A 141,828-nucleotide genomic window follows, 5' to 3' on the forward strand; every position below is an offset into this window, starting at 1 on the left:
TCATTCGTATAACGCTTTCATGAACCATGCGGAATAATGATTGGAAGGAACCACTAAAAGTTAACTGAAGAAATAGACCTGATATGGAATTAATGGTGTAATAAGGATATGTGTTCAGAAGAATTACAAAAAATCAAGGATTCGTTTACAACATTGAAAACTTAAAAACCTTACTATTATTGAACATGTATCCAGTTTTGAACCCTTCAAAAATGTTACAAGAGTATAATTGATAACATTTGATTAAAAATTAGTTATTTTATTTGCACATTATTTTTAATTAGCAAATATATTGTGTATATCATACAAGTTTTCTTTAATTTAGATAAAATTGTAAAAAATATTTAAGAAAAATGTATTTAAACATAAACAAATATATATATATATATATATATATATATATATATATATATATAATTCAAATGAACAAATAAAACTATATAAGCAATTTAGATTTATGTAAAATTAAAAATAAAATTAATAATTTGAAAATACAAATAGTTTAACAATGAAAAAATAATTTTTAAAGAAAATTAAAATCTTTAAAATTGACTTAAAATTTGAAAATAATTTTTTAATTTAATTGATGTAAAAAATATTAAATAACCAAGATATCACATTTCACTCTCAAAAATAAATATTTCTTTTATTACGCAGGGATATATATACATCCTTTATATCACCTTTTTTCATTTTGGGTAATAAAACAAGAGAAATAGGTTTCTGTATATGTTTTCTCTCAAAAAAAGTATTAACAGAATGGTTAGCAAAAAACTTGTATCTTAAAATAATTTCCAATCAACCATGCAAAGCATGTAGGACAAAAAATGGATAACGCCCCCTTGGGATCGACGACGTATCACTACTATTCGTAGTTGATTATTGAACCAGAATAATACGACTGAACTTTTCCTACGACGCATTTTCCTTATTCCCACAGTCCTTGCATTGCATGTTTCTATGTGATCTCAACCCTATATATCAATAATATCATTCATTCTTATATACGATCTAATCTCAAGTATCGACAACTTGTATACTATTGCATTCTGTAGACCTGCCTTGCGATCAATTCCAATTTCCAACATTTTATGATCATTTATAGCTTGATCAATGAATTTCGGCTACTGTTGATGGATGCCAATGCCATGCACTCCAAAAATAGATATTAGTTTTTTGTTTTTTTTGTTTTTTTTGCCAAAAAATTACATCGTATACCATCTTACTTTGATGTGTTTGATCTCTAATGTTTTAGAAAACTGGCAAGGTGCCTTGGCAGACATACCATTGTTGAAAGGTTATCAATTACCACCATCATATGATCGAATGGGTAATCTCTAATTCTCCATATAGCATCCTTAAGGCATATTCATACCAATGCCAAATTTCAAATTTAAGCTAATAAACTACATTAGCTGGTTCTAGTTGTTGTATCCTAACCAAACCACCACTACCCGATATACAGGTTGCAATTGGACTGTACTAGACATGAAAATTGAGGTTTTCTTCCACTTTGCCAGCAAAATTTCTGTTATATAATGATTTATGAGGCATTTCATTTGCTTTTGCCAACTGGGTTAGCATATGTCCAAATCCAAATGGTATATTTTAGGTTACAACACATATTCCACGATACATTGCTGAACCCTCAGTAGCAAAGCCCCATTAGAAGTTCGCTATTGAAAAACAAAGTATAGATAGATAACCAATCTTTTTGTCTTCTTGCCTCATACCCCAGACACAGATGGAATATTAAAAATGTAGAGTTGAATGAACATAAAAGTAAAAAGTAACTTTAAGAAGTGAACTTATATATGATAATGGGCTTCTCATATCAGTTATGTGTGGATAGCAAAATTTCGTTGAAAACATGAAAACAAAGTTTCTTTTAGTAGCATAGATAGTAGAAATGAAAAGACAATATATTGATGGTGGGGATGAGATAGTGACTTGTCAGAACCGAAAACGACGAAGATGGATCACATATAAGAAGAGAGGGCCGCATTTTTCGGGTTTGTGTTCAGATGCTCCATCCTATTATCAATCACTGTACCACACACACAGAGAGACACATTTCAGTGACCCATTTGTTTTGTTTTTGTCTTAAGGACAAGGGTATTACTGTCTTTTCTAGGGTCAGCCCTCTGACAAAACTAGACCACATGGGTAATGGGTCTGTGAATCGGATTTAGCCTTGTGGAGGGGCCTTTCCCTCCTTTCGCACGAGTGATGAGCCCATGTTAGTGCAGGAATTTTTGTCTACAAAGTTTTAGGTACAAACACCACACGCTACAACTATATCATACTCATGCTAAGTGTCTCCTTGCATCAATTCTTGCCCACTCCATTCATGTTTCGTTTCTTCTTTTTCTAAAAGATATTCTATCTAATCACTTTTTTAATACATTTTTATTTACTTTCTTATGCGAAAGAGTTATAAAAATCAATACTCATGCAAGAAATTGTTTAGTTTAGTGAATGATATAACAAGTACGGATATTTATAGGATTTGTTGGAGCATGTTTATGTTTGTCTCTGTCCAACCCAAATTTTGATAGGATTTTTTCTTAGTTTCGAACTCAACTCAATCAAAATCTAACAATACATAAGGTTGAATCCACCCCATTAATTGACAGAATATACTAATCTTATAACATTATATACAGTTAAACCATAATAATAATATATTTTACTATACATGTTTTAAAATTGATAATATATATATATATAATATTTAATATACAAAATATTATCCACTAAATCTTGAAGAGTTATTACTAATATATAACTATTTTAAAAATGTAAAAAAAAAATACAAGGTCAAATTAGGACAACTCAGTATAATTATATGACAAGACATGTAAGTTTAAAGAATCAAACAATGGATATACGTTCCTAGTATACTGTTAATTGGTGTCCACTTGAGTGAGAAGGATATGACTTGGCGCTTATCCTTTCCTGACTCAGCCTGTTAATTATCATTTGTTCGACCAAAGATTTTTTCAATTTAGGCAATGATGGTATCGGTTCACGAATCGCTGTATGTGAGAATGGCAAAGTTTCTTTTTAATAGCCATGACAATAATTAATGAACTATTCGACAAGATCCAACATTATCAAACCAAAAACCTCAGCTCCTAATAACGAGTCAAGATCATCCACCAAATCTTGAGTTATGGCAAATGAATCAATTATTGAGAAACAATAAAACAATAAAGCCTATTGGAAGTATCTAATTTCAGTATAATCAAGGTTAGAATAATTAATGTTATTTACCCACAACTCATTATTATATTTATATTGAAAGAAAAAGGACTCATTATTTAGAGGAGTGTTGATGACCCGATTTGTCTTACAAATTTACTCCACTCGATTCTATTATCATATTAATCTCCCAAAGATTAACCTGACACCGCGTAATACTTTAAAGATCTAGAATAATGACAAAAAAAACTTCAGAAAACTAAAGTAATTGATGGAAGACAAAAAACCATAGAAAACAAGTAATGATCAGAGGAGTCGATGTAAAACTAGAGGAGGGCAGAGTTGAGATGAAAAATAAGGAAAACAACGCATTCTTGATAATATAGAAAGGGAGAGGAGGTGAATAGAAGAAGGTTAAAAATATGTTCAACAAGTTCACGCTTCTTTCCCTATTAAAATGCTGTGTTATGTCTATGATGGGTTAGAACTTGATCAATGGTTGAGCGAAGGGGATTCTAAATATAAGAAGGTATTTTATGATATTTTTGAAAGAACCTATCTCTTATATTATATTATATTATATTATATATATATATATATATATATATATATATATATTCAAATTATATATCTAGAGCTCTATTCCTTTAATTTTTTTTCTTATTTGTTTCACTCTTTTTTATTTATTTTCTCCATTCAAACAAAGTTTAAAAGCTTGCCAAAGCACTAAAGCAGCGTCTTATAGGTAGCAACCAAATGCCACTGGACAACCAAAATGCGCATTTGACGAAGTGCCGAGAAAATGTTCCATTGGCAAACTAAAGCTGACCAGGCCAGCAAAGACTATTGGGACATGTTTTGGTTCTGCACAGTGAATTAAAGTAAGAATTGACATGTAAACTACACATATGATGCATGGCTTCATGACATTGACTGTTGTCTCTATTTTGAACGAATCCCTTTGAATTTCACGATTTAAGGGTCATAATTATTGTTTACACATATAATTGTCTTATTAATCCGTGCATTTGGCATGCATTTGTAAGGGTTGGGCTGGATACTTGTATTTTTATTTATTTATATCCAAAATAAATATAGTGATGTAACTTTTTCGCGTTGCTTCGTGGAGATGCATGCAACTAAAAGGGAAAGGGAAGGATGAAAAAACATAAGAATAAGTATGCTCATTTTAGCCAATCAAAAAGTATGCGTCGTCATTTGTTTATTTAACATGATCTTTTAATATCAATTTATCAAATTAGTTATAACAAATAATATTTATTTTCAAGTATTTGGTGTATTTGGTAATTAAAGGATTTATTAAGAAAATTGTACTGAATAATATTTTTTAAATTTTTAATTTTTAAATAAGTCTAATAATGTCATATAATTTATCTAATTAATTTTTTTAAATAAATTTAATATTCCGAATTTATTTAATACAAATTTTCATATAACAAATTGATAGAATTAAATAGTTAACGTTGAGGTTTGTAGTTAAATTTTCTTATCAAAATGAAATTTAACTAGTTGAGCTGTTGATAAAGAGTTTTTAATTGAGCAATAATAAAATTCAATTAAATAATAATTATTTTTATATATTTTAAAAGTATGTTGTTCATTTCGATATATATTAAAAATATTAAATAATTTATATTGATAGAATTTTTTATAAGATAATTTAGGGTAAATTACACTATATATACCCTTGTATAATTTTATGCTTTTTCAATTCACCTCCTATACTTTATATCGTTAAATCATCTTATACCTTTTTATGATAATTAAAAATATTATAGATATTAATATTTCAATCTTTAATTTTTTTTAAAAAAATTATTAGACTTTAATTTATGTCAATAAACTAATTTATTCTCTATCTCTCTCTTTCACTCACCCTATCCCAATACGAGACTTATCAGGTGATCAAAGAGCTATTTTTATAGAGTAAATCTCTAAAATGTAGAAGTTCAATATTTTAATCTTTAAAATTTTTAAAATTCTCTATTGATCTCTAACTTATAAGAATATATTTATATTAACCATTTTACTCCTTTTAAATATAGATATACATACATGTACAAATGGATGGATGAATCAAGTTATTCTAAAAAAAACAACCTTAAAGATTTTCTCCTAATCTTTATCTTTTATGTATTTTAATCCAATGATTTATATTATTTTGTGATTAGTATAGTTACTTGCAGTTGAAAACAACTTTTCCCAAATTCCTTTAACCTAATTGAATTTTTTAGACAAATTTATATTTGATTTATTTGTTTGATTTCAATGTGGTTCATTTAACAATTATGACGGTGAAAAATCACCATAACTAACCCCAAAAAAAAAAATTCATATTTTGTAACAGTAAAAGAAAAACTATCATAATTGATAGATAAAATCAAATTAAAACTAGATAAAAAGTAAAAAAAATAAAGACTTAAATCAAAATAAAATATATTTAAAATAACAATTTTGTCATTTTTTTATTCCAAAAAAACTGTACAAGAACGAAGTACGACAATTCTTCAATATCTGATGTTTCATCTCGCGGTTTGCACCTTTTTCACAATTTCATAAACTTAATTGAATTTCTTTCATTGGATAGAAATTGTGTCAGAACTCAGAAGTACTGTACTTTTGATTGGTTGAAAATAGCCCTAGTCGCTGTTGATCGATGATTGTTAAATTGTTGATGCTATCTTCTGCGTTGGTCCATCTTTAACTTCGTGCATGGTCTCAGAAATTTGGTCATGCGCACGATTATGGAATCTTGAAACAATCCTCAGTCTTTGTTATCAATAATTGCATGCAGTCTTTCCCTTGTTGTGTCTTTGGATAAGTGCCGCTTTGCCAAAGGATGCTTATCACAAATCACAAATATTAATATGATTTATATACATATTATATTAGCAGTAAGTCTTTAAAGTTATTCTTATTTCTCAGAACCTGATTGGTAATGGGATACACCAAAATTAATATGATATATATTTTAAGAATATAAAATATTAAGAATCTTTTATTTTATTGCATAATTTTAGTTTAATAGTTAGATTTAAAAATGTATTTATATAAATTAAGTTATATGTATGTATATGAGACATATTCTGTGAAAACGCGAGAGACAAACAAAATAAGTGAATCTTAATCATATAATTATATATAAATATCCATCATCTTTTAATTAATTAGTTTTAACTGTCTATTTTAATTATAAGATTGAGATTTTTACTACATGCTGTAATCTCTCATCTAATACGTTTATAATTCATACATGTGTACGTATTCATATACACTAAACAATGAATAATTTTATTAATAAAAAATTTAAAATAATAAGATTTTATTCAAAAATAAGTATTTATTGTATTAAAAAATATAGATATAATAAATGCCTTTTATATACCAATTTACTATTTTTTTAAAAATATTTAAAATCCACCTTGAGAAGTAAGTTAACATTTTTTTAATGATAAATACTAAGAGATTCTCGCAGAGCAGAAGGATACACAGTAAATACTCCATTAATTGCGTGAAAAATGAGGGAAGAGAGGCATAATCAGCGGAATATGAAAAGGAAAACCAAAACGAGTACATAATGATTTGTTCCTTTCATCTAACAACATTATACTGATCCCCTCAAAGAAAAATCTAACATGATCTTATTCTAAAACGTTGTAGGCACTAAATTCCAAAAGGGGTTCAAACCCAAAAGACAATTCCATGTGCAGGCAGAGATCTAAGTACATTTTCACCATCCAAATTAAGATAGATTCGTTTATCTTCTAAATTTATCATGTAGAAAAGTGGGAAGATCGCGCGTGAAAATATAAAATAGAGAGGGTAGAGACATTGAAGGAGAGAAGAAGAAAGGTGCCAAGAGAACATGTGATTTGTGGGATGGGACCATACTGACGTGAATGTTAGATGAGAATATTGGCGACCATGCATGCACAGTATACACAGACGTGTTGTAATATATTTGCTTGCAAAAGAGAAAGGAAAATGTATACAATAACCGTTTTCCTCACACTATGATTACATTAATAAAAAAAATAATGAAGCAAAGAAATGAAAAATGATAGGTGGTGTGAAACATACTAGAATAAAAATTATATTTCAGATTGTGAAAAAAATAGATTATTGAAGAATTTTATCGTCAAACCATCTAATACCAAAATTAGTTTAGATTAACTGAGTACAAAATTAGTTTCGAGACACACCAATGAAACTATAATAATATGTCTATCATGCATATTTAATTAATTTTTTTTTTCTCATCTGATTTACGAATCTAATCTAAGTCGCGTAATTAGATATGGAAAGTGAGTCTTTAACATTTTTTACAAACATAAAAATTTAAATTCAAGACTTTGATACTAAATCACTTATTACTTAGACCAACTTTTGATATTAATTATTTTATTGTTCTATATAGAGTTATAGTTTCCTTTCGAAATATATTATTCTTAATTTTCACGACTACAATTCTTACATTTGTTTTTGGGGTGAACAATTACGATCTTTTCTTTTTGTGGGTTAAGAACAACTACGAGTCCTGCATCAAGTAATAAAATCACCTTCCACTTTGATAAAAATGTGTTGATCGTTTCTTGTGTTTTTGGTCCACACGACAATTTGCGTGTTCTTGTATATTTTGTCGTGGACAATGTGTTTGCTTAATTCCACGAGGCACGAGCGCTCAAACCTGATATACGAAGGCTTACCCATTTCCGAAGACAACGTCATCCATAAAACTTCAAAGTGGGCCTTCTTATATATGGCTGTTCTGGTCCCTTGGGCCTGCTCCTTCTGTTTTTCTTGGGTTTTCCCTTTGGGCCCCCTGCATCCATTATCAAATGATTCAAAAGAAAAATCCTACAGCACACAAATGTGGCTATCTACCAACTTCCATTAGCGCACTTGTGGTGAACAACATAACAAAGTTTCACTGAATTATTTCTCTTCATTACATTGATTTCCAATACCCGAGTGGCGTGTGCCTTTTTGGGTCATGATAAAAAAAATGTGGCTAGCTACAAACTCCCATTTTTATTACTTTTCTAAATCCTCATTTGATCCTGGTTTTCATTTGTTTTGATAAAATTTTTACCTCGTTTCTTATTATTTTCTGAAGGTTACTTCATTTCTCATTAACATTAAAAATAAAAGTGAATAGCATTTTCTAAAATATATCAGACCAATAAATATTTTAGAAAAAGGAATTAGATTGATCTACCTAGAATTTTGAAGACAAATTATGAGGCTCTCAGTATGCACAGCCCACTTCCACTGTTCCACCTCTCATTTCTGATTTAGATGATAAAGTTTTATAATAAGAAAGTAACAGAAGAAAACATGAGACGTAGATAACTCAATTGAGATGTCAAATTTTAATTGGTGAAAGAGGGTTTAGGATTGGAAAGTGAGACAAAAAGTTTAAATTCACGTTCACATGGCGCAATTAAGTGAGAAAAGTGACCCTATGTTTTATTACACCTCCTCCACGTACTTGTGTTTCGTTCTCCATCTCTCTCTGTACTCTATATATTTAACACTTTACTCAATAACATCTTACGTTGATAACAGAATAATTGAAGGTTAACATGGCTCAGAGGAAAGTGGGTCACCTTGAAATTAGTGGGGCAAAATTTTTTGCTTCATTAACACTACTCGTTCTCCACCTTGTCCAAGCAACCCTTTTACCTCACATTTCGGAGCATGCACACCGCAGTGACGGCGCGTTTAAAATCGTGAGGGTTCGCAAAGACGGTGCAGGGGACTTCAGGACGGTGACGGAGGCCGTTAACAGCATTCCGTCAGGGAACAAACGGCGAGTGGTGGTGTGGATCGGCATGGGCGAGTATAGGGAGAAGATAACGATTGAAAGGTCGAAGGCGTTTGTTACGTTTTATGGAGAAAGAAATGGGAACGACAATGACATGCCCATCATAACGTACCACGCAACGGCATTGCAGTATGGAACAGTGGATAGCGCCACCGTCGCTGTTGACTCCGATTATTTTGTTGCTGTCAATGTTGCCTTTGTGGTACGTTTCACTTTTTCTTTTCCTTTTCTTTATTCGTGTTAATGGAAGAACAATTCAGGAAAGTATAATGTAATGTACATGCCACATTATTTTTTTACATATTTTATCTTGCAACTTCTTACTTTTAGACATGTTGCAAAGTGTGGTTTTATTATCTGTCTGTATATTAAAACAAAATTCTATCACCATTTTACGTAAAATTGAATCTTAATCTTAATTTTAATTACTAATTCATTTTTTATATTTTTTAATTATAATATATATATATATATATATATATATTACTATAGTTATATTAATAAAATATGTATTTATGATCTAATAATTAAAATTTTTACTACACGCTAAATAATATTTTTTTTATAACTAATCAATAATATTTTATTATTATATGTTAGAATGAATTCATAACTAGTAATATAAATTGATTATTAACAATATTAAACAAATATCTTTTTTAAATATAATATATGTGTATATTATAATAATTTTTTTAATTTAAAATTATAAAACTTATTCATTATTTTAATCAAAATTTTATCCTAATTTTAACACCTTTTTTTCTCTTCAATTACTATGTATATACTTCTAATACACTAATTAATATTTTCATAATGTAATAAAATATTTTATTAAATTAATAACTAAAATGACATTATTTATATAAAAAAAACATTTTGATAAAATTTGTTAATTTTTAATCATCTATTTTCTAAAAAAAATATGATTTCTTTGAAAAAATAATCTTAAGAAGTGATTAAATTCTTATATATATTTTTTTTGTCATGTGTAATAACAAACGAATAACAATAATAATAATTTTTGTCCACGTTACACATGCATGCGCATGTATACACCACGTAGACATGATTAACATTTTCCTCCACTAGTATGCGTTCTTGGATGGGTTGATACATATATATATACACGGTTGCTGCCTTTATTCTCATTTTCTTTCTCTTTTGATTTTATATATATGGGTAATGAATTAAATTATTTTTCTTGAAACAATTTATCATTAATTCTTATTGATCTGGTCAAACTTGAAATATAACTGTGGCATAGTTTAGAACTCGTCTCCTATGCCAGATGAAAACAGTGTTGGAGGACAAGCATTAGCCATGAGGATATCGGGGGACAAGGCTGCATTCTACAACTGCAAGTTCATTAGCTTTCAAGACACTTTGTGCGATGACAAAGGCAGGCATTTTTTCAAGGATTGCCACATTCAAGGCACCTATGATTTCATCTTCGGAAATGCAAAATCTATCTACTGGGTATCATCCTATTATATTATTTATTAAATATATATATATATATATATACACCCACAAGGGTTTCTAATTAATTGATTTCCAAATATTATTGTGTTTAAAAATTAAAGATTTCATTAATTTTGCTATAGTCATGATGTGCAATGCATTTGTGTGTGTAGAGAAGTACCATAGAATCGGTTGCAAAAGGTTTGAGTGTTATCACAGCACAAGGTAGAGAAAGCAGGGCAGAAGACACTGGTTTCAGTTTCGTGCACTGCAACATAACGGGAAGTGGTAACAGGAACACATACCTTGGGCGTTCTTGGAAAAGGAGCCCCAGGGTTGTGTTTGCCTACACTTACATGGGCTCCCTCATCAATAGCCGAGGATGGTTCCGCAGACACCCTAAAGCCAAGCACAAACTCAAGCACAACCGGTAGGTTTTAGCTGTACCCTCTATATAAGGATTTGTCTTAAGTATTTAATCAGATAAATCAACTAATGATATCTTATATTTAAAAATAACTTAAGATGGAGATATTTATTTTATAAAATCATTTAAACAAACTCTCGAAACAAAGTCACCTATTTTCTCTACAAATATCATTGTTCAAAATAGTTGAAATGTGAAAACACGACTTTTTTTTCAATTTACATATTCACAATGCTTTTCTTTTACTATTACACTTAACCTTATCACTCATTTTATTTAATATAGTTATCTCTTCTCTTTTCTTTTTCCTCATAAAAAATCATTAAAATAAATAAAAAGAGAATAGCATTACTCAAACACATATACACGTCGATGGTACTCACTATAGCTGTTTGACAGAGTGTGGTAGATATTTACATTAATGTAATTTTCATTTATTTTAAAATTATAAAATTTAATCTCAAACTTTTTAAATAAAAATCACAGATTTTACTGTAAATATTTTTAAATTAATTTAAACACATGTTTAAATTACATGAAATAATTGAAAATCATCAATTCTATCAAGATGGATTCTACCAAAGGAGCACTTCAATTACTGAACAACAGACATTGCTTTAGTCATTTAATGCATGCGGTGTATTGAGTCATATGATTTTAGGCGATAGTAGCACCTACCAGCAACTATTGTTAATTAATTATTTTGGCTTGTGAATTTGAATTTGTTTATAGGACAATCTTCTACGGAGAATATAAATGCATGGGACCAGGAGCTGCTTCCTCTGGCCGCGTAAAATTTTACAGAAAACTATCCTACAGACAGGCAAAGCCCTTCATGAGCATGGCTTTTATTCATGGAGGAAAGTGGGTTGTCCCACCTCCCAAGCTGTGATACAAATATTAAACTGCGCATGTGCCAATTAATATAAGAGAAAATTCACATGTATCTATCATGATTGTACGTGTCTGCTAGTGTGACAAAGTGTTACGTAAAACTTTGAAGACTTTGTTCTGTGTTGTACTTGATTGTTGTGATAACGCCCTTACATATAGTAATGTGACGTAAGATATGTTGTACACATTAATTTCCTCTAATACGATGAAAGTATGGCCATAAGTTCTTCGAAAATGAACAAAGTGGGACGATCTGAAGACAGCTAGACAGGGCCATTATTCTCAGTGACGTTGTAATTATCGACTTACCATATGTATATGCATTATTAATAAATAGATTGCTAAAAAAATAAAAAAAGCTAGCTTTAGAAAGTTATAATTTTTTTTTCATAATTCGAGTTGAGTCACACACTTAAATATAGTGAATAAGTTTATTACTAAAGATTTTTTATATACATAAAAATTCAAATTTAAAATTTAATTTAAACAATACCGAATCACGTGTCACTTATACTAATTTCTATTATCAATTTCTGTGTATTTTTTATGATTTATTTTTTAGTTAACAACTGTGTAAATTATTTTTATAATTATAATTTTTATGTTTTAAATATTTACTTAAATTGAAAAAACTTACATAATTTACAATATACTTATCAGTTGCTCCATATATTAATTTGCAGAAAATTTATTGAAAAGGATTGGAGAAGGACATTTCAGAGTAGTTGTAATTTTCAGACAAAACCCTACAAATTCGTTTCTGATAGAAGATAATGTTGCAGCATGTTGTATCATAATGAATCAACAAACAACAGATATAAAAGATGGTCCAAGAGATTTTACCGATATATACTCTTATAATGCAGGATTTATCTTTTTCATACTTTAATAAAAGTATTTTGTTAATTTCAGTATAAAGATAAACAGCTAATAAAAATTTTATTAAAAAAAGTATTTATTATATTTTTATAACTTTAATATAATAATTGTATTTTTTTTATAAAAATTTTTATAGGTTAACAAAACCTATAATAAAATTAGAGACACTTTGATTTGCTAACTAAAAACAACAAAAAATAAGAAAGATAAAATTAAAATTTGATATTTTAAACAAACACTTGATGATGATAATAATAATAATAGAAAAATATTTGTATACCTGTAAAGATTAAAACTGCCATTTTTTTTTATCAGTAGATAAAAATAGACCGTAAACGGAAGAAGCCCTGTGCACGACTTCATAAGCATTGATATTCCTAAGCCCATTAAACGAAAACTGGCTACAAGCCCAATAAGTAGCGGCATAGATCAGTGTTTGCTCATGGGCTTTTAACAAAGATAAAAGTGCATGGGTCATGGCCGAAAAATGAGGACATGTTTGTTCATCATCATCAATAAATAAATGAATAATAAATATTAAACGAATAAAATACGAAAGATCTTCTTAGCAATCGCATTATGCTCCCATCCATCATGTGCACAGAGGAGATACAGAGAATAAAGGATGCTTTATTTTGAATATATCAACAACACTTTAATTATTGCTTACTAAATAATATATAGGTGGGACAGCTCAAGACGAGATTTGATTGAAGATTATGTTGCAGAAGCACATGATGATCAGATTCTACTTCACAGCAACGCCCATTTTAATCTTAGACTACAGAATTACTTTAAGTTTATATCATTTTAATCTTTGTTTTTAAAAAACTAGTTTAGTTTAGTTTTTTATTAATTTTTTGTTTGATAATTAAAATTAGAATAAGGTTGAAAATTATGGAAATTGATATTTACAATTTTAAATACTGAAACAAAGATTTTCTCTTTCCCTTGTTTTTCTTTTGAAAGAATAAAAGAAGGAACATTATGTTTATGAAGATGTGTACACGGAAGGTTCTGTTTTTCTATTTTGCAAGAGCTTCAGAAAGGTTGCCACTGAAATCTGAATTTGAAGAAGTCAGCACCGACATTGAAATCACATTAGAGGTGAACAAAGCCTTAATTAGGAGAATGATGGCTCATTAAATAGTAAAGCTTGTCTATTTGAATAAAAAAAACGTATTTGTTATACAATTTCTTTACACAACAAAGTGTATAATAAAGAGATACATAGAAGAAGAAGAAGGAAAATAAGGTAATTAACGAATGGAAATAAAGGAAAAATAATATTATATAAAGAATTATTGTATGAATAATAAAACACATTTGAATATGTTAGCAAAGTACATGTATTAAGAGACCATTCAATGCAGTTCTTATACCAAAGCATTGAGTACATGGAAGTATAACAACTGTCCTACAAGCAAATTGTGGCAAATCTTTCTAACTGGGGTACTCTATCATTGTCCACATCTGAAATCAAAACAAAGAAGATGGGCAAACCTCTTTTACACTTGAAACCAGCTCTATAACTTCACCTCTATAAAGATCAGAGTAATTACTTATTATTCCGTAGTACCTGTGTTTGCAGCTGCAATTCCACCAAGAGTCTGAAAGTTAGTTAAAAAGGGAAGGGTTATATTATTGCACACCACATTGCTACACCATCTTTTACACTTCCCTTGTTTCCGAAATAGAAAAATCAACAGAATGCCTTAGAACGTATGTGAGAAGTGCTGTAAGAAATGTTACAAGAAAAATGGTGTAGAAATTTAATCATTGGAAAGGGTAAAAAGAACAAACAACAAAGACAAAAATTTCCCCTCCTCTTTTTCTCCCCCTTTACCATTTCCTTAAAGAAAGTATTTTTCAAGCTTTATTGGCTAATTCTATATTGTTAATATATGAAATGATATTAAATAAAGTAATAAATTAAACTTACTGGAGCTGTCATCATGGTTCTCCATGCAATTCAATAGGTATTTAAAAGTCTCAATCTCACATGGAATAGTGAGTCCACCACTCTGGTCAAACCCAAATTCTTCTGCAGCCTTTTCCAGCAACACCTTGAACAAAGAGTGGCTTAGGTAACTTGTTGGAATGATAAACCTTCGAAGCTCTGGCCCTACATAGACAGCTAAATATCCTTTGGGAACATCATGTGGTGCTTTAGGGCTGTGACAGCTATCATCATCCGAGTCACAATACATGACATTTGTTAGCCTTTTGTTAATCATTGGTGATATGCCCCCATGATTCACCCTAGAATGATCATTTGACTCTTTTGAGCCCAAGGTAACAGTTTGCCACTTCTGAAACATTTCCTTTAGTCTTGCAATCTGCTTAATCCCACTCAATTTGGACCCTCCAGCACCATCCATTGATGTAAAACCTAAGGCTACACCAAACTGAAGTGTCTTCAGATGTTACACTAATTGCAGAAATATACATAAAAGTGTAAGTCAAATCTTCAAAAACTAAATAAGGCTATCATGTTTTTCTACATTAGCTGACAGCATATTTTAAAATATTAAAAAAATGCAGAAAGAAAATATAGACTGAGATTTAAGAACAATCACAAATAACTAGAAGGAAAACATTCATTGATCATTTCATCCAAGAAAAGCTATAGATGTTTTCACATATAAAATTTGTATGCTTTTCTCATCATATGTAAGGCATAAATTTTCTTATTAGCTGGTTGCCAAGATCCCCACAGATCCATACACCAAACAAGAGGAGGAAACATGGTCACTAATCGATAGCAGCATGAAACATGAAGTTTATAAATTATCCAAAACTCCAAGGTGACATTTAGCAGAAACAGGAATAATTGATGGTGATCTTTGAATTGGCATTCCAAACATAATTATAGGGGGGAAAATGAATGAATGAAGAGATTGATACCTGATACAGAAGAGACTATTATCTGTGAATGAATGCAAAAGGAAGCTCGAGATAAGACATGCACTTTTGCTTTTACAGGCTTCAACTATGATGAAGCATGGTTGGAGAAAAAAACTAAATCTTTTATGTATTGGTATTGTGGGGTTGTATTTCTTTTCTTTTCTGTTCCCTGAAGCTGCACTCTTGGAATATCTGTTTTTCAATCTCATCCACCAAACAACCCAACCGTTATATATACAGTTTCAGCCCGAACTATTAACAAGAAGAAGTATTAAACTAATCTTGTTCAGATTGCTAAATTATGATCTCTAAATTAAGAAAGAATATATTTTAAAGATGTTTTTTTTTTCTCTCTCTTGCAAAACTATAAAATTCAAGGTGTCACGTATGTATTGTTTTTTCAAAAATCATTTATACAAATAATACTCCCTTTAAATTTTGTTAATTTAATTTAAACATTATAATATGTTTTAATTTTTAGGTTTCAAAACATAAACAAATAAATTACTGACATTTAATCAGTATTCTTGAGTTGGAGATCTTACTAAACTTAAATAAAATTGTTTTTATGAAAAAAAAATATATTCTAAAAATAACATAAATAAATAAAATTACAATTTTAGCAACCATTACAAAAGGCGTTTCAAGTTTTTCTAATCTAAACTAAATTTAAATTATTTGAAGAAACACAATGTTGTTACTTTTTAATTTAATTACAATGTACTAATGAGGTAAAATATTGTCTAATGCAAGTGTAAGTTTTTAATACTAACTTTACGTGAAATTTTAATTTAATCTATCATTCCTTGAAAATGAAGTAATTTAATCATTAATGTGTGTATATAACTTTTCAAAATTACTTGTATTATACACATAAAATATATTTGTCACAATAAAATTTAAATTTATGTATTTTTGTAAACTATATAAAATTTTTCTAACTTATTTCTCTCTAATTTTGTAAATATGTCGGTGATTCCTTTTGGATGGCTTTGATCTATCTGACATATAATTAAAGGTGTCCAGTTTAATTGAATTGTAAGAGTCTTATTTTTCTTACAAACCAGGTTGTTTAGAATGATAGCAAGCAACAGAGACTTTAGTTCCCACTTCCCAATCATGTCTTTCCAACATAAGTTAGTATATCGTGAGCCTGCTATTCTTTTTCTTTTGACTAAATTATTAAATTTGTAACTATCACTTATTTTAATATTTGAAGTTATAAAGAAATAATCCTTGAAAACAACTTAGATACACATCTTAATCACATTAGTTTTAATATCAAAGATCTATCAATTTGATTGCTTACTTTAATAACTATCAGTCAATTTAGCTTCATTTATTTTGGTGCCAAACTTACTGCTTGCACTTCTGAATAAATAAATAAATATATATATATACACACAATTCTGTGGATGGCATTAATTTAGCTACACATCTTGATTGCAATCAACAATTCAAAATCAATTCCACCAACCTTAAAAAAAATAAATCAGTTTGATCTTTAACATTAAAGACCAAGTCAACTGGGAATTGTTAAATTTTGAAATAAAATTGACTGATTTTATGATATTAAAGATTAAGTTAATTGATTATGTTAAATGTCATATATTAAATTAAATGATAATTACTAAAATTGGAGATTAAATTGATTGATGCATAGTTAGTGTATTCCTCTCATTCTTTTCATGGATGTGATAAACAAGTCAGTGCCGACGCAAGTTAAGTAACATCAATTAGTTTTTGTGGTCCATAAGTTTTTGGGCATTATGGCCCAAATTAAGTAACGTGATGAAAAAGTTGGTGACAATTTAATGGTTGGGCTTTTGGGCTTCGGGGGTTAATGGGCCTCGGAAGTCTCAAATCTCTCTGTTTGGAAAGTGGAAACTTTGTTCTCCCTGTTTCGCAACTCAATTAAACTCAACAGTGTCTCGTTCTTTGTTTCTATCATGCTTCTGCATCCGCGGCTCCTATAAGTGGTGCATCTTTCGCCCTTTCACGATAGACCTAAATTTCTCGAATTGTTCCTTTTTTTTTTCGCTGGAGCGAAAATCCTTTTTTATTTTTTTTTTCATCTGCAATTTAGGGTTTCTTAAACCCTAAAATCACTATGCTATATTCAAGACTAGCTAGAGTCGGAGCTTCGATCGCTAAAAACATCTACACAAGTACTTTCACTTTGTTAATGTTATCTATATCTACCATCTATATATATTTCTTCTTCCTATGATATCGTAATGTGCATAACATGATAATCGTGTTGAACATATAATTCAAATAATCTAGTTCCTTTCTTTCTTTCACTTTGACAGGGACTTACACATCCTTGTGTAGAGTAGGATGTCCTCAAAGTGCTAGATATCATTACCTGCAACCTCCGGTTAGTCATTTATTTATTTTTTAACAAGTGGACAATGCCCTCGAAGTGAGGGTTTTTTAATAATTGACATTTTAAATATTTGTAAAATAGGCAACTGTATGGGAAAATGTTTGTGCAACTTATAAATTTTAGAAATTGTGTGTAACTTTGCTTCTGGATTACTTGAGAAATTGGCTTATTCAATTTTTACTTTCTTATGGGATTGACTTGTGCTTACTCTTTTTTTTTAAGGGTAGTTTTTTTTTTCTTTTAACAGTGTCAAGAGCATTCATTTACTAATTTATGCAAGGGATCCATGATTGTAAGTCATAATTTCCTTTCAACGATGACTACTAACAACACTACTGAGGATGGGAGCGAACAAAAAGAAATGTAAGTTCTTTTATTTGAGATGACAGATTCTGTGGGAATATGCTATCCTTTTGTAAATATTTCATGGCGATTCAAAATCATGGAATTGGTTGTGTTTGTGTTATAATTGCGGATGCCTAGGAATGTTGATTATATAGATCATTTCACCATTGTTTTGTTAAGAATATTGGCACTTACAAGAAAAGACATTTAAGCACCCGGGCAAAATTAGAAAAATTTTGTAGTGTTGATGTTATATTTTGACACACCATGTGTTCACTTTGCACTAATCGTTAACTCATGATTTCTTGTTTCTAGCTGAGCACGATTTGGTCATTGAACAAGGACTCTTCAATGTTATAAAGTGGTGGCCTTTTCTCTTATTGTCAAGTTTTTACCTAGATAAGTTGCTGTTGAGAGTAACAGTCTAAGTTCAGTGGCTGTGTGTGTACTTCATCATACAGCATATGCAATATTTTGATCACCAAAATGGAAGGCTTAAGAACTTTCCTTATGCAGAGGAGCTTTTTTGGGAATTTATTTTTATTTTACCTCAAATGATTAAATTTTTCATAGCATTTGAGATCTCCGAAATGCATAGAATGTTGATGTCACATAGTTTAGCACTCTGCTTTACCCTTACAGACATATTTTGTGTGCATCCAACTAAGATTTCATGTTTTTCGAAATGCGTAGATTTAATGCTTGAGTCTCATCCTTTAAACAAAAGGCAACAATAGCAATCGTTGAGCCTCAGTTGTTGCAGCACGTCACACATTCTTTGGATAAATTTTCCATTCCAATTTTCGTGTTAGATGGCAAGAATTCCCCTACTTATTAATTGCTGAACCGGCTTTCTAATCGTCCGTGTTAATTTGGTTTGCCTTAGGTGTTAGGACAGATTTCATAATTACTGTGGTATCTTGTCCATATATTTTTTAAGATGAAAATAGTGCATCATTGAGGAACAAAAAAAATTGCACATTTGTCATTCTGCTCTTTACATTTTTAGACAACATTATGCAGGATATCTGTAACTTTTATTGATAAAGATGGCGAGGAAAAGCATATCAAAGTTCCTGTTGGAATGTCAATGTTAGAAGCTGCTCATGAAAACGACATTGAACTAGAAGGCAAGAGCTTTTGTTTTAGAGTTCTATTATTTCGCCCCTAAATTATTAGACTTCTGAATACCGCTCAGTTTTTTTTTATGTTTGATGGAACAGTTTGGTGTTATTTGTAATTTGGTCCATCTAGCCCACCCTACCTTGTAGGAGAATATTTTTGTTGTTGGTTGTTCTTAAAATCACTTTTCATTCTGGTAGCGTGTTTTGGGTGAGGCTTTTGCATAGGAAAAAGCTCCCTTTCCTCATGATTGATATGATGATCCTTCTCATGCGCCACATTATATTTCGATATGCATCCTCAATTACCTTATGCTGTCATTTGCTGAAGCGGCATAGCATATTCATTATTTATTTAGCTTACATTTCCTTTTTGCCTTTGATGATTTCTTACTTGATGTTGCTGCAGGAGCATGCGAGGGCTCACTTGCTTGTTCAACTTGTCATGTTATAGTCATGGTACATCATGGGTGATATATTGCAACAAAATGCTGCTTGAACCTATTTTTTTAATTATTATTTTCAAAATTCTGTTTTCCATTTATAAGACTGTCAAATTATTCAACTTTGTGTAGGATGTAGAACATTACAATAAATTAGAAGATCCAACAGATGAAGAAAACGATATGTTGGATCTAGCTTTTGGGCTTACTGAAACGTAGGTTTCTTGTCCATGAGCTTGGGAATAGAGATTTTCATTTTTCGTTTTTGACCCCCTCAAGTTCCTAGACTAATTTTGGCAATCATGCAGATCACGTCTGGGTTGCCAAGTGATTGCGAAACCTGAACTTGATGGAATCCGGTTAGCTATTCCTGCCGCCACACGGAACTTCGCTGTTGATGGTTATGTGCCGAAACCACACTAGTTATACTTTATTTTTTTGGATTCAGTACAAAGAGTGCAGCTATCTCAGTTTTGTAGCCTCACTGATTTAGATAAATTAGCATTTATTGATCACAGGCATGATTTTTGCTGCTTTTATTTTTCGTGTTCCCTGAGCACCTCTGTATAACAAACCATCGAGATCAAGATAGGAATGTCCACAGGATACATTTTTGCTTGCTAATAATAAATTGTGATGTATTATTTGATTGTACCCGTAACTTCTGGTTAAACATCTAAATATTTAAATGAATAAAATGAATGGAGGTCAAAAATATGTGCAATCTTGGATTTTCGACTATTGCTTCAAGTCGAACTGATTTTGAGCCATAATTCCGCGACGAAATAAGTTCCTACAAGCCACGATAGCTTTGTTTGCATCCTTGAATATGTTTTTTGATATTTGACCGTTTGACATTTGCCTGTCGTCAAAGATTTAAATTTAACGTAAATTCTTACCCGAAAACGCAACCAAAACTACTCGGGAAATATTAATATAAATTAACATTCTTCTAATATAACAATTTGAAATGAACTGTTTATTTTGCCTGTATTCAGGAACGCGATGCCTCAGGTGCATCCTTTTCATTTTTCATTTTTCATTTTTCTGATGTTAAGACGAGTTTGAGATCTTCGGATAAGGAAAAATGCCAGAAGGGCTATGAAGAAATATATCTCCAGAATATAGAACTTTAAAATAACAATTACGTAGTGTATGTAACTGTGACCTTGAAACTCATCCCAAAATCTGCATTAAGCACAATGACTGGGCATATAAGAATGATGCAAAATTGATTTTGTTCCAACCAGACTTCTATGAAACTTGAACTCTAACCATTAACCAAACCAAAACAGTACCTGTAATTAGATTCTTTCATACGCGAAGAAGCAATGAGAAAGAAAAAAGTCCCATCGTTGAATAATCTTTCAGCTGAGCTTCTTGAGAATATTGGAGGCCCAACGCTTCACACGTCCCCTCAGCGTGTAACCAAAAACCACTCCAGCAACAAAACAAATCGCACAAAGCTTTGAACATGTCCAGTAAGACACCGCTTGTCTGCAATAAAACACACAATTAGCTATCTCAAACCCTAATCGATAACAAACAGTGATAAACAACTAATTAGGACCAAATAGCCACAGCAATTTCCACAGCAACCACAGAATCATTATTTCAAAATTCAAAGTACAGTTTCAAGATAATCGCAGAAACGCCTTTTATGCCACAATGACTGTTGGCAATTACTAAAAGATGGTTCAGAAATGAGAAATGATTCTGAGGCTGAAGTAAGCAGAGAGATACCTGGGAGGTCTTGTGGCCAAAACAATAGAGGAATCGCGAGGCGCTGCTGCACCGACACGATCGTAGCTCAACGACGATTTGAGGTCGCCGTTTACCTTTCCGAGAGAGAGTGTGTTCTGAGTAGAGTCCATCGCTACAGTAGGCGCTCAAACGACGCTTCAACAATGCCGCTTTAACACTTTCAACTTTTTTTCTAGTTTAGTATCGCCGCATCTAAACGACGCCGTAATAACAGCCAAGAATGCATTCCCCCCGCTTAAATGGTAACACTATAGGATGTGTTTGCAACGGTGAAAATAAATAAATTTGAAATATAAGGAAATGTGACAAAGTTTATTTTTTCTATTTACACTAGTTTTATTTCTCCTATTAGGCATGATTGGATCATTTACCAAAAAACTTCTATAAAATTTACCTATGAATAAATTCACCTTTTACGTGTAGACCGTTTATGTAATATTTTTATAAAAATAATCATATTTACAAAAACAACTAAATAAAATTAAACCATTAAAGGGTATTCACAAAAACAATTTTCAATAATATATTATTATTATTATTATTATTAACACAACAACTATAATAGGTTTTTATAATCAGTAAATGTACTACGCATCATGAAACAAATAAATTCTCAAGGATATTGATTAAATAATTTTTATTAAAAATTCAGATAAAAATGTATTATTATTATTTTTTAATAAAAAATTAATTTCTCATAACATTAATTTCAGGAATACAATTTAATCAACAAAAAATTAAGAATCTTGATAAAAAAAGAAGTACAGAGGAGATTAAGTAAATGAAAAATATATTCTTAATCGAATGATCCGCATGATTTTAGAAGCTAAACGATTCCCACAACAATAAATGTACATTATTCATCAAAATAGGAAATATTTTTATTTGGTTTCTCTATCACAAAATATGCAAAACATTTACTTAAACTGTTAAAACTACTGAACTTGCATCGACCGTGGAACAGCCTGACGGTTAAAGTTAAAGTGTAAAGCAGAGAGAGGTTGCTGGGGTCAGAAATTGTCCACGCCAGAGAGCCAATCTTCTGTGATCACAACATTCCTTATCTCTCTCTCTCTCTTCATCCTAAGACTTAAGAGGAAGCACAACATCTTGTGATCTTATACCATATCGTTTTTCATTGTCCCTCACTCACTCATCCATGGCTTCCCTCACTACCCCAAACCACTATCTTCCCACCTTCATTCGCTCTCACACTCCCAACTACCCTTCTTCTCAAAACCTCCCACTTCCTCCCACCTCATCAATTTCTCAATTTTTCGGCCTCAAGCTTTCCCATTCTTCCTTTTCTTCTATCCCTTCTTCTTCTTCACACAAAGGCTCCATTTTTGCCAAGGTACATTCACTCACCCCCATAATCACGTTTTTTGGTAATTCCTGTTTGCATTTTTTTTTTCTTTATTTTTTTGTTTTTTTTGTTTATATTCACTTGACAGGTGAATAAAGGTTCAAAGCCACCCAATTTTACTCTGAAAGATCAAACTGGAAAGAATGTGAGCCTCACCAACTTCAAAGGAAAACCGGTAGTTGTGTATTTCTACCCTGCTGATGAGACCCCTGGCTGTACCAAACAGGTAAACATTATGTACAACTGTATTGTATGAATATCATAGTTTTAATTTGATTAGATTCTACAGTCCTGGACCTGATGCTGCTAGCTTTAAAAGATTAAAAGAATGTACATCAAGGGTGCGATTGGATAGTTTAAGTGTTTATTTAAAAAGCTCTTTTAAAATAATGAAATTTATTTTGATAAGATACTAAGAAGCTTATTGAAATAAGTTGTAAAGAGTTGAATCATAAGCAGTTTTTTGGCAAGCCATTGGCAAGTTCTTTCAAATTATGCCTATGTTATTATTTATTAATTTTATTTTTATTGCAGGCTTGTGCTTTCAGGGATTCATATGAGAAGTTCAAGAAAGCAGGAGCAGTGGTTATTGGAATAAGTGGTGATGATCCTTCGTCTCACAAGGTAAAAATCAAAACTTTCGCTGCTGTTTTTTTTATTTTGTTTTTTTTTGGGGGGGGGGGGAGGGGTGGTAATTAATCACCATACTATTCTTATACTGATTCATTGCACGGAATGTAGGCATTTGCCAGCAAGTACAGACTTCCATTTACATTGTTGAGTGATGAGGGTAACAAGGTGAGGAAAGAGTGGGGAGTGCCTGGTGATTTCTTTGGAGCATTGCCTGGGAGAGAGACTTATGTTATTGACAAAAATGGGGTGGTTCAGCTTGTATACAACAATCAGTTCCAACCAGAAAAGCATATTGATGAGACCTTGAAACTACTTCAGAGCCTCTGAGGCTTCTGATTCTTTTCTTTTCTATCTCCCTTGGCTTGATTTAGAATCAGACAAGTATGTAACTATGAATTTTAACTGTAATTATTTAGATGATTTTGGACCCTTTCATCACATTCACATGGAGGTGTTAATGTCTATTCTCCTATAGAGAGCAAACATTTATAACCTCTCCGGATGGAAATTGTGTATCTTTTGCGTATTGTAATTAAATTTAGCTTCAATTTGCAAAGTGATCATCTACTGTAGTTTCTATTATGATTTGAATTTTCTACTTGAAAGAAGGTTCAGTAAAATATATAATTTATTTGAACAACTCGAGAGCATTTAAAAAGCATTTAGTCCTCCACATTTAAATAAAACTTAACCTTAATTTTTTTCACCCATATTTTAAGGGACCACCAAGCTGACTACTAAGATATTTCTTTCTTTGAGAAGATGCAGTTATTTTTTCTTATTATTCTACTACTAATTATGCAGTTACTAAGAGAACAGTTGTAAGCTTATATATTCAATCTTCCTTTTCATAGTCTTCAATACTGTAGGGACCAAATGCTTCGGATATCCAGTTCTTCTTTCTCCAGGAACTCCACCCCAAATCCTTACATATTTCATCACTGTGGTTGATGCTGTAAGTGGAAATGCAGTGCCTCTTATAGAACCTAGTTGACCTTTTCATTACTTCTATTTCCTTAAGTGTTTCTGAAAGCATGCTCTCAACACTTGGGAGCTTGAATTTGTCATCCACGAGTCCAGAAAGCCACATGGAACGTAGCTCTGATGAGTGAAGATTTGAAACACTCTCAACATAACCCACAAAAGCCATGTTTGGAATCAATGGATGGATGGTTCCCCTGGCAAGATTAGCATGACTTAACTATTAGTTCTCACATATTTTTGCATGAAACCAAATGCAATGAATTGAAAGAGTTCTTCTTACCTATATAAAGGCATTATACTAGAAGGGTACTCCAAGAGGCTACGAAAAGGCTCTGGCAAAATGGTTTTGAGCTTTTTCTTTCCATCAAAACCAGTTGCAAGAACCACTACATCAGCCTCCAGTTTAGAGTTGTCTTCAAATTCAATCCCTTCATTCCAAAACCACCACTTTGATGCTTTTTTAAAGACAATTTTTCCCTTTTCAACCTCAGAGAAGAAGTTTTCTGGCATAATGGCCATTTGACAAGATGCATAATCTTCCACAAAAGGGTGTTCTGGCTTTAACCCATACTTCTCTAGTGGAAGTTTCCACAGAAGGTAGGACTCAATGAACTTTGAAATTCCACGCCTCTGTTGTAAGCCATTGCATATAACATAACAAAAATGCATTAGCTATACTTGTAACAAGTAACAACCGTAACATTTATTAAGGGCTCTAAGTTAATTTTACCAATGGTGATAACATGAGACAGAGAAGGGTTCTGAGCAAGCCCTGATTTGGTCTTTCATGCATGAACTGAGAAGATCTTGTTGAGTAAAACAAGAAAAATGGCAATCCCCAAATCCAGTAATGAGGAACTGTCCAATGCAAAGTCCTTGCCAACATGGTACACGGTTGTCCTTCAGGTCCTTCAGAACAAGTCACCACCAACGTTGTTATGCATTTTGAAATTTAAGAAACAAGAAGGGCAGTACAAAAAAGAGTTGTCATTGTTACTAATGTTCTTTGTCTTCAAAATTCTTTAAATATTTTATAGTAAGCTATGAAACCCCCAAAACATTATTTAAGAGATAAGTATGTATTATTTAATTGAAAATTCATAAAAGAGGTTGGAAATTCTCTTAATTAATAAGTAATACAATTATAATATGTTATATGTTATGGGAGAAAATTATAAAATTAAAATTAATAAGTTTTATATAAATAATAATAAGACTTGTTAAAACAAGAAAAAGAATTATGATGAGACAATTCAAATTAAAATAATGGGGAAAAAACGATTATATTGCTTTCCTACATATTATTTATCCAAGTTAGTCAATGGCTTGAGTTAACCAAAATTTAGTGGAGTTTTCGTATGATAGTTCAAAGATTGCCACACGTGGCTCTTGTTTCTGTGGGTAAGAGAAAAGTTGGAATCCGTCGTTGAAATTTGCCATCGTGTGAAATTCTATGAACTATTTCCACATTAGTATAAAGTCAAATATTATATCAAATAAATTGAAAAGAACAGTCCACAAGTCAAAACATGTTTTATACTACTTCATAGATAGTGTGCAATCAAACCATGCAACTTGGAAAATAAAGCACCTACAGACCTCCTTAACATTATTATTCAATAACAACGATATTCTGACAAAAAAATAAAAGAAAAATATGAAAACAAGAAGCACTCTTCAGAATATGAAAATGAGCTTATGTCCCCACAACACAATAAGCGACGGATGATAAATAAAAGGCAACATGTTTAACTGGACCCATTGAACACAAGTTTTGTCCCAAGCTAAAATTGGAATAAGAAGGTTAGAAGAAGAGCAGAAGAAAATTGAAAGAAAAATTGGTTAACACACATGCATGACACAATGCTTTCACATTGATTAATCAAAAATTGTGTTTACAATAATTGAAACATACCAAGTTGAATACATGAACACCCGAGTTTTTTAGATTCCTTAATTAATATTTTTCCTCTGGACTTAAAAACACATGGTTTTCAAATAGCAAAAAGATACTACATAATACAAGAAAATTAGTGTTAAGTTGACTTTCCGCATAAAACAATGTAGGTAGTCAAGGAAAAAGTAATTTTAAAATAATAATATTATTATTTGTATGAAAATTTTTATTTACAAATATTTCTTAACCAATATTAATTTGAGCTGGGGGAACAGAAAAATAAAATAAATGAGTGACTAACAGCATTATATAAATCTTTTTGCAAAATATTCACAACATCTAATACTTTACATTCATTCAAACTAACTATTAATTTGACAACTTTTACCAAATGTTTTTACCATGTAAAACAGCATTTTATTTTCAAATTAAATCTAACCATTTGACTTATTTTTATTCAGGCTTCCAAAATTTTACTGAGTTACTTTCAGCTGTATTGTAAAAAGCTCCTGATATTTATAATAAGAAATATTGCAAACCAGCAAGTATTGAGTGAAAAATAGTATTAAGATGACTAATAATTTAGGGTGAATATTGTGAAATGCTACGCATATTTTTTCATATTTAATTTAGTTGAAACATAGAGTAGTAAAGTAATCAATTGGGATTGGATAGTTACCTTGATTTGCCAGTGCACACTCCATGGCTAAATCAAGACCTGACTTTTTGAAACCCACGACCACTACCTTTTTCCCTTTGAGAAGTTGAGTAGAAGCTTCCTGATCAAGTTTACAGTAATCAATCGTATGCAGCACCTTACCCTTGAATACCTCTGGCCCTCTCATCCGTTGAAACGTTGGAATTTTGGGTATGTCCCCATATTTTCCAATGCAAACAACAATAAACTCGAAGCCATACCACTGTATCGGATTGCAAAAATAATGATTAGTGCACCATTCATATTCTTTGGAACCCTTATTTTGATCTTTATTGATTATAATTATTTTACAATAAAAATTTCTGCTCTTCAAGTATAAATTTTTTCTGCAATAAATATTTTATTATTCATATTATTTATCATAATATAGGAAAATTTGTAATGAATAAGCATGATAACAAAATAATACTGACACAATTTAAAAAAAAATATAAATGAATAGGATTGCAATATTTTACATTATGTTGGTCAACTTATCATGAATCATCACGTCAGAGTTGAAAGGCATCCATGCCGCATCAACTCCGTACAATCAATCACTCGAATTTTCTTATTGTTAAAAAAATTAAAATGAAGAAACTTTAAACTTTTTTATAAAAAATAGTGCTTTTTTGTTTTTCTAAATATTTCAAATTAAAATATTGAAAATTTATAATAATTATGTAATTTTAAAAAAATTGAAAACAAATATTTTATTGTCTTTTTAGAAATTATACAAAAATAATAGTTAAAATTTATTTAAAAAAGATATATCATAAAACTACTTTTATAAAAAATACATAACTTCTCATTTTTAATTAACAAAATAAAATTATTTTTTATAGGAGAGGAAAAAGGGCCGGATTAGTTATTATGAGGAAATTTAGAACTATCAGGCAATTTGTAATTTAAAAATTTATATACTGATTTAATTTCTCAACCCCGGGTATATAGAATATATTTGAAAGGCTTTATTAACCGCTTATGAAAAATAGTTTATTACTTTTACAATTATTTAAAACTTATTCTAATAAGTTTTATTATTAAATTTATGGTATGATAAATTATTATTTTAAAAAATTATTAAGTATATACTTAAATAAGTAATTTTTCAAAGATAAAAAAAAATATTTTTTATTTTGGTCAAGAGATACAAAAGAGTTTGTAGGGAGTTGAGTTGATGAATTAACGAAGACCTGAAGTGTGTCTGACTGAGTAGCCTGCACAGCAACTTCCCACACAGGTTGACCAGGAAGTAAGCTTCCATAGTCATGATCAGGAGGCACTGCTCCAATGTCAGAGGCTTCCCGGTTGCCGGTAAACCTAATTTCCACCACCTTAGAGTTGAACTTAATGTTCTTGAGCACGTCAAAGTGTTGAGCATAGGAGTGCAAATAATTCAATATTTCCAAGTGGGTAGGAAAATCAGGGTTGTCTCTCTCAGGCCAAGGAAAATCAGTGAATTCATAGTCTCTGCGGTGAGATTGAAGCTTAGTGGAATTGTAGGAGCAATGCCTCCACACCCCACCAATGGAATCTGAGGCTTCAAAAACAATAGGCTTGTGATGGGATAGCTGTTTGGCGGCTGCTATGCCGCTTACTCCAGCTCCTATGATGCCAAATTTTGAAACCAACATGGCATGGTTTTCTCGGATAGCCATATTTTGGGATTGAAAAGGTTTAGGAAGTTAATAAGATGTTTATGTAACGTGTGTGTAATATGAGTGCGTGTTGTGTGTGTGCAGTGCAAATACGAGGATGTTAGATTGGTATATATAGATGACTCAAGCTGCATGTGTTCGTCATTATGACATCAAGCCGTAGACTTTTACAATAAATGAATAAGAAAAACAAAAGAAACCTTAAGATGTAAAGCTTGAGAAAGGGGGGGTAGGAAAAACATTGTAGAAATATATGTGTGTGTATACATAATAATAATAATAATAATTTTTACCACTAATTTTTAATGGAAAAAAGTGAATTTAATTTTTTTTTTCTTACCATGAAAAAAGTGTAAAGATACTACAGAAATTAAGACAGTGAAAGAACTTCATTTGAATCATATATACATATATTTGGTTGCTATTCACTATTTAATATGTATTTATGAAGGAAATTCAATGGACATGTTGGAGAACTTTCGTGCTATATACGGTCTCTTATTATGTCATGGCACTTGTTCAATTTAAATTTTTATACTTTGTCAATATTCATTTGTTTTTAAGGCCATATGTATATTCATTTTTCATGGTACCTTCTTTACTCTCTACCCGCTTCTTTACACACTCAAAAACGTTAGATAAAATTATTTTTGGTATACAAAGAAGGGTCCATTAGACATCAGCCTAAGACCTAATTTTTGGTATTCAACTTAATAACAGATATTTTTATACTAATATTTTTATATTCAATAATTGTATATAAAATATAATTTTTTTATTTAACAATTAAATTATAATTATATATTTTATAAATATGTATTATATTAATTTTAATGTATAGCAATATAATTTCATAAACATAATTTGTACGAATAACAATGTATTTGTGCATGATAGTGGCTAATATTGCTAGATGTTTATTCCATTAAAGTTTCTACGTGTGTAATTATATGTTTTGGACATGGTGATTGCAAACCAAAATATCTGTTGAACAAATAGTAACATGTGAGCAATATTGGATTGCTCCTCATCAACGCGCAACAGAAAATGCTGGGAAAATTTAAGAGTATTGCCTTCAATTTCGGGTAGGTTATTAATTTCAAAAGCTAAAACATTAATTATTTGAGGCACATAGATCATACAAAGATATCAAAAGCAGTCTGAACAATAAGACTATGACTCTCTTGCATTAATGACCAAATAAATTAAAAATAGTTTCTTCACGAATAATTTAATAACAGAGTTCAAACACGAATAAAGTTGGTAGAACCAACCAACGTGAACACAGAGAGAACACCTCGCGTTTTACATTTTGTACACTTCAAACTAATCAACTTCATTGTAAATTAATTTTTAAACTCTTTAGTAAGATAACATTGAATAATTTGAAATGGACGAAAAAACTGGTTGTTATGATCATTCAAAAGCAAATGTTCATACATATACATAAATAATTTAATTAAAACAATGGGTATGAAGGGAAGTGGTTTTCTTTTCTGTTGACCATGCAAAACTTTCAAGTTGAGTTCAAGTTTAGGATCTTCTAGCTACCAAACAGTTCAACTAACCGATGAAGTCAAACCAAAGTAGTGCTTCTTATTGCGTCGCGTGCGTATTAGCATTAAATAATCGTAATTTTTGGAGAAACTGTACATCTTTAGAGCAAGCCAGAGTTTTACATGAAATTAATTTCATAACTTCATGATAAACAGTGTACAATTAAAATCATAAGAAACAAAATTTTGATGATGATGGTTCGGGTCACATCGGGACTCCTGTTTCAACAGAGAGAAAGGCATACAGGGAGCCAGAAAAAATGCATGTATCTCTCACATTCATGGGTAGATCAGAGGTGGCTTGAATTTGGCATTATTTTTGGAAAACACGTAGAAGCTGGGAGGGAAACAACAAGGAACCTAAGAAGGAAATTCAGACGGAACCAGGCGCTTGGAAATTTAGTTATTTTTCACTTTTTGCATCATGCATGGAAAATTGAAAAGCGAAGAATATTACACGGATCTTGATATAATCCATTTTATTCTGATTTTTGCCTTCGACCAAATATTTCTGGCCCATTAACTGCATCTTTTACTACAATTTTAAGATTTTTCCATTCTGACTAGTAATGTCAAGGTTCAGAAATTTCGAAAATAAATCATATATGGACTACAAATTGACTAATTTATTCACAACTGGAACATATTAATTATTTTTGTTGACCATTTTTTTATTCAACGGTGGTGTGAAAGTTTAGTATCAGTTTCAAAACATCACATGACTCATAACCGTGGCAAACAAGGATAGAGGCAAACAAGAAACATGATACAATTAAATCGCATATTTTTATTCATTTCTGATAAGAAATGAACAATTTGCGAGTAAGTATGCATGCACCGCGTAAGTGGTAGCCTGTATTAGCAGTTTATATTATTATAATAGGCTGACATTGTAATTTCTACGAAATAGAATATTGCTCGGTCTTGGATGATTCTTTCTGTGCTTTTATACTTGTTTTTCTATACCAATCCCAAATCCATTTCAATGAGATTATTTATATAGGATTTATTTCTGTGCTTTTTTTCTCTTCCAAGAAAGAAAGTATAGTATAATGCTGTATGTTTTATTTTAAAAAATGCATAAATTATGTGTAAATGTTGTTATTGTTATTATTATATCACATCAAAAGCTAAAAATGTAATTAAAAAATGGGGCAGCACACAATATATTTCTTATGATAGTTATCCAAAAAACGTTCAAATTAAAAATATTTTCTTCATTTGAACGTTATGAGCTGTCGTTGTAAAAGTTACAAATTGAACTTGTAATTAGATTTTTAGTGTAACTTTTCCATATATTTATGTAAATTTTAAATGTAATATATCGTATTTCCTTTTATATTTAGATTACTATAGAAAACCTTATTATCTTCTTGTGATTTTTTGTAACTTGCCTTTCCGGCTTTCTCGTTCTAGCTAGTAGAGTGAGATAACTAAGCAGTAACAGCTAGAGAAATGGGTTTTATTTAATCTACTAAAGCGTATCTGAATTATGAACAGAGAAAATATAAAATTTGGTAAAATTAGTGCTTTATGTTTAATTTATTAACTATATCTATGATAAATTTAAAAACTCTTTCATTTAATCTGAATTTTTATTTAACTTATATTTAATGATTTATAATTTATTAACTGTTAAATATAAATTAAATTAAAGCTCAAGTTAAGTATAAAATTTTTTAAATTTACACTAATGTGAGAAAATTTTTAACCATATAATAATGAATGGAAATATTTTGTTCATACTCCAATTTTCACAGCGGTGTGTGGTTAGTTACCAAAGACTTTGAATCCCGTTTTCAAACATTACGCTTTTACTTTTCCATTATTGACTTATATATCTTATCGATAAGTTCCTTCGCTGTATGTTTGGTTTAAGTTTTAAAAACTTCTAAATAGTAACTTTGAAAACTAATATTAATGAGACAATTTTTTACTCAAATAATAATTTATATTAAAATGTATGCAGTTAGTTGCTTACATTGTTTTCCTTAACACAATAATATATTAGAAAGTTGTTTTATTTTATTTTTATGATTGATTAAAAATTTCTAAAAATAGAAAGTTGAACTATTCTATTGTCACACGCAATATAATTAACAAATTAACCATAACTTACATTAATGCTTATTTAGAAACAATAAATTATCAATAATCAAATATAAATAAATTACCGCAAGCAAAAAAAAAAGTACCAACAATAATCAAATTTAAGAATTTGATTCGTGATTCGATCTAATTAATTGAACCAAGAAGGGTGTTAAGAATATAATTTTACTATATATTTTAAACACACATTTAATTATTTGTTAAATTTTTAAAATATATATAGAAAAGAAAAAATTAATTAAATAAAAAATAAAAAAAAATTATAATCTGGATAATTTTTAAATTCATTTTTATCAATTAAGTAAAATACATTAAAAACAGAATTAGAGAGTGTTGCTATGTTTTTTATTAAACTAATTTTAGTTGACTGGGTATGTTTAAAAAACAATCAAAACACGTTTTAACATGCAAGTTAATGTTTATAGCGTTTAAAATATATTCATATATAAATGAATTCGATGTAAATTTAAAACATGAGCAAATTTTTGTTTTTAAGAAACTATTATGCAAATTAAAAGTTATTCATGATATAACAACAAACAATTGAAATAATGACATAAAAATTATGTATTCATATATATTCTGATTAATCCTATACAAGAGCGTAGTCATACATATAAATACAAAATTATGGAAAACAAATTAATTGAAGTGAGATGAAACGTTACAATCACTTATTGGATGAAGGACAAAACAAGAACGGTCACTTAAAACCCTAAACTATTACTCGTCCACTTATTCCAACTTTCCAATTAAGTGCCATCAATATCCACCATAACACACTGGAATACGTTTGATTCCACACACATCACATACAGACAAATTGGACTCCATAATATATACTGACACCTAACTGTTACCCACCATTTGTATAGACTATTTACCACAATTAATCACAACTTTTTTTCTTACAATATTAAAAACAGTATATATTACATTAAATATTTTAAATTATCATAATATATATACCACTTTTTATAATTTTAAAATAATAACATTTTTATTTTTTATTTATTAATGCATTTTTAAACATACACATTAAAAAATTATTTGTAATTATACCATCATTTGCAATATTCAATATCCATAATCAGGGAACCAGGGCTACAGGCATTTGCAGTTCATACCTTTTCTTTGTTAAAAGCATAAACTATATTTGCTTTTTGTTTAATAAAATACAAGAGTTTACAGAAATGTATTGTTAGAAAATTTAATATTATTTCATATAAAAATACAAGTGTATATTACTACTAACATTGCTTTCATTCTCTTTAGTATGACTTATATGCTAATTTATTTGTCATTTAATCTTCCTCGAAGCTAAGTCGAACAATTACTAAGTCAATACTAGAAAGGAGGCCACAGACTTACACGAGTCAATTAGAGAGTAATGTTTATTTGATATTATTTATGTCTTATTCATCTATATCATATTAAAAGTGGCAAATTACTTGACAAGAAATAAAGTGAGTGGAGATATTATTAAACTTTCTTATGATAATAATATTTTTAATATAAACGTTAAATAATAACTAAATCTATCTTATAATTTTTCTCAATCTTTTCCTTTTTGAAAGGTTGTATGCTCAGAAAAGTGGTTTAGTTCAGCATAAAATGTTGAATCCCCATTGCCAAACACGATGTATTCAAGCTCCTGTAATGGGCCACGACAAACCAAACCGTGAATTGAGAATCTGAGGCCCAAACTATTCAAAAAATGTTGAGATAACATAAAAAGGTGGGGTTTTTTTTTTTCCCCTCTTAATTTGCACCTTTTTTTTAACGCACAACTCGTTTAAAAAAAATTTAAACCATAAAAATATTTTTAAAATTTAATTTTCAATAGCGTGATACCAAAAGAAAAAAGAACACCAAAGAGCCTAGGATTTTCGTAACAGCGTCATGAGAGTCTTAATTAATTCCACATTAATCTCGTCATCCTTTTGGAAAGAATGTTGGATTGCAAAGTTAAAAGAATAAAATACAGAATTTATGAAAGAATAGTTATAATTTTATTTCGTTTAATTTATATTATGCATGATTTTAGTTCTAAGTTTTTTCGAAGTGGATTAAACTTCTATTTTTAAATTGATCAAATTTTGTATCCCACCAGTTTTTTCTCTAGTTCTCTAAATTGAGAGAATGAATTAATAAAAATATTAAATAATTTTGTTGTTTTCGATGATAAAATAAAAAATAATAATAAATACTCGCTTATTAGATAAAGCAACTGTAAACACGCCCATATACATATAATGCGTAAATCAAGTGTCACAAGCGTTGATCTACACAATGTGAAACCAAGACACCGTAACGCTAAAACATTTATTACATTGTTATAAATGACATTTGATTTTCCTAAAAAAAGAAACAGATAACATGTGTTAAATATGCAAAGTTTACCAATACAGGTATTATCTGTGCACAAATTAATGTGATTATACGACCTGAAAGTGTGAATGTTCAAACCGTGTTTTTAATATTATTATTTAATTAATAATTGTGAAAGTCATGATCATATTAACCATGTTTCTTTACATGTTTTCCTTACTCCTAGTACTTGTATGGGGGAGCACCTAAATCACGCAATTTGCCAATTATATGTCATGAAAAAAGCAATAAATGTTAATAGTATCAATATTTAATTTTTTCTATTCTTGTCACATTTTTTTTATTTCCCTCCGAGTACATACTTATGAGTACATATGTGAAACATTTTATATTTTAATGTAAAAATTAACATGGCCATTGCTATGAGAAGAGAATTTACGATCGATTATTAAACCGGGTCAAGCCAACCAACCATGCCTCTACCTAACCCTCGACCCACTGAATTAATTGATATCCTTATTGCATAAAATAAGGAGTAGGAATAAATGAGCACGTAACGGACGCTGAATTATTCGCATTAAAGAAAAACATTAAAAAATCAAAACTAAATAAATGACAAAAATTATGTGAAGACAAATTTTATGACATCAACATTAACCGTAACAGAGATTTAAAAAATAAATAATGATAATAACTTTTTTCTAAGGTTTCTAATTTAAAAAATACTTTTTTACAGAGATTAGCAAGAAACAAATTTTTGCTTAAAGTAACATTTCCATGCTCAAGAAAGAGTGCCGAGTTTAATACAAATTATAAATAAAATTAATTTAAAAATAAATTTTATTGATGTAAATATACAGTTAATAATAATAAAATTTTATTAAAAAGAGAAATATTTATTGTATTTTTATAATTTTAATATAATAACTGTGTACTTTTTTTATAATTTTTTTTGTGAATTTTTATCTTTAACTCTAAGAGCTGAGTTTAATTTTTAAAATATCTACAAATTTTAAAACTGCAATATTAATTTTTCACGTATACATATAATTATATATTTATTAAAATCTAAGGCTTAATTATTCCTGAAATTTTACCCTGGTTTTTTTTAGGACACGTGTTATTCTTTTAACATATATTTATACTTTATTTTTCTATGGTAAAAATTTTACTGTTGTATAAAAAAATTAATTATAAAGAGATATATATATATATATATACGTATATTTCTCATTTTTTATACTAGGCTATTTGAAACTCCGAAATAAAGTATGAAAGAAATATTTCTACTTTTTGTTATACAGTAATCATTCTCACTTTTAAACTAGTGAGCATTCATTTATCACGGAAAGAAACTTCGGTTTGAACTTTTTGAATTGGTTGATATTTTCGCACCCATTTGGTGTGAAATCATGAAATGGATAAAAAGGGAAGATAAAATGAGAAAAAGAAAAAAAAAACTGCAATAAAAAAAAATATATAAAAATATAATTATTGTTTAAAATTTAAAGGTCGAGTTTTTCTTATGCTCATACTACTCTTATAGGCTAGTGGTCTTAGGCCCATATAAATTTACCATCTTGTTTCTCCCCCGAAATTTATTTCTTTACTTTCACAAATATTAATTATCATTTTTTTTTGGTCGGTCCAGATAATTATCAAATTTCCCTCCCCACTCATACATCTCCTTTTGTTAATACCAATCATAACGACTGACCAGGTTGAATGAGGTGTCAAATTTCAACAGTAAAGGACAAAATCTCTTGAAACAAAGAAAAAAATAATAAATTTAATATATAATACGCTAAAAATTCATTAATTGTAAAACAGTGGAAAGGGTGAAGCGAAATAATAATTATTTATCAATAATTATATTTTATTTTTCTTTAGAAAAGTAATGGATATGGATATATAATTTTCTTTCATAAGAAATATATTACTTTCTTTATTTTATTATTATTTTGGTGTAACAGGATGCAGCATAATGATGAGGCATCTTAGGTGTGGATTCTAAGCATCTTACGAGAGATCCCATCCTCCACTTGCTTCATGGCTGCCCCATATAAGCTGTAAACAATGATAAACTCCACCAACAACAATCAATAATCATCACCATGAACGTTTCTCCTCTTGAGGCTCAAGCTTTCAACTACTTGAGCTTCGGTTTCTTCACCTTCCTCAACAATATATGGACACGCCTCGCCCTCAGCTTCTGGAGGATCCCAACTCCAAACTCTCAATTGCCTCCTCCTTCCGCTCAACCCGAACCTGACCCGAACCCGGATACATCGGAGCCCGATGCCGTTAGTGTGTCTGGTAACGTCGACGTTGACGGAGTGACGAAGTCGAAGGGGAAGTTTACCTTGTATTACGAGGATGACGGGGAATGCTCGAAGGACGAGATGGTAACGGTAACGGAGGAGGACTGGGAGGATAGAGAAGGAGAAAGGGAGTGGTGGGAGAGTTGGGAAAGGGTGTTGAGGATGAGAGCTGGGGAGAACGAGAAGGGATGGTACACGTGTCAGGATTTAACGGTGCTTAACGGTAGCGTTGTGAAGTTATGGGAATGGAGGGATAGCTCAAACTCTGTTATTTTGTGGTATTAGGATAGCATAGTTTGTAAAATATATTTATAGGGTCATTTCCTCATAGTCTATGCATTTCAAACGCAACTGATCCAAACAAGCTCTGTGTTTTTTCTTTTTATCAAATAGTAATGCGGATTCATCAACATTGACATTTTATATTTTTTAAATCATATATTATATTTATCATTTTTTTTTATCTTTTATATATAAACTTAAAGGATATTTGTAAACAACTTTCTTTTACAAAACATAAATAACAAATGAACATAGCACCAACCAGAATCAACACCAAACAACAAGAGATTTTTTCTATAAATTTTGTAAGTTAATAACGCCTATGTAGACATGTCGATCATAGGACGTTCTTTGGATTTGGTGCCTAACTTTATCTTGTTGGAGTACACATTTTTAACCAACACTGCTGTTTTTTTTTTTTATGAATGAATATAAATCTACTTTGTTTTTTTATATATGAAATTTAAAAATTATATATACATATATACTATTATTTAAAAAATACGGAAATATGATATTTAAATTTTTTCAATAATAAAAATTTATTTTTTAAAAGAATACTAAAAATTAAAACTAATCAATAACAATTTTTTTAAAAACAATAAGAAAATTCAAATATAAATGATTATTTTTTAAAAATTATCATATTGTAGTAATTTTTTCATTTTTTATGTAAAAATAAATATCCTATAAATATTTTATTTTTAAATATCTGTAAAGAAATTATCTCGTTTTTATAAATTGTTTTTAAAACGAGTAGTAATTTTAGTTTGTTCAATTTGATTCCATTCTATTTCAGTTATTATATTTCATTCTGTTTTATTTATATCTAAACGAAGCTGCGGGCAAATACATAATAAATTAGATATAAAATGTTATTAGAATCTTTACTACAATCTTTATAACTTATATTTTTTAATATTAGTTTTTAATTTATACAACATTACACACAATAAAAAGTTATGTAAAATAAAATCTTATTAAAAACTATAAAATTTAATATACTGATATTATTTAATATTTTTTAATATAAAATTCACCCTACTTAATTTATATCACGTATAATTTACACGTGTTAATTTTTTTAATATTTTAATTTAATCAACAATTAACAATGAACCGATATTTCAATTCTAATATTAAAAAATAAAGATTAAAAGTGTTAGAAAGTGATAAAAAAAAAGGGATTTAAATCTTCTCTATGGCAGAAATTAATACGTAAAATCAATATTTATTTAAGCGAAATCTAAAAAACAAAAAACTTATAATTTTTTAATTGAATTAAATTTATTTAAGCAGTGGTAAAGGAAAAAGGGACAGTAACGAAAAAAAAATTATTGATTAGTTGAAGTAACTCAAGAAAAACAGCAACAACAATTGAAAAATTATAAAAATAAAATAAAGCTCCACATGGTGCATGTGCATATAAATGAAGAACAATTCAGGCAGAGCAGTCATGAATCTCTATTATAGTTTTGTATATTAATAAAATTGCTTAAATAAATTTTGGATTTTTTAATTTTATAAAATTCCCTTAAATAAGAATTTCGAGTAGACAATCAAATTCTTGCCCAATTAAAGAGGACCTGGATTTAGTAAGAAAGTAATATGGTAACATTGTGTAAGCAAATAGTGGATATATTTTTTATTTTTATAACATTATTATTGTTATTTTAATATTATATATATGTATAATTTAAAAACACTTTCAATGTAAATATTTGTATATTAATTTTCTATTAAAATCAAACTCAAATAATAATAAATATAACATTTTTTAATTTTTATTTAAATAATTCTTTGTCATTTTATATAATATTATTATATTTTTATTATTGAACAGAATTTGAAATAAGTTATAATTTTATTTTAACAGTTAAAAAATTATATGTCAATAATTAAAATAAAAAATAGCTAAGATCATTCGTTTAAGCAACTAGCTAAATAAAAAAATATTTATTTAAATTCACTTAAATAATTTTTATAAATTTTTTAAATACATTTTAATTCACTTAAATTATAATAAAATTCCACGATTCAATTTTTGCTGTAACAAAAAAATTTATTTGGATGCTACTTTTGCCCACGTAATTCGTGTAAAAAAAGTGCAAATTTTTACATTTAAAAGGTATTTAAATTAATTGTATTGTTTTTAATAATAATTAAAAATGAAAATATTTTAAAAAGGTCAAAAGTAAAATAAAATATTATAGATTAAAAAATTAATATATTTTATTTAGTTTAATCGCGTTATGGTTATTAAAATCGACAAGAGGTAATAAAATAGAATAAAACAATGCAAATCCCTGCTCACCTGCAACCACTTGGTCACTGTTCTGGCTTGTAGCTGGAAGTGCATTTATTTCCGTGAAACTCAAAAATCGATGAACCTTTTTTTGTTACGCAAGAAGCTCCGTGGCAACAGCAAGTGGTATAAATACTTTTTAAATTAAAAAATAAATAATGTTATGTTTTAAGTTTTTCGTTAACTTTATTGATTTTGTTTGAAAATTAAATAGATTTAAAATATAGGATATTTAGTTTTTTATTGATTCGATAACTAAAAGGACTGATAAGAACTCCATTGTAAGAAAAGTTAAAATTTTTATGGATAAAAAATACACATTAAACTTAATATTTAGGATTGATTTTAAATAATTAAAATAAATTATTTTTAAATACTTAAAACAAACTTTAAAATTTAAATTTAACAAAATCAATTTATATATATAATTTGAGTAAAAGTATTTTAAATATTTTCCTTAAATAAAAATTCCTTTAAAATTTGATTTTCTTTCTGATCGTGCTAATAGTTTTTAATTAAATATTAGTTTTCATAATATTTAAAATATATTTTTCATCTTAACTGTATATTTTATTTATTATTATCAATAACTACACAAGTTACTATTTTTAAATTTTAAAATAATCATTACATATATAAAAGCAGGAAAACGATACTTTTATTTCAAAAGTTGAATCAAGTTGCACGTGTGCCACTTTTTAAAAAGCCATACAAGTCGAAGGGTGTCTCTGAACATTTTATTTTTGGTAAGTAGCAACTTGGTCCTTATCATAAACTACGTATTGTTTTAATAACGTTTGTGACTTAGACCACGCATAAAATATATACCCAGCAAAAGAATTTTAAAAGTCTTTATATTATATATTTTAGGCATCAATTGTTTAAACACTGTTTTATTATCCGAATTACACAGTATTTTTATATGATAAATAATAAAATATACATGCATCTTAATATACTATTTTTATCTTATCAATTAAACAAAATGTATAGAGGAAAAAAATTGTGAGCAAAAAACATAATTCTTTTCCATGGTTTTCAAGTTCACGATAGACCAGCACCGGACCTGTCAACTACGTAGGTTAACAACTTGACGGCAAATGTCTTAATTGAATATTAAGAAATAAACGAAGACATGTTACTTTTTGGTTAAGAAAATGTTTCATGTACAAAGATATAGGTAAAAAAGAAAGAGAAACAAAGATAACTAATTATTGTATCACATATCATATTATTAACCCACAAATAAATAATTTTTTTTTATCGTCTTGTTATTTGTATGGAGAAAATAATTATTGAAAATGATTTACATGCATATTAATTAGTTAACAACTTAACATCAATACAACATAATTAGTATATTTTGTTATTTCATAATTTAGTTATATTATTTTATTTACCATGTTTAAAATATGATATATAACTATTTATAAATTTGCTTTAGAGATAATCATCATAATACACAACGTTTTGAGGAAGCATCCTAACTGTAAACACATTTATGTTGACTTACAGACTCCAAATTGCCCTATAAAACCAGCTTGCCTCACCCCACACTAAACCGCTCCTCATCTAACAAAGCACAAAGAAAAACTCTTCAATCTTCACGTCTTGCTTCCCTTTGTTTTCTTTAGCATGCATAAACGAAAAATGCAAACACTTGCACTTAACACTCTCTCCCTCACACTCTTTGTTTTGTTCCTCTTGTTCTCGTCTCCACCAAGCGCCGCCGCCGCCGCCGGTCCAGCGCGCGATCTGCTCCATTCATCGTGCGCCCAGGCCAGGTACCCCACGCTCTGCGTCCAAACCCTCACCAACTACGCAAACCCCGCCGCGAAGCCGGTGGACCTGGCTCAAGCCGCCGTCAAGGTTAGCTTGGCTCGCTCTCGCACCCTCTCCGTTTACCTGAACACGCTGAATTCACAGACGACATCGTCGGGTTTAAGCAAGAGGCAGCGAGTTGCGGTGAGTGACTGCGTGGCTCAGATTGCGGACTCTGTGGCTGAGTTAAGCAAGACCTTGAACGAGTTACAGCACCTGCACGTGGCCACGTTCCAGTGGCAGATGAGCAACGCCCAGACATGGGCCAGCGCAGCCTTGACCGACGGCGAGACCTGCGTCGACGGCTTCGACGACGGGAAGCTCAAGTTGGAAGTGAAACGTAGGGTCACTGACGTAGGCATGGTCACAAGTAACGCTCTGTACCTTATCAATCGCCTCGGTGATAGCAAGAGTTGGAAGCTCCGCACCAATTTCAATAACTGATGGGTTCATCAAGCTAGCTTTTGTTAATTAGTGCATGCATGATAGATAATCTTTTATTAATTTGATGACTACGTGTTTGCAGTGTGAGCTTTTGGTATTGGTTTTTGCTATAGCGACGAGATGTATGTAAATCAATGTATGCTATTTCTAGTATCAAGGCTTAGCTCTGTTATTGCTCAATGAAATTAAAATGTGTGATGATTTTCTGTGCACTCTTTATTGAATTGTCAGATTCATCAACCAGATCCAAGTTTAGATGGTATTTACAATATATAACTTCCCTTCTCGTAACATTCAAAAAAGTTGACCATGTTGAAGAAAAAACTTTTTCTTTACTCACGATTTGCTGAACGCTCATGAGTAAGACATCAGCACGTGCATATACGTTTTCTTGGTTTTTTTTTTTCTCTCTTGGCAAATCTACGAAAGTTCAGTCACGTGACATGTGGGACCGAGATCTGTACCTCTTAATTGTGGCACATGACTGTTGAATACTCGTAAGTTTGACTAATAAGTCGTGAGAGAATCTTTAAAATTATTTATCAAATAGCGGTTGGTTGGAAACCATTTGCCAACTGATCTTTGTAATTACGAGACGTAAGATGATATCATGAGATTCTTACATGGACTAGCTACCATCTCCTTTAAAATTGCAGCATTTTCAACCGAGACAACAAATTGGAACATTATTTTTTTATTAACTAAAATTGATGAAAATTTTATGAGTTTCACTTTAAAATTAAAAAATTGCGCTCTTACATTTTGTATCACTCCTTTTTAAATTTACACTCTGATTATATTCTTTGCAATTTTTTTTCAAAAGTACCCTAATATGCATATTTAAATTTATGCACATCACTATTTGAGAACACTTTAAAAAAAATAAATTTATGAAAGTATATTTCGGATACTAATCTTCAAAAGGTATATCTTTTACAAAAAAAAACTCTTCAGAAATTTAATTTCAGGAGCTCTTATAGACACACCTTCAGAATCAAATTTTTGAAATAATTATAATTCCTAAAATTCAAAATCTTCTGAAATAAAGAACGAAAATGGTTTAAGGATATTTTGAATTTTTTAAAAATAAGAATAATGTATTTGAAAAGGGGGGGGGGGGTGACGAAAGTTTCAACCTCTTTTTTGTTTTTTTGTCAAAGAGTTTGGGCCTCTAAATAACTTTCTGTACTAAATAATAAGTGCGAATTTGATACAATATTGTTTGGTCTGGGCCGCAGGGCCCAATATTTCCCGCGTAGTTAGAAAAGAGATAACAATAAGTCGGTTGTTCTTAATTCCAGCGTGTGCATAAACCTTTGCTGACTTGTGACTTGTGAGCTAGCAAGCTAGGGTTTTGCCGCATTATTGTGCTGCACTGTGATCAAACTCCGTTCATTATCGGCCATGGAAGGCATCGAATGGGAGGAACCCGCATTCACCACAGACGAAGCGAACGATGATTTATGCAATTGGGTCCTCTCTCGCTTCGCCAACTCCACCAACGAAAACCACCAGCACCTATGCGCCGTCATCGGCGCTATGTCACAGGAGCTCAAAGACCACAACCTACCTTCCTCTCCGGTCGCCTACTTAGGCGCTGCATGCTCTTCCCTGGACCGCATCGCATCCGAACCCAACCCTCCCAACCACATCATCGACGCGCTTCTCACCATCTTCTCTCTCGTCATCACCAGAGTACCCGTCGCTGTGTTGAAGAAGCAGAGAGAATTCTTGTCAGAACTTGTAATTAAAGTTTTCCGTTCTCCATCCGTGTCGGAGAGTGCAGTTATTTCCGCATTGAAGTGTCTCTCGCATTTGTTGATCAACCGAGAAAGTGTTGACTGGTCTGACGTGTCTCCTTTGTTCACTGTCTTGTTAGGGTTCCTTGCTGATTCACGGCCTAAGGTACTTACTTACATGTGAATAATTAGCTTGAATTTTCTGTGTTTTTCGGTTCAATTTATCTTTTTGAATTTTGAGTGTGATTGAGTCAATGGCTACGCGAGTGATAGAAAGCCAGTGGAAGTTGGAGATTTATTTGGTACAGGAGGCCGTGCTATAGGATGTTATTGAGAGTGATGCCTCCATTTTTGTAGGACTGTTTTAATTAAATGAAACTTTAATAGGAATTGTGCATTGCCTTTGTTTTGGCTCCGCCTAGTGTAAAATCTTCCATCATGGTTGTCATAATTTTTTTTGTCACTATTTTTGGGTCGTCACTCTTGATATTCTGAATTAGTGTCTAAGACAGGTGGTAATAGTATGGACTAGTTTTGCTGTTTTAATTTCTTGAAATGGTGTAAATGTAATGATTATTAATGTTTTAAAATTCTATGTTGATGTAACGCGGGGGCTGAGGGTGAAAAAAGTTCATTTACTTGTAGGAAGGTTACTTCAGGACCTCTGATTGGTTCTGGTTCCTGACGAAGGAAGCAAAATGTTTGCTATACTGTGGTACATACTTGAATGTTGTATGCTAATCATATCTTTCAACAGGTCAGAAGGCAATCCCATTTATGTCTTCGTGATGTCCTGTTGAACATTCAAAATACTTCTCTACTGGCATCTGCAAGTGAAGGAGTCACAAACTTACTTGAAAGATTTCTTCTGCTTGCTGGTGGAGCAAATGCAAATGCTGGTGAAGGAACTAAGGGAGCCCAGCAGGTTCTGTATATTCTTGATGCCTTGAAAGAATGTCTTCCTTTTTTGTCACTGAAATATAAGACCAGTGTTCTTAAGTACTTCAAAACTCTCTTGGATCTGCGTCAACCCCTAGTCACAAGGCGTATAACAGATGGTTTGAATTTTCTCTGTGTTTATCCAACATCAGAAGTTTCCCCTGAAGCACTACTTGAGTTGTTAATCTCGTTGGCTCTTTCTATCTCATCAAATGAGATGTCTGGAGATGCAATGACATTTACTGCCCGATTACTTGATGCTGGAATGAATAAAATTTATTCTGTTAACCGACAAATATGTGTTATTAAGCTTCCTGTTGTTTTTAATGCCCTCAAAGGTAAGATGCTATGAATTCTGTTGTGTTTTTGTGTATTGTTACCTGTTTTCAAATGGCAATTATGGAAGTGATGTACTTCTAACTATGCAGATATTTTGGCATCTGAACATGAAGAGGCTATACACGCATCAACTGATGCACTCAAGAGCATGATAAATTCTTGTATTGATGAAAATTTGATTAAACAAGGAGTGGATCAGATTGGTTTGAGTGAAAACAGAGAATCAAGGAAGTCAGCGCCAACCATTATTGAAAAAATTTGTGCAACTATTGAGAGCTTACTTGATTATCATTATACTGCTGTCGGGGACAGAGTATTTCAAGTTATTTCATCTATGTTTGATAAATTAGGTGCGTGTTTGGATGAGATTATTTGGGATGGTAAAAGGTTTTTTTTTAAGGGGAAAAGATTTTGTTTTTTCCTCCTCAAATCTTGTGTTTGGTAAAATAATCGAAGTGATGAAAAGTAGTTTTTTAATGGGAATTTTTCTTTTGTCATAAGCAAAATTTTGGAACTTATGATTAAAACCTATTAGATAATTTTCTTGCTAACCTTTTGTTTTCCCATTTTTATGTGTTTGGGTAATCAACTTAACGAAGCATTTATTGAATAAGCTTTTATCACACAATGGCATATAACATAAATTTGATCATGACAGTAAGTTGATAACATGGCATATAACATATCCTTTTTGTATAATTCAACTTTAAAATAAGTGATTTTTTAGACCATTTAAACAAAATAGATTATTTAGAATAACCTCTTATCATATCTAAACATAATACTTATTGCTCTAATTAATTGTAACTATAATCAATTATGGAAAATAATCTTTTTCTCACAACTAATCCTAACACACACTAGGTATTTTGATTGTTTAACTATACAAAATGTGGATCAGGTCGTGTTCTACTTTCTTTCATTGGCTTATTAATTTTTCTGGTTGGTCATTGAAGAGTTAAGAAGTATTATTTCTTATAGTTTGATTAAGTTATCTAAAACTTGGTGCAGTCCCATTTCATGGTTTCTTCATCAGCTTCTGACTTGTGGTCTCTTTGTAATCTTTTTCTTCAAATAATAGCTTGGTATCTTGTTACTAATATTTGATATTATGCAATTATCATTTCAGGAAATTATTCTCCATATTTTATGAGTGGAATACTCAAAAACTTGGAAGATGTGCAGAAGCTTCCTGATGAAGGTTTTCCATTTAGGAAACAGGTCTAGTTATCTTTTCTTCGACAATTGCGTTTATTTTTCTTAGCTATGTTAATGTGAAGCTGAAGATCTTATACTGTGAGCTTGGATATTTTCTATTTTCGTAGCCAGTACTGTATGCCCAATTTTGAATACTGTCCCATTTTAGCTGACCTATAAAACGTTGTTTGTCTTTTTAATTCTATTATGATCTGGGGGATTCAAAAGAAAACTGGTAGTTTTTAGCAATCCTGTTGTTCTAAGTGACATATCTGGGTTTATTCTGTGTAATATGTATTAATAGGGCCATTTAATGCTGTTAATGAATGATGCCTGTATGATTAGCCAATTACAAAATATAGCTGGTCAAAGCTGCCCTATTGAATTCTGTTGATTTTTATGTTTAATAAGTGTTGCACAATGAGTTTATTACTTTTTCTTGGTTAATTTCTTAGTTAGTAGCTCATCAATAAGTTGGTTGTTATTCGATTATCTGGGAACCTGTATGGTCTTATAATTTATGTGCTACAAATTATTAATGTGTTTAGTATTCTACAACGTGCAGCTGCATGAGTGCTTCGGATCAGCTCTTGTTGCAATGGGACCTGAAACTTTGTTGTCTCTTATACCGCTGAATTTGGAAGCTGAGGATTTAGCTGATGCAAATATTTGGCTTTTTCCAATTCTCAAACATTATATTGTTGGTGCACCTTTAAACTATTTTACAGAAGTGATTTTGGGTATGATTAAGTGTGTAAGGGAGAAGGCTCAAAAGGTATAATATATATTATTATTAGGTGCAATATTATCCTTGTACACAGTGTGAATTTCTTTGTACATTTTGCAGCTTGAGAAGCAAGGTCTGATGGTGTCATCAAGAAATGCAGATGCACTTGTATACTCTTTGTGGTCTTTGCTACCTTCATTTTGCAACTACCCTTCAGACACTGCTAAAAGTTTCATGGATCTGGAGAAACATTTACGTAGTAAGCTGAAAGAAGAACCTGATATTCGTGGAATAATATGTACTAGTTTGCAGCTTCTGATTCATCAAAACAAAAATATTGATTCAAATGACAAGAGTTATATTGGGCAAAATCTGGCCAAAGAACAAGTTTTGGCACATTATTCACAGCAGGTTGCACTTGACAACTTATATGTGCTGAAGTCATCTGCAAAGAAGTGGTTAAAAGACCTGTCAGAAGTATTCCTGCAAACTATGAAAGATGATGGTGGTTGTCTGCAGGTACTAAAACTAAAAATATTGGGAATAGTTGCTTCAATGTACTGTAGTTGAGCCGAATGTATGTCTGACACAATATTTTGTGTTCCTGCATGTTGTTATTCTCTAATTTTTCTCTTGGTTTCTGTTGCCTAGATATGTGATATTCATCATTTTATCATCCAGAGCACGTTTCAGCTTTCACTGTAATTCCATATTTGATACAGCTTTTTATGCTCACCAGATTTTCTTATTATGTGTAAATTGGTTGTGACAATGGCCTATGCTGATCACTATATTGGAGCAGTATAGATTTTGGGTAGATATGCAGGTCATTATCAAAGAAATGATTCTCATCAGCATTTTTTTTTATATCATTTTCTGAGCTCACTTCATATGAGTAGGCATTAAGTTTTAGTCATGGTTGATGTAAATAGATGTGGACACATGTTCTCCTTTCTTTTGAATAATATTCCTTAATTAGAAAATTAAAGTGTGATCATGAGGCCTTGAAGAGGTTATTGATCTGTATCAATAGTAGCTCTATATGCGTTCTTTCAAGTTTCTGGTCATCAATTGTGAATGTAATAAGGAGATAGAGCAATTCTTGCATGAGCACAGTGCTATAGGTACAGTCAATCAAAAGCTCAAGTTATTTAATCTTATCTTGAGTTTTTGATTGATATTTTTTATAGGCACTGTGCTTACACAAGAATTGCTTTAATTGTGATTTTGGAAATGTTTATGTGTGGCAGCTTTTTTCATGCCTTAGATTTTTATTTTTTAAATTGAAAGATAACTATTCGAAAATCTATACTTGTTTTTGGAAGTTCTGGGAATGATTAATATTTCATGGTTTAATGCACCCTTTTCAGGAACAGTGTAAGTGCTCTACATTTTCTTTGTCTTCATTACATGCGAGCTGAGAATTGAATTGTCCTTTCTTTGTTATATTTAATTTGTAAATGAAGGGTTTACGGACTTACAGTGATGATTTTGCTTCATTTACAGTGCACATTTGGTGATGTTGCTTCTATAGCAGATAAAGCAGATGTACGCAATTTATTCAAGGAGTTAATGGTGAAGCTTTATAAATGCACTCTAAAGGCGAGCAAAGTAGGCAATACCAAAAATTCTCATTCTATGCAGATTGATGATAACGTGTCTCCATCAGTTTTAAGGTGTTGATATCATCTATCTATCTCCAGTGTGTCTAAATGATTTTTCATGAAGTTATAACTCTTTTTAGTCAGTCACATTTTCATTTTACATAAATTATCATATGTTTTTGTTTTGCATTTACTTAACAGAATTTCTTTTTATCCCAGGGCACGATTTCTTGATCTTGTGGTTTCACTGTTGCCTGGTTTAGATGATGAAGATATTGCCCTATTATTTCAAGCAATAGTGCCAGCATTGCAGGTTTGACTGTGATATACAGTGCTTAGTGTTTTTGCAAGGAGTTTCTCAAACCCCTTTTCAGCACATGAAAGATAGGATGGTTACAGTTATTATTGTTTGCAGGATGTTGAAGGTGTCATGCAGAAGAAGGCATACAAAGTACTTTCAATCATTCTTAGGGTATTTCTCTACTTCATTTTATTTGATTTTCGGCTTAACATGAATGTTTCCAAATAAGTTCATATTTAAAGTGTGTCATTTAAAATTTATGTTATGACTTCCTAGCTAAAATGCTTCCATCACTGTTGCTGTCATGGATATGCATAGTGTCAGGAAATAAATTGATTGGGTATTTGGGTTTTATTAATTATCTAGGTATAATTACACTTTGTGTGATGGTTAAGTTGTTGAAATGAACATCAAGGGTTATTGATGTAGATTATTTTGGAGCTCTGCAAATTTATTAAATTAGAAGATTGGTGGTTTCACTGCCGAGCTAGTTTCATGCTTACAAATTTCTCTTTGGATTATTCTTGACAGAGCTCAGATAGTTTTGTTTCATTGAAGTTTGAGGAACTGCTAAAGTTTATGGTTGAAATTCTTCCTTCATGTCATTTCTCTGCCAAACGTCATAGACTTGATTGTCTTTACTTCTTAATAGTCCATGCCTCAAAATTGAAGGTATTCAGAGCTGGGCTATTGCTTCTATCTTTTTGTAGATTATTGACAGACAATCTTGTGTGAACATTAAAAATCTCAAATTTATGCACTGCTTCCAGGATAATCTGGACCAATGGCGAGAAAGAACCAACACTTTCCTTACTGAAATAATACTTGCTCTTAAAGAGGTAATGTACGGTTAATTGTGGAAAGTTTTTGTTCATGCAGCTTTGGTCAATTTTTAGTTTTTACCACCTTGCTTTAAAATAAATGATTCAATGTGAAGTTCCCTCTGCTGGTTTATTTCTGGTGCTGGCACATTTTCTTTAATACCCCGTGCATGTTTTGGTGGGTGGGAGTTTTGCTGTCATCCTTAATGATCCAAACTGGAACTTTCTGCCATTCATAGTTGTTAACCAGTGTTGCACTGTTGCACATGCAATAGCACCAACCAGGTTTTCATAACATGTATATTGTAGTGTTTGGAGGTTTATGTTGCTTGGATAAGAGCCATGTGATAAATATAATTAGCTTCTTGTGATTCTATGAAGTATTTGCAATTCCATGAAAACATGTCAACTTAGTGATGTCTGCCTATCAAGCAGACACATAATACTGTCAGGTTCAGCAAGCACAGATGGCTCTATTTTTGGATTTTGCTACCATACACTTGATCATATAAAAGCATGTCAACTTATTGCTTTGGTCAATTTTGGACTTGGCTCAAGTTTTTTTTTTTTCAGATTTTGCTAGTCTGTTGAGTTCTGGCCAATGTAAAGTGTGAGCCCGTGTATTTGAGTTTTTTGTTGCATCATTTGTACATTTTTCCACTTCTTTTGGTCGACCATTACTTTTGGTTGAATTGATGGCTGATCAAACCTTGTCTCTGTCAGTTTAGTGGCTGCTGCTACTTATTGCTGTTATGGCCTGCTGCAAATGACTGGTCAAGAGGGTTGCATGCTGCAATCAATAGTGTGCCAATAAATATCCACCAATATCTGTACCTTACTTTATGTTTAAAATTCATGACACCACTGTTTTCTCTGCTTATATTGTTTAGAATTCCTACTATAAACTTGTAGTGTATATTTTGTTAATTTATTATCTTTTTTGTCTATGGACTTGTACTATTATTTTCTGTCTTTGCATTTTGAGTATCTTGACTTTTGGTCTTTGTATATACTCAATACAATACTGTTGCTCATCTTATCTCTGTATTCATGGAATGGGATGGTTATTCTTGTGTTTGCTATGGTAATAAGCTGTTTGTGACAATTTTTATTGATTTTTAACTATTGTGTGCATTTTGTATTTAGAGAAGAATCACAGAATAATTAGGTGTGGACCTTACTTTTGCTCACTGATAGCTTATAAACTTAAGGTCGCTGATGCTAACCTTTGCAGGCTAATAAAAAAACTAGGAACAGGGCTTACGATATACTTGTTGAAATTGCCCATGCATTTGGAGATGAGGAAAAAGGTGGAAACAGAAAAAACTTGGATGACTTTTTTCACACGGTAAATATCCAATTGAAAGCTGTCTTCTATATCTTCATTGGTAGATTAGTGTAAAATAATATCATTCCACTTCTTTTATTTTGTCTGACTGACTTGATATCATCTTGATCTCACTATGGTTGAACAGTGAGATCTATAGCTAGATATATAGAGTAATTTGATATTGTGCTGTTTTGTGAGCTCAGGTTGCCGGCAGCCTTGTTGGGGAAACCCCACATATGATGAGTGCAGCAGCCAAAGGTTTAGCTCGCTTGGCATATGAGTTCTCTGATCTTGTTTTAACTGCTTTCGACTTGCTCCCGCACATATTTCTTCTACTCCAGAGAAAAAATAAAGAGATAATCAAGGTTTTTTTCCTTGCCTATTCTGCTGGTTAAACGCACTGCTTGCAGAAAGTGTTATTTCCTGGTGCCACTAATCGAGTGTGATTGCTGCAGGCCAATCTAGGTTTTTTGAAGGTATTAGTAGCCAAATCACAAGTGGATGGGTTGCAAATGCACCTGAAGAGTATGGTGGAGGGTTTGTTGAAGTGGCAAAACAACACCAAAAATAATTTCAAGGCAAAGGTTGTTGTGGTTGTATGACGTGATAATTTTTAACAAAGAGAATAGTTTCATTGATTTGTTGTGGATGACCATTCTTTCAGAATTTAAACTACTTGTTCATATTGTAAACAGTAAGATTCAAATTCTTTTCAGGTTAAGCTTCTTTTGGGAATGCTTGTCACAAAGTGTGGGCTGGAGGCTGTTAAAGCTGTCATGCCTGAAGAACATATGAAACTTCTTTCCAACATACGCAAGGTCTGTTGAGCATTATTCTAATAATTGTTTTATGTAGAAGTCTTGCTTGGAATTTCAATCCATTTTTTGAACAGATCAAGGAACGGAAAGAGAGGAGTCGAGGTGCTAAATCTGAAGAAACTAGATCTCATCTTTCAAAAGCAACCACCTCCAGGTAACAATCATGTATTTATTTGCATTATTAGAGGGAAAAGACAATAGTTTAAATTCTATAAATCTCAATATTAGACACTGAATATTCCCCTTCCACATTGTTGTTCTAGCATTTTGCATTTATATTCATTAAGTGGCGTGCAAATTGAACTCAGGTGAACTTCTAGTTTTTATATCCAGTAAGTTAGAATATGGGACAAGAATGTTGTTTTTAAGATTGGTCCATTGGCAATCTTTACAAGACTTGCACAGTCTTTAAAATGACATGCTTGTTTTACCCAAAACAGAAAATGACATCCTTGTTTCGTGAATTTTGTCATTAACAGCGTATTATTTATTTTAGTTCTATGATAGGCCTTCTGATTCTTGATATCATACTCTATTGAAGCCTTAATCATTTAATTAGTGAATTTAGTGCTATATTGAAACTGCTAACTTTACCTTAAGTTGCATTGGGCCAATGAATATAATATTTTCTTTTCAGGCAAAGTATGTGGAATCATACAAAAATTTTTTCGGATTTTGATGGAGATGATGACAATAGTGATGCAGAACACATGATTTCTAGAGGGAGCAAATCTTCCTTGCACCTCAAATCGGCAGCATCTTCATTTCGGTATAAGTTTTAGTTTTATAATTTGCTCATTCTTTCTGATTAGTTACTCTGGCTACAATGAATGATATAGTTGTAATCAAAATGGAAGGTGTACCGGTTCTAATTTATGCCTGCTTTCCAGTTATTTAGTTTTTCTTTTTTTAATGTAAATTGTAGTGCATAAGTTGGCAGTGGTAAAACATTTTGAAGGACTTGGTATGTACTATAGAACCTATACAGCCAAGAATCTGACAGTCAATTTTGGCTAACGTTATTGCTTGATCTATATCTAGGTCCAATGTCAGACAAAAAAGGAATTTGCCTGAGCACTTGTCTGACCAATCCGATGATGAACCACTTGATTTGCTTGATCGGCAGAAAACAAGGTCAGCTCTTATATCATCTGACCATCTTAAAAGAAAGTCAAGGTTAGATGATGATGAGGTTGAGGTAGATTCCGAAGGACGCTTGATTATTCGCGAGGAAGGCAAAAGGAGGAAAGAAAAACCTGAGGACCCTGATTTTGATACTAAGAGCGAGCCTGATAGTCACTTGTCTGCGAAGTCTGGAACTAAAGCCCAGAAGCGGAGAAAAACATCAGACTCTGGTTGGGCTTACACAGGGAAGGAGTATGCTAGCAGAAAAGCAGGTGGAGATGTGAAGAGGAAGGATAAACTTGAACCATATGCATATTGGCCACTTGATCGGAAAATGATGAGTCGTCGACCACAACAGCGGTCTGCTGCAAGAAAAGGTATGGCTAGTGTTGTTAAGATGACTAAAAACCTTGAAGGCAAGAGCGCCTCCGGTGTGCTGTCGCTAAAAAGTTTGAAATTAAAAAGGACTCAAAAGAAAGGCAGCAAGGGAAAGAAAATATAAGTAGTAGCTAAGGTGATTTTGCAGGTATATTAGATAATTATAATGTATTTGCATTTTTCTCAATTTTGAAGCTCCCGAGCTGTATATCTAGTTAAAACGAAATCAAATGTATTGTTTTATCTTTATCATTACTTGATGAGAAAACAAAAGCTGGCATTTGGGTTGCAGTTTTTCATTATAGAATCAACTCTACTGCTTTTTTTACGATAAGCAGAAATGGGGTGTACTGGGATTGGGTTTAGACCTAACAACTATCATTCATACAACATTTTTGTACATTTTTTCACACTTTTTTCAGTCAATTATATCAATTATTTTATTACATTTTTTTTTCTCTTTATCTCATTTTTTGTTGTTCAAACTACTCACAGAATGTTCAACAGAATATGGTTCAAGGTATTCGTCTGTTGGTCCATGGAATTTGTAGGTTAAATGAGTTTGGTCTGTGATGATATATCAACATATTTTATATACATAAAATGTCTTTTTTACTTTAGTTTTTTGAAAATAATAATTTTAGTTGGCTGGTGACCATTCGAGACAGCTTCCAAATAAGAAACTTTACAAATGAAAATTAATAATTGGCTTACTAGCAAATTTCATTTTTATTTACTAAACATTTTTATAATTTTTCAATTGCGAAAAAAGTTTATTTTAAATTTCATTCAATAATTAATATATGAAACGTGACATTTATTTGTATGAATTAACTAAAGGGAAGTTGTATAATTATTTAAATAGGAAATTATATAAATGGCTCCATCTATAGCAAATGTGTTAATTAATTCTACACCCCATCTTCCAAAGTCCGTTACTGGTATAGCGTCGTGAATTTGTTGCTGGCTTCATGGTGAACCATGGAGATGGGGTTGACATTGGTAATTACATTAGTAACTACTATCTTTCTCAAGTGTGTTTGCACTCATCTCACCCACCACTGTGTCTTCGTTGTCGGGGAAGACCTCTTATGTTCAGAATAACATAAGTGTGTGTCGTCGGAAACATGAGGAAGCTTTGTAGAAGGCCGAAATCATATCGGCTAAATTTAACAACTGTTATTTGCAGATTACGAAGTGGATTTGCGGGTTTGATCTCGTTTGCCATGGTAAAGGTTTCTGCGAAAAGAAATTATATGGCATAGGTGAGGAACCGTTTCATTGAAATTTTTTTAAAAATATTTTATGTATATTTTCTTTATTAATTTGTATTCACACATCTGTATTTTCATTAATTGTTTAGATATTTCAAGATTAAATGTATTTTTAGTCTTTATAAAATTAATAAATTTAACTTTATTCTTCAATCAAATTTTATTTGTTTTTAGACTTGAATAATTAAAACTAACAAACACAATTGCATATAAATTAAAAAATGAAAGTTACAAGTGCAATTAATCTGAAATAATTATTATTATGCTATTTGTATTGTAATTTCTGTACCCGACTTCTGACGTTATTACCAGTAGTGGATTTCTCTGAGATCCAATTGAAGAAATTCAACATTTTAAATCTACGAGATTCTGTAAAATATTGAGTAAACCTTACTCTGAATATCTATTGGCTCTACTATTTGACTAAAGGTGCATTTGAAAATAACCCATGTCTGAGTTTATAAAGTTACTTTTAGCTTTAAATAAGTTTTATTTAAGATTTTTTAATAAACTCTAAAATCAACCTTATGACAATGTTTTTATGAAGTTATTACATGATTAAATTATTTATCCGTATGCTCAAAGACAATAAAAATTTACGTATAGTAAATTTTTGTTAAAAATACTAAAATATCACAGAATTTAATTTAGTGTATCAATAAAATTAAATACCATAATTTTTAATAAGGATTTATTATATTTCATTGCGACCGTTTATCTAAATAAGCTGATTATGATTATGTATGCATTTTTTATTATCAAACATAAATACTTATACACTTGTTGCACTGCCCTCTTCCTGCATTTTCCAATGGGGCTATGATACCTTTTCTTTTTCAAATTCAAAATCATTAATAGATGCAAAAAGGATTTCTGCTTTCGTTGACGAGATATAAAATTCATTTAAAGCAAGACTAACGCATTATGAAAAATAAGAAGAAATTTCGTAACCTCTTCAAAATATAATAAAAACATTTTACTTAGGATAACAAAACCCTAATATTGAGTCTACAACACATTAGATAAATACATGGGAAAAATCTCAATTAGCAGAACTAGATTCATTTTAATCATTTATACTAATTCACAATGGTCGTGTCAAAAGCTATAACAGAAGTGTCATTGAAATTCTCATAAAATTGGCAGTTCCACTTGGCAAAAGTCAAAATCCTCATAAAGCTGAAATGAAGCACAAGGGTATAAAAATTTCAGTGAAAAGCATAAAACCTATTCGATGAGTGAACTAAATAATCACTGAAATTGGTTATTCAGCGGTGAGGGTCTATTTGTACATGGGAATAAAAAGAGTGTATCCCATAAAATGGTTGTTAAAAGGTTACATCAAAAGAGGGTCAACTCCTACTGTAGCCATTCAAGGTAAGATAGGATTTATAGCAGTGGATAGAGACTCCACTCCCTCCCTTCCACAATGAGCACCATATAAATCAATCATTCAACGTTCTCATTCTGAAGCCTAAAGCCCAACAAACAGCGTGTTTCAACAGTTTCTGATCCAACCGAGTAATCCACATTGCATATATTTTCACCCAACCAAAGACTCAAGTTAGTATGCAATAACATTGTCTTGGTACTCAGTAACTGCAAGATAAAAATAAACTTAAGAATAGAGTAGAGAAAAATAAAAGGGAAAACATAAACTCCTTTTAAATGACATACCTTTATAACAATAAGAACGTAGCACTCTGAAATTTTTCACTTATAAGGTGCAAATATGATTGAAGAATTGTGACCCCCAAAACCAAATGAGTTTGATAAAGCAGCTTTGATGTCCAGTCTCTCTTTCTTTGGGCCAACAAGCACTTTAGCATCCTATTTTTTTTTTATTTGAGTTAACCAAATTAAATGATTTTAGAATCCAAACTTCGTATAAACAATGTGAGACAATACAATTTTAAATAAAAGGGATGGTGGAATAGGTAGCATACCACTCCTTGATCAGGGTTTTCTAGATTGATGTTGGGATGAACCCACCCTGTCCTGATTGCCTGCATAAAGGAATAAAGGTTATATAAAAATTAAGTTGTGAAACTTTAGCTACTCTACAGATTTCATATGCAGGTGAATCATTAGTTTTCACCTGTATTGTTGCTACAGCTTCCACACCACCAGCAGCCCCTAGCAGATGGCCAATCATAGATTTTGTAGAATTCACTCTTAGCTGTATTATGATAAGCAACACAGTTAATCAAAACAATTAAAGAAAACAGGAAATCTTAGTTGCATTTGAATTGGCTACCATGCAAACAACAGTAATAAAAATGTGTAATTTACCTCAGGGTTTTGTCCAAAACAATGAATCAAAGCCTGGTACTCTTTAAGATCTCCAGCTGGTGTGGATGTGGCATGTGCATTTATGTAATTCACATCCTCTTTTGATACTCCAGACTGACCCAATGCATTTTCAATGCAAAGTATAACACCAGCCCCTGTTTGAGATGGAATAAAGAAAACATAAATGTAAGCTTAAGCATGCCCTCACCAAGTTTTCTAAACAAAGCACACAAGTATTCAAAAGCTATTTCAGTACGACAAAAATAAACTCTGGAAGAATGAAGAAAATGTGGCAGCATATATTTAATCTCTTTCACTATTCTGGAATTGTTGTTATGCAAGTGAATTAACATTCCAAAGTTTTAAGAAGATAGGATGATATGGGGTATTGACTGTCTAAGACCACACTGAGAATTAACATAAGTTACAAGAGATGAATCTGGATTCAAAAACTCCACATTTGCAATTTTTAAGTTACTAGAAAAACATCCATGCACTCCTCTTTCGAACAATGCCTTAGCAGAATTTAGATATGATGGTCCCTCGAGACTGTGTTTACACAACAACAATAACAACAACAAAGTCTTATCCCACTAAGAGAGTTTGGCAACATGGATCACACAACAGTATTGAATTCGGTCAAAAACCAATTTTTCAGAAATTTAGTTAATCTCAAATGACAAAAGATAGCCATTTTCAATCAGCTACCTATAAACTTCAATTATGCAGTTCACCACCTAATTAATCAAGAGATCCTTTGTAAATAGAAAAAGGTGCAAGGAAGGGGAAACTGCATCTATGGGGAGCAAACTCTACACATTTTCAGTTCCCTTTCCTCCTTTTCTAGGACATCACACACACAAATGGAAGATGCACTTGCATTTCCAGACAGTGCAACAGTTTCACATTAAAAGGATTCATTTTTCAGAGCTAAAATTGATAGATGCCACAAAAATAGCGGCTAAGGCATCCATATGAATGCAAGTACTAAAACAAGCATGAATTACTAAAAGCTATAATAAGGATTTGCAGCTTTAAATTTTTATACTATCAATATTATTACCATAAAAGAACTACAACAATAAAGCAATAATATGTCAACCAAGATGAAAATGCCAGATAAAATTTAAATTATATAAATAAATTCACCATGAACACACCCGTCTTATTTCACAGTTCTCTCAAGAGATCCTGAAGGGTGAGGTACTTTTAGACCCAGATCATGTTCATGCTCATCAAGATGTGCTCATATCAAGGTAACTAACATGATTATGAATGATTTATCTTTCTAAGATTATGAATAGAAAGGGCCTTAAAGATTTAACAATTTACCATCAGGACGCGGCTCAGTCACATGATATGCATCACATGTGAAACTTCCACCAAGGAATTCTGCATATATGTTTGCACCTCTATTCTGCAATGTTAAAAACTAGATTATTTAGGAAATTACACAAGTATATTGCCAAAAACGATAGATGTATTTAATTAGTGATGATATACATGTCAAATAAAGATTAGGAGAAAATTAGAAATAGTAGGTAGTGGTCATGACAACAATCCTAACACAAGATAGAACAGATGCACAAGTGTTGATATTGTTGGAAGGAACTAAAGGATGAGGTACATCCTAACACAAGGTTAGGCTTTTTTACTCTCAAAGTATATGATCAAATTTGAAGTACCTTAGCATGCTCCAATTCTTCTAAAAGCAAAACTCCAGCTCCTTCTCCCATGACAAATCCATCACGGTTCTGTAAGATCATAACCACAAGCAAGTTAGAAACACAAGTGCAAGACAAGATGAAGGAAAGGATCAGCATACAGACCAAAACTGCAAGCATTGCAATCTTTTAAAGAGGAAAGGATATTCTTTCTACATAGAAAATCTTTTAGAAGAATATAAAACTAATGTTTAGAAGATCTGCCCAATCTCTTAGCATGACTAAATGACATGTGCTGACTGCCATTTGATTGATTTAACATACATTTTTGTGATATACAAGGTTGGGTTGATGAACCTTGAAAATTTTAGAGGGGTTTTAGTTAATTAAGCTCTCTAGATTATTAGGAAAGACAAGCATAAATCCAAATTCAGTAGGGAAAATAAGCAACAGGATCATTATAGTATTACAATATCCCAAGGGCGTGATGCTTTGGTAGGATCAGTATTCCTCTGTGAGAGTGCCCTGCATGCCACAAAGCCTCCCAAACCTGCACCAATTGTTGGATTAAAATTGAAATCATGGCATGATAACTCCACATTGTCCAGAAAGAATGAGTAACAAAAGGATACCGATTGGTATAATAGCAGCATCTGAACCACCACAAAGCATCACATCCTGCAGAGAAATTTTATATTTGTTAAATTTGTTACACCCTTTGATAAAATAAATTGAAAATGTCAGGGAAAAAATGTGAACTCCACAAATGCCAAGAGCACATACAAAAACAAAGTACTTACAGCTTCACCTCTAATGATATGGTTTGCGGCATTCAATATACAAAAGTTACTTGTAGCACAAGCTGTTGAGATAGAATAATTAGGGCCCATCCATCCCTGCAATCCATAAATCAAATGGAAGTTTAATAAAACATGGCCAGAAAAGGAGGGGGAGGAACTTCTGACAAAAACCAAGACAGTGCCCCAAGATCTATTTAAACAGACCAGATCCATTGCAAGCATGGCAGATCCCATATTTGTTGTTGCAAAAGGAACACAGAAAGGATTCATCTTCTTGTATGAGATTCGTAAAGCTTCAATGGCATCATTAAAAACCTGTTCAGTAAACAAAAGAACAACAAAATTACCAACCAATCAATGCCATAAGATTGCATGATAAAATATATTTCTGGCTCCTTTTGTATTGCATTAGACATAAATTCAATCCAGAAGTCCAGCAGGTGTTACAACTTCTTAAAGATGTTATGACACTTCCACATATAAAATCAAGCTACTGAATGTCATAGAAGTCAATTTTACACTCAAGTGTTGAATCTCCACATGCAATAGAGTCAAGATACCTTCATGCCACCCATTGCTGAGCCAATCAGAACTCCACACTTGTCTTTATTTAACTCATCCATTACGTCTTCAGTAATTCCACCATCAACCAAGGCTTTTTTGCCAGCTGTTAGCATATAGAGCATAAATTTATCCATTCTCTTCGAAAGTTTTGGTGCTACCCAGCCATCAGTTGAGAAAGACTTTATTTCACCAGCAATCCTCTGGAAAAGATGATATTGAGAACAAAATCTACTGCAGCAACAACTGGAAATAAAACTTGAATTAAATATAACTTACTGTTGGATATTCTGCACAATCAAATGTCTCAATCTCGCTTATGCCACTAACACCATCGAGCAAATTATTATAGAAGATATCTGGATCATGACCAAGTGGTGTAACGACACCCATGCCTGTCACAACTACTCGCCTTTGTTTTGTAGGAGGCTTTTTGGGTGTTGTGACCTCTTGGGCAGGTTCCAAAGCTACAGCCATTGTTTTACCTTGAAATTTTACAACTCCAAGCATAGATCAGCACTCAACAATTATAAGATTTATTATCAATAATGGGATATAAATAACGTTCATAAATTGGTTTCCTTCTTTATCAACACAGCTTTGGAGTTCAAAATTTCAGACAAATGGCTATCATTCAAGAAAGCATACCATAAGCCTTGCAAGAAATTAAATGTCTACCACAAAAAAAGTTGGACATGTATATTTTAATTTTAAAGGAATCATAATCTTAAAGGTGCTCATCATGTTGGGCAGGGAATACAACTGCAGGCCAACAATAAATATGCTTAGGTTTAAGCAAACTGCATTACAAAGGACCTTCACAAAATTGTTGAGACCTTGTCATATAGAAGCAAGCCTAAACTTCTATCTATCATTTAGAAAAAAAATTAAAGATAGCAAAAACCAGACCACACCAAGCTAGCTATACATATCCAAGAGGCATTTTTCCTAACTGTCAAAGATCCATTTCAAGTCAACACTGAGACATCGGCCAGGTGTTTATTTTCTAAAATTAGTGAGAATCTATCTTTCTCTCTTCCCAAGATTAGGTAGATATTCATTACACACTTTGGTCATCATGGGAAGTTACTCCTAGATCGTGGGTCGGGAACGAACATCATGGACAGATTGAGATTTACACAAATTTGTCCACATCTCTTGAGCAAGTGGTTCACGAGAAATCCAAAACAAAATACAAAATGGATCAACGTGATAGGAAATAAGTTGGCCAGGTGGCCTGAGGGGGGATCAAAGGGCATCAGCATAGAAAGAGGGCCATCTATAGTTGAAAATACTGAAGAACAAGAGGCCAAACCACTCGTGGCACAGTTTCTGCCAGAAATTTATCTATTTTGTATCCAAACTAACAAACATTTGTCCTCCCTTCATGTTTCAACAACCACCAAGCTCATGAAGGCATTAATTTTGTCTTTGGTTTATCTTATTTTCAAGAAACAAACACTTATTGTTGCCACCTTTCTGAGAGAGTTTTAAAAAAATAAGCAATTACTTTCCAGAAATAATCTCTTACCAAAAAAATGCACTAAACATTATCAAAATTAGTTTAAAGTTCAAACATACAGAAGAACGGAAAGCACCCTAAGAAAAACAGAGAGGGAGAGATGCCCATGCATGGGGCGATATCTCCAACTTTCAGCTTCAGAAAATAGAAGATAAAAGAAAAAGCTCACAAGTGCTTTATCATGTTAAAAGTAATTCTCCGTACACACAACGAACAACCTCCATGAAATTGCAACAACAACAACAAAATGAAAACTACAACATTAATCAATAATTAATGAAAACTTTAGAATGGTTTTTATGGCTATTCGTACGACAAACACTAGAAAGGCAAATTATACGCAGTCAAGTGACGCATGTGTACCCAGTGCTAACCTAACCAAATTATTTTCCTTAACCAATGAAGCAACGAGCAGGTATGAGACAACCATCAAAATTAAACCAAATGAACAACCCCACATAATTAAAAATAAAAATTAAGACAAAGATCCAAACCAAAAGAACAAACTTTAATGAACAACTCAGAGCAAAAAAAAACGCAATCTTTACTAACAGAAAGACATAACCCAGATTTGACGATCAACGAGCGAGTTACAAAAAACAGAAGATACCCAATAAAGTGCATAATTAGCAATCTCAGAAAAATGCAAACTTGAGATTTAAATTTAAGAAAATAAAGAGAGAAAACGAAATTACCAGAATGAGTGAGTCGATTGAGGCGTCTCTGTCTACGATTGAAATTGGATCCAAAAAAGGAAGAGTGAGAGGTGCAGTAGTGATTGCAGGGTTCGAAGAGAGCGTGAATGGTGGATCCACAGAGAGAAGAAATGTTGAATTGGGAGGGTCTGCGAGACCTCTTGGAAGACCTAAACATGGCGTGAGAGGTTCTGGGACGGTCAGCATCGCACGTGACTGACATGCAAGCCGCCACGAGCCACGTGCAAAGGGAAGAGCTGGTGGTAGCCATGAAAATCGATGGAGAAAGGTCGTGACTTGTTGCGATTGAAAACGAGTAAGGCTAATAGAGGAAGGACCCAGAAACTGAAGAAGATGAAAGAGTGGTTGTAAATGGAAACAAGAGACACAGACACATAAAGGTTAAGTGGTGGGTCGTTTTTGTTTCAAAGCGGGTAATGATTATGATTATGATTATTACGATGATGCAGAAGCAGATTCAGATTACTATCAAACTTCTTCACAAATGCATTTCATCTCTCACAACACAATCTGTTTCAATACACGCTGCTTTTCTGCAATCTGAGTCGTTCCTGCTCACTGCTCGCTCGCTCTCTCTCGCTCTCTCTCTTCCTCTGATGACACAGAAACAAATGAAAATAATAAGAATCACATTTTTTATAAGGTTGTGTTTTTTAGGTCTATAGTGATGTTATATTTTACTTTAGGATTTACGTTAATTGGTGTCTTTAATGTACTTCTTAAAAAATTACTAATTTAAAATTATTTTAGTGATATATTCAAAATTATAAAAGAAAACAACACATCATTAGGCATTTTAATAAATGTATTTTTTAATCAATGTACTTCAAATATTAATTTACATTTGTCATTGTTATTATTTGTGGGTAATTTAATAATTTCACATGGTACAAAAAAAATTAGGGTATTGTTTCAACTTTTTTTATTAGCTATTTTATTTAAAAATGGTGTGTATCGTTTAAGAGATATTTAAAAGTGCTTTTTATATATATTTTTGAACGTGTCTCTAATATTTAAGTATATATATATATATCATGAAAGAGACAAAAGTATTAAATTTTAATGATTTAAATAATGTAAATGTTTTTTCACGTTTATCTGAAAGCTTTATTTGGATTCCTTTATGGCTGTGGAATATGCTTAAGATTGAGATGAGATAAAGATACATAGCTAAATAAAAAAATAGTGATTATGATGTTTTGACAAAATAAATGGAATATTATAGAGTTTTACAAAGAAACAATAAGGGTTGGAATATTATATGCGATAAAACAGAAATAGCCATAAAATTACGTGGCTTATATTATTTCATATTTTTGTGTTATAATTATTATCTGTGGTCCACTGGGATACATATGACCTAAATCTGTATGGACGAACAGTGCTTGCTGCCTTGGACTATTGGACGTGTCCTCCAACCGTCCCAAGCAAAGGCTTTACGTAGGAATTGGATGTTACATCACTTCTATAACACAAATTATTATATCTTTTAGTTTTATTCTTAAATTATTATTTTTTGCACAAAATTTGTTTCAGAAAAATTATATATATATATATATATATACTATCTGTTTTATTAACTGATCTAATGATAGTAAAAAGTGTTTGGTGTTACAAGTAAAAAAAATAGATTAATCAAAACATAACTTATTTGTGACAAAAGTAAATCTCATTCTTCTTGCTTTTCCTGTCTGTTTCTGTTGATTATTGTCTTTATCCATTTTTATATATCAATGGTAAGTTAACTTTTCTAAAATAGGTTAAGTTGGTTAATTTCTTTTCTTAAAAAATGAACATGCCAGTGTTAATTTTTATTTAAAATTTCATTCTTTTAGAAAAATAATTATATATGTTTGCTTTAGAATTCTAACCATTTGTGTTTTTTTTTTTTTTTGTAATTTTTTTTCAATCAACTAAATATGTTATCTTTGGAATCTTAAATTTTTTTTTTATATATCTTACTTAAAATTTAAAATACAATCGGTAGCATACTACGAAATTATTATCATTTGATTTGGATGAAATTGTTTTACAGCTTGTGTGAAGTGTAAGATGATCATTTTATTATAGTTATTATGTTTTAAACATTTATTTCAAGACAATTAAAAAACTTGTGTATAGTTAATTTTCAATTTATTAAATGCAAAAAAATAAAAAATATTGAACAAGTTAAGTGGCAGTAGGACGAAAATCATTAATTTTAATGGGTTGATAGAGTGAGAAAATAGGATATCACACGACAATTGCTCATTTGAGTTATTACTCACTTTTTTTTTATGTAAAATAAGTGTAAGTCATTTTTAAGTATTACTTAAGCTGGGCGATTTTTTTAATCTTAGAAGGTGCAAATCCCTTTCCCTGGATTCTATGCACTAAAACAAATGATTATTAGACTCATTGACAAAATTAATGTCAAGCTGGTGGCATGTATAATTATTTCAAGGATTTTATTAACTAGCATTGTAAGGTAAACAAATAAATTAATTAAAATTTATTATAAATTGTATTAGAAATTTATTAAAAATAATGAAGATACATGATAATGATTGTTAATAAAAATTATTCTTTTTTTAAAATATTATTCTAAATATACTAGTTTAAAAAAAGTAATTTATGTATAAACTAAAAAAATAAAACAAAATTATAATTTTATAATTAAAAACAAAAATACAAAATATTTTTTAAAATTAAACAATGCCTTAACGTTAAAAGAAGAAAATTTAAAAGTTAGCGCAGGTACGGATGGAAACAAGGCCTATAGTTAGGCTTAATTTAAGTCTAACTTTTTTAATAGACAGATAAAGTTTATACTTTTTTCTAAAGCTTATTTAAATAAATAAGTTAGGTCTGAGAAAGTCTGTTATGTTTGACAGACTAACCTATATATATAATTCAAAAATAGAGCTGTTAAAATATATTTAAATAATAAATTTATTTAATAATAAATTTTTTATATTTTTAATTATATTATTATTAAATTAATATATTATGTTATAATTTTTTATAATTATAATAAATAAAAATTATATTATATTCAAAATTTATAATATTTATACATAATTACACTTTTTAAATAATAAATTTATTTAACAATAAATTATCATATTTATTACATTTAAACAAGTTAAAAAGTGGTTAAGTCTTTGAATAGTAATAACACACAATTAAAATTAAACGAAATAAAATTTAAAAATAAAATAATAATATTATATTAATATATTTTTTATATTCTAAATTTTATTATTATTAATATTTGATTATTTAATTGTTATGTTAATATATTGTGTTTAATTTTTTTATTTATAATAACTAGAAATTGCTTAAATATAAATCATATTTTACTCAAAACTAAAATTTTATAAATAATGATAAAAAAATAAAATAAAAATTTAATATACAATATATATATATATATATATATATATATTAGGTTCATATAATAAATAATATAATTTTAAATAAATTATATATAATAATATATAGTTTTTGTAACTTGTTACGTGTTTTAACTTTATTAGTATAAATTTGTTGAGTAAATTATCTATAAAAAAAAAATTAGATAGGTTCACAGCATACAGCTACACATATAAATATAAATATGTAAAATTTTAAATAATTATTTTTAATAAATTTAACATAGATATAGACAAATTTTTTCTTCAAAAATATAGTTATTAATATATATTTAAAATTTAATAATTAATAAATATTTACATAAACAAAAAAATATAAATAAAAAATTAAATTATTAATTAATTTATCAAATTATATATAATATATAAATATATGTTTTAATATATTGTATCATTAATATTTTTTATATTATATTAATATTATAATTAGTTAATTTGATATATATTTATTAATTTAAAATAACAAATTAATTAAACAAATAAAATTAAATATTTTGTAATGTTATTAGATTGTTGTTATTAATTATAAAATTTTGTTATATTATTAAACTTTATTTGAATTGATACACTTATTTTTTATCCTTATTTTATTATTATCTATAGTTATTTTGAATATAAATATAAGGTAAATTATTATATTTGTTTGAATAAACTGAAAAGCAGTAAAATCTTCGAATAAGGTTAAAACTCAACCAAATTAAGTAAATTAAAAAATAAAAATAAAATAATAATATTATATTAATTTATTTTTTATATTCTTAAATCTATTATTATTCATATTTTATTATTATATTAATATATTATGTATAATTTTTTATTTATAATAAAAAATACATTATATTTAAAATTAAAAATATTTATACATGATTATACATATTTAAATAATAAATCTATTTAGTAATAAAATATTATATTTATTACATTTAAATAAGTTAAAATAACGTTTAAATTTTCAAATACAAGACACAATTAAAACTAAACAAATTAAAATTAAAAAAAATATTATTATATTAATATATTTTTCATATTTTTAATTTCATATTTTTCTCCTGTTATTTACAATAGTTTCTCCTTTCTATGGCTCTTCAAATTTTAAAATTTTACTATTATATATATTCAAAATTTCAAAACAACTTTTATCATTAAATTATATTAAAATATAATATAATAATTAATTATTTAAAATATAATTTTATTAAAATAATAATATAAATTATAGTAAATTTTAAATTTTATAATTACTAAAAATATATGATTATTATTATTTATTATTTTAAACTAAAAAATAATATCTCTTTATTAGTCATTTTATATATAACTAATTCTATCAAATACTTTTTAAATCTGTTACATCATTTTTTTTTTCAATTGACTTTTTAGACTTTAGTTCTTTTAGCTAGATTATCTAGTAAAATTTCCAAACATACCTTAAATATGGGTATAAATTAATGAGTTTAATTTTAGTGACTTATTAGTATAAAAATATTTTTATATTAAATTAATTATAATATATATATCTACGATATTTATATTAATTATCATAAAAATTAATAAATTTTCCTGGTATAATAATCTACGATTGAGTGACAGTTAAATTTTTTTTAATATCATCTATCTATTTAAATTAAATTATATTATTTTTTAAATTCAATTCAATAAATAAATTGTTTTATAAGTTTATTAATTCATCATATTTTGAGATTTTAAATTTAATTATTATAATTTATATCAAACATCAGTTGGAGAAATTTATAAACATTTGTTTATATATATAATATTTTGTTATTGTGTAAAATGTTTATAGCTTGGCAAAATGGAGAAAGGCTTCGCTAATTGGATTAATTGGTCAAAGAAACCACCTTAATCAATGGGAAACGTTGATGTGACCTTTTAACTTTGGTATAACTCTCAACTGTGAAGTCAAATCTTAATTAATGAGACCATTTTACACTGTTTAATGAAAAGAAAAACAGTAAGGATAAATCAAGTTTTAAACGAGTTTTTCTTTTGTGATGTTAGGTGTGTAAATGTTTGAACGTGTCAATTGAGTTATAATTAACTCAATGCTTATTAGAAAATGCACACATAACAGTTGTTTAAAGAATTTAAACATGTTAAAAAAAAATATTTTTTTCAAGAGTATTGTGTTTCACAGGTTCATGAGCATGATTCACATGATGAGAAGCGCATGATTCAGCATCATGCATGTTGATGATCGACCATATATTATTTTATATAACAAATAAAGAAACAAGTGAACTATGAAATCTTGCGCGCTTGCATATCTAGATTTGATGGTGTAGTGAAGACGTGACATATAACGACACGCACGTGTATTTTAAAAATATTTTGAAAAGGGTACACTTAATAAAATAACAAAAAGAAAATAACCAGAAAGTAAAAAAAGATAGGATGGGTTTATAATATTTTATTTTTGTATAATAATAATAATAATAATAATAATAATAATTTATTAAAAGAAGTTGATTAGAGAGTAAAGAAAATGTAATTAAAAAAAAAGAAGGGGGTGAATGGGAAGTGAGAACAGGTAAGCGAAACATGAATAGAAGTCATGTTTGGCATGCCACAGAAGGAACATTGGTTCATACATCGTAATGTGGCCTTCAACCAACGTACCAAATGTGTAAGAAAAGAACATACAATGCAACTACTCAGTCTACCCGCAGAATTCACACCCAATTTAAAGTTGTTAGCAACTCGTTACTTCAAAATAAATGTTACCCATTTCTCCCTTCGAAAGGAACTCTGAACCTACTACTAGAAACTAGAAAGCTTTTCTTTTTCACTTAAGGTTTAGCAGACTCAATTTTGAAAACCTTTTTTTTGGTTCTTGGCCATGACATATACCAAGTGCTCTCTCTTCACATGGTCCCTAATTCATTTTTGTTCTTTGGCAGGTCAAATTATCCAATATTATCCAATACTGGGTTCGGGATCAAGATAATGTTATCCAATATTGCAACAACGTCTTTTGATGCATTTCTAGCCAAAGGTTGTCTATTGAAAACCCCTTATTTCTTTTTCTTTCAGAGCAAATTTTAAATTAAATTATTTAATTCAAAGCTTGAGAACAAACTCTCTCATTTAAGGCTATTCAATTCAAACACACCCCAACAACAGATAATAATATCACAACAGAACCTAAAGCAGCAATTAAAATACTGATAAGTATAATTCTGCAGCTAATAATCATAAAGTTGATTGTAATGTTGTATTTTAATTTTTTATACATCTCTCTAAGTACTATGAATTTTATATATAAATAAATATATTTATACAAAAATTAAAAGTTTATATACACTAATAAAAAATATATAATAAGCATTCACTGAAAATTTTAAAGGTTTATACTCCATAATAATAAAGAAATTTTATAAATATAAACATAATGATTTATGAAAAAATTAAGAGTTTATACAGAGTAATAAAAGAAAATTAAGTAATAGTTCTTATCTTTAAAATTTTAAAAATTAACAAAAAATAAAATTTATTGTAAGAAGAGCGTTCATTGTCAAATAATTTTAATTTAAAAAAAGTACATATGATAAATTATAAAAAGGAGAGTAACTTAATTTAATATTTTACTTGTTACTTTCATTTATATTTATAATATACAGATTAATTTAACCTAAAGCTCATGTAGAATGGCTGTTCACCCCTTTTTATGGCTGTATTTTCGAATCATATTGAAGTTCCTTTATTAACATTCCAACAAACTCACCATTGCCAGGAAATTAACTTCTTTCGTTGGGTCTCGAATTTGCAGATTTCTGATGATTAAACCAGTAGTATCCACCCACGCATTGGCTCTTTGGATAAATTTAATTGGTTTAAATATATTTTTAATTTTGATTTTTTTTTAGATTTAAATTTATATTTTTACCTTTTTATATTTTATGTTTTTAGTTTCTTTCACTAGTCCATTAAAGAATAGATGCATGATATAAAAAACATACATATATGACAATATTTGTTAGACACATTGTTACTACAAAATTTTAATTATTTTTTTAGTGTTAAACTCAAAATATATAGGATATGGAGACTGTAGTGTATAAAATTATGCTACTGTAAGTTATATACATTTTTACGTTATTTAATAATTAGATAAAAAAATATAAGTATGACATATATATATATATATATATATATATTCATTTATTTATTTATTAAATTAAATCATACCGATATAAGTTATATTTACTTTCTTCAATAAATTATAATTATATATTATTTTTTTATTTATATCAAAATTAAATATCTATGAATTATTAAAGAGTTCTGATTTTTATAAATTCTAACAGTATATATTATGGTAATTTATATATATATATATATATATATATATAATATTAAATAGCTTTAAACTAATATTAAATTTTGCATATAAAAAAATATTAGCAATACACTCTCTCTAATATATTTTTTATTAAATAATTAAAATTTATTAAAAATTATAAAATTTAAGTGGGTCTTACTTTTTTTCACTTCTAAAAATGTTTCTCTTCTATATTTTTATAATTTTTAATAAATTTTAACAAATAGTAAATTTTTTTTATAAATTTAAAAGAATTATATTTTTTTATTTATATAAAAGTTCTCTCATTTAACTTCTCTATAATTTAAGAAGACATATTAATAATTTTAAAAATAAGTTATTCATATTTTATATTTAGTTTTTTTATAAAGACTTATTTATAATTTTATCCAAATTGAGCTATGAGCTATGATTTATGATTGAAATTTTTAATCTTACAGTTAGATTTATAATTAAATAATTCAACACAAAATTATGAAATGACAAGAGAATAAATGGAACTTAAGTAATGTAATTCAATCTTTTCTTTTTTTTTGTATATAATGAAATTTGAGAAGATAAAATTTTATTCTTTAATATTGTCTGTAAATCCTGGGCATCATTATCTCTATGAACAACATGCCGACCACAGAGGGGAGTAGTTTTGGTAGGAATAACTTTTCCAGAAAAGAAAAAAAACAACCCATGTTTAACCTTTTAACCTTAAATGGGATATATGCATCTATTAATTTGAAACAAGGCTCGGGATAGGGATAGGGATAGGGATAGGGATAGTATAATTAGAGAAACTGCTTAACTACTACCACACTGTGACCCATAAGGAAACACTCTCCTGCTTTCTTGGACATCCTCCCTCACCTAACCAAACTAGTTTCCATTTACAGCTACCAAACCCTAGAAGAAGACGGGGGACTCAGAAAATGCCAATGTAGTAGCTTTTTTTTATTCATACCTTTTCATTTTTTGTTTATTTAAGAAATATATTTTTGTTTTTTTATGTTCATGAACACATAACAATTTTTAAGTAATATAATATGTTTAACATTTTCACATTATGGAATAAAAAGAAATTTACAAAAATTCCATTATCGTTTTACTGGTGTGGGTTACATAATTAGACTACAATATTTCTTTTTGGTCGCTTTATTGGACTATAGGACTTTACACTGTGTGGCCTTCTTACAGTATATTGGGCTCGAACGGCCCATGTTCTCTTACTAGACCTTTATGAGTACAAAGAAAGAGCAAAAGATTTCCGCCTCTTAATTGTTGGACCCAAAAGAACAAAAAGGATTTATCGATTGAATCCCTATCTCCTAATGTTTTTTGGAGAGAGATCTCTTAAAAAAAATATATGGCAATACTTGGGAAATAAAATTTTCTAGTTAAGTTTTTGCTTTACTCTAAAGAGTGGTGTTTTGGATTTTGTCGGTGAATTTTTTTGGAAGTAACACAATTAAAAGCTAGTATTTATGATAACGAGGAGATAGTTGACCGTTCTTTTCATGAGTTTCGAAAGGCAACATCACAAATGAGGTATTATTATGATGCTAATTTTCTGATACTGCAATTCTGCTACTTTATATTATTCTCTTTGTTACAGTCTAAATTCCCCATCACGAGGTTATTCTAATGGAACTAATTAAAGGCTATAGCCCTTCATTTTTTCCCTTCTTCTCATTGCTTTTATGGCTATCCGTCACAGTCGTCGGAAGCGGCTCCGATGCTGTGAGTGAACATTACTACAAAGGTGCAACTTTAATTCGATATGCAATATGCAATGTATTTCCACAAATAATAAAATGACAAATTTGACATGTTTACTTGTTTAATACTATCTATGATTCGCTCAATATAGACGTAGAGTATGAAATTTTGTAGAAACATATAAGATGCCCTGGAATGGTATAAATTTCTCTTAAAAAAGTTTAAGATGGCAGCGGTAAGACATAGTAGTAATGTGAAAGAATGACTTGCATATGCTTATATGGGTGAATGGTGACTGATTTTTCTAGAAAGTGTTCGTTGCATTTCCTCTTGTTATTGATGCCATCATTGTCAACATTTGCCTAATCTGAGTCTTCTATCTTAGAATTGTTAATGCTAGCGTGACAATAAGGGGAAATGTCACGATGAAAGAAAAAGAAGGGCGTGTTATCCTATTTGACTTCATTTTTTATATATAAATTAAATGGTACCCGTGTGCCTGAAATGAACTGTCACACTCACATATATAATTTTTAATTTATTGAAACTTGATTGCAGACATCACAGCTAAATACAGGCTGTTATCGATTGGTTAACAATTCTATATCATTCTCTTCAAGCCATATTTGAGAGACTTATAAAAATAATTCTGATTCTTGTAATTTTTTAAAATTTATTTTAAAATTTTTAAAATAAATTATTTAAAATTATCTTAATAAGTTTTATAACTAAGTTTATAGTGATCTGCCTTTCTTTTAAAATAATTTCTATTGCATTGTTGGCTATTACTTATTAGTGTTGCATTTGTACATGCTATAAAATGGTTGCCACTCTGAATTATTTGTACTATTACAACTTAAACATTGGATCCCGAGATGCCTAGTGATTCTTTCAAACCTATTCTTTGTAAAACGACTCGATTATAAAATTTAAAAAATTATGAAATTATTGATTATAAAAGTACTTCTTTTCCTTGTTTCCACAAGTTTCTACATGACAAGGTAGCCACATGTTGCACAATATCACCATACGTGCCAATAATGCATTGCTGGATCAGGATATCGCAGCCCACCTTATGAGTGCTGGCTTGTCCAAGTTCGTGCCATATGCAGTGATGCAGGAGACTGTGATGGTTAGTAGAACTTGATGATATATAGGTAGCTCCAACATTAGTATATAGTAATGAGCTTACAACAAAGAGTGGTGTTAATAGTTTTGATATCTTACAACTTGAAACAGTTGGTGATGTCTATTTCATTCAGCACGTCCCATCTATGCGCCCTAGCTAGAATGTCTCGTGTTATTTCATAAATTGCAAGTGTCTGCCCTGTCACCTGTAAAGTAAAGCTAATCTTGTATAATTAACATAAATATTTTATAGGTATTTGCACTCCTTAATTAAATTAAGTTTGATCAATCACAAAGGAGAAACTATAGTTAGAGTAGGTAAATACTACCATACCCATGCATGTAAGAAACTTGTACTCGCAATTATTTGACTCTTTTGTTATCATTAGCACAATTAAAATGGTTTTACAAGTAGGTAAGATGTTGCATGATAAATTATTTTTTAAAGTAAATGAACAGTGATCCTTATATTTTCAATGATATCAGTTTTAAATGCACACTCAATCAAAGTGAACGCATGATCCTATGATGATTCTAAAAAGTTCTAGATTGCTGGTTATGGATGAATCAACGACGAGGAGATTTTGCGGGATTCTGTGCATACACAGTCCATCGTGGTAGATGAAAAAATGTTTATAAGATAAAGAAAGTTCCACTTGGGATATCTAGCAAAAAGCTTCGCATTGAAAAATAGTACTCATTAATTAGTTGGAGCTAGGAAAGTCACTTCGAAAAAGAACTAAGAAGAGAATAAAAGTTACAAGTGTGAGGTAATGCAGACCATGAAAATGGATATGTAATGATGGAAGTCTGATATATTGGACACTGAATATTGCTTGATGCAGTTATTGTCCCCTTGGACCCTGCCATGCATTCGTCAAAGCGATCGTTTGATGTCTCCTATATATAGAGGTGAACTATTGCTTAGGCTTCGTGGCCTTTCTGTTGTGGCCCTGTTCATCTTTGTAGCCTACGTTGCCATACAAAATTTTATGCGTGTATACTCCCATTTCAATACTTCACGTCACAGATGTTAGTGACTTTAATTTTATATTTTATTTTTTAAAAGTTATGTATTTTTATTATTGTTTGTATTAAAAAATGTTAAGGTGATTGATGTTAGTAAAAATTTTAGAAAAAAATAAAAGTTTTCTTAAATTAAGATCTAGAACGAATGACAACGTATAGAGTTATACACATATGAAATGAAATGATTATTGACTATATCAATTGTTTGAGGTAATATTTTTTTGCATAAAAGATAATCTGATATTGTGACACTACCGTGACATATATGCATCTTTTTGAGGCAAAAGGATGGTATATGAAAAAGTAAATTGAATGTTTTGATTTTAGTTATCCTAATCCATATATTTCTGGGATTTGGATTATTGGATGTTCCTTCGAACGATTGGGGGAAAATCAATGGAAAAATTATCAATTTTTAATTGATTTCAATTTTCAATTCAATTAGTTTAAATTTTTTACATTGTGAACTAGTTAAATAACATTTAAATAACTATTACAAAAGTCAACAATTTATAATGATATGATAATTTATAATTAACTGATATGTAGTGTAAAAAGTTTTTACACTGTTAATATGTTTTAATTAATTACTTTTATATATTTCCAAATTCATTATTACATCTAATCTCATTTTGCATCAGGTTTTTCATTTTGGTCATGGATAAACAAGTTAAAGCACTCTAAAAAGAAACAGTAGGACTTGGGATATTCTTACAGATTTACGATCAGAAATATCCAAAAAGATTAGTCCATAGGCATTCCTTATTGTGATGAATACTGTTCTATTCCCATAACACGTTGGAAGTGAATGTTGAAAAGGGTGGAGACACAATGGATGTCAGTAAATGAATTTCTGATCCTGAAAGCTGCACCCAACAATCTTGAAAGAACGATGCGTCTCCATGCCCTATTTCTGATTGATTAGTTGCTTGCACAACCGTACACGGAAGCAAGATTGATGCAGGCCAACTATTAATTTAACCATGCGAGATAGGGGCTAGCTAGAAGCATATAGATTTGAGAATCTAAACAATAATCGTATCAAGTTGTCCTTAAAATGTAAATCTACCCTATCCTTGCAGCTCTAGATTGACAACGGATATTGCAGCACATCTTTTGGTCATTGTCTCTCCGTAGCACATGGTTTTGTTGGCAATAATTAAACACATTCATTGAATAATTCTAAACCATCCATATTCTTGATTATGAACTCATCAATGGGACAACAGGTCATTGGTTTAACTGAAATATGTCTGATTTTTATGCAGGATTACAGATACGAGCACTTTAACAATATATATATCAAATTTAAGTTTTGTATATATATCAAAAAAACTTTGTCAAGAGAGTGAGTTTAATCATGTAATGAATATTTTTAATTCAAACGAAATTGTTTCTCATGAAAAGTATATACCTGTGTATGATTTATGAGGGGGAAGAAAAGAATAAAACGTTGCCTTTTCTAGTTTGGAAACACACTTCAAGTTTGATCTCATGATCTCATCTCATGTTTGGGAATTAATTAAATTACCTAACTAGTTGTTTTTTGTTTTTGTTTTCATTTTCTATATTAATTAAAAAATAGCACCTCTTAAAAAAAGCAACAATTGAGAGATTATTGAAAAGAAAGATAAATTATTTAAGCAATTTTTTTTAAAAAAATAAATGTAATAAAAAGAGACATGTATTCATTGCTTTTACTTGATGTAACATTTAACAAGAATACTTTGGATGAAATTATACACCTACTTCTCACAATATCTCATCATACTTATTTATTTTTGGGCTACTTTTTTTATTGACTAATGATATTTTTATATATTTTGTTTGAAATAACATTTACATCAAGAAGTGAGATAAGGAGAGAAAATAGAGAAACATGAAATAAGATGGATAAAAATGATAGAGAGATAAAAAAATATTGTTAGAAATTATTATAAAATAATAATATTATTTTGCTCTCGTTCTTATTTAATGATTCACATAATCTCTCTCGCTATAAGTATAACTTTCGTTGATAAAAAATTAGATGACTCACAAAATCAACTTTGGGCATAATTTTTTAATTACAAGTAGTGTGTTTTTCCATCTTTTATTTATTTATTTTTACAATAGCGACAATGTGGTTAGAATTTAAATTTCATGTAAATTATTCAAAATCTTACTAACCAATTTTAATAGCTTTAATCTTCCATCTATATGATCCTTTTGATTTGATTATCTGTTGTACGGTACCCAAACAAGGGTATTTTAAAAGATAACGTTATTGATTAATAACTCAATAAAAAAAAATCTAAATATTGATGAAGTATGTAAATAAGTAAATAGTGAATTACAAATCTATAAGTAAATTTAACTATTTAAATAATTACCCACTTATACTTTATCCTAGATGAAAATCATTCCCTTACTCCTCAAAATTTGAAGACAATGACTGCTTTGGTCCAGGAGCCATTTTAAAATGTGTTTGTTTATGCCTAAGAGCTAGATTTCCTATTTAACGTCCATCTATGTAATCATCAAGCAAATTTTATTTGAGGTATTCTAGCAGTTTTTAGATGTGAGAATAATCCTCGTTCAAATACTAAATATGCTCTTTCAAAAAGTTTTATCAAGCAGAATTATAATATAATGTTACAAGTTAAACTCATCTTACTAGGACTGTAACTTGCTTATCACAAACACCTCGTTATGACTAATCATCATGTATTATGTCACACAGATACATGTGTTCCATTCTACATGCAAGATACAAGCATGAGTCTGAGAGGCGAAAATATATCTTGACAAGTCTAACTACTAGCATCAACATCTAGAACATTTGAGGTAAAACTACAGAGCTATAAGCTTGTTAGGAGAAATAGATGTTTTGTATTGAGACATCTTTTGGAATTCTAGCCCAGAGCTTTCTGATAAGAACAAAATGATGTTAGAAAAAGGAGGGAGAGGAAGAGAGAAAGAGAATGAATGAACTAGAAGCTGAAAAAAACATGGGAAGAGACAAGTGATCAGACTAGTATGCTATATGTCTATTAATTGATAGTATATGCAGGGCCAAAATCAAAACCACATAAATTAATCAAACTAGGAAAATAGTAATAACACTTGATACTGTAGATTTAAATATGATAGTGTATATGCAAGGCCAAAATCAATACCACGTAAATTAATCAAACTTGCAAATAGTAATAACATTTGATACTGTAATGTTTTTACTGTAAATTTAAATATGAATGTAGAATCAATTTTCACTTGAGGCAATGCAAAGATGCATAGGTCCTACATTGCTTATTAGTAATAATAACTGAGTTTTCTGTTTACATTATTTTCTTCCTTTTTTCTTTCATTTTCATCTGAATTTTCCATACTCATTTCACACCTTGGGTATGAAAAAAACCATATATTTTGTCTAGCAAAAAAAAAAAACCATATATTTTCGTAATAATAAATACTCTTAACTAATTATATTACTTTTTAATGTAACAATATATACATGACTAGATGATTTAAATTTTTCATATGGCAGATGTGATTGAAATGAAATTCATTAACAAAAAAAATCTTATAAAATAACCCAAAAAAAAAAAAGAGCTTAGGTCTCCATCAGAAGAATCCATCGAAAACAGAATAACTATGCAATTCCTGTATATTAATTCCGGTTAAAATAATAAAAATTCGTGGATTTTTTATTATGTTTTCTCTGTAACGTATAAACTATAAATTAATAACTAATGGGCGACTCAATGTTCGGCGTTAAAAGGAAATTACCATAAAAACAGTAATGAGGTATCCATAGGATATCTTCATGTCTGGTGAATTTATCATCTCACTCGTGTTCTAAAGTGGGCCTATTTTCAGACCGAATATAAGGCCCATCAAGGCCCCACTTCTTGTCCTAGAGGAAGATCCCTACCCTCCATCCCACTTTTTTCTTTTAGATGGAGACTTTGCCTTCTCATATCTAACTCTTGTTTTTTTTTTTTCTTGGAGGTAGAGACACTGAGACATCACCAAAAGTAGCAAGACCAACCACCATTTTTCCCCCACTTAAATTTTTTTTAAAAATAAAACCTTGAAATTATTAAAGTTTTGTTAGTCTCGATAATGTTAAAACAGTAGGTTACCTTGCTGATCTACAGAGTTCTTCTGATGTTAGATATTGATCATTCATTTTCACTTAAATGACCAATTAGAATTTGATATTAGATATTACAATCATACTAGTTTAGCATCTATTATAATCTATATAAAACAGACTATGATGTAATAATCCTCTACACTTGTGGGCATAACATACCCTTATGTTTCAGTAGTTTGTCCCTCAATAAAGATTCCAGCATAACTAATGTTCATTCATGATGTTTCTCATAATTGCTAATGATTTAGGTTGTTTTTCATTGGAAGTAGCAAGAATATAAACAAACATCATTAACAAAGAGACACGAATGCTAATTAACAGTATTAAATGTTATAGACATTATCTATACAAAAAAAAATGTTATAGACATTATAATGGCAGGAAAGAATTGACCCGAAAGGGATACAAAAGCAGAACAACGACCTCATACCCAAAAGAAAGTGTTATAAATGACTCTTGAGGTGTTATCACTGTCAATGGGAATGCTAATACATTGGGGAGTAGTGTAGATGAATAAGCATATTTCATTATCACTTGTTTCCTGACCACTTGTTTTTTAATACTAAAAACTTTATACAACAGTTGAACGTGAAGCAATAATGGATAGGGAATGTGGCCTTAAAAACAACGATGTGGGGAGTACACATGATGATGTTATTATTGAAGTTTGATGCCACACACTCCACCAAAATCCACATGCAACCAGAAAGATCAAACTAGTCAACATCATACATTAAACAACGAAAAATCACGTACAATCCTAGGTATATTGACTCTTAATCTCTCATTGTTTTTTAATTCCAATTCAGTAAAAAATTTAATCTCTTTCTCTGTGTGTAAATAAAGAGATGAAACCAATGAAATACTGTTCATGCAATCCAAAAAATTCTTCATCGCAGTATTAGTAAAAACCAAGAGTATGGAATTGAATATAATACAATGACAAAAGATCAAACCTTATCTTGTAGATGAGTTCAATTAATTGCATAAATCATATTTGAGATTAATAAAAAAATTATATATTAATACATTTTTTTAATCTTTTTTCCTGCTATAATGAATTAATATAATAAAAAAACGCTGGTCGATGTTCTAAAATCATTAACTTTTTATTAAAAAAAAAACGTAGGACTACACTTTTTTATGATTTTAAACGTATTTTCCCATAATTTTTAATTTAATTTATTTTATTAATTATTTAGTCGGTATCTTTAAGACCCTTGTTAGCAACTAGCTGGACGCTTATACAATTAAACCTCTAGCTATTTTTATGCGGTGGAACTGAAAACAAATCGATTTATTCGTTGATTTGTGTTCGGATATGTATAACTTGGATAACCATGCATTTCTTTACTCAAACCTCAATAAGACAAGTTATACTAGAAATAATTTGTTTATACATATTTGCTTTTGAATTGAATATTCAAGCTCTCTGAAATATCTTCGGGTGAATGCGAGTCCTCATATCATGTCATATTTGAAATGATATATTAGCAGTTAGCAAAAACATAGTGTAATAGTTTTATTGTAGCCGCCTATAATCAGTAAATTATTGATGATTTTTTGACTTGAAATTAGCTTCTGAACACCTTGGTAAATCCCAGCACTAGCAGTAACTTGTACATTATTTCAGCTTCACTACTAGTGTAGTGGGGACCAATGCTCCTTTAAAGAGAGAAGTTCTGCAAAAGACGGTTACATAATTATTACTTGTGGTTGGGATTTATTTCGGGAGGTTAATTTGTGACAGTAACTTTATTCGCATTACTGTAGTTCTGGCAGCTATAGCAATGTAACCAGAATAATGTAACTTTGAGTATGACAAATTTTTACAATTGCATTATATTGTTATTTCAATATTTGTTTGTTTATTCTGCATATTTATTTGCAATCACAATCTGATCATTACCAATTTACCCATCTGATTACTTTTGTAAACCAGTGTGAAATCACTGGCACTATAAGCAGCCACCATAGATATCACTGTACCATTATAAATTAAAGTTCAAGCTCAAAGACAATCTATTAAAGCATCCCCAAACAAGCCAACATGTTTATTGTTGAGTATTTATATTACATAGTAAAAAGATATAATATGTTCAGTGTAATGGAAAACATGCTAATTAAAATAAGAAGTGGTAAACTAATATTGTCCTGCAACAAGACATCAGGGAAGGCAAGCAATAATTTATAAGTAGTCCATAGAAATGGAGATGATAACATTAAAAATAAAGACACAGCAATCATCATAAATCCACGTGAAGGTCAATAATAACATGACATTGGTTAACTTGAGAGTGGAGTTAAAGAAAGCAAAACAACTGCATTATTCTTCTTCTATAGCCTAGTGTCGGTTTTAACAAATAATCAATTTGCGAGCCCTTATATAATTTTATTTTAATCTTTAATTATTTTAGATGAAAAATGTTGTGCATTGAGTATGTGGTTTTGAGAATTTTAAACAAAAGAAGTGTGGGGTGTGTCAACTGGAGGGGACAAAAAGAGAGGGCATATTACGGCCTTCTAAGGATTTATGTGTTTATATTTATTAATTCATTAGAGTACACTTAGAACGGAAGGTTCCCTCCAACAGTTGTTCGTGCCGTGAATCTGGCTTCTTGCTAGCTTGTAAGGGCTCCATAACTGAATTTGTATTCCAAGTTCACTGTACAATTTTGGGGGCTTACACATGACTATGTTACTATTATTTATGCATTTTGTAAAAGATAATATTGGTTGTCAAAATTGGCATTGTTAGGCTATGTTGTGATCTAGGATCTCCGACCCATCAACCTAACCCGTTTACCCGTCATATTTACACCGTCAATGCACAACTCCACAGGACCAAGATTGGGGTTGCTCTCAGATCATCCACTCCATATTATAAATGCATACCTAATGTCTCTTTTGTTCCACGTTTAATTGGTCCTATATTTACATTTTGTTTCAATACTACTACTTATAACATAAATTTATATTTGTACACTTTTAAAATATTAAAAAAACACACACTTAGTCATCCTTTTTACCTTTATTGCTCTCCCTAATGCAATTATTAACTTAAGCGTCCAAATATTTTCACAAAATATGTTTTGTTGACGATAAAACGGAAATAATAAAAGTTATTTCTTTTAATTTTGAAATATTCAAATACGACACTAAAATGTCTCGTGTAAACATCTTATAGATATAGGTACCCTAAGCCACTGCAGCATTAGGACCACTTATTCTCAGCTTTGCTAGAGACCTTGGCCCTTCAGTCCTAGACGAAACAGGCTCATTTGTTATGTTCTGCTGCACAAGATGACAGAATACGTAATTACTTATCGTTATTGCAACAGAGGTTAAGTCTTCCCCCTTCTTTCTTGGTCCCTTCACAACATAAATGCCAGTGGCATTGACCGCGACAATGGTTAAAAATTATGAAAAACACAAGGATAATTTGATCTTTTTTGAATAAATATATACCTTTGAAGATTTAAGAATCTAAATGAGATAATTAAGATAAATGTGTTAGGAAAAGAAATCCATAGGAATATAGAGTGAGAAGTTTGAAACTAGAAATGAAAATAATAGATTTAGCTTAAAGAACGAGTAACTAATATATATAGATTTATGCCCTAAAAAGGAAGGAGGAAAATTGAAAAGAACTTCACGAGAATGCAGTTTCTGTGCACATATGTAGCTAACATTATTTTGCTATTGTAGCTTTCTTAATAAATGTTTGTTGTGTGTATTTCCTTTATAAATTCTTGTACACAATGGTTTAATAGATAGAAGCAATTGGACTGGGGTTGTCGTTACATAAAAAGATGATTTATAATGGACAGGTAGCATGTCACATTGCAAAACCTTATGGCTTTCACACAAATACACATCCAAATGAATTTATTTGTGCGAGATTTATCCCGGTCCAAATCTAGTCTTTATCTTCAAGTTGTTGGATGTAGGAAAGGGAATTGATTGATTGAACCCCACCTTTCTAATGGTGCCATTAAAGTGCTTACTGAAATTGGACCCATGCCAGAAAAATATTAGGGTTACTCTTTCCTAAGTGGATAATACCATACCACTTCGACTTGCCCCTTGAAGATATCGTTGAATCACCTGAATGGGGACCCCACTGCCTCCATCCAAAACTTCAACTCTCACTTCTTCTCTGTTATTTTTTTCCTTCTACTTATATGTGAAAAGTATTTCAATTCTACACACATGTCATCCCAGTCCCATTTCCAAGATTCCTTTCGCTGATTAATTAGCCAAGGCTCTATTTCATATGGAAAAGGAAATGCAAATGGTATAGAAAAGGGAGATCAAACTGAAAGAGGACACATTATTCGTCCTTATTATTTAAATTATTTGTTAGAACTAACGTTAAATCCATCCCAACCTAAATTTATTTTAATTTTATGTTATAATTTGTATATTAAAATATGATTTAACATAGTTTTAATTAATTTTAAATGCATCTTGTATAAAAAACATTAAAATACATGTATTTACTTTAACACCATTATTTATAGTTTTTGCCTTAAATTCGTGTTTATAATTTTTTTAATGTAGTTCATGCTGATTATATTTTTTATTAAATGAAAATGGAGTTATGAATTAAACAACATTGTATTAGTTTCTCTATATAAATAAATTGTTTTTAAATAAATTATTAATCATTATTAGTCTCTAAATCTTTTTTCTGTTTTTCTCAGTTTCCCTTTACTCGTTCATTTCTCTTTTTTTAATTTTCTCATTCTAAATCTTTTTTCTGTTTTTTTATTTAAAAATAGAGAAATATGAAACAATAGGATTTACGAAAACCTTAGACTCTCAAATGGTTTCCTTTTCATTACTAAAATATTACTGAACAAGGTAGATGAACTTCTCTTTTCAATCATTTGTTTTTCTTTTTATTCTAGAATCATACCAATTGAATTACATTAATTGTTTCAAGCAAATATGAATTCGTGACTAACATTTCAACCTGGTGCATGTCAAGGGCAACAAGAAAAGCATCATCGCGTGTAGTCACCCTACACCCTAATCAATTAATTGAAAAAGAGTAAAAAAACCATAAAGACCAATACCCCCACCAGAAGGCTCTCTCTCTCACTCTCTCTCTCTTAGCTGATTCTAAATTCAGCGCTGTACTGCGTGGGGACAACAAGAGACTCGTGTTTAACGGTGGTTTAGTGAGTGGATCCATCAAAGATATATGCATGTCATGTCATTGTCTATAGAAATACTAACATCTCATGCAAATAATTTTTTTCATTGGTATTACTATAGAAACACTTGTTTATGTGATCAAGCTTTGTTAATTATTTTTGGGGAGAACTATGACCCAGCTATTAGCTTGTTGAAAGACATGCCTTTAATTAATTAGTTGAATTTTGAAGACACAATATTGAACACAGACGCACTTTTTATTTACTTTGCCGTCACCGATGACTTCTGCGGGGCACTATGGGCACACCCATGTTCATATACACCTAACATGCATTTGGATCATTCCATTGGCGTGTCGAGTGGCAGAGGCAACGCAATTTGGAAAGAATAGAATCATTCCGTTTGCTTCCATTTCCTAAATCCTGAAAAGCTTGATGGAAGGGTTTAACTTACATGGCTAAGTGTTACATTTATAGCTATATAAGCGCAATATGCACATGTCATGAAGGATCTTGTACTTCGTCATAAATTACAAACGTTGTTGATGCTATAGCGTTCGTGCGGGGTGATTTTAGTAATGGTAGATTTAAAAATAAAGTTTAACGTTTTATATATATAAAAGGAAATTGTATATAGTAATGGTTAGTGATTTGATTTACTCCTATTAGTATGTATTTTATTTAATAAAAAATACTATTAGCTTAAATATTAGAAATTACATTTTCAATGTGTTATACTTATAATATATATTACTTTTATTATATCAACATAATCATTTGTTAATATGATATACATCATATTATTACTGTAAAATTATAATATTTATACTAAAAGATTAACGGTTAATATGTGATTTTTTTTTTTTGGTTGTTTTTCTAACTTTTTCAGTTTTTATATGTTGGGAAACTATCCTTAGCGTCTTCATTTGCAGCTTTGGCAAATAATATTTATTTATTTACTTGTACATAGAAAAACCTTGGAAGTATTAAAAAGAAAAATGAACGTATAACGGTGTATAAGACTGGAAACTAGTAATTTTTTAGAGAAATGTCTGTTGATCCTGAGAAATCAAATTTAAGTGGTAATTTATACTTGTAATTCTAAATGTGCATATAAAGACGACAATACATTTAATTAATTAATTAAATATACCTATTATATGAGGAGGTTTGGTGGATATGGTGTCTATGTAGGGAACTCCTATTATCCATCCTTTAGTAAGTTGGTATCTCTATGAAGAAAACTTGGCCGTCTCATCTATTTTTGTCATATTAATCTTGCAGCTAACGCAAGGGAATACGTGGCTAAGTACATGCACTTCCCCTCATCTTATTTTCAATTACGTAAATCACCTAACATAGTAGATCGATCGATGTTACCTCGGATATATCATTCTTTACGAAAACTAAACTTTGAGGTTTGCTATAGTAAGAATATATTTCTCATCTTGTGATAAAAGAAAAATAAGACAACTTTCAAAGAGGTTATATTAAACAATAAAACAAGATAATACCCAAAAATGAAAAGGGATGAGGTATTAATTGGATATATTATGCTGCATATATATGCTTATTCATTGGTTAAAATATAAATCATAAGTTCATGAATTTGGATGAGTCTATCTTGAAAATTTTAAGATCATATTTAAGATTTGCCCACCTTTTCCTTTGATCCTCCTTTTTCTCTTCTTTGTACTGATATTATGTTCTTGTTATCTTGTCTTTTGGGTGCTCTAGGATAGACCAGATTCTTACCTATTGTCATTCTACCAGTCATGTTTGAATCTAATCTGAATTCGGCCCCAAACGAGATAGTGTTAAATCTACTATGAAGTGGAATCGGATTCTTTGCTTGTCGTTTATAATCAGATTTGAAATTAAACTGAGGACGAGTTTGTGATATATAGAAGAAATTTGACTTCTAGAAATTTAAAATGTTATATATTGGACTAAGATGGAGTTAATCAATTCAGATGGCTTATTTGTTATAAGCAATAATCGTGTGTATTATACAAACAAGTATAATTAAATTTAGCAAATAGGTTAAAAAAAGTAACTTTGCTTGAATAAAATAAATTTAAAAAAACGATTCGAGATGATTCGTTTGAGAGTGTAAAAAATTGAGATTTGAAAAAAAAAAGAAAAAAATTGAAAATAAATATTTAATTTTTAAAGGAAAAAGTATGAAAATAAATAATAATTTGAAAATTGTTAAAATATAAAATAAATGTTAAATAATAGTTAATTCTCACGCATGAGGAAAAATAAAGCACAAAAAACAATTTTCTTTTATTTATTAATAGTATAGAATTTTATGCAAAATAGAAAAGAAATGTAATAATATATTTGACTGATAATAATAATATAAATCAAATAAAAAATATAAACATTTTATCTTTTTACATCTTAAATATTGCTTTACCCATTAACATATTATTTTACTAATAGTTTATAAATATCTTATTATATTGTATATTGATTTTAGAAATAAAGTATTTATTATGTAAATAAAAGAAATGTCATTTGATTAAAATGCATTTAAAGACAGAGAATAATGATTTAATTTTATATAAAAAAAATACAAGACAAGTGTCATTATAAAAAACATGAATTATATAATTTATAAAATAAAACTAAAATGCATAATATAAACATCAATTTAAAAGAAAAAAAATTATACACAGAAAAAAATGATAAACAAATAATCTACAAGTTATTGTGAGGTTAGATCTGGTTTATTCTTTTTTATTTTTTATTATATTTTTTAGTATATATATATATATTGAATAATTGAAATTATTAACGATTATAACTGTATAAAATATTTACTGTATCAAGATTAACTTATTAAAAGCAATTTAATCTTAAAAATTAAATGATGAAAAGTTTCAAATTTACTATAACCAAATTACAGAGTAGTTTTTCGAAATATTTTATCATAATTAATTTTAAATTATAAAAAAAAGAAATAAAAAAGTTAAAAGATATAAAGAAAGGTGGTGTCCGTACAAGTGAGAAGGGATTGGGTGCAGAGTGATAGGATGGATAAGCTGTGAGAGTTTACATTACAGAGCAGTTGGAGTTGGAGTGAGTTATGCAGACAAAAGCTGCACTCTCTTCACGTCTTTCTTATCATACTTTTCTTTTCTTTTTTTCGTATTATTTTAGTTATTATTATACAATTAATAATTAAGTTAATGCTTCCTTTTATTATTTTAAGTTGTGGACATTCATTATTTTTATTTTTATTTTTATTGTTTAAAATATTACGTTACTCCTTCGCAATAATTATTGATATTTATATTAATCTTTGATTTAATCTTCAAAATTTTAAATTTATTTTGTCATTTTTCACGTTTGACACAGCCCAAAAAAGTATCAGTCATTAAAAAATAATACTTATGCAAATATATAAGCTGGCTGGTTGGACAACTATATCTAGGCTCTGCATTGGTCAGGACTGTTTTACCACATTGAATAGCTATCACAGCGTGGAAGCTTTAATTACAGATTTATACAAAACACTTTGTATTTGATTTTTGTTTTGAATCTTGACCACTGTTGCAATTATATTTCCATCATTTATGAATCATTGCAATGTTTATTTTCACAATTACGTAGATTATCCAAAATCGTTTATCAACCTTTAAAGTTAAATTTCGTTTTAAAAAATGCTCCAACTTTACGAATACAAGCTGTAAGATCAGTAAAAAAATGAAAGTAGTTTTCTTTTTTTTGTCTGAGAGAAAAATAATTGTAAACACACAAAATATTATTAATAATGATAACGTTAAAATGCAAACTACGTGAAATTTTAAGAACGACGTAAACAAAAAAAATCCAATAAATTTTTCAAACAATAATGTTCATTCATATTTTAATTATTGAAACGGAGGATTAAGTTCGTGACCAAAATGATGAAAATTTATTCGAGGTGTTTATTTCAAATAAGAGTTTAGAAAGATTCTGAAAGAAGAAATAGTGTCTCAAATTTGAATAGGAAAAGTCTCCAAACTCAAAATATTTAATCCTATAAAAAAATGTGTGGGGTTTAAATCCATATTATGTGGGATCTTATTTTAGTTCAACCAATCTTAATTAGGAGAAATAATATATTAAAACAATTGCATGAAATTCTGTGATATTCAATTTTTATATTTAAGCTTACGATATTAATCAACTTAGCCAAGTGCGGAAATTAAGTACTAATACTTATAAATACTGGTGATGTAAATTCATTTATAGCGTCGTGTCATACTTAAAAGACTAATGACAATTAACTTTTGTCGGTTGATTTTTTTTCAACAATCAGTTTTAAGATATCGTGTTTTAAAATCCTTCTATGTAAGATTGTAAGTTCATTGGCAATTTCAATACATATATAATCACAATTTAAATGACAATCAAATTATTAAAATTATATTATTTTAATAAATTTCACATTTAAATTACAAGAGGGATTCAAAGAAAAATAGACAATTTAATAAAACTTTTTGGCATCCTATGTTTTTTAGAATGATCAGTTGTTAAGTTTAAAATTAATTAAGGTACAATGATGTCTCAAGCAGGAATTAGACCTTTGACAAGTGAAGAAGATTTCCTGCTTTTGCGATTAGTGGCTGCTGTGGCCTTACATATAATAATCCTCTTTTCCTTTTCTTTTGCGGATACTTTTTCTTTGGTCAATAATCAAATATTGATTATCAATGACATGAAGTAAGCTTCTTCTTTTTTTTTTATTATTTTAAATTTTTAAGACAAAAAGAAAGGTAGAGTAGAACTTAAAAATTGCTAGGTAAGGGGGAGGAATGATTCAGCACAGGAATGGTAATAATAATTTATCGGTTATATTTTAAATTTTGTCTCAAATTTTTGTTAAAAAATTTCCATCCCTGCCTCCTCATATCTCCCCCAAAGCATTGTATTTACTTAATTCAATACAACAGAAATTTAAAATGTGAACTTTTAAACACTATATTGATTTATAATTTTGTAAAACAATAGTATTAACTTTAATATTCTTAGTGTAAGATGATAATAATAAAAAACAATAATTGTATGTTGAGAGTGTATCTTTTTATATTTGTCTAATCATAAATTATCATATCATTAAAAGTTATTAACTTTCATGATAATTATCGTGTTGTTTTATTATTCTATCTCACTTCTTTATATCAAGTATTATTTTCTCTATTTCTATCTCACTCATTAATGTAAAAGAAAAGGTGAAAAAATTATGTTAAATAATATTGTTTTTTACAAAATATCAATGAGTGCACATCCTTGGAAGAAACAACAAAGCCTTCCATCAATTAAAGTAATATATATTATGCATGATTAGTTTTATAATTTCCCATAAGAACGTAGATGAATTAAGTTCCTCGATCTTATCTCCTTAAATATTCATTAATTTGTTTGTTTAAACATTATTTTAATTTTTTCTAATATCGAGTCATTTTTAGGAATATAAAAAATGATATTTTATTTAGTTTTTAGCATTGATTTTCAATTCAAGATTAAATTAATAAATACAATTTTATTGAAAGAAAAAACGATAAAGAAAAAAAAACAAATCATAAATAAACTAAATCTAAACTTTAAAATTTTCATTAAATTAATTTAAAAATATTAACTTGACCGATTTAAATAAACATAACAAATTTTGGGTAGTAAAGAAGTCTTGAGAAAGGAAAGTTAATGCTTAATATGATTATGATAAACAAAGTTTAGAAAAGTTTGGGGCAAGAGAATCATCATACATCATATTTCATGAATCGCTTTTATAGTCTCGTGGGTCCAAGCATCCAGGAAGAATCTCAAAAAGAGGCAATACAGCAACACTAAAAAATTCCATAAAATAATGAAAACAAATAAAAGATTTATGACCCAAATAATCTACACGCAGTTCAAAATCAAGTTGAGCGCCACGTCACCGACCATAATTAAAAGAATTAAAACTTAAATAATCTATATAAGTTGTTGTACCAGATCTCTAAACATTATTAACAGAAAAGGTTAATTGTTCTTGAATCCAAGTAATCCTCCTCCTCACATGGACGCCAACTTTTCTATAGGCTTTAGTCCCTTCACACAATTCACCGTCCCACTATAAAAAAAAACTTAATTTTGATTCAAATATTTATTCTCACATCACAAATCTTTGGTAGATACAATTTATTTGAACTATGCTAGCTAAAAAGAAAAAGGTACCACAAAAATGCGATTTTTTAATGGAATCTGAACTCTGCAGTGAATATGGGCCCAACTTTTATAATCACAATGAATAATAATAACAATTTTGTGTTAAATAAAAATACTACTACTTGAACGTACAGGTAATGCTCTAACTATGTATAGCAATTAAGCAATGATAAAATGTGTTTTCTGTTTACTTGTTGAACTATACATGTCTGTGACTGCTGCTTTGGTCTATATTTCATGTCGGCTTGTTCAGTTTCCACACAAAAATAAAGCTGTCTTGCTTTTGTTTGCCTTCTGTTCTCTCTCTCTCTCTACTTTGATCTTGGCTGCATCACCTTGCTATGCCACCTCAATCCCCAGAAAAAACAGTACCTACCCATTTCATTCTTTTCTATTTCGGTTACTTTTTCTCTCTTTTCCCGTGTCCACGCTTGTGAATATGGTCATGCTGGCTGCAAGGTGATTCTTTTCATGAGTTTTTTTTTTTTTTTTTGAAAGTGGGCTTTGTGGTGTGTTGTTTTTCTTTCGTTTTTTGGTCATGGTGTTGATATTGAGAGAGCTGTTTTTGCTGCACAGATTTTGGCTTCTTGGATGTCATCAGCTTCCCTTACTTTCCATTATTTGTTGATCAGCGGAAAGTTTTGGTTTTGATTCGTGTTCCTTTTGTGGGATTTGCTTCTTTTTGTTTGAGATTTGGCACTGGCATGACATTTGTGTTGTGTGGCTTGAATCCTCGGTTCCTAAGCTTCTAGCTGTTGAATTTGGAGTAGTTGTGTTGCGTGGAGGTTCGAGTTAGCAATTTGTTGCATTGGAGGGAAAAAGTTCAGCTTTTTGTTGATACTAATAGCCAATATTAGTGGAGAATTAATTGTAGGCACTGTTCGGTATTCTTCAACTTTGTGTTCGTTTCTGGGGGGTGTGCTGTTAGGATTGTCCTGTTGTGAAAGGCTCCTGAAACAAGGTCAAATCTTCTTGGTGGAAAAGGCCATGTGGTGAATTTGTTTGAGGTTCATCATTTTTTATCGGTAGTAATGAAGGCTCCATCTAATGGCTACTTGCCAAATTCAGGCGAAGGTGGGTTTTTCTCATGGTTTGCTGCCTCATCATTTCTCTCTCTCTCTCTCTCCTTGTGTTTTCCTCTTTCATCAAACATAACCCTGCTCAGTGATTCCAAGGATAATTGTTTTCAAGGAAAATACTGCTTTTGTGTTGTTAAATTAATTTAATAGCATTTTAGATGGAATAAATAGGAGAATTTGACATGTTTGTGTGCAAAATAGCATTAAATGGTTTTCTTAGATATGCAAATGAATAGAACTGTATTTTATCTTGCTGCGGCTTGATGATCTTTTACTTAATTGGGTTTGTGATTGAATGTAATGGTAGTATAGAAAGTTGTGAAAAAGGTTTAGTTGTTGCTTCTGAATTTCCTTGTGAGAAGGGAAATAGTGAATATGTTTGCGTGATAGTCTTCGGTGAGAATCTGATTCCTATGCACTAAAAAATTAAGAAGGAAGGGTTTTCACGTGAATTTAATTACTTTCCAAGTATATTCTTTACGAGTAATGGGTCTACTAATATCAATACAAGAGGAATATGCAAGATCTGTTCCTGTGCTTTTTGCACTAAAAATGCCTTTTGGTAATTGCAAACATGTGATTAAGCTACTCTGGCCCCTGAGAAGTATCGACCATAAAAGATATTTTGCTTTCTGTATTCTTTATATATCCTTTTGAAGCTCTGCTGCTCTTCTTCAACAGCATGCTTGAAGAAACTGTTAGAGATGTAACATAAAATAATCCACGTGTCTTCATTGAACAACTTAAGCTTCTAAAATAGTTAGTTTTTGATGTGTCTGTACATTATTCATGTTTCAAACCCAGAAGGCTCTTACATGAGAGGACGCATTATAGATGTAACCAAGTGACATAAATTTTCTCCTTCTGAACTTTATTATGCTACTATAAAGTTGCCAATGTTTATGTTTTCATCTGAGTCATCTTCAGTCAAAGGAGCTTCTTCTCTGACATGGATTCTACAATTTCATCTTTCTTCTTCGTTGTTTTCATCCATACAGTAATAAAAAAAGCTTTAAAAAAATATTTTAACAGTTATATTTCTGTTCAAAGGAGTAACATTATGCTTGTTTTATTGACAGGGGAAAGGAAGACAATCAATTCAGAGCTATGGCATGCTTGTGCTGGACCCTTGGTTTCTTTGCCTCCTGTTGGAAGTCTTGTGGTTTATTTCCCACAAGGACATAGTGAGCAAGTATGTTTCAAATGCCATGAGAGTCTGTGAGCTTGATATTTCTGTATATTGGTTGCTGATTTTAATTTCCTTTTAACTTTAACTTTCAGGTTGCAGCGTCCATGCAAAAGGAGACTGATTTCATACCCAGCTATCCTAACCTTCCATCCAAGTTGATTTGCATGCTTCACAATGTTGCCCTGCATGTACACGTTCCACAATATATACTATTAATTTCTCAATAATTTGATACAATCAAATACAGTTTTCTTATGTGGAAATATATACTATTCTGTATTTTGACCAGGCTGATCCTGAAACTGACGAAGTCTATGCCCAGATGACCCTTCAACCTGTAAACAAAGTAGGTTAACTGTTCAATCTTTGAATTTGTTTACTGTATCTGGGATTTATTTCCCACCTTTTCTCTAAGGTCCTCTCAAGCAAATAATATGTAAACTACATCAAAGTTTTTATTTTCCTCTTTTGCAGTATGAAAAAGAAGCAATACTGGCATCAGACATGGGTCTCAAACAAAGCCGTCAACCTACTGAATTCTTTTGCAAAACTCTTACAGCTAGTGACACAAGTACTCATGGTGGATTTTCTGTGCCTCGTAGAGCAGCTGAGAAAATATTCCCTCCTTTGGTGCGCATATAACAATTTCATTTTTTTATTCTATGCGCTAGAATCACAAGAGGTTTGCAAGCTGACTATAAATTTGTTTGATTACTTTGATAGGATTATTCAATGCAACCTCCTGCTCAGGAACTTGTCGCCAAAGATTTGCATGACAACACATGGGCATTTAGACATATCTATAGGGGTATGGTCACTTTAACATATTCTTCATTCATATATATCTTTCTTTAATATTTTGATGAGCCTATGGTCTATACTTTATTGACGCACCAGTGAAATCTAGTGCTTTCTAAACCAGCAAGGGATATATTGTCTTCTTTGTGCTGCAACTGCAACCTCCTTTTGGCTGAACTAAAACATTACAAAAACTTCTGAGGCTATAATTTCGAAAGTGATAAAAAAAATCCTTAATCTTCAGAATTATCTTATTATTTGTTTAGCCAAACGATGAATATAGAAGCTGTGTAATTGATGCATTACAGAGTTTAAATGCTAACAGGACAACCAAAGAGGCATCTATTGACTACTGGTTGGAGTGTATTTGTCAGCACAAAAAGACTGTTTGCTGGAGATTCTGTTCTTTTTATCAGGTAAGACCTAAGATATATATTTTATATGGGGAAATTTCAAGAATACTCTGACCCCTCCTTGCTGAGTAACATTGTTTTGGTTATTTTAGAGATGAGAAACAACAACTTCTTTTAGGTATAAGGCGTGCTAATCGACAGCAGCCAGCACTCTCTTCATCAGTAATATCCAGTGACAGCATGCATATTGGCATTCTTGCTGCTGCAGCTCATGCTGCTGCAAATAACAGTCCATTTACTATATTTTACAACCCAAGGTACTGTTTGGCATGTGTGTATTATCATGACATGGAATGGCATGGTATCCATTGAATATCTGTGACAGCCTCTTACAGAGAACGGTCAATTTAACAGGGCCAGCCCCTCTGAATTTGTTATTCCATTGGCCAAGTATAACAAAGCCATGTACACTCAAGTTTCTCTTGGAATGAGATTTAGAATGATGTTTGAAACAGAGGAGTCTGGAGTACGCAGATATATGGGTACAATCACTGGGATCAGTGACTTGGATCCTGTCCGATGGAAAAATTCTCAGTGGCGCAATCTTCAGGTATATCTAAACCGTTTGTCTTTTTTTTTTTTTAATGAAGACATAGATGGAATTATTCAGATAACTAGATATGAAGAAGTAGATATGACTGGTATACATATTTTCCTGGGGCTAATAGTTTCTGTAGACTGCTTTATTATTTAACAAAATGTTTTTTCTTGTTGTAATCTTAGTTTTGAGTACCTTACAACATCCATTATGGTCCTATGGTCCATACATACATATGCTTGGTCATCTTTTTCTGTCCCTTATGGTAATAGTATGTGCCTAACTTTAGTAATACTGAACCTCTCTATTGGCTTATTGAGACAGTCATCTTCTGAACTATTGATAGGTTGGATGGGATGAATCAACAGCTGGCGAGCGCCCCAGCAGAGTTTCAATTTGGGAAATTGAACCAGTTGTGACGCCTTTCTACATTTGTCCACCTCCATTTTTTAGGCCCAAGTTCCCCAGGCAACCAGGAATGCCAGGTAGCAACACTTCATCCTTAATTAGTTCAGCTTTCATTTAAAGGTTTCATACAGGTCTCCATCAATTTTTCTGATTCACTCACTACTAGCAGTAACTTAAATTATTTTCTTCTTGTAAATAGTTCAAATATCTATTTTTTACTTCAACAAAAATATCACTCTACTGGTCATTTCTTGTTAAACAGCTAGCAATAACTGTGTTAGTTATTAGTTCCCAATTATCTTGATAATTTTACGGTTCTGTACAGTCTCATTTGTAATATTATTGTTGAATAGTACCACTCATAGGACCTTGCATTTTACTTTTATTCCTATCCTAGTATGTTTGTTGTACATGATAAGTGGTGACGTGATCCTTGTGATTGATTTTGCAGATGATGAGTCAGATATAGAAAATGCTTTCAAGAGGGCTATGCCATGGCTTGGAGATGACTTTGGCATGAAGGATGCCTCAAGTTCACTCTTTCCTGGTTTGAGTTTAGTGCAGTGGATGAGCATGCAGCAGAACAATCAGCTCTCTGCTGCTCCATCAGGATGTTTCCCATCCATGCTTCCATCTAATACTCTTCATGCTAACCTTACCCCTGATGACCCATCCAAGCTATTGAGCTTTCAAACTCCTGTCCTCTCTGCACCAAATCTTCAATTTAACAAACCTAATTTACCAAATCAAATCAACCAATTGCAGCAGTCCCCAGTATCATGGCCTCAGCAGCAGCAACAGTTGCAACAACAGCAACAGCAACAACAGTTACAGCAGCAGCAACAGCAACAACAACAGCAGCAGCAGCAGTTACAGCAGCAACAACAGCAGGTGCAGCACCAGCAACAACAGCAGCTACAGTCATTGTTGCAAATACCAATGAACCAGCTCCAGCAGCAGAGGCAACAACAGCTGCCTGAACCACAAAACCTGCCATTGCTGCATCAACTGCCTCAGCAGCCTCAGAAACAGCAACAGTCAAGTCAACATGCCACCATCATGAATAATGGGGTAGTTGCTTCTAACCAGATTTCAAATCAGTTTGTACAACCACAAGGAGCCTATACTCAGCTTCAGCAACAACAATCACTCCCAGGAGGAATCCCACCCCAGCAAAGTATCCAGTCGGCTAACAAGAATACATTCCCATTGACATCCTTACCACAAGATTCACAATTTCAGCAACAGATAGACCAGCAAGCTAGTCTCTTACAAAGGCAGCAACAACAGACACACTTGCAACAATCTCCACTGCAGTTATTGCAACAAAACCTGCCACAAAGGGCACCACAACTGCCACCGGTGACTCAAATGTTACAGCAAAACCCCTCGGAGCAACACCACCTACAGTTGCTACAGACATTGCAGCAGCAGCAACAACAGCAACATCTTTCCACATCTAGCCCACTTTTGCAGTCTCAGCTTCTACAGCAACAAAACACCCACCAACAAAGCCAGCAATTGCCGCCCCTGCCTGTATCTCAGCATATTCCTCAACAGTTTGGCAATCACCCATTGTCAGCAGAGAAGCTTCTCAACAGCAACTTCTCCTCTTCAACTCTCATGCAATCACAACATCTTCCTGTAAACCAACCCCAAAACACACAAAAATCACTTACAATTACTAGAGCTCCCTCTACACTTACAGATGGAGATGCTCCATCATGCTCAACCTCTCCATCTACTAATAACTGCCAGATATCTCCCCCAAACCTCCTGAAAAGAAATCAGCAACTACCAGCCACATTAGGGGGGAGTTTGGTAGTTGAGCCCACTAGTAATCTGATACAAGAGCTTCAGAGTAAGCCTGATGTCCAGATTAAACATGAGTTACCCAATATAAAAGGACCAGATCAGTTGAAATATAAAGGGGCAATTACTGATCAACTGGAAGCTTCTTCTTCGGGAACATCTTATTGTCTTGATCCTGGTAATGTCCAGCAGAACTTACCACTTTCCAACTTCTGCATGGAAGGGGATGTCCAATCACACCCTAGAAACAGTCTACCATTTGACTCTAATCTTGATGGTCTAACACCTGATACTATGCTTTTAAGGGGATATGACTCTCCGAAAGATCTTCAAAATTTGTTGTCTAACTATGGTGGTGCTCCAAGAGACATTGAAACTGAGCTGTCAACTGCTGACATCAGCTCACAGTCGTTTGGAGTGCCAAACATGCCTTTTAAGCCTGGTTGCTCAAGTGATGCTGGCATAAATGATACTGGTGTTTTGAATAATAGCAGCTTGCGAGCTAACCAAACTCAGCGAATGCGAACATATACCAAGGTTTGTCATTCTTTGACAGCTGCAAATCTTGTGTTGTTTATATTAATGGGCATGCATTGAAATTTTAAGATGGTGTAAATTGAACTTTTATTGGGATTTATATTTAGTGTTGCCTGCCTGTGTTTTAATTCATTGTTAGATTAAATAGTGTATTCAAATGCTATACAAAATTAAAAATTTTGTAGGTTCAAAAGCGTGGCTCTGTCGGAAGATGCATTGATGTCACTCGTTACAAGGGCTATGATGAACTACGGCATGATTTAGCTCGAATGTTTGGGATTGAAGGGCAACTAGAAGATCCTCAAAGGACTGACTGGAAATTAGTATATGTAGATCATGAAAATGACATTCTTCTTGTTGGTGATGACCCTTGGGAGTGAGTAGCTAATTCCTTAATAGTTTTTAAGCCTAAAATTTGTGTGATTCTGGTTGATTTTATTGACCACCAACTTATTATTTTTTGCAGTGAATTTGTAACGTGTGTCCAGAGCATAAAAATATTGTCATCTGCTGAAGTGCAGCAGATGAGTTTGGATGGGGATTTAGGTGGTGGTACTGTTCCAATCCCCAATCAAGCTTGCAGCGGTGACAGTGGCAATGCATGGAGGGGCCAGTATGATGATAACTCTGCAGCCTCATTTAACAGGTAAGGATGTCAACTACTGACACTTGGATGGAGAACCAACTTGACCTTACAAAACTTCTGGTTGGTGCTTCTCCTCTATATATCTCAAATGGAAAAGAGACATATTCATTACAAATGATGCAGTTGATGGGTATTGTAGAATAGGACATAATTGCATCCTAGTTCTTTCACCACACCACTTTTACTGGTCAGAAGTTTAGAAGACCCTTAAATGCACCAAGGCCAGATTCCTTTACTATCAATGTTTATATATCCTACCTTGGAATCACCTTTCTTGTGGAGGTTGGATTAGGATTTTTTTTTCCATTTTTTGCAAGGTACAGCAGTATAGGTCAGCCTAGTGTATAATATGAAAGTTCTTATATAAAGATTAAATTTTGCTTCGCTCGTGTAAATCTTGTGATGGTTAAAGTTATAGGGAAGTGCGGTGTCTTAAGTGATGACAGACTATTATGAATGATGCAATTCTAGCTCTTTGTAAAGTGCCTACGTTTTTTCCAATGGCAATTATGGATGAAAAGCTCAGTTTCTTTTTAAGCCCTTCAATGGAATTCTGCAGTACCTTCATCTTAGTTGTATTATTATTATGATTATTATTCGTGTGTTTGTAAAGGATTAGAACATTGTGAAAAAGACCGGTGTGTGTCGTAAATTTGAAAATATCGAAAAAGTCCAATGATAACCTTCCTATCTCCCCTTTGCAAATATGGGCCATGATTGATCTTTGCTGCTGTTTAGGTAGTTGAAATCTTGCCATATTGATCCGTAGAAGAGTTTGGGGAAGCCTTTAAAAAAGATGTATCAACCAGAAACTAGAGGTTTCAAATTTGAGTTCTAGTTAAAATCCGTTTTCCCGGGAAACGCACGACCGTCAAATAGATCGATTTATTTCCAATACGCTATAACCTAAAAGGAATCTAATGAGACAAAAATGCAAGATATTCGATCGTATACTTTTCAATTGAAAATTGAATGAGAAGAAAATAAGACGGGATTTGTATCATCACATTCGATTTGTCGATTCTATGATGACCGGACTTTGGCTGTTACTATCGTGGATTTGGGTTGAATAAAGAAGTTTTCAACTTTGAAGCAATTGGGTATGATAGCTGAAGCCACTGCATGCTACCCTATGGTTGGTTTAGGATTTCGATTAGGAGCATAATGCTGCTTCCGTTTCGCTCCCTACGTTTTGTTTTCTTACACAAATTAAGAAAATTATTTTAAATTTCACAAAATATTAATACTTTCATTCGTATTATATCCTCCATCTATTATATTTATTATCTTCTATTGAGTGAACATTAATTATTAAATAAAATTGTGAAAAAATATTAATTGATTTTATAAAATGACAATAAAAAATGAACAAAATAAAACAATTAAAATATCAAAGAAAAGTAAACCGGAGGGAGTGATTGAATCCCCTCTCTCTTTCTCTGCTCATCTATATTCTTCATCATCTCAGTAGCCTTCCCTCCCTCCCTTCATTTATTTCAGTAGTCTCTTTCTGTTTCATTGAATGCTTTCTAATTGGTTTCAAAGAAAGTAGGCTAAGCCCATGGCATTCCCCACATCCATCAGGGAGGAGGTGAAAGGTCGTAGAAACAATAATTCCAAGCGTTGCAATTGACGAAGTTTGTCTAACACGAACAGAGTTGCAATTTTTCAGGCATCCAATTCCCTCGAAATTAACACAAAAATATAGGTTAGAAAACATAAATGATTTGTTCCTAGGACAGGACAGCCATGATATCCGAGGCCCTCAAGACAATATAGTCAGAACCATCTTTGCCCTTGAAGTCACTTCCCGCATATTTGGAGTACAGAACTGTATTCCCAGGCGTAATGGACAATGGTTTTCTATTTCCTTCCTCATCCAGATGCCCCGGACCAACTGCTATCACCTGTAATATCCAAATTAGGGCAGAAAGATTATGGACTAATCTTAAACAAAATGAGCAAGATTTATTGAAAAAACCGTATTCGGCAAAGAATTAAATTGTTACAACACAACAAAGGTACTCCATAAATCCATATAAGACCAGGAAATACAACACTAGCAATTATCAATTGGAAACCTCACCGGTCCAATAGATTGTTTCTCTTTGGTTGACTCTGTGAGCAACACACCTCCAGCAGTTTTTTCCTCAGCTTCTGCAACCTGCATTAAATATACGGTAGCATCACTAACTTGTTATCACAGACCAGTAAGACAAGCAGAAATCATACCGCTGGAAAATACTACACCCTTAAAGCAGAATATGGCTAAAACAAAGTATAAATGAGCAGAACATTAATCACCTTGAGAATTAGATGATTAAATATACGATTGACAATGAACCAATGCCATTCTCCACTTAACATCCAACATCAAAACAAACAAAGCTCCAAAGAGTAACACACCTTTATCAAGACTCTGTCATTCAAGGGTTTAAGATCCTTGACCTCATCAGTTTCAAGGATACCAATGATGTCATCGTCCTTCAGTATAAGATGTTTTGAACCATTGAACTCCACCTCAGTCCCTGCATACTTTGAGTACACAACTTGTGCACCTGTCTGTACAAAGAAATGCATCGCATTAGTTCAAAAATTAAGAGGAAGCAACCCCCTTCCTCCAATCTGCTCCACCCAAATGTAAAAAAAATTTGAGGATAATTAAAGTGTCAATGAATTCCTAATATAGTAACATCACCTTCACACTAATGTCCACCTTGCTCTTCCCAATTGATTTCCCTTCTCCAACAGCAACGACTTCACCCCCTTGAGGCCTTGTTTGAGCAGTTGCTGACAGCAAAACCCCACCTTTACTCTTTTCTTCTGCATCCTTAATTTTTACCAGTACCCTATCACCAAGAGGCTTAACAGCGGTGTGCTGCATGGTTAAATTACAATCAAGCACATGAAGCATTGAAATGAAAAATCTACATGTAAAGACCAAAATACTGGAAAAAAAAACTTCCAGGGCTCAAGACTTATATATGTCAACAATAAGGTTCAATTACAAAGGCCACCTAGAAGAGAAGCATCCAAGTTATGCTGTCTTGGAACTCAGCACGAGCAGGAAAGACAAGAGAAAATGAAAACAAGTGGTAGAAAAACGGTTCAATAAAAAAGGAATTGTGGCTTGGATTGGAAAGAACCATTTCACAAAATCTTCCAAGCTCTCTATAAACATGACAAGGCCTTGGAATAAATGTCAAGCCTTCAAAATACACAAGCATAGTATGTTAGATTGTTAGTCTAAGAAGAATTTTGCTTTTACTAATGCTAATGTTAGACTTCCTCAAAAACAAGCATCATCATCGTCACCACCAACATAATAATAATAATAATGCTTTTGTTTATAATAAGAAGAAAATACCTTAGGGGCGACAACGGTGGCAGTGGAGGCTTTGACAATGAGGGAGGGGAAGGACCTTCGTGTGAGAGTGGCAATTCTGAAATTAGTGAGAGAAGGAAATCGAGGAGCTGATTATGGAAACCCTTCAAATGCTACCAAGTTCCTCGATGATGCAGTGAGCAGTGAGGTTGCCATTGCAGCTGTTCAAACAATGCTGTTATTGTTAGAGTGGCACATTTTGGTGAGATAAGGTGAGTCACTCCAATAACACAAAATGAGAGAGAGCTTACAAACACAATGTTCAAAGTTCAACTTATTCAAATAAATTTTCTTTGTTGATTTGTCCAAGAAACATAAAAGATGAATAGGATTGCATGCATGGACTAGAGAGTGTACCTTATCAAAAGTGTGCACCACGGAGGATTACAGTAGAAACTATAATGCTGGATCTGTGAAAAGATAAACCCTAGTCAAAGATTGGGGTTTTATATGATAGTAATAGTTAGTTAATAGAAGCTTCTAGAATGCTCAAGGGAGGAATCCACAATTTCCAATATACTAATAATCTTAATGCAAGTTAGGCAAAATTTTATAATCAATTTCTTACTTTCGAAATAAAGAGAATTAATCTCTTTGTTCCTCTCACTCGTTTTAATATCCCATTTTCTATAGTTAACTTTTAAATATCCAAAATTATAATTTTTTTCCTGTTTGCTCAAAATCAACAATGATTTAACTCTCTTTTTTTCCAAGGGTTAAAAAACACTTCATATGGACAATGAGATTGGGATGCGGAGTTGGACTAACTAACCTTGATATGTTTTGTAATTAAAATAAAAAATTATTCATAATTTCTATAAAAGATGATTTTATTCGAGTTGACTGTAGAAAAAAAAAACTACCTCTAAATATCTAATATAATTCAATACTTAAATTCAAAATTACTAAATGAGTTGTAAATTTACATATTAATTGATATTGCACTCAATAAAAAGAATGTAATGTTGATTACATTAAATTTAATGGCCTTAAGAAGAAAGAAATTTAATTTAAATGTAAAATATAAAATACAAATTGTATTAATGTTGATCAAGATTTATCACTTAAACAATTACATTTAAATGTAAAATATAAAATACAAATTTTATTCACGTTGATCGAGACTTATCACTTAAATAATCACATTATATTATAAAAAATAAATAAATAAGAACAACAATAGATTATAGATAAAGTAAACAAAATTATTTGAAGTAATAAAGAATAAAAATATTTGTTTATTTAAACAAGTAAAAAAGATTATAAATATATTTGAATAAAAATGGGAGAAAAAATTTCCCATTACATGTCTCATGCAAAAGTTATTTTTTGGGCTTCACTTCTCATATTTTCCTCATTTACTTCCAACCATCGAACATGCTACCTACATATCATTTAATACAGGATGGTTTGATTACTGTGCAATATACTAAATAATTAACACTACACATTGAAATTTTAACGGAATAATAATCAAGGACAAAAACATATTTTTTATAAATAAAAATTTATATATTAAAAATATATTTAAATCATAAAAAAATTGCACTACTCCTATTAAGCGTAAATAACAGTACTGGCCCACTGGGGGAGTGGCACAATTGTAATTAGTATTTGCAGTGATTATTAAGTAATAAGAGTTAGTAAACATAAATATAATGATCAGATTCAATTTGAGTTTAAAATTTTTTCACATTTTTCTCTTTTACTCCCCAATTCTCCTCCGTTAATGAAAAAAAAATAAAAATCAGAAATAGGTTTGACCAATTACCAGAGACAGTGTTGCACACGTAAACCCTTAGGCGTCACCCATGACGTAAAGCTCCCCAATGCCATTCCCACTTGGAGGATTTATGTATGACCCCATCCTTTATATCATTTTTCCTCAGCAGTTAGCTACTTCACAATGTACAAACGTCACTGTTATCGCATAATATATATTTATTGCATAATATATAATAAATTTTATTAAAAATTATACCATTTAATAATATTAATGTATTTAACTATATTAAATTTTGTAATTTTTATGAAAAAATTATTATATATAATTTCTTATCTTTTATAATATTGGATGTGTTAAAAATATTATATATGTTTTTAATAATAAAAAATTATAAATTATAAATTAAACAAATATTAATCTTGTTTTGACAAATAATAACTAAAAATTTTAATATTTTTAAGTAATTATATTATATATGTTATATTATCTCTACTTTTTAAGAATCAAATTATTTAGAATAACTTTTTTGTACTCATGTCACACTTTGTTTTACAAGGACGAAGAGATATTTTAATTTTTTTTACATAAATTAAATAAGAAAATTATAAAAGATACTAAAAAAATTTAAAATATTGATGATATAAGTCCTCAATTTAGAAAGCAAAGACCAGATCCTTTATCCAAACAAGGCATTAATTTTAAAAAAAATATTCCAATTTGATTAAGTTCACGTGGACTTAAAAAAACACACGTGATCCAAAATTGTCGTCTTAAAAATACTGCCACGTAGATGAGTCACCGTCACCATGAATCTGCTGGGTTTCACTTCCAATGGACGCGCCTGGCAGATTGTTGACCACAAGTCAAACTTTTTCACTCGGTTCGGCAATCAACCCTCCCAACATGGTCAAACACTAACTCACTCTTGGACGTATAAATAAAGCCGCAAACTCTTTCGACAACACAGATTCTTTACCACAATCCAACAAACAAGTACCAAGTTTTTTCTATTAATAAAAAAATATTTTTTCTGTGATTGTAGAAAACAAAGATATAACAAAACCAAAAATGGTGAAGCCGAGCAATGAAAGTGAAGAGCAAAGCAATCTCAAGTACAAAGGAGTTCGAAAGAGAAAGTGGGGCAAATGGGTATCTGAAATCAGATTACCCAACAGTCGCCAGAGAATTTGGTTGGGATCCTACGATTCCGCCGAAAAGGCAGCGCTTGCTTTTGATGCGGCAATGTTCTGCTTACGTGGCCCCAATGCTAAGTTTAATTTCCCTAATAACCCACCCGATATAGCGGCCAGCAGCTCCATGACACCCTCACAAATTCGGATCGCCGCTGCCAGATTCGCAAACTCAAGGGTCCATGAGGGGGATTTGGGTCAACCCAAATTGTTGCCTATGGAATGTTCCTCAGAGGGGACAACCTTACAAATGGAATCTCGGTCGCCTTCTATTTCGGAAAGGACTATCCAAAAGGACAGTGACGTCACTCTCAATGGTTCGGCTCTGGATTTGTTCACGCCCAATGGGTTGGGTAATCATGTACCCGATTACGGGAATTTCCCTGGTTTTGATAATTTGAGTGGTGATTTTTACATGCCGCAAATGCCTAGTGTTAATTATGGAGAAGAAAACATGGATGGGTTGCTAGTTGATGACTCTTTCTTGTGGAGTTTTTGACGCTGTAAATAGTAGAATACGGTACATTCTATTCAGGATTCACCAGCAACGTGTATCAAGGTTGTGGACAACTTTATTGTTTCTGGAACTGTGTCAACAATCCGGTGTCGGTGTCGGTGTCCATTCTGGTTTTGGATTGGTTATTTTTTAGACAACCAAACCATGGATTGTTTATTTAATTGCTTTGTTTTATTTGATTGGTGGTTTACCATCTATGTGATCTCTCTAGCACTAAGGAGTAATGCAATGGTCAAGAAAGAAGTTGTAAAGTTATTGACATATTTAATTTTTAAATCTAATCACTTTTGAAAATGAAAAATGTATTATTTTTATTGGATTTTTTTCTTATCTTTTGATGTTTTCACTAAATAATTAAATAAAGTGAACAAGTGAGTAAAAAATGAGTGAGAGATTTAGTTAAAAATATCCAAAATCATTCAACAATATCTTTTTTAAAATTATCTAAAATCACTTGACCATATCTTTTCATTGTGTTTTGTCTATTATAAGCTTGTGAATATATAATGTAAAAATAATATTTTTTTAAAATTTAAAGTAAATATAAAACTTTAAGTATATCTTTATATATATATATATAATTTGAACACATGTTGCACTAATTTTGCACATTTTTTAAAGAATATATAATGTCCTTGAATTATTTTTTATCTAATATTTAAGTTATTTAAAATTTTGAAAGCATTATTAAGTTGTTGTCACTTTTTTTAATAAATAAAAGGAATCATAGAGTTAGTATGTTAATAATTAACACTCAAAAAGATTGTTAATAACTTCAAGTCATTTCAGCGGAAAAAATTGTCTGACAGAGAAATTAATATTAATAAACAAGTTTTAATTATGAATTACTAAAGCTTCATCATTTATAAAATTCCTGAAAGATTTGGTTGCATTATATTTCAAGCATAGAATATGTCATCTCAAGATAAAAATACAAATTATAAGAGAAGTATTCTCTTCCTTTATTTATTTAATGAATTTAATATATTATTGAACATAGTTCACATGAATTTCAACTGAAAATTGTATAAGTGTTTATTAAAAATAGAAAAACTATACAAATTCATATTCTTGTTGAATTAAGTACATAATTATCCCTTTATTCTTAAAAACTTATCCATGGGGAAATTATTTGAAATTACAGTGTTTGACGCTCGGTTTGCAATTAACTGCTACATTCTTGTATTAAAAAATAGAAAGAGCATACTCACTGAAAGATAAAGTAAATGCATGAAGATGTTCAATCAAAAGTAAATGCATGAAAATGTTCAATCAAGCGAAAAGGAAATAATAAAAAGACTTGAGCTTAAGTAAATTTGAAGAGCAAAATAATACAAAGACATTACTAAACAAAAAGCAACTTTTTATTAAGACCAGTAAAATCAGTCATAACCCATAATCAACTTCATATCTAATAGGGGTTGAACTTGTGAAATCTACACTTAAGTTGCCCTTTTATTTATTATCTAAACACTAACCTAAATAATAAAACTCCTAGCAAACTGCCTCCACCGCAAGCCTCTTAGGAATCTCTCCACAAGCGGTTGGACCAAATGTCTTCTCTGAAACATCAATTGAACATGCATCCTTGCCAACACATGCCTACAAATTGAAAATTTTCATTTAAACCATGATCATGTTAATAATCTTTAAAAAAAAAAAAAAAAAAAAAAAAAAGAATACAAACAGTAAGAGTCTTACAGCTTTCACAATGGACAATGCATCATTCTGGCTTTCACATGTGCCCTTGGTGAATGCTCCACACACTCCTTGTGGATTACCAAAACTTGCAAATTTAATGGCAGAAATCGGGCGACCTTGGCAAGACAATTCCAAGGTCTTGTTCTCATAAGCATGTCCACATGCAGTTCCAACAACAATAGTTTGAAAATTCACTAGTGTTGGGTTCCCATCTAACTCCGCAAACAAAACCAATGTATTCACATCATCTTGAAGGAAAGATCGAGGAACATGGTACCTGAATAATTCATATTTGTAACATAAACATGTTATTATCAAATGAATAAACATAAGAAATGAGTGGAATATATCTAAAACTAACCATCTCTGTGTGGGCTGCCCACAATTGGTAACACATTTTTTGTCATCATATTCACCACGATAGTCACAAGGATCATCACTGCAACCATCTTCATCAGCATCATAACTAGGCCAGATGCGTCCAATATTTTGGCCATTCACCCAAGCATAGCCTTTGCCCATACCTTGCATATCCACCACAACAGGGTCTGACCCCAAAGGAGCTTTGAAAGTAGTCTTAAATCATAAACACATCAATTAGTTCTTTAACTTATAAAAGATGATTACAATATCATTGAAAGAAAATGCATATTAATTACCTTGTACCAAGTTAGCATCCTGTTTGTGGGTAGTTCCTCAGATTCCCATTGGTTAGGAGAAGCAAAGGGTGAGTCTTCACTATAGAATTTGTTATCCCAACCATTCAATCCAACCTTGTATAGCCACTTGTGTGAAGATAAATCTTTTATGATAGTCTCATCACCCTTTACACTGACCAGCTCAATAGGCCCAACAAGACCATCATGCCATTTATCATAGTTTTTTCCATAGTTCTATTTCACAAAATAATCATGTTATTAATTGGTAAAATTGGAACAAAAATGATTATCATATGCAAAATTAAATCAAGGTCTATAGGTACCTGAAGTCCCACGGTGACACTAAGCAAGCTTATAACATTCTTTCCATGCTTCAACTTAAGCTTTGGCTCAAATTTATCATTATGAATGCCGTATGTAGCCCAATGGGAACCTATTCATCAAAATATTGAAATCTTGTTATTGAATTTTTTTAACAACTATAGTTAATATAATGTTAATTTAGCATATGAAATATTACCAATATGCTCCCCGTTGACGAATGCATGAATTACTTGGCCACTACCGTTAATCCTTAGAGACATGTTATCACTCCAAACTGGATCATCTTGCTTGAGATGAACTCTGTCATAAAGGAAAATGAAAAAAAAAATCATGAATAGGAACAAAGAGAAATAAACGAATTTTTTATTGAAAAAAAGTGGGTGTGATTACCTTGTGATGTACCAAAGATAGTCACTAGCATCATTAGTAACATCTTTTTGATCAATAAGTCTGTTTGCAGAGACATTAACTTTACCAAGAAGAGCATCATCAATATTCTCAGGCCTCCACGTCCACTTCAAAGCTTCTGGCTCATCTTCTGCTTCGTTTTTCACTTTAACCATTAGAGAGGTTTGGACATTCACCTGATTAAGAAAATATAAACGGATCAATTAGTAACATAATAATCGATCATAATGAACAAAACTAGTATCAGATTTTGGATTTTATGCAAAGGAGATTACCTTAGCTGTGTTATATTCTTCATTTTCACAGTCTGGAAGAAGACTAACAGACCATGCAGGAACAGAATAGTTCTTTCCTCTAAATGTTAGAGTGGCATCGGTGGTGGTGTTCGAGTTGCTCAAGAAGCAGCTTGATGATTCATTTGTGGCATATACAGTGGCCTTAAATTCGAAGGCATATCAAATTAAGAACTCTCATTGTTTAATCAAACCATATTCATAGAATTTTTATTTTCATTCATTTACCTTAACAGAATTGCCAAAATCAGTCTCAGAAACGTTCCCGTTTGTAAGACTTTCCTCCATTGACTTCAAAACTCTATGCAGCTCTTTGAGGTGACCCCATTTTGGTTGGGCAATGTTGCCTGCATAAAGAGCAAAGGTTTATTCATATGAATATTTCATATTTTATGGGGGGAAAATTTAACTATAATATTTAGGTAAATAGCAATTACCGTATTCATCAAGAGGAGCATCATAATCATATGTAGTGGTAATGTATGGACCACCGGCTGTTCTTCCGAAGTTAGTTCCACCATGGTACTGAACCAAAAATCATAATTATCTAAGTAAGATTTAACTAAGATAAAGAGCATGAGGACTAATAATTTGAAATGTGATGAATTGTTTACCATATAATAATTTTGGAATGTGCCTCCGGTTTGGAAAAATTTAGCCACAGCATAAGCAACATCTTGAGCAGTTCTATGTGGATCTTTGCCACCCCAACTCTTGAACCTTAAATATACCAAAGAAAATGTCAAATATAAAATCCAATAATAAAAACAATAAGCTAAAAGGCTTCTTTTAAAATTAAAAATATTGAATATGTGTATAAGAATATGAGACTATCTAGACATACCAGCCTACCCAATTTTCTGTCCACATCTTAGGACTGTTTGGATTATTGGGTTCAAAGTCGTCACAATACCACCCATTGCAAGTGTTAATCTATCATGCATAAAAAAAGTAAACATGTCAGCTTCTCATATTAATTATATAACTATATCACATAAAATTATAAAAACATATACCATTGGCTGAGGAGCATCGGGCTCTTGGCACATGATCCATGGAACCCCGATGTTTAAGGATTCGGCCATGCTTGCGCACCAATTTATGTAAGCTTTTCCAGCGGCTCCATAATTCGAAATTACGTTCCCATATTCATTTTCGATCTAAAATTGTTGACCAATTGATTAGTAACAAATAAAAAAAAAAAACAATTTTAATGGAGCCATTCATAAGAGAAAGAAAAAGAAGGAAAAAAAAATGAGAAGTACCTGAGCAAGAATTATGGGACCACCTTGAGAAGCAAAAAGTTTCTCTTTCTTGACCATATCCACTATCAAAGTAGTGAAATTTTGCATTTGATTCTGAAATCCAAATTAAAATAAAAGTCAGAAAATATTTTGGGATATAAAATATATATAAAAACTCAACAATATGATATAATTAAGAAAAAAAATATATTACCATGTACACAGCATTGGCAGTACGAATCTCAACACCAGGGAGATTGTGAACCCACACAGGAATCCCTCTAAAAGTGACAACAATTGAATATTTTTAAAATTACTCATGATAAAAATAATAAAGTACACATTAAACAAAAGGTGATTAAATGTACCCATAATTCCATTCGGCACAAACGTATGGACCAATGCGAAGAACAGAATAAAGTCCAGCCTCTTGAATGGTCTTGAGAAACCTGATGAGATCATTGTTGCCAGTGAAATCATACTGACGAGGAGAAGGTTCATGCAAATCCCAAAAAACATATGTTTCGATTGCATCTAATCCTCCTTCTTTGCCTTTTTGGATTAAATCGGGCCACATCTATATATGATTAAATTTTTAAAAAATTAGACTTAGCAATTAGCACATATACAAATAAAAAAAACTAAAATGAATACTTACCTCAGGTGTACTTCTAGGATAATGGATTGATCCGGACAAGAGAACTCTACGCTTGCCATCAATTTTTAAGGCCCTTCCATCATGAGTGACTTCAACAGCATTGATGCAATTGAAGAAAAAGCTAACGAGCCAAAATAACAGCACCACAGAGAAGAAGTTCTTTGCAGTAGCCATAGTGACTTAGGAAATTGTAGAACAGTGTGATCTAAGTTACACAATGTATCCGTTTATATAGAGAAGAGTTCGGTCAAAATTGGTTTGGTACGATCCTATCATCTACCCATTTCAATTTTGATAGATTGATCTGTTATAACAAAATTACCTTTATCTTGTTCAGATAAAACGATAACAAACTATCTCCTTTTATTCATTCTAAAAATTTGTTATACAAAGAAACTACATCTATCTATCTATCGTCTACCCATTTTAATTTTTACTGTGGTAGATTAATTTGTTATATCAAGATTACCTTTATCTTATCCAAACAAAAGGATAACAAATTATCTCTTTTCATTCATTTTGAAAATTTGTTATGCCTTCTCAAGAAACTACATTTATCTACCTAGAATCTATCTATATAAAATATATAATTGACTATAACTACTTGTTACTCTGTATTTATAATTAAATTTATGATTGTTACTCTATGCATTTATAATTATCTTAATTGTTACTCTATGCATTTGTAACAAAATTTATGAAATTTATCAGTTACCTTGTTTATTATTTTATACATTTATAATTACCTTACTTATTATTACTCTATGCATTTATAGCAAAATTTATAATTATTAAAATTACCAAAGTTTAAAGTCATTTCTAAAGGTTGTACATATTCTTGCTCTATTTATTTACAACAAAATTTATTATTCTTAAAATTTATAATTTAGAGTCACTTCTGTATATAAATAATAAATTTGTATATTATTTATGTATTTATAATTTATAATTATTAAAATTTAGATATTTAAAGTTACTATAAAATATATTATATAAATAAATTCACTCTAAATTACATTAAATTCTAATTAATTTATATTTTATTTTTAAATTATATTTGAGGCAAGTTTATTAGAATTGAAGGTTATATACTGTTAAAAATAGCAATAACAAAAATGTTATTAAGAATTTAATAAAAAATTATTAACATTTTATATATAAAAAAATGATATAAATGGATAGATACTTTTCCCTTCTTATTAAGATGATTTTGCGAGCTTTACAATAACATGTTAGCATTTATAATTATTTTTTTTCTATTTAACCAATTTCAAATCCCATCATCTCTTAAAAATGGTATTAAATGAATCCCACAATTATTTCATGTTTTTATATACTCTTAGTATTTGTTTTAATTTTTAATTTTGTTACTTGGTCCCAAGGTTTTAGTTAAATAACAGTTATTTAATTAAACAATTGTATCTATTGTGATAATTTTTGCTTCAACTAATTTATAATGCATAATTCTTGATAAAATAATGAATGCTTTTAAAAAAAAAAAAAAAAAAAGTGGTGAAATATTTCCATTAAAATAACGTGTGAAAAGAGATAGAAAGCAGGAAACGATGTATGTTATATTTCGATGTATTGGTTCAAAACATTTGAATTCATCCATTACAATAAATATATTGAGAAATAAATTTTAAAATGATATTATTATAATAAAAAATTAGAAGTCTTATTTTTTTCTTCTGGTCATTAAAAGTCTTATCTCTTGGATGGCTCCAACTTTTGATCCACAACATAGATGGGTCTGTGTTTACAACGGCCCAAAAGTGCTTAAAGGTGTATGTTCCCTCCGTTGGGCTTGTTTAATGGATTGTGGACGATGGCCATTGATTAAAAATTGTTTACAGTGGAGGTAGATTCAATAGGTTGACCAAAAAACAAAAAGAGGGACTCAACAGTCAAGGTTATTTTAAGTAACAGGTCTTTAATTAGTAGTGATTAATACAAGCTTTAAATATAGAGTCATGATGAATGCTAGGTCATCCAACTCATAAATTTGGTTTAATCTATGTACACTACACAATATAATATAAATGTTAGGATCACGAAATCCAAGGAATGATCTTTAGTGGAGTTGTCATTCAATTAACAACTTAATAATTGTAGGTTGGAAAGAGAATTTCTCATTTTAAGTAAATCTTAAATAAATTATTTTTATATAAAAATATAAAACAAACTTTAATTATTAATTTTTTTTGTGAATGATCATAATTAAAATATATAAATTAAATATATTTTTAAGAAAGTCACATGATCATAATCATAATAATCTACATATTATATAATATCGATTTACGTCTCTTTAACATACATATCATATTTCTATATATATATTTTATTTATCTAAACTTTAATACATGATTATTATAATATTATTACATAATTGAATTATCAAAATTTTATTTTAAATTAAATAAATATTCAAGACGTGCTTTTAAATAAGTGGATTTATTTCCTTATTAATTTAGTTTTAAAAAATTATTAATCAATTTTTTTTAAATGTTTTCGAGTACTTTTATGAGTCATACTTCGCTTGATAAGTCTCATTATGTTAACAATTATGTAAAATATATATCAAAATAAAAAACATTAAATAGAAATATAAAACTTCAATACATCAAAATTAAATTCATAATTATTTCAGTACATATTCGTATGATCATTAAAAGTTGATAAAATAGTAAAGCATGCTTATGTCAAAGAAAGCTGTATAAATAGCTATGTCCCTATTGTTATGGATCTCATTAGATTTGTTTAGATTTAAAAAATAACAATTTGGATACACTTTTAACACCAAAAAATGTTGTTGATAAATTATAATATTGATTCAAAGTTCTAAATGAAAGCAACACTTGAATGATTTAAAAACAGTATAATTCCTATCATGTTGACTCCCCCATTAAATATTTGGGAGTTAGAGTTACAAAATGGTTCATGATGTGTGATATGAATCTGTGACTAACCGTGAATTTCTTTTGAGAATATAAACATTTATCTTTAAAATAACACCAAACATGCATAGAAAAATTTTGATGGACAGTAAAATTGGCCTGCCATTTTTTTTATCTATTTCCTTTCTATCCCTTAAGTCATATGAATACATAAATTATATATATTGCTAAAATTTAACTTAGCAATTATGCTAACCTTCATAAAATATTTACGCCAAAACACTTATATTGGACATGGGTTGAACAAATTAAAAAAAGCACGTAAAAAAAGTTTTAAAAACACTTGACCATACCGTTAAAAATGCCGTATTAGATAAATAAACTAGACACAGATCATAAATCAATAAAATAGATTAAAGTTATTAAAGATAAAGTCCAACTTCATATTTATGCACAAGAGATTTTCAACAAATATTGAATATAATAGAAGCATAAAACATAAATAATTAAAATATTTTAGATACTAATCAAGTATTTTTTTTCTTTTTTTGAAATAGTTTTTTGTTTTTTAAAAATAAAATTGAATACAAATTTGTATTATATTTTATTTCTAAAAATAGAAAACTATTTTTAAAATAGTAATCATACATATCCTAAAAGAGTTTTTTTCAATATCCGGTTTGTTGGTAGCATAGGAGCTCTATTAAATAAATTAAAATACAAATATTAACATATAAAAGTATGACACTAATGACCGTGTGAAACTCTTTTTAAAATATAAAAATAATATTAAATTAAAAATCATCATTTTATTGCTAATTTATAAATAATTATACATCTATTAATTAAAACAATGAGAATATACCATAAAAAAAATAAAAAGTGTAACTTTTAAAGAATTAATGTAATTTTTTTTAAAAGTATATATAATACTAATAAAATTATTAATATCAAACCTTTAAAATTAATTTTAAGCAATTAATATTAATAATATATTATTAAAAAAATATTAATTATAATATTCCACATTTAATAAAATAACTATTTTTTATTAATATATTGTTATTTTTAAATGCTTAAAAGTAACTTAGACTAATATTTAATAATTATTTTAATAAGTAAATTTTTCGAGTTACAATTAACATAAAAATTCCATAATATTAGATGTCAAACTTTAAATTACACTAATATGTTTTTAAAAATTAAAAATAAAATTTTATTAAAAGTAAAAATATTTATTATCTTAAAATGTATTTTTAAAACAACAATTTAAAGTATTTAATAAAATATGGTTAATTTTTGTATTAAGACTGAAAATTTTAAATATAGTTATGAATCTATTTAAATATTTAAATGAGATATCAATAAATAAAGGTTTTATTAGAAAGTTTTTAATTTGTTTAAAATAAACATTTTAAGACAAATTAAATTTTTTATAAATAATATATATATGTATATTTTGCTATACATATATTTTTCATTTTATTTAATAAAGAAAATGAAGCTAAAATAAAATGTGTAGTTAATATCTATATATATTAAACTTATTTTTAACTTTTTAATATGAAAATAAAAAAAAAGAAACGAAGAAAATCGAATATGAGAACAAAGCTGTACTTTATTTACAGAGAAAAAGTAGTTTTGGTTAAGAAGAGTTTTCAGTAGGTTTTATTGCACCAAATAAATGAGCCAGTGCAAGAAGAACACGTATGCATCAACACGTGATGCGGGCCTCCGTCATTATTAGTTTTGTAATCAATCCCATTCCGTTCCGTTTTCACGGCTCCTTTTTTTCTTCGTCTTTTTAATATACTGCCACTGGTCAAGAAGGGAAGCCTCCTTTATTTCAGCTGTCTCTGTTTATGTGGGCCATCATCTTTATTGCTTCCACCTCATTATTGATTTTCTCTGACACTTCAATCACCAAACTACCCTTTTTTATCCTTTGGGAAAATAAATTATTTTGAAAAATTAAACCCTAAATTTTACACATTACCGTGTAGTATTAGGCTTAATTTATAATTACAGTTATGTAAAATGAAATAATAACTGTAGGGATTTTTTTCCACTAATAGAAAATAAAAATCCCAAAAAAGAAATGCACAGTTATTTACAAATTTATAAGCTGAAAGAGGAAGTGAGTTCTATTTCATTTTTATGCTTCAATTTTTTTGTGAAGTATACAGTGTAGTGTTGGTACTATTTATAATTGATAATGGAAAGAAAAGGACAGATTATCTGACTCTGAGGGATAAAAATGTAATTTGGTATCGATGGGTACATTTATGTTGGGAGTGGGCTCGAGCATGTCGCTTTCAAAATCTCAAAATCAGTGGGCTCAGTGACGTGGTTCCAGTAGTCGATGTCCCAATACGTTGTACACGTGGTCCTCCATCCAACGGTCCAAATACCACGGAATCCTCATCAACGAGAGACAACGACACTCGAGCTTTTGTTTGATTAGGGTAAAAATTGATGGGAAAGATTGAAAGAATGAAATTATATTTATATTATTTAATTGAAGAGAGAAAATAGAACACGCTTAATTACACTTTTTTTTAGTTTGAATTATCTGCAATTTTTTAATGAATTAATTGATTATTTTAAAATTTTTGTTTTAGATTTAAATGTTTATAAAATTTTGATAGATTTGTGATTAAAGAATTAGAAAAAAGTATAAAGTTTTAAGGATTTTATAAGATGGGTATAAATTTCATTTGAAGTGAAATTTGACTGTTTTTTAGTCGTAAGTTTTGAGCAATAAATAATTTAATTGATTTGATTTATAAATATTTAAATAAAAAACTGAAGGATTTATGTGAATTTTTTCAAAAAAATAAATACAACTTATTTATTTTTTATGAGATATGACATGTTCAAGTCAAGTAGGACATTTATGTGTAAAGCTCTCTTTTTAAATATTTATTTTTAAAAGTAAAAAATTTAATCAATTTAAAAAATTTTAAAATAAAATTACACATAGTATAAACTAAAAAGATAAAAACATAATTTAACTGACAAATTTGCAAGGTCTATAAATTATCTTCAAGACAAAATATAAAACAACAAAAAACTGGTAACAAAAAAAGTAAAAAAATAACATCTTTATGTTTTTCATTTTTTTAATAGAATAAATAATCCTTTTACTCTGCATCTATAGAGAGCATCAGTGTTATATTCCAAGATAATCTTCATTGTTGGAAAAATTACAACAAAAATAAGCTCACGGTGCTTTTTAGATGAAGAGACTTAATAACTACATAAATATCTATTTTGAAATTGAAAGTGTAGTAAAATATATCCGTTTGAGACAAGGGCTGCATACTTGAACATTGTGGTTGAAAAATATTTAAAATCTCTTTACGTTTTTTTCAGTTTTTCTAATTTCGGGTCTATTCAACTAATACAAAATGTATTTTAAACAGTAACATTTTAAGTAACCTACACTTAGGAATCAGTCTACCACAATAATTACAATTAAAACCAAATAACTATCGAGACTAAATATATATTTTTAATTTTAAATCACACGATCATTAAATATCCCTTCAGTAATTATAATCAATATACCAAACCTCAACATTTTCTACACATTTGACCGCCCAAGCACATAGCCTATATTAAACTAAAGGTTATAGTGTCTATACGGTATCTCAATAATTGAAAATGACAAAATTTTCAAGAATCTGGCCCACTGACAAGTGACATTGATATATTATTAAGGCAAAATTAGCACAAGAAAGGAATCAGTTCAAGCTTGCAATAAAATCAAATGAATAAATTATCACACCACCTGTTCAATTAAATAATGAATCATCAAATGAATATTAATTGTTGAGTATTTCTCTAGCAATCATCACTCATATAATTCCAAACAAAACCAGGGGCTTAGTCCAACCACTCCATCAATTAATATTAAGACCACTAAGATGGCTTTATAGTTTGGTCTTATAAAGACACCCACCACTCACCTTTCAATTCTTCACAGAATAGTCTTAGACAACAACCCATTTCCTTCACATTCTCCATCGTCCCTCATTACAAAATTCTGATCATGTTGGGGAAGAGACCCCGGCCAATGATCGGAAAGTTGTCGGAATTATTGGTCTCTAGAGGCCGTGCGGTGGCAGTTTTGGACACCGCCGTAAGCCCAAGAGGCCCATTAGACATGAAGATGCAATCACCAAGAGGCTTAAAAAGCTATGACCTTGGTGGTGTTGGTCTTGGAATCGTGGTGGCGCTTGATAAATCAAGTGAAGGTGGGCGTGTTTGTGCCTCCAATTTGAACCGGTCCGGCCCAATCCCGGTTCAATGTATGAAAAACCCAGATGGGTTTCAAAGGGGTGTAATTGATGACGAAATTGATGTAGGAAGCTTGGAGGAATACACCTATGTGACGTGCCACGTACCTAACAAAACCTTCACCAAGGTATACTATGATGGCGGTGAAGGTCATGAAATTAGACATCATGGGCATAATAACAACAACATCAACGTTGGTGTTCTCAGAAGAACCACCCCACCAACTTTAATTGAGCCCGAATCATCATTTCCCACCTCAAATTTTCTAAATTCATGTCACTTATGTGCAAAGAAACTCCATGGCAAAGACATATACATGTACAGGTACTAACTCAGATTCAAAACTTTGTATTTCTCGAATTTTGATTTACGTGACACGGAGTTATAATAATTCATACGTGGTTTTGTACAGAGGAGAGAAAGCGTTTTGTAGCCCAGAGTGTCGTTCAAGTCAAATAATGATGGACGAACGCAAAGAGCGGTGTAGGTCAGAAGCTTCAAGATCTGTGGAATTGTCAAGTTCGCCATATACGAGAGAACAAATATTTTCAACTGGAATTCTTGCACTTTAGCGTTTTGTGTCTGACTCTGGCTAGGGAAATAAACCAGAATTGATGCTACAAGTGTATTCAATATATTATATACCTACGTACATAATATACGGCTATACTATTGTTCACTATCTGGAATAGTATATATGAGAATTAAGACTACTTGATCGTAACCAAAAGAGAATTTTTTATCGGAAAAAATGGTAGATATTCTGATGTTTTTTCTTCTTACCAATAAGGCAAGAGTTATGAATTTTGGGTTCTCAGTTGCACAGATTTAGTTTGTTCTGTTCCTGAGTTCTGTCTCAAACATCAAATAATTCAGACTGTTTCTCAGTTTCTTGGGTTGAAATACCGAAATAAAACTTCAATTTTGTCCTCCAAACTTACATGAACTATTGTATCAGCTCCTCCAAAATTTTCATGGTTCTGGCAACAAAAATATGATGGATAGACGTGTACATACATGAGTACTGGTATTTTTTAATACTAAATGTGAAATGTAAAATTGATTAATTTAATTGTTAAATTATTTTATATTATTTATCATTTTATATATATAATTTGGATATTAATATTTATATTATTAGAATTTAATATTTATTTATATTTTAAAAATATATTGTTGGTTAAAATAAAATAATGTAATAAAGTATATAATAATTTATTTTTTATAAAATCAATCTTTTTAATAACAGTAGGATTAATTAATTTCATATTTTATAAAAATTATTAAGAGATTGTTTGAGAATGAGAATTTTGGAGAAATGAGCGAAATTTATATTTTAAATAAATATATTTAAAATTAATATTTTTTAAATTAAAAATATAAATTATTATATTAATAAAAATTTAATATATTTATTATTATAAATGATATATAATTATTTTAATTTAAAATTAAAAAAAATATTATCCCCTCCTATTCCTTTTTAAAAATCATCTCTCTGTCATACTCTAACTAGTGTAACCGTTTATATTTGATAAATAATACTGTATATATGTTAGATTTTAAAATTGATTAAAATGGGTTTAAATTTTTTTTAGTATAATCATATCATACTTCCTCCGTTTGTTTTATATAAGGAACAAAAACTGATTAAAACTTTTAGCGCACTAATATAATTACAAAAATTAACTTTTAAATTAGAAATTTTCTTCAAAGTATAATTTTCTTCACTCATTTTTAAGTTTAATATAATTTCTAAACGTTTGTTTTTTTTTTTGGAATTAAAACCTTATACTGTTATAATATTGTCCGTTGAGTAAACTATAAATTAAAAATAGACGACGAGCGTGGAATAAAAATTAGAAAAATGTTAAAATACATCTTTAAATTAAGCATCTACTAACACATTTTTATTATGATTTTCAATTAAAAAATTGTTTATTAATTACTAACCCAGTGTTCACAAGGCATTCGTTAGTATGGGAGAAAGAAAGCATTCCTTCTAGTGGTATACGTGACATGTTTCCCGATAATCTTACGTGAATCTCATAATTTTGTAGCAGCAACAAATAAAGAAGACAAAGTTACAAGCAGAATACACATTTTTATAAATTAACGAATAATTAATAAAAAAAATAGTTTGTTTGTATGTTTTGATTTGTTTGGTAGTGGCTGCGTTTGATTGCAGCCCATAAAGTGGTCTTAAGACGACAAAAGGTGCGAGAGGAGAGGAGAGGAGAGGAGGGAGAAAGTGGGGGGTAAAAGAGTGTGTGTATTGGGACATTTTTTGAACAAAAGAAGAAGCTGTCTCATAAATGTGATATTTCGTCGTTTAAGTGGATGCCATTAAGTGGGGACCGTTGGATTGGACCCTTATGAATATGAAAACGCCACTCATGGAATCAATACGACAAGGGAATCCAACTATCAGCACTGTGCCCATCCCATCCCCACTAACCAAAAGTAAAAAATAAAATGATCTTAAAAAGAATCATATCACACTTCTCAGCCACTTTATGCTTCGAACCTCCCTTTTATTATTCGTGGGTATATGCCCCACTCCCCAAAAGCGAACATCATTGTGCTCCCTCTGCTCTCAAGATACGTATTTGTGATTCTTTTACTATTTTTTTAATCTCATAAGCTATGTGAGCATTGTTAACATGGCTGAATTTTGATCTAAGTGATCTTTCACCCACATGATGATTTCATTTTCATAGTTTATAGGAAAAAGTGGCTAGGTAAGCAATGGCTTTCTCATCTCCCACCTCGTGGATGGAGTACTTGTGATTTATCAATTTCAATTTAAGAGATCTTTCGGCCACATGATGATTTCACTTGCATGGTTTATGAAACAAAAATAGGGGTGACATACTACTTAAAAGAACATTGACTCGGACTTGATTAAATTGGAAAAAGAATTATGACATTAAAATGAATTTTTTTCCCAAATTTTAAGCTCAGTGTATGTTTGGTTCCATAGTAATGAAGAGCTTAACGCACGTTCAGTGAATTGAAACATTCCACATTTTAACTCACAACCAAACACAAAATTAGTTAGAGGCGATTATGCGTCAGAAATTTATTTTGCTTATCGGAGACTTATGGCTATATTCACATCAGGCTTATGCTTAGTTAGGTAAAATTACCGATTAAACAATTAAATTGATTTTAAAAAATTATTTAATCAAGAAATGCCACACTTTAGACTCATTAAGAACAATTTTAGGCCTATGGAATAGCCTATTTAGGTAAATAAATCTATTGTTACAATTATTATATTTTTACTGTAATTATTTTAAAGCTATATATTGGTTTGTTAAATAAAATAATTTCGTTAAACTACGTGTAAGTTTAGATTTATGAGCTTATCTAAAAATATATTTTTTACTTGTTTGAAAGAGTTACTGTAAAAATACTCTTTTAAATGTATTTTCAGACAAAGTCGAAATTTTTAAAAAGAAATTTTAAATATAAAAATAATTTATATCAGAAAAATAATTAAAATTCAAACCTTAAATTTTGAAAATAAACCAATGTTTTTTTTTTAATAAAGACAAACCCTAACTCAATCCATATTTGCTCTTAAGATTAACGAGCCAATAATAATAATAATAATATCACTTTATTTTATCTATTTGAAGGCCATATTATAAAATAAGTATTTAAATAGACATTCAAATTAAGTAATGTCTTAAAAATATTAGATCGTATTTTATAAGAAAATATTAAATAAGATAAATTTAAATTATATATTTAGGAGATATAGTAAGCTTATTTGATTAATAAATGGGCCTGTTAAGTTATTTAAAGACTCGTCTTAATGACCTATTCAAAGCCTACTATAAAATAGACATCAAGTTAAGTTATACTCTTAAAATTGTAAAGGCATATATTATTATTAAAAAAAGTCATAATAAGTAAACAAGTAAAACTCAAATCAAATACGTAGAAGGAGGAGATAGGTTAAACCTATTTAAAATTGACTTATTTTTCGTCAAAAAATAAATTATTTTTGTCAACTTTGTCAGACAATTTGAAATAGACTTGAAATCAAGTTTTTGTTTTCCTCTTTCATTAGCCCAAATAAATTAAGGTTTGGGTTATTGACTTATTTTAATAGCGCTGCCGATACTTCGTGCGGTAAATCAGTTGAGGTAAGATGTGAAAATATATTGAGTTGAAATAAATTTGGTAAGAATCAAGTAAATGTATAATATAGGTTTGAATTGCTCAAGAATTTCTATTTATTTTAATATTATTATTAGTGCATGTTTAGAAATATATTTAAAAGTACGTAATTGTAAATTAAATACATAAATTATAATTAATATTATTTAAATAAATTTAAATTTATAATAAATTAAATACACACTTATTTTTTACTTCAAGATTTAAATTTTATTTATTTATTTATTATGAGTTATTTTTTAAGATTTTACTTGACATTTTAAAAAATTTGATTTATTCTGTAAAACTACTTAAAAAGTTACTTTATAAAGAAATATTTATAAAAAAATATTTGTAAATAAATTAGTAAACCCAATTTTATAACTAAAATAACATATTTAAGCCTAATAATAACAATATTAATAATATTCATTTAAATAAATTGGATTGTTAAGTTTAAAAGGGTTTTCAAACAATCCAAAACCTTCTTATTATATAGACTTTTAAAAAACATAACTTAACGATTTTCAAATAAATTTCACCTGCACTCTTAACTAATAATTTGACCTATTTTTAGGTCCAGTTGAAGGTTGTTCTTGTATTATTAATTTTATCATTTAATTTTATATTATTAATTTTTTTATGATGTGACAGTAAACATTTTTATTATATTTCAAAATTGTTATTTAAAAATGCCAAAACTTCCTCTTTATACAAAGGATATATACATAATTTTAAATATTTGAAAAAAAGGATTGCTTTTTCATTTTTTCTAATCTTCTCTTTGTTTTCCCTTTTCACATCCTTTTGATTATCCTTCTCATTTTCTCTCTACTTCCAAACTAGCCATTTTTACAAAGATTATCAATATATCTTTATAATTACAGATTTTGTTTTATTTATACCTAGTCAGTTAATAATTATAATTGCTCGAGAACAATGAAAAACAAGAATTTTTAAGAAAACTTTATTTACATAATAATACAAATACTGTTTGTATTGTATTGTACTGTTGATGTTTAATTATCGTTACAGAAGTTAATTTCATATAACTAGGTAAAATTGTATAAAGGCAAAAACTAAGCAAAGCCTAAGACAAAATTGTATAAACATGAAAGATTAAGACAAAAAGTTTGACACTTGGACTGAAGTTAATAACTAAGCAAAGCTTGATAACTCCAAAACAGTAAAAAGGCAAAAACTCCATGAACGACACAATCGAATCATACAATCTTCGCCATTAGAAAATAGAAAACACACTATTCATGCACACAACAGCTAAGACATTGTAGTAATACAAATTTACGAAGCATAAATATGCGCAGAAGGACGCAAAAGAAAAACTGGGGAGGATAAAGTAAGAAGAGGGTAGGGAAAGGAAGAAAGTAACGGTATTGTAGAACCGTTCTAGCGGTTCAATTGACTTTAATCCTCCTTGTATATCGTAAGGAGCTGCACAACACGTTTTACTGATAATACATTAGGTGCTGGGTGGTCGCAACACTCTGGAACCTTGCATCATAACCGGCCCCAGGAGCACCGATGCCCATGGCTGCCTGCTTTAGGGAATGTTGACCTTGCTGATGCATAAGAGCATGTGGACCACCCATTTTACTCAAAGCCATTTGGCGTTCATATGCTGCAAGACTAGCAAGTGAAAAGCCTGCAACATTTGCAGATGCAGGTGGAGGAAGGGGCGTAGATGCTGTTCCAGGAGGAGTAGGCTTGCTACCCCATGAACACTGCAAAACATCAATTACCAGGATTAGATACAACCTTTTTTTTTTTTTTCAAGAACCTTTGGACTGGAGTAGAACAGTAATAATTATATATTGTTGAGAATATTATGTGCGATCTTTTTGAAGGAGGGTTCTAACAAAAGTTGGCATTTTTGGTTCAATTTTTTTAATAAATCTGTAAAACATACATTTTTTAAAATTTAGTGCCCAAGTAAATGACACAGTCAGAGCTACAAGAATAGGACCAAAACCTACTAGAATAATCAACAAATAAATATGTCATGAATTAGTAGTGTACCTTGATCGGCTTGCCAAAGAGAACTTGAGCATTACCCATTTGTATAGCACGAGCTGCTTCAGCATGTGTACTGTATCTTACAAACCCAAAACCTTTGTCTCGCTGCACCCTAACATCTTCAATAGTTCCAGTACCAAGAGCATGAAAATGTTGATGGAGATCAACAGAAGTAACCTGCAATTCACAAGCCTATGAGAATTGCCACAAACAGTTTTGCAACAAACTGAAGTTTAAGAACTCTTCTACACATTTAATACAGCTTGCAAATATATTTTGCCTAATATAGTACTAAAGCACTGTCCATCCATGCACAAAGCTATGAGACTATTTTATACTACAAGTATTTAAATAGCTAGAAAAAGACATCCAGATACATATGAAGAGCTATTAGGGTAAAAACGATCATAAAAAAAAATACTAATCCTTGCCTCTGGAGCAAGATTGCCAACATAAACAGTGGTATATTGAGGATTCTTCTCTGGAGTGTCATCATTCGTTATTTCCTGGCCATCTTCTACAATAAAAATGAAAAATAAAAAAAGAGCAAACCGTAAGTAAAGATTATTCAACAAGCAATACCTACAATCATTCATTATGAATTTATGATCAATTGATGGAAAAATATCTATATATCTACAAACAATAAATATTTAGAAAATATCATTCATGATGTACATATAGAAGATACTGATGCTACTTGAAAAGCTAGTATAAGGAGTGTCACGTTAAAAAAATTTTTAGAAATGAACTTTCATGTCTGTAGCAATTGGTTTAAAATTTACTTTCAATTCCATCAGAAAATATTCTAGACTTCATATGTGCTTTCAAGAAACAGACAATGAAAATCAGAATCCAATGATATCTGAAGCCATCTGCAAACCAAAATAAATAAAGGGAAAATAACGAGGCTCCTAAATGGAATCATAGTATAATAAATTTATAATCTCACCGGATGTTCCATTAGTTAACTCCACAACACTTTTAGAATCTGAACTCTGCTTTTCATCATTGGCATTGGCCCCTTTTGTGGCCCAATTACAACGAATCTGTCGACTTCCAAGCCATTTTCCTGAAATATCAGGGCAAAACTTTAAAAATTCCATATACAATTGAAGCGCTAATGCAACTGCAATTAAAAATTAAAATGAAATTATGAAAACAGTTATTTTATGAACCAAACATCCCATGGAAATTCTGTCCGTGGCAACAACTGGATTACGAAAAATTTATCCTCAACTATCGGAAAATCAGTTATTTGATAGTTCAGAATGAATAACAGCTCAATTAAGTCTCCTTTATTTGATCCTCCTATAACCTAGTGGAATAAGGCTTGGTGGTTGTTGTTGTAGTATCAAATATATTAGATTTCACACACAATTCCTAGTATAATAATCGAACAGCACGATATGGTATTTTCAAGTTTTAAACAATTTTTCATTTAGCAAAATTCCTGAAACATTCACACATCCTGGGTGTTAAAAATGAAAAGCTAGCATTTACAAAAATGAAAATATCTTACCAGTTAAATCATTTATGGCACTTTGGGCATCCTGATCAATACAATCACAAAAGCAAGACACCCTACATTAGCATGAAAAGCATAGAAAACACCAAGCAATGCAAGATAAGACAGCAAGTGGGAAAAATGAAGTGATGATTTCATGCCTGCTGATTCCGGAAAGAAACAAAGCCAAATCCCCTGGAACGGCCTGTCTTCAGATCCCACATTACCCTTGCATCACTGTAACCAACAACCACAATTACCATCATGATAATAGCAATAATATGAATTGATTTCAGATATACATTCAGGTGTTACTACTACTGAGAATATATTTTAGTGAACAGTGAAACAAAATGGCAACAAGAAAATAAAAATAGATAGGGTATATAAAAACTTACGAGCAACTAGGGTATACACAGAAGCAAGCATACAGTGTTGCATCAGTGACCTCAGGACTAAGGTCACCGACAAAAATATTAAAGTGACCTGAATCCAAATGAAAAGAAAAAGGTAAGGTTTCCCTTCTGCAAAATAAGGCACAATAAAATCGCCTCCAAGTGCACATGGTCAGCAAGAATATAACCTGAAGTATCCTCTCTCTGGCTGCTAGCATAAGCCCAGTTAACTTTAATAGGCTGCCCAAAACTGCAGACAATGTGTTATAGTGTTAAAATATCAAACAACTAAAAGTTTTACCATAACTCAAAGGGAAGATCCCACATACATATTCCTCCCATTGAGAGTTACGATAGCAAATGCGGCTGAACTGCGATCAAAGTAGTCCACAAAGCCATAGGATGACTGCATATGACAATATAAAGTATATCATCATGATTGACATGACACAAGAAGCACATAGGCTGGAAACACATTTGCCTACTGCCTCAGATGTTTTTTTTCTCAATAAACAGTTTGTCATTCACTACTACAGGCAACTAACGGAATCATGAGCTGTATCATACATCATTATCCTCAAATTTATTTATTTTTACTTGAAGATATCATTATAAACAAAGCTCACCTTCTCTTTCCTAATAAGCTTGCATCCTTCAAGGGCACCTGCATTTGAAAATAGCTCTTGAAGAAGGGCTTCTGTAACTTGAGGATGAATGTTGCCAACATAACTGCATTCCCCCAAAAGTGATCAGATATTTAAAATGTAAATTACAAAGTAAAAAAAAAAAAAAAGACTTAATAAGCCTGTAGCCCAAAATGAATTGAATTCACTAGCTATAAGAAACAAAAACCAACAGAAAAAATTGAGAACATCCCAAGGTAAAGAGAGGCAATCAAGTCAAGTCGCTTAAGGCAGCTAAAATGGAAAAAAATGATTAAATCGAAATAAACAAAGAACAGTAGAAGATATTTATTTAAAACCAAAAAAGTCTGAATAAAATGTCTATTAACACTCACACACTGCGGCATGTACTCGAATCAAAGCCAGGAGGCAGATTTCCACTCAAGATAGGCTCTATCTGCAAAATAAAAATGTAAAAAAACAAAGAAAAAAAAAGGAAAAAGAACTCCTAAAAGCAAAATTATCCACTCTCCTCTCAACTAATCTAATCAAAGAAACCGCAAATACCAAATCATATAAATACTTAAAAAAGTTTAATTAGTAAAACACCAAAGAGACAAAATGAATTCGTGCCACTAAGATTTTGCTTATCCTGTCATAAATAAGAAATCGAAATTCTAGGGTAGTTCACAAATATCTATAAAAAAAAAAAAAAACTGCTAGCTGATCAATTGGCGGGAAATTGAAGTGAAAGCAGTAATCACAAATATAAGTTGATAAATATTAGGAAGAAATGAAGCTGAAAGTATAGACAATAAGCACTATGGAAGAAAAAAAACGAAAAAAATAAGAGTAGGAAGCAAGGCAAAAGAGGAACCTGAGGAGGAGTTAGGAGGGCCGGGTGGTGATAGAGAGAGTGCTGCATCATGGCATGCTGCCTTAACCTCTGCGACTGCATCTTCAATTCTAGGGTTAGGGTTGCAGAGGACGAAGAAATGGGGATAGAGGGGAAATTTTATACAATAAAAACTGAAAAACAAGAGAAAGTATAAAAGAAAATAAAAGTAAAAAGAAAAAGGAAAAAAAAAGGAAAAAGAAAAAAACCCTCGGAAGAGAGGGAAGAGGGAAGGAAGAGAAACAAACAAAAGAAGAAGAAGGTGATACTGGTTACTGGGTTGGAGGGACTTCCTTTCCGACAAACTTGAGTTTAATAAAACACTCGCCTGTTAAAATTAAATAAAAAGAAAGAAAAATAAAAACTATTAATTAAGAAAGGGATAAGCTACTACGAGGAGTGAGGACCACTGATATTATTTTTTTTGTGAACTTGAGTAATGGGCCTCTACTTAAGCCTGGACTGCAATCTTAACGCAGCGAAGCCCATTCTTGAGGACCCAAAACCTTAGGACCTGATTGGATTGGGGAGGAAAATATTTATATTTTCTTTCTTTATTTTTAATTATAAAACAGCTATTCACTATTTCCTGCAGCAATTTAAGAAAATAGAAAACACTTTCTAAAATCAAAGAACACCTTTGCTACTGCATCTCCTTTCAGGAAGTTTCTCCTCCCATGGGAGTTATCCTCTGTTTTTAGAGACAGTTTCCAATTACTTATGTATAATATTTTCTCTTTTGTTTTTAGATTTTTTCTTTCATTCTTTATTTCCCAACTTCCATTACCTCGGGTCGAGTGAAATAAATCAACCTGTCGTGTTTCTCCATACCACTCAATTTCTATGGAACACTAGTACTATCATATTAGGAACGATAACATTTCCTTAGTCACAGGTGGATAACATGTTTTTTTACTAAGGATAGATAACTTAAGTACTTGTTGATCAAACTTTTATCAAATAGAAGTTTCTTGACAAGTTTAATAAAAAAAAGTTTATTGAAATCAATTTTAAAAATAATACATACGTAAGTCATAAGTCCCTTTTTAGAAATTTTAATAAATTATTCCATACAAATCTCGTAGTTATTGTGACAAATCATTTTATTGTATAAACAATCTGTTTATAATTTGCATAATTAATTATTAAATATACTAATGAATCTGCTTAAGACATTAGTTAGTGAATCATTTTTTTAAGTGTTATCAATGCACGGTGACTTTACTTTTTTTTTTTTTAACTGTAATCTCTAATAAAATTTCTTAACCAATACTCTTAAGAGCTAAGACACTTGATGTCGACAATCTTGCTTGTTTTATTTCCAAATGCAAACAACACGTCTTACTCCCATTTTTAGTATTTAGATTCATCTAATACGTCCTTTCTCAAAATCTGACCTTGCAAAGACAACCTTTTTTAAACTGAAGAAATCGTTATAAGTTTGCAATTTATCAAAACTCATTATTATTATTGAGTTTCAAGAAAATATAATCTAAAATTCTGTGAGCAGCTACTCGCCTAATTTCAAACTAAAGAGATGGTAGAATCATCCAACGTTAGTTGATTTTATCTCACAGCTACAGTTTTTGTTATTAGATAGTTTAAAGCCGATTCATCTTGTAAATTTGACCTTGAAAAATGAAATTGAACTTATATATTGTTTTATATAGAAAAAAAATGACGTTATGGTTAGCGTGAACAAAATTCTGGAGAAGTTAAAAGCGAAAATATTTGATTTCTCACATTTTGAAATGGTGCACAATTCTCACACGAGAATCAAACTAAATTTATGCGAATAGAATTATCATCCTGATAAGGTTGATGGGATTATTTTGGTTGTTTAGGTTAATCCAATTCCATTTGTTAGCGGCAAAAGGCGCGTAGGAAAGCAACAAATGAAGAAAACAAATATAAGAAATGAGAATAATGAATTTAAGAGTTTGAAATACTAATTACAAGAGAGACATTTCGAGTCATAATAATCAGAGCCAAGATCTGATATGACTAATGTTAGATCTACCATAGTCATATCTGATCAGAAAAGCTAAAGCGACAGGGAGCTAGGGGATCAAATATAAAAAATAAAAGAGAAAAACTGGTTAAGACTACTTAAAAATGTAACTGCACTCAGATTTGTGTTGATTTAGCACCTAAACCAAACCACGGCGTGGATTCACCCGACTTACTAGGAGCATATATGGGCTTGCTTGTTTGATACGGCGCTTTAGCAGCAATTCTGCAAAACACAGCAAAAGAAAATACTAAAAATTAATCAATTAGGTCAAACCATCCAAAGCAACATTATCTAGAGGATGCAATTTAAGTATAATTGGAGTATGAAAAAAGGAAAGTCAATTTGCCCAATGGGATGGATTAATCTCTTCTTTACAAAGAAAATAACAGGATGTATCGATTTCCCATTACACGAAGGCCACACTTACACGTACCACATAAAAAGGTCATACACTCACTTCACAAACCGGTTGGTATTGAGATTGTTTCAAATGTTCAATCACAAATAGAGAGGGCAAAAGGAGTTTATTTTTAACCCCAAAAAAAGGGGATATGAAAGATGCAAACACCTGACCCCTGACTAATTCATGAATCAATTCATTTTTCGACTTTTTATGCTGTTTACAAGACATATCTGAAGGGCTTAAGACTCATTATATACAAATGCACCAGGTAAATCCTTGTTTAAAATTTCTCAATTGTTTGAGAGGCATACCTATCTTTCCTCTTCTCCAAGAACCGATGAAGTGAAGCTTTCCTAGCAATTGGCAGATCTGTATAGAAATGAAATTTATGATGAGAAAAAACACGAGCCATAACACAAAATATTAGCTTTCGTAATCCCAAATATCAGTGATCAAAAGAAAGTACCACAAACAATTGAGCTGGATTGTGCTTGGGGGACGATGTTAGGAATAATTGAAGGCTGAGTATGAGAGAGAGCATATGCAGAGGAGTTCTGGCTTTGGGGGGTTCCTTTGCTGGCTAATAACATTATCTCCTCTACTTTGTCAGCAGGGAAATCATCAAATACCACAACTTGGCCAGCATAAAAGATAGTCAACTGAGAAGCTTTAGGATCCTTCGGCATAGACCTAATAAAATAAAGGGATCATATTAATCATTGTGAAACATGATTCATTAATTATCTTTCTCAAAGAATGATACATGAAAAAAGTTGTGAACTTACTTCAGAACAAATTAAAGAAGCACAGAAACTCACCTTGAGTTGACCATAGATGGAACCTCTGAGTAGCGAGGATAAGCAATGTGTGAGGAGAGGAAATCCATAGTTGTCAGGTTTCGTGATGCCATGCCTGCGGGGAGCAACTCCATGGTTGTTGCAGAGTGACATGATGTCTCAGGGGAACCTGTGAAAGATACAAGTTCAGGAAATCCCACAAAGAAAGCACGAAAGTCCATGGCAGAGTGAGAGCAAGTCTCTTACAATTCCTATTAAATAGTATTCTATAAATCTTATTTTATTTTAGTTTATTTAACTTTAGGGATATTATGCTGAAACTAACCCTTTTTCTTTTCAATTTTAGAGAACAAAATCCAAAATGTTTAATATTTCCAGGAGAAAAATCAGGACAGTTAGGATTCATATCCAAAATCCAAATATTTTATTTTGGCAAATATCTTTTTGTTCTACTCATCTTCTATCTCGGTTAAATTTTTCTGCTCTCTCCAAATAAGAAGGGAGAAAAAGTATCCACTAGAAATTAAAATTGAATAAAATGGAAAAAATGAAACCTAAGAGAGGTTCAAGCCTAAAAATGAGGGGGGGAAAGCCAGTGTAATTCTTTCACCTATTTTCAGAACGAACTCGGGGGAAAGGAATAATTGACCATAATCCAAATTTAGCCTCATCAGAATTTTTTTAGGAGAAAGGAAAAACAAAAAGGGGGAAAATTAGGGCTTATTGGGATATTAAATCGATACCGTTTGTTTCGACGGTGCAAGTCATCCCGAGGGTAAGGTCTCCAAAGGTACCCTTCTCCTTGAGGTATTGGCTCAACAGACTACAAGTGTGAGAGAAAGAAGACTTCTCTGGCGGCGACTTCGCGGTCTGGTGGCCGGAAAACCCTGAATACTCGGATGAAGTGGACATTTCCCTCGCGGATTCAGTAAACAAAAATCCGAAAGAGAAAAAGGCTTCTTCACAAAACTGTCAAGCAATTGGGAATGGAACGGCACGCTTCGACGATTGTAGAACGATAATGTTAGTGTGGAAGGCGTTACCTTATATATATATATATATATAATCGTGATAATTTTTAATTGGAATTAGGAGGGAAATGTAATTGAGGCACGAGGAATAAATGGCTATTTTTAAATTACTTGGTTGCCTCCTATGACCTAAAATGCACTTGTCGTGGTCCACTTCAACATTATTTAATTTTCTAGTTTTGTTCGAGTAATTTGCACCACGTGTTGTTTGCGTGGGTTAAACGGCAGAGACAAACTTTGTCGTTGGCTTTTGTTCTCTGCGTCTTGCAATTACTTAGTTGCCTCTCTCACTTTCAAAGACTGCGTTCCTCACTGCCATAAATGCGTCTACTTTATTGTTTTCTCACATTATGAATTTATGAACCAGCTCAGGTCAGAGGCAAGGATCACATGAAGAAACCGTGTTTATTCAATTATTATTATTATTATTATTATAAGTAATAACTCAACTAATACTACTCCCTGAGTTTCCATATGTAGTGGACAGGACAAATGCAATGCATGCCAGCGCCCCCGCGGCAACAAGCATGACCTCGCACCTCCCTTCTGTCTTTTTATTTATTTATTTATGCAAGCTTTTTTTAAAAAAATCAATGATTTATATTAATAGAATCAGAAATAAAATACATTTGTTAATAAACACGGAAAATATTTATTACACTTAAAAAAATTATATATACACTGAAGATATTCATAGTTAATCGTCTGATACTTTTATTTTTCAAATGAAGAGATTACTCGTTCTTAAAGAACATATATGTGTGTGGGCACACTGTCTACATAAAGATTTGCCGTTTGATAAGACCTGATGAATTGAGTTGTGTTGCGTTTTGCTTTGAAAATTTTAACTTCCAGAAGTTAAATCAGAATCCAGTTAATATGAGATGTGAGTCATGTGCATGTGTATATCATTATTTGCATGGGAAAAAGTTATTATTAATTTTTTTCCACTTGTGCGTTGGTTTGATAGAGTTTTGTAGATTCTAAGATATAACCGAGATTGTAAAATAAATTAACTAAATTAATTAAATAGTGTGTTATTCTAAATTTACCCGATAATTTTTATTCACTTTTTACTGCAACAACTAAACAATAAAGTTAAATTAGATTATCGTTACAATTAATATTAATGCATTCCAGTTTATTAGATAATTATCACGATGAACAATGCTTGAGAAAAATAACAAAGCAATATTTAATATTTTTATGAGGCGAATAATAAAGTGTATGTTGTAATTCAAAAAACAACAATATTTTATGTTTATTTTAAGTATTCAAAAAACAAATTACCATAAGTTGGTATTAAATGTGTTGTTGTGTTAACACTTGATAGTGTGCTAAGTAGAAAAAAAGAAGAAGGAAAAAACAAATAGTGTGCTAGTTACCTGAAATTCTTAGTCGTTAGTAAAAACGAACCTAGTGTGCTAACCTCCCCATTATATATATTAAATACATTTGATCTCCTAAAAATAGGGATATTACATTTTATTATTATATATAGTATTTATCTTTTCAAATAAACAACTCTTCGCAATTAACAAAATTTAAAGTATTTATTTGAATGTTTAAAAATAAATTTTAAAATAATAATAATAAACTTAAAAATTATCTTAAGGAAAGATATAATTCTATAACTGTAAAATCCAAAATTGTGTAGATCAAAGGCTCCAATAATTATTTCTTATAAAATAAATTCGCTGTAAAGGATAAAAGATAAAATAGAAGACCATGTTAGTCACTCTATATATATTATTTTGCCCAAAATAATTGATAAAATTTTTATAGCTTCTCACTCTCTTTAGATAGATACCCTTTTAGGGCATTTGTTTTCATGGCATTTTTACACATTCATTTGTTGGGTGAACTTTCGGTCCTTATCTTTTTTTAAATAAAAAATTTATGCATGGTATTTAACATCATTTCAAAAGAAAAAGCTATTTAAGTCGTATCATGTTTTTTCCTTACACCAGCTTTTATCATTTAAAAAGTTGTCTATCTTATAATTAAGCGTTGCCATTAATTACAATTTTTAAATAAACACGTATTGACGAGGTAACTTGAAATATACTTGTATATTATTCTCATCTCTATATATATTAATCAAATTATAAATTAATTAATACATGTACTTTTTATTATTTTCTTCTAAAAAAATAAATTAAAAAAATTACAATCTCAAACGTTAAACTCTCGTAACATCAGCCTTGATAAGTAATTTAAATAAGTTTGAATATGTAAGAGGTAAAATTTAATATATTGAAATTAAAACTTAACTAAAAAATATTTCTTTCTATATATATATATGTGTATATATATATATATATATATTATTTTTAGTAAGATATGTTTCATAATAATCTGTCAATTTTTTTTAATAATTAATTTTTATTTTAAACAAAATTAACATATTTATAAAAAATAAAATAAAATATACAATTTTTATCACGTCAAATTTGAAGAGATATTTAATATTTAAATTTTAAGTTATTTTTAAGTATGATTATAAGTTGAACAAATCTGTACGAACTCTAAAAGTTTCTCTAATCTAATGTATATATTTTTGTTGCTTAGAAACTTGTATAACAAATTTATTTTCTATGTCAATCATGTAATTTAGTTAACTGTGTTTATTTTTATTCTTAAAATTAATGATTTTATGTTTTGAAAAATAAACTTATTTTGTATTCAGTAAGATTTATTCAAAAAACGATTTCATTTTTTCAATGTCTTAAAAAACAAAAGGGGCTTAACATTTTATAATAATCCAAAATATTAATTAATCACTTCAAAAGCAATATTTGTGGTTCCTAAATCCTATTCACTGCAAATGTACAGTAGAAAAAAGAAAGGCGAGATAAAACGTTGATAAATCCTAATCACTCGTAAACATTAATTGTTCCCGTTATCTTTGACGTTGAAGAGTTCAATAGAGGAAAAAGTTAATCGATACTTTTTGAAATTTAAAAATAAGTCAGAGGAAAAAATAAATATTTTAATTATTATTGATAAATGTTTCATTATATTAAATAAGATTAAATAAAAAATTGATATAATATAATAAAAAAAAATAAAAAATATTATAGGAGTAAAGACTCACGAGACATGCGCTTTATATCTTGAAGTAGATAGACAATGAAACCCTCAGCAAATATTAAAAATGAAAGGCAAAAAGAGACGTCCTTGTGGGAAACGCGCTGTTTTGTGGCGCTGCACAGTTCAATACACTTGTACGCGCAAATAAAACCCACGGACAACGCATGACCTTTTAAAAAAAATTAAAACTATTCGTGAAAATATATTAAAGCAGATTTAATTATATTTGTTTATCTTTCAGTCTGAATAGAGTGTAATTGAAGTCACTTTATTGATTTTATTCTATTTAAAATTTCTATATTATTAGATACAAAATAAGTTTAAATGTATAAAATGAAATATAATAACATTTAAAATTTTATAAGATATGATATTTAAATTTAAATAGAAGTAAGTTTAATTGATTACTTTTTAGTAAACAGATTCAAAGTAATTCAATCACTTTAATTTGTAAAATTTTTAATAATAAAGTTAAAAATATGAGAAAATTATTAAATTTATTTAACTTTAAAAATAAACAATTTAATTAACTAAAAAATAGAAAAAAAATAAATTATTCAGTCCAAATGAAAGAGAGAAAAAATAAAATAAATCCATTGAAACATGAACCTTGTTATTCGTATATTGATTATATTGGTATATTATGTTTATGTATTTTGAGAAATTAAAAGATATTATATAAAAATGATGCATAAATATACAGTTGGTTTACGGAGAGTGGGTAACTGTTAGGGTTCTTGATTTCATTTGATTTAAAGTAAAAATGAAAAGAAAAAGATGACAAGAGTGGTTGGTTGGGTTGAGACATGTGGTTTGTAGGGTGGTGTTGAATTTTCTAGGCAAAGCAATTATTAATTTCATGGAAGTGTCACGGGCGAAGACTGAGTCTTAAGGGAGTGGTTCACTTGATATGATATCTGGTTTATCTTTTGGACAGCTATTTTCCATCCATGCATCATTGTTTTTACTTGTACACATCCACGTGATATTCATGTTCCCCAGCCATAACTCTAAACTCAATTTTGATGCTCCTTTACCCAACAACACCCTTCCTTTTTACAACAATTACAAGCCCCAAAACACTTGTCCATGCATTGCAACCTCGCGTGGCCAAAATTTGAGTTCGACCCACCACTAGTCCACTACTAGTCCAGGCCCACCCTTTTCTTCACTCGGCTCTGTCAAATCTATTTGAAGCCAACAACAAAGTCAAGTGTGCAAGTTGCACGCAACACAAGTAGAAATACAAACTAATCATCAACGTGCTGTAATTTTTGCCATCACTTTTTTTCAGGGCACGTAAGAGGCACTAAGGTGGTTGAAGCATCTTAAATTGGAATATCGTTCGAATTGTTGTAATTTACACGTAAGTTTATTTTATTCAATTATCATACAAAAAACTAGGTTTTAAACCGTGAAACAACCTTTGAATACTCGTTTCCAAGGAATGCCGAACTAATATGGTTTCTTCCACTTCTTCAGGTGGAAAAATATCTCGAAAGAGGTTATTCTACATTTTTGAGAAATAGCGATAAACAATGTTTAATCATTGACTTGGACGAAATAGTTGGCGGATGAGAGAAAACCTTAAAAAGTGACAGGCTAGGTGCTGGATCTGGAATTGGAGATCCAAGGTTATGGCATATTGCTTATAGGAAATATCTAGCTTACAGAATGAACTTGTATTATTTGGTTTGTAGTGTATTTGCATTCATATCAATTTATTAGATGTATACTCATTTTAACTTGATCTTATTACTTGGTTTATGCTCTTAATTCTACTATATGGTTCACAAGTTGGCACAACCAAACTGCTTGCGTTATTATGTTTGGAGTTTTTTTTAATTGAAAAAGGTTAAACTTTCGTACTATTTCAGTTTACAAATCTTCTTATGCACAAAATAAAGTTTCCATATCGAGAAAATTGATGCCACAAGGACAAATTAATGTTATAAAATTCTCTTGCATGCTTGCGATAAATCCCCCCCTAAAGAATGAGAGCATACGGGCTATGCATTGGTGTAAGCTAGTAAACTTATGTGAGCATCTAACAAATTTCCGTATTTACAACTCCACTTCAGAAATGGAGCAGGGAAGTGAAATTACAAATTTAAAAAAAGAAAGAAAGAAAATTCAGTTGACTTCTCCATCCCCACAAAAATGATCTAATACAGACATAACTTGAGGCCCAAGTAAATGGAACAAGACCAGGAATTAATGAACCTGACAGTGACACCTCAAAAATCATAATCTATATCTGTTACATTCTGGGATGCAGAATGCTTGACCAGCTGTCCTTGCTCATTGTATTGATCAAGGTTCTCACAGGGAGCAGGAAAGATGGCCCCTATCACCCGCCCTTCAACAAAGGCACACTGAAAGATATGCTTCTTCTTGTAGGTTAGACCCACTGACATATCTTGAAAAGTCACATTTCTCACAGGAATCTCTTCACTACCATGAATACGTACCGGCACACGAACTCCTTGACCATGGACAGTGGTAAAGCTTATGTCTCTGAGTATTGGAATTGCTCTGGGGTCATACCCATCATCAGGGTGTTCATTGTAATCCGTCTTCATCACAATTCCAACCCTGACATTCTCAAATGTTAGATTCCGATAAGTTATTTGGCGCACATATCCACCTCGTCCAGGGGCAGTCTTGATTCTCACAGCACGCCTAGAATCCCATACAAGAAGATTCTCCACCGTCACATTGGATACCCCACCAGACATTTCGCTGCCTATTGAAATGCCAGCACTGTTCCATTTAATGAAATCATTAAGATATGAAGACCCCGATGCATGATGAAATGAGGCAGATGCAAACTAATATGCCAGTCATCAAGTTAACCAAGAGTGGTTTACATAAACAAAAGCTAACTGTTATCCAATTATATTCGAGATATTAACTAGAGAAGCCCATGAACCAGATCAAGGCAAGGCATTTAATATATGTAGACTGATTGGATCCCGTAATTGAGGTTATGAAGATTGAAAGGGAAATGGAGGCGCTCCAAAGATGATTTCAAACAAAAGAACACATTAACATGGTTTTCATGATGGTCGCAGAATAATCAGATCTTAAAACCCGATCAGGTATTGCATAATAACAGAAGTTAATATGCTTGGCTTTTGCTAATATGAAGAATTTTATAAATTAGAGAAATGTTAAAAATTCAGGTGATCAACAAAACAGGAGTAGACGTGAAAATTGTGTTTTCAGGATATTTATAACACTGTTCAGACTTGAGAAAAGCCAGTTCTCATTCTAACACCGACCAATAATATACATGGCTCGAGGCAGTAAAAAATACCTGCTAAACATGAAAGGGTATTCTATATCTTTTTTAGATAAATAATAGAATATTAACATCTTTTTAAACTAAACCACTAACTACACTATCTACTAATATAAAATTAAAGGTGAGAATTGTTCCACGTATAAGAGAGGGTACTACACCCTTTCAATTATAAAAGTTACAGTGGATTTTACCAAAATACTTTATTTGCATTTAGGATCTTACATTTTGTGCAGGTATACTTAAAAACAGTTATTTTCATGTGTTCGGGAAAACTTAAACAATGGAAAATAATCTTTTATATTAAGAAATTTCCCAGATAAAATGATGCTGAAAGGCATACCCAAAAAAGCAACTAGGTTGAGTTAGGGATTCACCTGACCATAGAGCGAACAACAAGGTTTCGGATCATTATATTCATTGAAGGCTTTCCATAAGCAATTCCATACTGATCCCAGCCACTCTTTATTGCAATTGCATCATCTCCCACACTTATGTAACAGTCCTCTATCAACATGTCCTCACAAGAGTCTGTTCATACCATAGAAATTAGGGCTTATGAAAATTCTTCATAGAACAATAAAACTAATATAGATCATTCCAGTAAAAATGACCTAAGCAACTGGCTGCACAAACATTTCACATGTATTATAAAACTAAATTCCAAAATTAATCATCCAGAGACTTGAAGGCACATTTCCCAAAAATCTGACTCCCCATATGAACTTACCTCAAAATGAAAAAGAAAAAAGGATCACTTAACCTATTCCTGCCTTATTAGTCATCCTCCCACTGAATCAAATCGTGTTGGGATTCGTACACAGAAATGGTTCAGTTGATCAGAAGAATCAAATTATTTACAAGATTAAGTTTCTAACCTTTCACTCCCACATACATAATAGCAATCCTCTATTTTATGACTTCCTTTACAAGTAGCCTCTTCAAGTTGGTTTCTAAGCAATTGCCAACCATCAAGATGAAGCTGTTCTCACCCCATCATCAAAAACTATTTACTTAATGAAAGGGATATAACAAATCAGAAAATCATAGACCATGCATTAATATATGAAATAAGGCTCAGTATTCAATAGAAGATACTTGCCAGGATCTATGCCATCAGTATTTGGAGCTTCAAAAACAGGAGCCAATATTGTAACACCTTTTATTGTAATGTTTTTGCAGTCATATGGATGAAGTGTCCAAAAAGGAGAGTCACGCAAAGTAATATTAGTGATCACAATATCACTAGACCACATGATCTGAACAAGTGGCCCCCTTGTGTAGTTAAGACGCTTCTGGCGAAATTTTTTCCACCATGTTTGTCCCTGTCCATTTATGGTACCATTATGCCCTGTCAATTATGACAATAGATGGAATCAGTGAAACTTATAATTAAGCATAAGCATCACACTAACCATCCCAGGGGGAGAAGTGGGGTGTAAAAAAGGAAAAAAGTGTTGTGCCAGAATTGCTTATACTGATAACAATTGCCTCCTAATTAGTGCACTGCTTACAACCTTGTCATGGATTTCTCTTTATCAGTGCATTGTGTCACCCTTCAGAGTGATTGCTTAATTAACAAGTCCAAGTTGGATGAGAATTGATGTGAAAAGAGAAGAACTTGTGTTATGCTAAGCCTTTTCCCTTTAATGAGGTATAGGGTTCACCAAACTAAAATACACCAAGGAAGTATCAATAAATGCTAAAGCAACTGATTTCTCAACAAATATTTAAACATTTTTTATTCAAATCAATACATCTTGAAATTTTAACTTAACAAAATATTAGTCAACAAGAAACTATTCCAACTGACCATAAGCTTAAGCCTTTGAAATATTGGTATATCAACTAAAAGGTAAATTGGACAATATTATTTTCTTTTTTGGACTCTAAAATGAAGGGATCAAGAGCAAATTTCCTGATTTTCCTTCTTTTCTTCAAAATGCAACAATCTGATTGTATTGATTGTATTGCAAGATAAAGATTTGAATGTGTTTACAATGACATTCGATCCTAAGTAAAGGCCTTTGTCATGAAGCATGACGACTTTTATACTCTTTCACACATTGGAAGCAAGATGAAAAATCCTCACCTGTTATCACAACATCTTTAAGATTTTGGCCATGAATCAAACTTCCATATCGAGGCCCAGGATGCTCCCTCCCATATCCATACGAGGGCAATGGAGGCATCAGTGGCCAATATTTTTCATCCTGTTAGTCAGCATGTAAGATGACAGATATAGTGTAAGTAAAATGTTTGATTATGAGAAAGATGAAGAGATGTATAGTGTAAGCAATGGATTCATCAAAGAGAAAGACAGAATTACAAATTCAGGTGACTACAACCAAAAAGATCAATGATGAGATTCAGCAATATACATAATCCAGTAATGAGTAACTAGAGTCATCGATTTTAAGTCCAAATTCTCCCACTCAATGCCAACTGCACAAAGTAGATGTATATATATTCATGATTTCAGGCATATTCTATTTTATGATGGATATTCATGTTGCCAACTGTTGATATACATTATACAGCAATCTGGATGGCATCAAGAAATTCAGGAAGCCAGAAAATTGACGTTGGAAAACATCAAAGTTTGTTATGATCCAGGTACAATAATTTCTCTTGAAAAGATAAATCAAGCCATATTATACTCTTTAAAACTTAATTATGAGTAGTCATGATGAAAACATATGGTCTGAACTCGGAATACCCAGCTATCATATCTCCTAGGTGGTATTCACAAAATCAATTTGATTACCTTGAACTTATCTCCTAGGTGGTATTCATAAAATCAATTTGATTACCTTGAACTAAGTCCTTGGTGCTCTTCATTAATCCTATCATACTGGTTTCATTGGCCATAAAATTAGCCACACAAGTCTCTGGGTAGCAGTTTAAGCAATTATGTTAATTTTTCATGCTCCAAACTTGATTATACATCTTGTATTGAATTGAAGTATATGCTTGCCACAAAGCAAATCTACATAAGAAACCAGCAGCAATACAGCTACAACAACTTAGCCTTTTCCCACTAGGTAGGGTTGGTGGTACATGAAGCATATGACACCATAAAGTTTTATCATGCATTAAGTGCATAGATAAACCATTTACCTCTAAATCTCTCTCAATAGTTTCACCTATAGTTTTCCTTTGTCTTCCTCTCACTCTAACTATTGGACTATCTTCCATCTGATCAGCGCTGCTTACCAGTGCTGCTTTGAGTCTTCTCCACACATTCCCAAACCATCTAACACAAAATTCTACCATTTTTTCCACAATGGGAGCTACAAAAACTTTCTCTCTTATAATTGTATTTCTAATCCTGTCTTGTCTCGTGTAACCACTCATCCATGTATCATTTTCATCTTTGAGACATTAAACTTAATTTCTTGCTAACTCTATTGCCTAACACTCAGTCCCACACAACATTACAAATCTAATGGTTGTGTGGTAAAATTTTCCTTCAAGCGTGAGTTGTACATATCACCCAAAGCATTTCTTCATTTCATCCATCCAACTTGGATCCTTTGGTTGACATCACCCTTTATCTATTAGTGTTTATTACTTGCCATGTATCAGTCTAGCAGATGCATTTTCAAGCTAATGATGATGCACCTAATCAGTAGCAACTCGAATTATCATCTATTTTTGAGCTCTTTTATGTTCTCCAACTAAATTATTTCCTTCGTAAAAGGCTAGTTTTTATTTCAATTATACAAGATGCGAGCACCAAACGTTCTGAACGGAAAATCCACTGTGCCGTTAAGTTATTAAAAAAGAACAACCATATCATTTACAATTTTAATTAAAAACAAAATAAAACACACACACACAAAATTAACACTGAATGAAAACAAAAAACTCACATCAATGCCAAGTATAACGGCATCTTGAGCTAGAAATAGAGTCATATGGCTTGTAAGATTAAACGGCGCCGTTAGCCAACGACCGGGAGGCACATTTAACTGTGCCCCACCTTTCTTTCCGAATTTAGAGATGGCAGAAACAGCTCTCTCAAAAGCCTCAGTGTTGAGAGTAACCCCATCACCCACTCCTCCAAAATCCGTCAAATTGAAAGCCATCGGCCGGAGCTTCGGCATGGGTCTCGCCGGAACCCCTCCAAACACCGAGAACCCACCCACTGTGTACCTCTGCCACATGAAAACGGAGGCAAATGCGACGATCCAAAGAACCGTGAAGAGGGTCTTGTGCGAGGTCAAGAATGCTGGAACCCAGCGCTTAAAGTCGAGTCTTTGATGGTGGAACCGCCCTAGCGTTGAGGTCTCCACCATGGTTCCAACACTGAGAAACTTACCGACCCTTTTGGAAGAATGAGTTGGATTTTACAGGTGGCGATGTGGGTCACTCCAAACTCATCGATTCCTTTCGTGGGTCGTTGCGTTTGAGAGCATTAAAGTGAGAAAGGAGGAAACTTTGGAAGGGTGTGATGTGAAATTGAGTAGTGGTAGTAGTAACAATATGAGGGAAGGATCCGTGTGAGAAAAATAAATGGATTATGGATGGAGTGAATTGAAAGCGAAGCTGTGATGTTTGAGAACTGCAACTGGAAGGAGGTTGGTTTCCCAGACAATGATGGGGTAACAGTGGATCCAATTTTCAAAACCATGGATCGGATCCTTAAACGGGTACCCTTGGAATTTGACATTTTCATGTCCCACTTTTTCCTTTCTTTTTTCACAAAGAAAAATGTTTTTGTATTTAAAATATATTTTAAGGATGTATATTTATGAAAAAATAAAATTAATGATATGTATTATTGTTCAAATACTATGCCTGTGTTGTTTCGTGAGCTAAGGGGTGGTTCCTATTTCAAAATATTTTCGTTTTTTCATCCTAATATATAATAAGCAATAAGCTATTACGGTTGGCTTGGCACATAAATGGTGTAGTTAGTAATTAATCTTATTGAAAGTGCGTTTAGCGGTAACTTGAATGAATAAGGTAATAATAAGAGACTTATGCTATTTTTTCCCCCTACAATACTTTAATATGTCCCATTAAATTGGGTGATCAAGAAGAAAACGAATCCATTTTATGTCATTGTGATGTTTAGCAAAAGGTTCGGTCTCTAAATGCATGCATGCTTAATAATATGAATCATTTTCCGATTTTATATTGAAGGTGCATATTGGGACAGAGTAACAAAAAAATATTATTTTTTTTTCTTTTCTAACATTTTTTCCCCTTTAAATTATTCATTTGACACATAAGATAGAGAATTCACTGTTAGAACTACACCTGGACATATTTTTTTTGGTCATCACCTGATCAGGATATTGATAACACATTGATGAATGCATGTTATATAAAAAGATTTTTGGCAATATGCTATATATAATAGATACAGTAATCATGTTGATAAGTAAACTTGTTTTGATCGATAACTTCCATCCTAATTAATTTATTGAAAAAGTTCTAATCATTATTTAAGCTTGCCATTTACATTATA

The 141,828-nt window shown here is 30.7% G+C and overlaps 17 protein-coding genes and 1 pseudogene across 22 annotated transcripts; 9 read left to right on the plus strand and 9 right to left on the minus strand.

Moving 5' to 3' along the window:
- Window positions 1-8,781: 8,781 nt before the first annotated feature.
- Window positions 8,782-11,904, plus strand: LOC113847947 (putative pectinesterase 63). Of its 2 annotated transcripts, none has more exons than XM_027477280.1 (4): window positions 8,782-9,254; window positions 10,325-10,531; window positions 10,690-10,946; window positions 11,676-11,904. In XM_027477280.1, the coding sequence occupies exons 1-4, from the start codon at window positions 8,811-8,813 to the stop codon at window positions 11,833-11,835; spliced, it is 1,068 nt and encodes a 355-aa protein (XP_027333081.1). In that variant the 5' UTR covers window positions 8,782-8,810; the 3' UTR covers window positions 11,836-11,904. The 2 variants fall into 2 exon arrangements, with proteins under 2 accessions (XP_027333081.1, XP_027333082.1); XM_027477281.1 differs by having other exon boundaries at window positions 10,690-10,925.
- A 2,291-nt stretch (window positions 11,905-14,195) lies between these two features.
- Window positions 14,196-15,097, minus strand: LOC113874719. The gene is made up of 3 exons (XM_027512934.1): window positions 14,659-15,097; window positions 14,392-14,452; window positions 14,196-14,307 (listed from the first exon to the last, which is right to left on the minus strand). The coding sequence occupies exons 1-3, from the start codon at window positions 15,095-15,097 to the stop codon at window positions 14,196-14,198; spliced, it is 612 nt and encodes a 203-aa protein (XP_027368735.1).
- A 2,461-nt stretch (window positions 15,098-17,558) lies between these two features.
- LOC113847085 (2Fe-2S ferredoxin) lies at window positions 17,559-20,540 on the plus strand. Its single transcript, XM_027475950.1, has 7 exons — window positions 17,559-17,791; window positions 17,936-18,003; window positions 18,260-18,375; window positions 19,381-19,487; window positions 19,888-19,937; window positions 20,054-20,136; window positions 20,230-20,540. Exons 1-7 carry the CDS (start codon window positions 17,734-17,736, stop codon window positions 20,342-20,344), a joined length of 597 nt encoding a protein of 198 aa, XP_027331751.1. The 5' UTR covers window positions 17,559-17,733; the 3' UTR covers window positions 20,345-20,540.
- Window positions 20,541-20,913: 373 nt separating this feature from the next.
- Window positions 20,914-21,884, minus strand: LOC113847086. The gene is made up of 2 exons (XM_027475951.1): window positions 21,665-21,884; window positions 20,914-21,418 (listed from the first exon to the last, which is right to left on the minus strand). The coding sequence occupies exons 1-2, from the start codon at window positions 21,793-21,795 to the stop codon at window positions 21,289-21,291; spliced, it is 261 nt and encodes an 86-aa protein (XP_027331752.1). The 5' UTR covers window positions 21,796-21,884; the 3' UTR covers window positions 20,914-21,288.
- Window positions 21,885-22,683: 799 nt separating this feature from the next.
- On the plus strand, window positions 22,684-24,248 carry LOC113846669 (peroxiredoxin Q, chloroplastic). Its single transcript, XM_027475185.1, has 4 exons — window positions 22,684-23,039; window positions 23,140-23,277; window positions 23,586-23,675; window positions 23,793-24,248. Exons 1-4 carry the CDS (start codon window positions 22,845-22,847, stop codon window positions 24,009-24,011), a joined length of 642 nt encoding a protein of 213 aa, XP_027330986.1. The 5' UTR covers window positions 22,684-22,844; the 3' UTR covers window positions 24,012-24,248.
- A 271-nt stretch (window positions 24,249-24,519) lies between these two features.
- On the minus strand, window positions 24,520-28,923 carry LOC113874720 (probable flavin-containing monooxygenase 1). The gene is made up of 5 exons (XM_027512935.1): window positions 28,459-28,923; window positions 27,245-27,485; window positions 25,399-25,577; window positions 24,949-25,298; window positions 24,520-24,862 (listed from the first exon to the last, which is right to left on the minus strand). The coding sequence occupies exons 1-5, from the start codon at window positions 28,921-28,923 to the stop codon at window positions 24,520-24,522; spliced, it is 1,578 nt and encodes a 525-aa protein (XP_027368736.1).
- A 7,968-nt stretch (window positions 28,924-36,891) lies between these two features.
- LOC113874721 lies at window positions 36,892-37,525 on the plus strand. The gene has a single exon (XM_027512936.1). The coding sequence runs from the start codon at window positions 37,034-37,036 to the stop codon at window positions 37,523-37,525; it is 492 nt and encodes a 163-aa protein (XP_027368737.1). The 5' UTR covers window positions 36,892-37,033.
- A 3,952-nt stretch (window positions 37,526-41,477) lies between these two features.
- LOC113874723 (pectinesterase inhibitor 3-like) lies at window positions 41,478-42,092 on the plus strand. Its single transcript, XM_027512937.1, has one exon. It carries the CDS (start codon window positions 41,478-41,480, stop codon window positions 42,090-42,092), a length of 615 nt encoding a protein of 204 aa, XP_027368738.1.
- A 1,293-nt stretch (window positions 42,093-43,385) lies between these two features.
- LOC113845814 (RRP12-like protein) lies at window positions 43,386-53,852 on the plus strand. 2 transcript variants are annotated; one of them, XM_027473414.1, is made up of 18 exons: window positions 43,386-43,997; window positions 44,589-45,108; window positions 45,199-45,459; window positions 46,239-46,330; window positions 46,872-47,081; window positions 47,154-47,552; window positions 48,540-48,709; window positions 48,857-48,950; window positions 49,053-49,109; window positions 49,470-49,610; window positions 49,709-49,777; window positions 50,994-51,107; window positions 51,293-51,454; window positions 51,545-51,673; window positions 51,806-51,907; window positions 51,982-52,061; window positions 52,545-52,676; window positions 52,949-53,852. In XM_027473414.1, the coding sequence occupies exons 1-18, from the start codon at window positions 43,497-43,499 to the stop codon at window positions 53,532-53,534; spliced, it is 3,819 nt and encodes a 1,272-aa protein (XP_027329215.1). In that variant the 5' UTR covers window positions 43,386-43,496; the 3' UTR covers window positions 53,535-53,852. The 2 variants fall into 2 exon arrangements, with proteins under 2 accessions (XP_027329215.1, XP_027329216.1); XM_027473415.1 differs by having other exon boundaries at window positions 43,433-43,997; window positions 51,293-51,347; window positions 51,555-51,673; window positions 52,949-53,753.
- Window positions 53,853-55,712: 1,860 nt separating this feature from the next.
- Window positions 55,713-62,864, minus strand: LOC113874892 (3-oxoacyl-[acyl-carrier-protein] synthase II, chloroplastic). 2 transcript variants are annotated; one of them, XM_027513145.1, is made up of 14 exons: window positions 62,219-62,864; window positions 60,281-60,486; window positions 60,001-60,204; window positions 59,645-59,755; window positions 59,441-59,536; window positions 59,273-59,318; window positions 59,111-59,190; window positions 58,662-58,730; window positions 58,309-58,393; window positions 56,977-57,131; window positions 56,783-56,863; window positions 56,631-56,690; window positions 56,362-56,514; window positions 55,713-56,283 (listed from the first exon to the last, which is right to left on the minus strand). In XM_027513145.1, the coding sequence occupies exons 1-13, from the start codon at window positions 62,487-62,489 to the stop codon at window positions 56,398-56,400; spliced, it is 1,581 nt and encodes a 526-aa protein (XP_027368946.1). In that variant the 5' UTR covers window positions 62,490-62,864; the 3' UTR covers window positions 55,713-56,283; window positions 56,362-56,397. The 2 variants fall into 2 exon arrangements, with proteins under 2 accessions (XP_027368946.1, XP_027368945.1); XM_027513144.1 differs by having other exon boundaries at window positions 55,796-56,288; window positions 56,363-56,514; window positions 62,219-62,839.
- A 26,709-nt stretch (window positions 62,865-89,573) lies between these two features.
- On the plus strand, window positions 89,574-97,310 carry LOC113845870 (auxin response factor 19-like). 2 transcript variants are annotated; one of them, XM_027473530.1, is made up of 14 exons: window positions 89,574-89,815; window positions 89,933-90,430; window positions 91,515-91,627; window positions 91,717-91,812; window positions 91,914-91,970; window positions 92,099-92,254; window positions 92,348-92,432; window positions 92,748-92,838; window positions 92,928-93,092; window positions 93,190-93,385; window positions 93,720-93,858; window positions 94,233-96,130; window positions 96,316-96,506; window positions 96,597-97,310. In XM_027473530.1, exons 2-14 carry the CDS (start codon window positions 90,388-90,390, stop codon window positions 96,778-96,780), a joined length of 3,414 nt encoding a protein of 1,137 aa, XP_027329331.1. In that variant the 5' UTR covers window positions 89,574-89,815; window positions 89,933-90,387; the 3' UTR covers window positions 96,781-97,310. The 2 variants fall into 2 exon arrangements, with proteins under 2 accessions (XP_027329331.1, XP_027329332.1); XM_027473531.1 differs by lacking the exon at window positions 89,574-89,815 and having other exon boundaries at window positions 90,388-90,430; window positions 94,233-94,674; window positions 94,825-96,130; window positions 96,597-96,780.
- A 1,146-nt stretch (window positions 97,311-98,456) lies between these two features.
- On the minus strand, window positions 98,457-100,506 carry LOC113845871 (annotated as a pseudogene).
- Window positions 100,507-102,867: 2,361 nt separating this feature from the next.
- Window positions 102,868-103,876, plus strand: LOC113848380 (ethylene-responsive transcription factor ERF017). The gene has a single exon (XM_027477866.1). It carries the CDS (start codon window positions 102,956-102,958, stop codon window positions 103,574-103,576), a length of 621 nt encoding a protein of 206 aa, XP_027333667.1. The 5' UTR covers window positions 102,868-102,955; the 3' UTR covers window positions 103,577-103,876.
- Window positions 103,877-105,088: 1,212 nt separating this feature from the next.
- Window positions 105,089-108,965, minus strand: LOC113846877 (beta-galactosidase 7-like). The gene is made up of 17 exons (XM_027475596.1): window positions 108,882-108,965; window positions 108,636-108,800; window positions 108,438-108,539; window positions 108,299-108,337; window positions 107,996-108,139; window positions 107,824-107,912; window positions 107,594-107,699; window positions 107,417-107,504; window positions 107,208-107,326; window positions 106,962-107,123; window positions 106,669-106,862; window positions 106,475-106,578; window positions 106,278-106,387; window positions 105,955-106,188; window positions 105,657-105,871; window positions 105,296-105,572; window positions 105,089-105,196 (listed from the first exon to the last, which is right to left on the minus strand). The coding sequence occupies exons 3-17, from the start codon at window positions 108,438-108,440 to the stop codon at window positions 105,089-105,091; spliced, it is 1,992 nt and encodes a 663-aa protein (XP_027331397.1). The 5' UTR covers window positions 108,441-108,539; window positions 108,636-108,800; window positions 108,882-108,965.
- A 6,757-nt stretch (window positions 108,966-115,722) lies between these two features.
- Window positions 115,723-117,046, plus strand: LOC113846636 (FCS-Like Zinc finger 13-like). Its single transcript, XM_027475124.1, has 2 exons — window positions 115,723-116,407; window positions 116,496-117,046. The coding sequence occupies exons 1-2, from the start codon at window positions 115,836-115,838 to the stop codon at window positions 116,653-116,655; spliced, it is 732 nt and encodes a 243-aa protein (XP_027330925.1). The 5' UTR covers window positions 115,723-115,835; the 3' UTR covers window positions 116,656-117,046.
- A 4,289-nt stretch (window positions 117,047-121,335) lies between these two features.
- LOC113874374 (oligouridylate-binding protein 1-like) lies at window positions 121,336-126,021 on the minus strand. 2 transcript variants are annotated; one of them, XM_027512596.1, is made up of 12 exons: window positions 125,690-126,021; window positions 125,208-125,269; window positions 124,816-124,918; window positions 124,519-124,595; window positions 124,378-124,439; window positions 124,193-124,280; window positions 123,956-124,031; window positions 123,810-123,840; window positions 123,240-123,359; window positions 122,719-122,804; window positions 122,291-122,464; window positions 121,336-121,995 (listed from the first exon to the last, which is right to left on the minus strand). In XM_027512596.1, the coding sequence occupies exons 1-12, from the start codon at window positions 125,768-125,770 to the stop codon at window positions 121,720-121,722; spliced, it is 1,236 nt and encodes a 411-aa protein (XP_027368397.1). In that variant the 5' UTR covers window positions 125,771-126,021; the 3' UTR covers window positions 121,336-121,719. The 2 variants fall into 2 exon arrangements, with proteins under 2 accessions (XP_027368397.1, XP_027368398.1); XM_027512597.1 differs by having other exon boundaries at window positions 121,398-121,995; window positions 122,719-122,801; window positions 125,690-126,013.
- A 1,600-nt stretch (window positions 126,022-127,621) lies between these two features.
- On the minus strand, window positions 127,622-130,028 carry LOC113846762 (protein TIFY 10A-like). Its single transcript, XM_027475374.1, has 5 exons — window positions 129,665-130,028; window positions 128,943-129,090; window positions 128,591-128,814; window positions 128,436-128,493; window positions 127,622-127,943 (listed from the first exon to the last, which is right to left on the minus strand). Exons 1-5 carry the CDS (start codon window positions 129,831-129,833, stop codon window positions 127,835-127,837), a joined length of 708 nt encoding a protein of 235 aa, XP_027331175.1. The 5' UTR covers window positions 129,834-130,028; the 3' UTR covers window positions 127,622-127,834.
- A 4,911-nt stretch (window positions 130,029-134,939) lies between these two features.
- Window positions 134,940-140,989, minus strand: LOC113846887 (probable polygalacturonase). Its single transcript, XM_027475610.1, has 5 exons — window positions 140,225-140,989; window positions 138,442-138,562; window positions 137,452-137,700; window positions 136,727-136,880; window positions 134,940-135,808 (listed from the first exon to the last, which is right to left on the minus strand). Exons 1-5 carry the CDS (start codon window positions 140,648-140,650, stop codon window positions 135,283-135,285), a joined length of 1,476 nt encoding a protein of 491 aa, XP_027331411.1. The 5' UTR covers window positions 140,651-140,989; the 3' UTR covers window positions 134,940-135,282.
- Window positions 140,990-141,828: the final 839 nt, after the last annotated feature.

The sequence above is a fragment of the Abrus precatorius genome, unplaced genomic scaffold (assembly GCF_003935025.1).
Source record: "Abrus precatorius isolate BTA unplaced genomic scaffold, Abrus_2018 Scaffold8, whole genome shotgun sequence".
NCBI lineage: Eukaryota > Viridiplantae > Streptophyta > Magnoliopsida > Fabales > Fabaceae > Abrus > Abrus precatorius.

What these genes read in the sequence shown, in the direction of transcription:
- LOC113847947 (XM_027477280.1), top strand. Translation starts at nt 8,811, where the DNA reads ATGGCTCAGAGGAAAGTGGGTCACCTTGAAATTAGTGGGGCAAAATTT. An exon ending in CTGTCAATGTTGCCTTTGTG is followed by an intron (nt 9,255 to 10,324) that starts GTACGTTTCACT and finishes GGCATAGTTTAG; the next exon opens with AACTCGTCTCCTATGCCAGA. An exon ending in CACAAACTCAAGCACAACCG is followed by an intron (nt 10,947 to 11,675) that starts GTAGGTTTTAGC and finishes ATTTGTTTATAG; the next exon opens with GACAATCTTCTACGGAGAAT.
- LOC113874719 (XM_027512934.1), bottom strand. Translation starts at nt 15,097, where the DNA reads ATGGATGGTGCTGGAGGGTCCAAATTGAGTGGGATTAAGCAGATTGCA. An exon ending in GAACCATGATGACAGCTCCA is followed by an intron (nt 14,453 to 14,658) that starts GTAAGTTTAATT and finishes CATTTCTTACAG; the next exon opens with CACTTCTCACATACGTTCTA. An exon ending in ATTTCGGAAACAAGGGAAGT is followed by an intron (nt 14,308 to 14,391) that starts GTAAAAGATGGT and finishes GTGGAATTGCAG; the next exon opens with CTGCAAACACAGGTACTACG.
- LOC113847085 (XM_027475950.1), top strand. Translation starts at nt 17,734, where the DNA reads ATGCTATATTCAAGACTAGCTAGAGTCGGAGCTTCGATCGCTAAAAAC. An exon ending in CGCTAAAAACATCTACACAA is followed by an intron (nt 17,792 to 17,935) that starts GTACTTTCACTT and finishes TCACTTTGACAG; the next exon opens with GGACTTACACATCCTTGTGT. An exon ending in AAACGACATTGAACTAGAAG is followed by an intron (nt 19,488 to 19,887) that starts GCAAGAGCTTTT and finishes ATGTTGCTGCAG; the next exon opens with GAGCATGCGAGGGCTCACTT.
- LOC113847086 (XM_027475951.1), bottom strand. Translation starts at nt 21,795, where the DNA reads ATGGACTCTACTCAGAACACACTCTCTCTCGGAAAGGTAAACGGCGAC. An exon ending in TTGGCCACAAGACCTCCCAG is followed by an intron (nt 21,419 to 21,664) that starts GTATCTCTCTGC and finishes GTTTTATTGCAG; the next exon opens with ACAAGCGGTGTCTTACTGGA.
- LOC113846669 (XM_027475185.1), top strand. Translation starts at nt 22,845, where the DNA reads ATGGCTTCCCTCACTACCCCAAACCACTATCTTCCCACCTTCATTCGC. An exon ending in CCCCTGGCTGTACCAAACAG is followed by an intron (nt 23,278 to 23,585) that starts GTAAACATTATG and finishes TTTTTATTGCAG; the next exon opens with GCTTGTGCTTTCAGGGATTC. An exon ending in ATGATCCTTCGTCTCACAAG is followed by an intron (nt 23,676 to 23,792) that starts GTAAAAATCAAA and finishes CACGGAATGTAG; the next exon opens with GCATTTGCCAGCAAGTACAG.
- LOC113874720 (XM_027512935.1), bottom strand. Translation starts at nt 28,923, where the DNA reads ATGGCTATCCGAGAAAACCATGCCATGTTGGTTTCAAAATTTGGCATC. An exon ending in CTCAGTCAGACACACTTCAG is followed by an intron (nt 27,486 to 28,458) that starts GTCTTCGTTAAT and finishes AATCCGATACAG; the next exon opens with TGGTATGGCTTCGAGTTTAT. An exon ending in AGTATAATGCCTTTATATAG is followed by an intron (nt 24,863 to 24,948) that starts GTAAGAAGAACT and finishes TAATCTTGCCAG; the next exon opens with GGGAACCATCCATCCATTGA.
- LOC113874721 (XM_027512936.1), top strand. Translation starts at nt 37,034, where the DNA reads ATGAACGTTTCTCCTCTTGAGGCTCAAGCTTTCAACTACTTGAGCTTC.
- LOC113874723 (XM_027512937.1), top strand. Translation starts at nt 41,478, where the DNA reads ATGCAAACACTTGCACTTAACACTCTCTCCCTCACACTCTTTGTTTTG.
- LOC113845814 (XM_027473414.1), top strand. Translation starts at nt 43,497, where the DNA reads ATGGAAGGCATCGAATGGGAGGAACCCGCATTCACCACAGACGAAGCG. An exon ending in AAAATAAAGAGATAATCAAG is followed by an intron (nt 51,455 to 51,544) that starts GTTTTTTTCCTT and finishes TGATTGCTGCAG; the next exon opens with GCCAATCTAGGTTTTTTGAA. An exon ending in TTCTTTCCAACATACGCAAG is followed by an intron (nt 51,908 to 51,981) that starts GTCTGTTGAGCA and finishes TTTTTTGAACAG; the next exon opens with ATCAAGGAACGGAAAGAGAG.
- LOC113874892 (XM_027513145.1), bottom strand. Translation starts at nt 62,489, where the DNA reads ATGGCTACCACCAGCTCTTCCCTTTGCACGTGGCTCGTGGCGGCTTGC. An exon ending in ATATCATTAGAGGTGAAGCT is followed by an intron (nt 59,319 to 59,440) that starts GTAAGTACTTTG and finishes ATTTCTCTGCAG; the next exon opens with GATGTGATGCTTTGTGGTGG. An exon ending in AAAACCCTGATCAAGGAGTG is followed by an intron (nt 56,515 to 56,630) that starts GTATGCTACCTA and finishes AAAAAAAAATAG; the next exon opens with GATGCTAAAGTGCTTGTTGG.
- LOC113845870 (XM_027473530.1), top strand. Translation starts at nt 90,388, where the DNA reads ATGAAGGCTCCATCTAATGGCTACTTGCCAAATTCAGGCGAAG. An exon ending in GATTCTGTTCTTTTTATCAG is followed by an intron (nt 92,839 to 92,927) that starts GTAAGACCTAAG and finishes TGGTTATTTTAG; the next exon opens with AGATGAGAAACAACAACTTC. An exon ending in CTCAGTGGCGCAATCTTCAG is followed by an intron (nt 93,386 to 93,719) that starts GTATATCTAAAC and finishes AACTATTGATAG; the next exon opens with GTTGGATGGGATGAATCAAC.
- LOC113848380 (XM_027477866.1), top strand. Translation starts at nt 102,956, where the DNA reads ATGGTGAAGCCGAGCAATGAAAGTGAAGAGCAAAGCAATCTCAAGTAC.
- LOC113846877 (XM_027475596.1), bottom strand. An exon ending in CATTCCAAAATTATTATATG is followed by an intron (nt 107,505 to 107,593) that starts GTAAACAATTCA and finishes TTTTTGGTTCAG; the next exon opens with TACCATGGTGGAACTAACTT. An exon ending in ATTTTGGCAATTCTGTTAAG is followed by an intron (nt 107,124 to 107,207) that starts GTAAATGAATGA and finishes TTCGAATTTAAG; the next exon opens with GCCACTGTATATGCCACAAA.
- LOC113846636 (XM_027475124.1), top strand. Translation starts at nt 115,836, where the DNA reads ATGTTGGGGAAGAGACCCCGGCCAATGATCGGAAAGTTGTCGGAATTA. An exon ending in AAAGACATATACATGTACAG is followed by an intron (nt 116,408 to 116,495) that starts GTACTAACTCAG and finishes GGTTTTGTACAG; the next exon opens with AGGAGAGAAAGCGTTTTGTA.
- LOC113874374 (XM_027512596.1), bottom strand. Translation starts at nt 125,770, where the DNA reads ATGCAGTCGCAGAGGTTAAGGCAGCATGCCATGATGCAGCACTCTCTC. An exon ending in CCAGAGAGAGGATACTTCAG is followed by an intron (nt 124,281 to 124,377) that starts GTTATATTCTTG and finishes ATTTGGATTCAG; the next exon opens with GTCACTTTAATATTTTTGTC. An exon ending in TGCCATAAATGATTTAACTG is followed by an intron (nt 123,360 to 123,809) that starts GTAAGATATTTT and finishes CTGATATTTCAG; the next exon opens with GAAAATGGCTTGGAAGTCGA.
- LOC113846762 (XM_027475374.1), bottom strand. Translation starts at nt 129,833, where the DNA reads ATGTCCACTTCATCCGAGTATTCAGGGTTTTCCGGCCACCAGACCGCG. An exon ending in TTGCACCGTCGAAACAAACG is followed by an intron (nt 129,091 to 129,664) that starts GTATCGATTTAA and finishes TATCTTTCACAG; the next exon opens with GTTCCCCTGAGACATCATGT. An exon ending in CCATCTATGGTCAACTCAAG is followed by an intron (nt 128,815 to 128,942) that starts GTGAGTTTCTGT and finishes TTATTTTATTAG; the next exon opens with GTCTATGCCGAAGGATCCTA.
- LOC113846887 (XM_027475610.1), bottom strand. Translation starts at nt 140,650, where the DNA reads ATGGTGGAGACCTCAACGCTAGGGCGGTTCCACCATCAAAGACTCGAC. An exon ending in TAAAGATGTTGTGATAACAG is followed by an intron (nt 137,701 to 138,441) that starts GTGAGGATTTTT and finishes CATAATTGACAG; the next exon opens with GGCATAATGGTACCATAAAT. An exon ending in TACTGATGGCATAGATCCTG is followed by an intron (nt 136,881 to 137,451) that starts GCAAGTATCTTC and finishes TGGTATGAACAG; the next exon opens with ACTCTTGTGAGGACATGTTG.